The sequence below is a fragment of the Beta vulgaris genome, chromosome 2, assembly GCF_026745355.1.
Source record: "Beta vulgaris subsp. vulgaris cultivar EL10 chromosome 2, EL10.2, whole genome shotgun sequence".
In the NCBI taxonomy this organism is placed as follows: Eukaryota; Viridiplantae; Streptophyta; class Magnoliopsida; order Caryophyllales; family Amaranthaceae; genus Beta; species Beta vulgaris.
The window spans coordinates 6633657-6758067 of NC_079203.1; the positions used below are offsets into that span (position 1 = coordinate 6633657).

General features: G+C 36.1%; 5 protein-coding genes across 10 annotated transcripts; 1 reads left to right on the plus strand and 4 right to left on the minus strand.

The window, feature by feature from the left end:
• Nucleotides 1-24240: 24240 nt before the first annotated feature.
• Nucleotides 24241-29496, plus strand: LOC104887534 (phosphatidylinositol 4-phosphate 5-kinase 6). Its single transcript, XM_010672187.4, has 8 exons — nt 24241-25685; nt 26028-26195; nt 26588-26753; nt 27177-27293; nt 27389-27582; nt 27676-27779; nt 28259-28343; nt 28469-29496. Exons 1-8 carry the CDS (start codon nt 24541-24543, stop codon nt 28755-28757), a joined length of 2268 nt encoding a protein of 755 aa, XP_010670489.1. The 5' UTR covers nt 24241-24540; the 3' UTR covers nt 28758-29496.
• Nucleotides 29497-29900: 404 nt separating this feature from the next.
• Nucleotides 29901-36570, minus strand: LOC104887533 (hypothetical protein). 3 transcript variants are annotated; one of them, XR_789353.4, is made up of 9 exons: nt 36252-36570; nt 34118-34402; nt 33163-33219; nt 32854-33063; nt 31830-31927; nt 31629-31726; nt 30677-30801; nt 30250-30575; nt 29901-30006 (listed from the first exon to the last, which is right to left on the minus strand). XR_789353.4 is itself a non-coding variant. In XM_010672185.4 (8 exons), the coding sequence occupies exons 1-8, from the start codon at nt 36447-36449 to the stop codon at nt 30435-30437; spliced, it is 1212 nt and encodes a 403-aa protein (XP_010670487.1). In that variant the 5' UTR covers nt 36450-36570; the 3' UTR covers nt 29901-30434. The 3 variants fall into 3 exon arrangements, 2 of the variants coding, with proteins under 2 accessions (XP_010670487.1, XP_048495667.1); XM_010672185.4 differs by having other exon boundaries at nt 29901-30575; XM_048639710.1 differs by having other exon boundaries at nt 29901-30575; nt 34118-34429; nt 36252-36388.
• An 8436-nt stretch (nt 36571-45006) lies between these two features.
• LOC104887532 (hypothetical protein) lies at nt 45007-58922 on the minus strand. Of its 3 annotated transcripts, XM_010672184.4 has the most exons (15): nt 58762-58922; nt 58482-58630; nt 57330-57431; nt 53293-53365; nt 50720-50826; nt 50509-50632; nt 49348-49542; nt 48846-48931; nt 48622-48729; nt 48217-48312; nt 48026-48124; nt 47832-47906; nt 47456-47587; nt 47252-47367; nt 45007-45633 (listed from the first exon to the last, which is right to left on the minus strand). In XM_010672184.4, the coding sequence occupies exons 1-15, from the start codon at nt 58832-58834 to the stop codon at nt 45444-45446; spliced, it is 1725 nt and encodes a 574-aa protein (XP_010670486.1). In that variant the 5' UTR covers nt 58835-58922; the 3' UTR covers nt 45007-45443. The 3 variants fall into 3 exon arrangements, with proteins under 3 accessions (XP_010670486.1, XP_048495662.1, XP_048495663.1); XM_048639705.2 differs by lacking the exon at nt 49348-49542; XM_048639706.2 differs by lacking the exons at nt 48026-48124; nt 48217-48312.
• A 3213-nt stretch (nt 58923-62135) lies between these two features.
• LOC104887530 (uncharacterized) lies at nt 62136-87204 on the minus strand. 2 transcript variants are annotated; one of them, XM_010672183.4, is made up of 18 exons: nt 86885-87204; nt 85760-85898; nt 84919-85158; nt 83504-83650; nt 82211-82289; nt 81634-81817; nt 78128-78193; nt 76899-77132; nt 67409-67615; nt 66994-67297; nt 65943-66102; nt 65644-65752; nt 65094-65229; nt 64925-64980; nt 64549-64848; nt 64338-64460; nt 63248-63928; nt 62136-62883 (listed from the first exon to the last, which is right to left on the minus strand). In XM_010672183.4, the coding sequence occupies exons 1-18, from the start codon at nt 87077-87079 to the stop codon at nt 62713-62715; spliced, it is 3531 nt and encodes a 1176-aa protein (XP_010670485.1). In that variant the 5' UTR covers nt 87080-87204; the 3' UTR covers nt 62136-62712. The 2 variants fall into 2 exon arrangements, with proteins under 2 accessions (XP_010670485.1, XP_048495640.1); XM_048639683.2 differs by lacking the exon at nt 86885-87204 and having other exon boundaries at nt 84919-85162; nt 85760-85887.
• Nucleotides 87205-90737: 3533 nt separating this feature from the next.
• On the minus strand, nt 90738-117931 carry LOC104887529 (DNA-directed RNA polymerase V subunit 1). The gene is made up of 21 exons (XM_057392460.1): nt 117640-117931; nt 116547-116686; nt 113553-113679; nt 111749-111864; nt 110743-110796; nt 109642-109809; nt 108955-109113; nt 108725-108880; nt 106881-108611; nt 106552-106727; nt 104587-104662; nt 104377-104501; nt 103126-103280; nt 99877-100151; nt 97830-98003; nt 97363-97503; nt 96571-97232; nt 95758-96481; nt 93289-94436; nt 92209-92323; nt 90738-91367 (listed from the first exon to the last, which is right to left on the minus strand). The coding sequence occupies exons 2-21, from the start codon at nt 116625-116627 to the stop codon at nt 91050-91052; spliced, it is 6681 nt and encodes a 2226-aa protein (XP_057248443.1). The 5' UTR covers nt 116628-116686; nt 117640-117931; the 3' UTR covers nt 90738-91049.
• Nucleotides 117932-124411: the final 6480 nt, after the last annotated feature.

Consider the following 124411-nt stretch of genomic DNA (forward strand, 5'->3'; position numbering starts at 1 on the left):
AGGAACAACTGAGCAGAGTTCCTCATATCAAGGAACTCATGAGGAACAACATGTTCCTATAAGAGAGTTTCAACCAAAACCTTGGAGATTACAAAAGTCACATCCTGTGGAACTCATAATCAGCGACATATCCAAAGGTACGCAAACTAGATCTCAGTTAAGGAACTTTTGTGCATTTCATGCGTTCCTATCAATGATGGAACCAAGAAATCATGAAGAAGCCTTAACTGACTCTGATTGGATTATTGCAATGCAAGCTGAATTAAATGAGTTTGAAAGAAACAAGGTATGGCATCTAGTTCCTTCATCTAAACAAAAAGTAATTGGCTTAAAATGGGTGTTTAGAAACAAACTAGATGAATATGGAACCATTGTAAGAAACAAAGCTAGACTTGTAGTAAAAGGTTATAACCAACAAGAAGGAATTGATTATGAAGAAACCTTTGCTCCTGTAGCTAGATTAGAAGCCATTAGAATTTAATTGCATTTGCTGCTTACATGGGATTTAAATTATATCAAATGGATGTTAAGTGTGCATTTTTAAATGGCTATCTAAACGAAGATGTATATGTTGAACAACCCCCTGGTTTGAAAATAATATCTCCCAAATCATGTCTACAAGCTTGATAAAGCTCTTTATGGGTTAAAACAAGCACCTAGATCATGGTATGAGAGATTATCAAGTTCCTTTTAGAAAACAATTTAAAAGAGGAAAGGTTGATAAAACCTTGTTCCTAAAATCTAAAGGAACTGATATTTTGCTTGTTCAAATATATGTTGATGACATCATATTCGGAGCTACTAATGAAACATTGTGCAAAGAATTCTCAAGTCTCATGAGCAATGAATTTGAAATGAGTATGATGGGTGAGTTAAATTTCTTTCTTGGACTACAAATCAAACAAACTGAAAAGGATAAATTGTTCACCAACAAAAATACATAAAGGAACTATTAAAGAAATATGGCCTCGAAAATTCAAAGATAAATCACACTCCTATGGGAACTTCAACTAGATTAGATGAAGACTCCATAGGAACAAGTGTTGATCAAACAAAATATAGAGGAATGATTGGTTCACTTTTGTATCTAACTGCTAGTCGTCCAGACATAGCTTTCAGTGTTGGTTTGTGTGCTAGATTTCAAGCAAATCCAAAGGAGTCTCACCTCACTGCTGTGAAGAGAATTCTTAGATATCTTAAAGGAACAGATGATCTTGGACTCTACTATCCAAGAAGTGATACATTCGAACTAAAAGGATATGCAGATGCAGATTATGCTGGAGATCTTGTAAATAGGAAAAGCACCTCAGGTATGGCACAATTCCTTGGTCATAGTTTAGTTTCTTGGAGTACCAAGAAACAAAACACAGTTGCTTTATCCACTGCTGAAGCAGAATATGTAGCTGCTGCTGCATGTTGCTCTCAAATGCTTTGGATAAAACAACAACTTAGTGACTATGGAATAAACTTTGAATGTGTTCCTATTTATTGTGACAATACAAGTGCTATAAGTATATCTAAAGATCCAGTGCATCATTCTAGAGTAAAGCATATACATATTAGACATCACTTTTTAAGAGAAAATGTTGAAAAAGGTTTGATTAAACTTGAGTTTTGTCAAACTGATTATCAGATTGCTGATATCCTAACTAAGCCTTTGCAAAGAGATAGATATGAAAAATTAAGGCTTGAGTTAGGTTAATAAAAATTAAGTGATTGTTCCTATGTCATTCCCCCATGTTTGAATCAATTTGAGTGACTTTGTGTGCTAAAAATAATTGTGTTTAATTGCCTAAGACCATTGCAAATTGGAATGTTGCAAAACATAACATGAAGTCAAAGAAATAAACAACTCACAAATGTCACATAATACTCCCCTTACTGTTCCTAAGGTCAAGAAACATGCATATATGAAGGAATTTGATATGTAGCATTAGTTGTTCCTATAGCACAAGTTCCTTAGCATTTATTTTCTTTCAAAAATTAAAATTCATAAAAATCCGAAAAATCCGAAAATCCCAAAAATAAGGGGAACCAGTTTAATTAAATCTTGGTTCTTTTATTTTCTTTTTCTTTTATTATTTTTTTATTTTTGCTTTATTTCTTTCCCGCGTGTCATAATTACTATTACATGCAAAACTTCCTTCTTAATTCATCTAAGAAACCGTGTTCCTCTCAAACCTTCATCTTCACCAAATCCGAAACCTCATCACACCCTTTGATACTCCATAAAAACCTCCAAACCTTCACAAATCATGGCAAAAACTTCAAGAAACTCCCTTTTCCACACACAAAAACAACCGACACTTCAAAAATGGAAATTTCTTCATTCCAACAAAACCCTTGAAACCGACATAATTCAAGAAAACCCCATAGAGGAACAGCAATTAGAATCTCCTAGAAGGAGATGCTAGAAGAAATTAGATTGGGGAAGAGATGAAGAAGAAACCCCGGAACAATCTCAGGGGGAAGAAGAAGAAATCGCACCTGTTCCTTCCAAAGGAACTGTTTCTTCGTCTTCCAAGAAAGGGTCGAACGAAGTGAATCTAGGTATGTTTGGCTTTTGCGTCGATTTAGAATGGGCAAATAAAATTGAATTTCTAGAATTAACCTCCATTCTAAAGGAACAAGGCATGGAATTCTTGTTTGAATTCGCCTTTAATAATGCTCTTGTTCCTCTAGCTATGGATGATTTTGTGCAAATTTTGTTAATACTAATGGAACTTGCACAACTGAGTTAGAGGAAAGAAAATAAGGTTTAATCAAGCAACTTTAAGCAAAGTATGGGAAGTTCCTTGCAAAGGAACTGATTTGTATTTTAAAAGGAAAGGAACTGTTTCCTTTCCGAATTTTCCTCAAGACAAAATCTTAGAATATTTTGGAGGAACAGCTGGCCAAAACAAACTTAACCATAACCTACTCTCTCCCCTTCACAAAGTACTATTTAACTTGGTTTGGAGAGCACTCATTCCTCGAACTGAAAAGAGGAATGAAGTGGGTCTCTTGGATATGTGTTACATGTTTTGCTTGACCACCACATACAAATCAATTTCCCTTCCCTCTTCATTCAACATTTAACTCACTGTATTGAGAACAATTGTGTATTGGTACGGTGCCTTGATAACTTCTTACTTCATCACTTTGAAGTAAGACTTACGGTTGGACCACATAGGAGTCAAACAAGGGAACATCTTGAATGAGAAGACCCTAAATGGACTTGGCTTGTCTGTCCAAGAAGGTGTTCTCATTCAAGGAGAATGCTCCAGTTCCTCAGGAAAAAGAAAACTGCCTAAACTGACTTAGAAGAAGATAATGATGTAATCTTGGATAACCCTGTTCCTAACCGGAGGAACCAAACCTAAGAGGCGCAAACACATTGCCACTAAGCCTAAACCCTCTGTTCCTTTGAGAGTGAGAAAGAGCACTCGTAAAAATTGCTCCTTTCCTGTTCCTTCCAACAGAGGACTCTCCTTTAGTCCTTTCGGATAATGAGGAACAGGTACCCTCACTCTCAAGGAACCTACTCCACCACCATCTCCCAAACTCTCTGTTCCTTTCACAAAATACCCTCCATTTCACCTTCATCTTTCTCTGTTCCTTCCAGTTTTGAGCAGTTGAAGGATGAAATAAAAGGCCCAAATCCTTTTGCTTCCACCCACACCACCATTCCTTCCTCCCATTTATCACCCTTCACCTTCTGTTTCCATTCCTGGAACAGATGAGCCTTCCACTAAACCCCTCCAGTTCCTTCACAAATCCCCCATCTGCCTCTAGTTCCAAGGGTAAGGAACAGGAAATCCGGATGACAACTGGGTTAATGAAGTCTGCCTTCCTGCACAACATATGATAAATTTTACAATCATCTTCATTGGACTTTGGATGCCAAAACTGATACTATGTAAGTCTTATGAAGAATTGAGTGATACGTGGTTGCGCAGCAAAAGAAGATGGACTCTATGGCTCGTCCTTGGAGGAGCTGAAGGAACAGGTTGACTAACTCATGGGGTGGTGATGAAAAATTGGAGGATGTGGTTGAAGAAGAAGTTGTAGAGGAACACCATTCCCCTTCCCTTTCTTAGTTTTTTTATGTTTTGTTGTTCCTGTTTCTTTCATCAAGGAACACAACTTTTGTTTTCCTTTTTCTTTTCTTTCTTTGTTTTGTTATGGAACAAGTGCTATATAATCAATGACTTTTGCTATATTGTCTATGTTTCTAAATGTTTGCATAATTTCTTCCTTGGAATGGCTAGTATTATGTGATTGATGTTTGAGCAAGTTTACTCTTTGATTTTCTAACTTAACCACTAATGGTGCTTGCATATTGGTCTTAAGGTGTTAAATCAATTCATCAATTCATGCAGAGTCTATTCTTTTTGAGGATGACAAAGGGGGAAAAGGATTTAAGGAACAAACTGTACATAAACTTAAAAAAATGAAAATTGAAAAAATTAAAAAATGGATAAGGTAAATGAAAAATCAAAAATAGGTTAAGGTAAATGAAAAATCAAAATTCAGTTACTGACATAATTGTGTTTTATTTTTCATTTTCTTCTTTATGTTTTTATTTTCATTCACTTATATTATTTGTTATTTTCCTTAGTTTGTACCTTTGTTGTCATCATCAAAAAGGGGGAAATTGTTGAACCCTAGTTTTGATAATGACAAAGAAACAAAGGAACAAACTAAGTAGTGAACTAATGAATTATTTAAGTGTATGGTGTTAAGGTATCAATCAAGGAACTGGGAGAATACGAAGTCAATGAAGAAGTCAAGAGAGGATTTCAAAGGCTAAGTAAAGAAGTTTCTATGTTGATACTGGAGCAAGCATTGGATCAAGAAAATAGAAGCTAGGCGTTTTATTTTCTAGTTCCAATGTAAAGGAACAAAGAAAGAATGGTAAGGAATGGGCAGAATATTGAGAATGAGGTTTGTTCCTTTGTAAGGAACAAACTAAGTGGCACTTAGAATATGTTAAAGGAACTGTAATAATAAGGAACTAGACTTAGGCGTGACATTATAACGGTTATAAAATAATGGAGTAAGTCATGCCTAATTATAGGAAATTAGTTATTTCTAATTTCAAATGATAAAATCAGTTTTAAAAAGAAAACTTTTTGGAAAAGATTTTATTTTTCGGAAAATAAGAAAATAAATATCCGGTTGTTAGAAAGATTTTTTTAAAGATATTATTTTCTTAAAGATTAAAATTCAGTTTAAAGATAAAAAGAGTTTTATAAAACTGATTTTCGGATAATGCTCAAGGAACTCCTATTATTTAGGAGTAATGGCTGCATTATCCACGTTCATTTATAGTTCATGGGATCATGGGACATGATGTAAAACGTGTTCCTTAGGGGAAGGAACATCATGGGTAATGGATTAAACTGTACTCCATTAATCCCACGTTCTTCATGATTAACACTATAAATATAGAAGTCTAGATAAGTTCCAAAATTGTGTCTGACTAAGTAATTAAGTGAGTTTAACTAATTAAGTGTCAGTGCCTTCATTCTCTCATAATAGCCATTTGTTCTTTGCCTTCTTACTCTAATTCCACTAAGCTTATTTCGATCAATTGTATTTGGTTTTGGGTAAGGAACTTTGAGTGAAGTTCTGTAAGAGAGAGCTTTGAGTGAAGCTTATGTGTGAGAAAACTTCGATTGAAGTTGAGAGGAACTGCTGTTAAGGGAACAGTGGCTCAGGATCTTGAGTTTAGGAACTCAAGGTGTGTGTCGATTAGAATTAGGTTGTAACAAAGTTGTTGCCTAATTAGTGAAAGTGTTGAGTTTAAAATCCCTAGTGGTCGAGGTTGTTTCTTCTTGTTGGGCCCAAGAAGTTTTTCCTCATAAAAATCCCTTGTGTTCCTCGAGCTTGTTTATTCGTTTAAGTTTTAATTTTCGCAAAAAGTTACGTTTATTTCTACACCTACAATTCACCCCCCTCTTGTAGTGTTCCTAGGGAAATAACAACTAACTATAAGGTTAGTGTACGACTATACCATATGACTTTTATAATGTCAAAACCAAAATCTAAAAATTGATAATGTTGACAAACGCACTCTAAACTTGTAGAACTATTGCTAATCACGATTGTACTTGGCAAAGCTAACCCGTCCCAATGACTCGATGTCCCAATCCGATACGATTTGGTCTTGAAGATGATGACCCGAAACTAACTTGAAACCCAAAAATTTTGAACCAAACTGACTATTGACTCGAAATTGACTAGACTCGATCTAGAATTTGACGAACTCGAAATTAACTTGACCAAAAAACCAATTGACATGGAGCATTGATGTTACCTGCCCAGTAAGTAATACAAAATTCAACTTTTATTATTTGGTCTCCTTTTTTTGTTTTTTTTAATTAGCATATTTAAAAAAATGTTTCTAATTTATAATTAATTTTAGTACTTATCATTATTGTATTTTATATAATTTTTTTTATCAAGGATTTATATGTTATGTCATTCCAATTCTATATTTACTGATTTTGACTTGATCCAAATTCATTCGATAGCTCACCACCGAACACCATTGACCCAATATATGGTCATACTAAAATGGACCCAACCCTGAATCTAGACTAACAATACAAATCGGAATATACTATTGATTAAGCGAACCAAACTATTATCATGACACTCATTGAAGTAAATAAAATATTATCAAATTCAAAACACACATTAATTCATCTTAACTACTAAAAGAACCTTTAATTTGAATTGAGATAAATCACTTTTACTTATCATATGCTTGCCAGCCGCCACGAACACACAAAACAACAAACTTCACTCGCGAAGCATCTTAATTGGTATACTCTAACATGAATTCTTAATCAACCTGTAGACAATTCAACTTTGGTTTTTTCACCAAATACCCCCGAGTTTCAGAAAATTCACGAGTTACCCTCGCATTTTTGAAAATACACGGGGTACCCCTCCCTCGTAGCGCCCAACTCCATTTCCCCTCCCCTTCCACCGTCGAATTTCACTCCCCTCCCCCGGAAGTGCCACTTGCATTCAAAAATAACCTTGTGGAAAAACAACCTTCTTGATTTTCAATCTTATGGGCTCAAATTGGCACTTCAAGTGGGCGGCTGCGAGGAGTGAGGGGGAAGGGAGCGGAATTCGACGAGGGGTTGCGGGGGGCTGCAGGGAGTGGGGGGAAGGGGCTAATTGGGTGGTGGGAGGGTTGGCGGAAGGGGTGGTGGGAGGGTTTGGGTTTAAAGTTAGTTTAGGATTAGAAGTTAGGGTTAAGTTAGGTTAAGTTAGGTTAATTAGGGAAAATTAGGGTTTAATTAAGGTAAAAACTAACGACGGTTAACGTTGTTAGTCATTAAGATCATTTGGTTGTATTATCTTGAAACTGAAGGGTACCCCGTGTATTTTTAATAGTGCGTAAGTATCTCGTGAATTTCCTGAACTCGGGGGTATTTGGTGAAAAAATCGATTAAACTTTGTCTCCTACTGAGAGATAGGTTTTCGGAACAAAATGCTAACAACAATTTGAAACTATCTACTGATAAAAAAAGATAAGGAGGTTGAAACTAACTTATTCACTATGAGACTGAACTTCAACATCAATTAAAAACTATGAACGACCATGATGTTAATGAGTTATAGAAACAATGTTTGAAATCTACTCATTTTTTTCTGTCTTTCTTTATAAATATTTTTCGTTTGTAAATGACAATAAATATAATCTTTAAAAGCATATTTTATATAGAATTATTTCATTCATAATTTGTAATACATTTTTCATTAGCAGCGCTTGGTCGCACGCTTCCACACTTTGGATTCCCATGCCACCCATTCTCAGGGGAGATGAAGTATACCCTTTTTCCACCAATGAATCCCTTTAGTATTTCCCAAAAAAAGATAGATATCATAGCATCAAACTTGTTTGCAATAGTAGTTGGTATCTTGAAAATTGCCAGCACATGATTCAAGGACGCAATAAGGATTGAATTTATCATAATTAATTTGCTTGATTAGGATAAAGGTTTTTTTACTTCAGGAAGAAATCTTTTTTGATATTGAGTCTGGCCAAAAAGTGAAATGACTAACCTTCCTATCCTGTGTGTCAATAGGCACCCCCAAATACAACCCCATATTGTGTTTAGACTCCATTTTGAGGCTCAGTTTGTAGTTTGTTTGTTGCTAGGTCGAAATGTTGGGGCTGAACTTTACAAATTACAAAGGACTTATGTAGGTTTGGCATCTGACTTGATATTGTGCGAAATCAGGTTGCTGATAGTGTCACAGGCCGAGCTATTAGCTTTATAAAAGAATATGGCATCATCTGCAAAGAAGAGGTGGGAAATTGTTGGACTGCCCCTTCTGATGTTAATTCCTTTGAATAACTTGATGTCAATAGCCATGGTGGTCATTCTTGACAACAATGTCCATGAATAATAAGAATTAAGGTGAAAGTAGGTCGCCTTGTCTAAGACCACATTGGAGGCTAAACCTCTTTGAGGAAGAACCATAAATCAAAATGCGAAAGGAAACTATTGAGATACACTGTTGAATGAGGTGTATCCATTGTTAGGGAAAATTTTAGAATAAATAACCAACTGACCCTATTCCAAGCCTTGTTCATACCCAATTTTAGAGCGGCAAGGTGGCTATTCGAGCCACATTGTTTGTTGGTGACATGGAGCAGTTCATGTAATAGCCCGCTCTTCCGAGCTGCTAGCGAAACATACTCAACATCCCTAAACTAAGATTAACTCTTTAATAAATTACGTCACAACGGAAAAATATCCTTAAATACACAAATAACTCGACTAAATTACTAAATGTTATATACAATAAAATATTGATAAATATTCCTAAATCAACTATCTAAATACAAACTCAATCCATAATCTACAACGACATCTTTATCTTGCTCCACTTCAAATTCCGAGCTCACAATACCAAAACCTACAAACTGAGGGAAGAAATACAAAACAAACGAAATTCCAAAATGAGTGGAAAACTCGTAACCTTTACTTCAGCCCGTTATAAATATTTTATTTATCAAAACCATTTTCATCTCGTTACAACGCTAGCATAGCTCACTCTCTTAAACAAATCAGAGGCAAATATAGGCTTTGGACAAATGCTGCCTCCAAGGCTCGTTATGGAGCCCATCAATACTACCCCCAAGGTTCGTTATGGAGCCCAACAATACTACCCCAAGGTTCGTTATGGAGCTTAGTCAACCGTATATGGTCAAAAGAGTAACCATCCTCCACGCATACCTTGCCCACTTTCTATTTTCAGTTCATAAACTAAGCCAGCAAAACAGTTGCGTATTCATAATCAATCAATGACATTTCATCATCACATTCATATCTATGGCCATAGTACGAACTTAATCATCAAAAACAGAACAGAGAGATTCACACACAGAAGGGCATGAGTAAATGATTTTACTAAACATTAAGTAACCTCCACTAGTACAGAAAAGGCAATTTGCGTCGGATGTGAGGCGCCTATTTGCGTCGGACTCTGGTGCGACGCCAAAGCCCTCGACGCAAATGACTCAGAAACAATCTGCGTCGTATGCGGAAACGACGCAGATGGTTCAGCTATTTGCGTCGCACTTGTATACGGTACGACGCAAGTGGATCTTACCAGCCCCCAATTCCATCCCCAGCAACCATTTTTAAGTGATTTGCATCGCATGAATCACTATGTGCGACGCACATTGATCTTGAATGAGTGATTTGCGTCGCACATGGTGAAGGGTGCGACGCAAATTTCTTTATAACAAACAAAAAAAAAGAGTCCACTATTCCAAAAGTTGAAACAGATAAAAAAAAATCCACCATAATCGTTTTCTACAATCGCTCTGTTAATTGAAACTATGAAACCAAATTATAAACTGATAAACAATCTAAACTTATAAAAAAGAAATTAAACAAAGTAGAATTATATTACGCAAATGAGAAACTTATACAAATTATACAAAATACGCACAAATTCTGTGTTTCAAAAAGAAAAGTTCACCATCAGACAACCATAAAAAACCAGTAACCGCCGGAAAGTTCGCACAAATTCTAGATCTAACACAGAAAATAAAAATAAGCAAATCAACAAAAGGAAAAAAAGTTCAATGACATAGTTACAGAAATTACAAAAAACAAAATGCTTCATCTTCATTTTGAGTTCGCTACCGTCTTCGAGGACGCCGGCAACAAAACCTGAAACAAAAAAAATTTCGCCGGCGAGAAAACTACCCAGATCCCGCATATTTTTTCTATCTCGCTGGTAATCCATCGACAACAGTCCGCACTGAGAGCTCACAACAATGAAAAACATCAAAAATGGAGGAGAGAGAAAATGGCGTAGATAAAAGAATGATTTAACCTCTGATCTCGTCGCTTCGTCCGAAACTCGAAGAATTCATCCATGGCGGTGTTCGTTGTTCTAGAACGTTGTTCATTGTTCGCGGCGCGGCGGTTAAGAGTGGGAGAAGGAGAGAGAGGGCTTGAGGGTGAGAGAGAGAGAGGGCTTGAGGGTGAGAGACGCAGTGAAAGAGGTTTGAGGATGAGAGAGAGACGCAGTGAGAGAGGTTTGAGGGTGAGAGAGAGAAGCAGTGAGATAGGGTTTGAGCGGCACGGTAAATTTAGGGTTTGAGGGTTTGAGGATGAGAGAGAATGTAAAAGGCGCTAGGGGTTTAAAAAAGTGAGTTGGGCTGATCTGCGTCGGATGGGCCAAGGGGTCCGACGCAAATTATCCTTTTGCAACGCACGTTAGTTACGTGCGACGCAGATAGGGATTTACAATATGCGTCGCACAAGGAGCAGGTTCGACGCACAAAGGTGATCTGCGTCGCACTTACATATGGTGCGACGCATATTGCTCGTATGCTGATATGAATATTGATGTTTTCCGTCGAGTGCTCTTTGGCATGCGACGCAAATAGGTTTTTTGCGTCACTTCCGTGTCTGTGCGACGCAAATCCAGGGACGCAAATCGTCCTTTTTCTACTAGTGCTCATACGCAATCCATTCTTTAGCTTTGACATATAAAGACGTTGAGAACTTCACAACTCCATCAATTCTCTTGAATTCCATAACATTCCTCCACAGGTAACCTCAATAACAATAAGAAGACTAATTACTAACCATTCGCAGAAATTCTCAATTGAAGAAACTAATGTAATCAACTAATCTAATTAACCTTTCTCAAAACAACCTACTACACTGATCGAACTAAACCCCATAATAGAAAATAATAAAACAAATCCTATAACTACTAACTTAACTGTATATATATCTACAACTACACTAATCATAACATATTTCCCATTCTAAGATTATGACCGCCCTCGCATCATCAACAACGATAACATAACATTACCAACGTGACAGTCACACCAACAACCATAACAGCACCGAACAACACAACGACCTAACAACAATCCAATAACCTATTAGCAATAAACCACCACAACAGAACAACAACAACAATAACAAGAACGCAACAATAACAACAAACAACAACAAACAACAACAACTTCGGCTTGATTTACAAAACTTGAAATCAAAATTTCAAGAGGGAAACAGGGAATGAATTAGCCTTTACCTCTTTTTCAAGAGCAAGGAAGACACGACAAGGGAAGGGGCTGGGCTTCGGCAGCGACGGATAGCACCGACGAGGTAAGCGGCAACGTAGGTGAGTGGTGATGTTCGCCGACAAAGCAGCACGCAATAACATATCGCATGAACAGGACAAAGAAGAAGAGAGAGAAGACGCAGCTACGGCGGTCCGACGCGGCTCCGGCGACTCACAAACGACAGAGGAAGTAAGCGAAGGGAAGCGAGAGAGATCGGGAGGAGATGAGGGTTTTGGGTTCCATCGGGTTGGGGTGAAGATTTTGAGGTTATAAGGTTTTAGAAACCACGAGAAAAAGAGAGAATGGAAGTAGAATATCTAGTTTTGATTTCCCAAATATAACCGACAAGAATGATTTGGGTTTGGGGTTTCTCATTTGGGCAAATACTCCATGATAAATTACACTTAGAATCCATAATATACATTAATAATAATAATAACTACATAAAATTAATATAACAAATAAAATTCATACTCCATAACTCAAATAAAATAAGAATTTTCGGAACATAATTAATTTAATAAGTATAATCAGCATTAAATAAACGCTCTTAAAGTTACCACTATTACAGTTCATGACTGAGTAAAATGTTGTTGTCCATACGTCTGTTCGGGGCGAAAGCATTTTGATAGTCAGAGATCAGGTTAGGGAGTAGCTGCTTCATCCTTTTGACTATACATTTGGTTGCACATTTGTAAATCGTATTACAGAGACTAATCTGTCGTAGATGATTTAGTTTTTCTAGAGGGTAGATTTTCGTGATTAGGACAAACAGGGTTTGATTCCATTCTTTCACTTACTTGGTGGGAATCGTTCATGGTTGGGTTTTGGGAATTGTTGTAAATACCTTCAAAGTGTTGTAAAATGGTCGCTTCAATTTCATGATGAGTGTCCATCCATTCATCCTCCGCATTCTTGAGCATGTAAATTTTATCAAATTAAATATTTTTCTCCTTCATCCGTTGTTTCCAATAGGCATTACAAGGTCGACTTCTCGGAGTAATTCTTTTTTGCTATCAAGGTATTGGCTGAGCCTGCTGTATTGTTTAAACACTGGACCCAAGGAAAAACCAGTTTTGCCGAAATTGCTTTCCAATTAATGCCCCAAAATCATTGTTTGTCCAGGCACCATTCCTTAAGTTTGATTTGAATGTTATGAAAACACCGAGAGACAATATACATAGGTGAGCCTTGAATTCCCAAAGCCCATAATTCTTCAACTACTTGTTGTACCTGTTGATAATGGATGCACCAGTTTTTTCCCCAAGGTGGTAGGATTTGGGACAAGCAAAATGGGTGCATGGTCTGAGTGCATAATGGACATGTTGTGTATGATGGCTTCCGGATGTTGTTTTAACCAATTAGCCAAAGAATAAGCTCCATTCCAGCGTTCCATTATACTGTCATTACCTGACCGAGTGTTTGTAGATTAAGCATATATTTCCATTTTGTTATTGCTTCCCATCCTTGAATCATTGGATTACCACCAAATTTATCCTTATAATAATTATCCAGTTGATTTATATCTCCTATAATGACATAGTCTGAATAGGTATGCAAGGTTGTGTGGAGCTCGTCCAATAGAGCTTGTCGTTGGTGATGAATCAGATCCCCATACAAAAACAAAATATGGCTTGTATTCCCACTAGCTGCAACTATTTTACAAAAGATAAAGTTGTTAGTTTTTTGTACTACAGGTACATCAAAAGACCCCCAGCAAAAAACAACTACCCTCCCCCCCTCTCATGAGAGCCTTTAGCCTCCGTTCCACAAACACTAGTAGGTCTAGTTGAACTTCACACTCTATCTACATTTGATACATCACTTTTTTGTTTCTTGTAAAAACAAAAAAGTTGGACGAAATGTTGAAACCATCCAGAAGAGATATTGAATTATCGGGTTGTCACTGACACTAAGTTCCCGACAACTCCATGATAGAACATTCATGATAAAGGTAGTGACTGTTCTGGGACAGGCAAAACCCTAGTATTACCTTCATTGATAGAGAGCCGAATGGCAAAGTGAAAATCCATGTCTTCTGTTTTCGAACCCGATGTTGATGCCATCTCCATGTTCGACTCTTTGGACGAGGCCCTCGAGCGTTAAGTAGCCCATGAACCAGGTTCAGTTGCTGTAGAGTGTGCGACTTGTCTTTTTTTTCTCAGCCTTGATGTAATTTCGTCCCCGGGCTCCAATTATTCCCGCCATTTATATGTCCGTTAAAGCCTTGGACTTAAACTTTTTCGGTGGAGTGTCTTGCCATAATTTGAAGGCCCCTTTACATTTCATGCCTATCCTCGATGACGTTTTTCTTTCGGAGATGTTTTTATGCAGATTCACACCATTGAAGAAAAAAGTTCCAAGAGACTGGTTGGGTTGTATTGGTGTATCCCTTCTTTTTTTTCCCATGGAACCTCATAGTTATCTAATTTATTACTAATCTTTGATGTGAGATTTCTTCAGTTTGGGGTGGCACATTCTCATTGGTTGTTATAGATTGGAAGGTGTCAAAGGAAGATGTGGGTATGAGGTGAAATCGTAGTGGCCTTGTAGCTGAAATGTTTTCGGATCTAGTGGGAATATTTCGGGTGGGGGAATTAAGTTTAGGCAAGGGTCAAATTGGTTAGCCATTAAGCGGGGGGGGGGGGGGGAGTGCGGAACCGGTCCAATAAGGAGAATTGGGCTGGGCTTGGCAGTAGATTTAGAGTTTGGTTTAGGAGAGGTTGATTTATGTGGGCTATCATGAATTATTGGTGCGGTTCTTGGGCATTTGTGACAGGAGATTTGTATTTTGAGCGGTATACTATCTTAGGGCCTTGGGAGGCCTAATTACTTGGCCCCACTTCATTAGGACCTTGGGGGTTCAGTGGGCCCCATCCTTCGTTCACAAGATCTTCAAGGGTCTCCAACAGTCTTGAGGTGGGATCCCAAATGTTATCCCTTGAGGCTGGTACTGGGTTGTTGTGGGCCATCCCACCTTGACTTTCCCTTATGTTCTAGTCCATATGACAAATGCCCATAGCTAGTCTTAAAGATCTTTGCTTGTGATTCCTAAAGCTTGCAAAATCCCTTTGCTTTCTTAGGGTTAGGGTGGCCCAAAATCCCTCAATTCACTTTTGGCTTCATCCTCCCTTTGGCCTGGCATTTGGTTCAGGTTTTGTTGTTTAGTATTTGGAGTGATATTAGGCCGGGTTAGGGTTTTCATGTGGTATAAAGCGCATGCCTTGGCGACGGAAAAACCTCCCGGAGTTGGGAAGGGGTGAGTTTGTTGATGGAATGATTCGATAAATTCGGTGGGGTTTGTGTGTTGGTCAGAGTTCGAGATTGGAGTTCTATTAGATTGTGGATGGTAGGATTCACTAAATTCTGGTGCAGATGAAGAGGTTAATGATGGCGGGTTGGACCCATTTTTCCTCTGATATGGAAAAAGATATGGGTCATGGTGGGCTTGGTTAGGATTTGGAAGGACTTCCCTGAGGTCCACCCGAGTATTTCGATTGTAATAGCGTCCATTCAAGCATGCACTCATTACATGATAATCAATTGTATCAAAAAACCCAACATGGTTTAGTATACGGATTGTCCATTCCGCATCCAAATATTTCTAGGGTAGATCATAAACCCTTACCCAAATTCTAGTCATATTAAACATTATATTACCGGGAAACTTGATACTCGGATGTTGGTCGAAAGGTAATTACTTTGTTGTCCATAACCGTTGTGTGTTGAATTTAAAGGGCTTCCCGATCTCGATGATGCATGCACTCAAAATGTAACAGCTTCCCGTTCATGTTATGTGGATCGGGCCCCTAGTTTCCCAGTTGGCTTCAACTAAACTTTGCACCTCTCGCAGAGGGAGGTGCCATATAGCAAAAAACGCCAACAGCTATGTGGTTCCAGTTAATGTATGGGACATATTCGTGGTGTGAAGGATTTTGGATGAGTATTCCCATCCTATGAAGAGTTAGGCGAGGAGGGTGTGGTTGATTAGGGTGTTCTTGGTTTTGGTTTTCGTGGTTGTGTTCCATGTTTTTGGATCTTGTTTTAGACAAAATGTAAGATTTTGGGGGCCAAGGATCTGGGTAGATGGAGGAAGTTATGGTATAAAAAGTGGGTTATTGGAAGTAGGCTAACAAACTAAAGCAAATAAATAGCCGAAGATTCAACTACTTCCTCCGTAACATAAAGAATGCAACAATTGAATATTTTATATCTCACAAATAATACACAATTGTTGCATTCTTTCTGTTACAAAGGAAGTAGTTGAAATATACTTACAGTACAAAATCAACAAGTATGTTGTGAAAACAGTGGAATGACCAATTCCACTGTTGAACACAGTGAAGTCCACTGCCATGCATTCAATGCATGGTAAGTTTTTCTTGCCGTTATTGTTGATTTATGCAAATACACAGTAAGATTTGTGCCTATAAATACTACCATTGTGAATACACCGAACATCAATGCAATACAATACTCTCTGATATATTTGCATAACTTCTCTCTCTATTTCTACAACACGTTATCAGCACGAGTGTTCTACCGGAAATTTTTTTTAAGGTATCTTTAAAATTTTTACATCCATTTTGTTTTTAAGTTTAAATTTTTTTCTCCAAGCCCAACCCTTTTACTACCCGAACATGGACCAACAAAGTAACGGGATTAACATTGTTTTACACAATGTCTCTGTCTCGGGTATTTATTTTTGGATAGAGCGAAACAATGTGCCATTCACTACCAACCCAGCGAGGGGAACTGTAATACAGCCCCGACCCAGTAACCGTAACAACGGTACAAATACTCATACCAGAGAAAACCCACAAACCCCTGTTCCCAACACCAATAATAACCCTCCTATACAACCAGCTGAAAATCAACCTCCGCCCAGTAATAAAAGAGATAGAGATGAACAGGAAGAAACTAGTAGTAAACGTCACCATACTACTAACGCAGAAAACAAATAATTTTAACGCCACCTTCATGGAGGGCAAGGACATTTTATTTACGTTATTTTATTTTATCTGCTCTTAAACCGCCTATATGGACAGGTTAATTTTTTTATTGCCACCTATATGGACGGCCTAGTGAAGTGATAGCATTATTATGTCTTATATGTGCAATAATGTCGTATGTATGCAGGGAACAAGCATTCAGAACATTATTATATATTATTGTCTCTAATCTTCTACTTTTTTGCATTTATAGTTACATAATTATATTACCAATTTACTAGCATGCTCTAATATATATTTGTCAATATTAGAATTTTATTGCGTTGTATATTTTTTAACTGTATATGAACTGCACAGTTAGGGATAACCCTCTATAAAAGCGGATTACCATCCCCATTTTCACCACATATCCCTTATCTTCTTCCGATTTTTTTTCTCTAAACCCACAAATTTTTTTCCTTCTTCCTCAACCTTCCGGCCACCATGTTTAACGCCGACGACAACCGTCCTCCACCCTCATCTTCCTCTTTTGAAGAGGATTTTAGGAAAATAAAACTCTACTTATTTCTTATAGCCGGTTTCTTTTTCCTCCTCATGGCATTAATGATATATCTCCTAATACATAAATAGGAGACAAAAAAATTTCCCCCCGGAAGAATGGCGAAAAGTGCACATGAATATCAATTTTTTTTCTTTGAGTGCATTTTAGGAAGTTTTTTTTGTTTATTCACTTGTTGTATTTTGTTTCTATTTTTGGTATTTTCTTGTTTTTTTTGCTTAGCTTCATTATTGTTGTACGCTATTTTTAGTTTTTTTTTGTTTGTATTATTTATCTATAATAATAATGATATAAATCAGGGGGAGATAATATATATATGTGATTTATCATCATTACTAATTTCAAATATTTACCTATTTGTAGTCAAAAGAATGGGAGATCTAGTGAAAAGACAATTTAACATACTAGATCTATCTGGGCAAAAGTTTTTAGAATGGACGGTGGACGCCCAAATGAATTTAAAGGCCCAAGGACTGGAACATACAATTAAAGATGTGACAACCCAACAAGGGGATGCAACTACAACAGCCGCATCAGTTAAAATTGCGACTGTACAAGAAAAGGCAAAAGCCTTAGTCCTCCTAAGACATCATTTACATGAAAGTTTAAAAAGTGAATATCTACTTGTGGATGATCCAAAAGAACTATGGGATAGCCTAAATGAAAGATATGGGCATCACAAAAATGTGCTTCTCCCAAAGGCACATTATGACTGGACCAATCTGAGGTTCCAGGATTTTAAAACGGTCAGTGATTACAATTCAACATTGTTTAGAATTGTATCATTGTTAAGATATTGTGATCATCCCATCACAGAAGAGCAAATGATAAACAAAACGCTCTCCACTTTCCACGCCTCTAATATCATATTGGCAGAACAATACAGGTTCAGAGCTTTCAAAAAGTACTCTGAGCTAATCTCAGTACTACTTGTGGCTGAACAAAATAATGATCTTTTGCTGAAAAATCATAATCTTAGACCTACGGGGTCTTCAGCCACTCATGAGATAAATGCATAGAAAGATCTAATCCACCAGAAGCAAATGCTATAAATAGGGGTGGACGCGATAATTACAAAGTCGTGGGAGAGGACGTGGTAATTACCGTGGCCGAGGGCGTGGACGTGGAAGAGGCCGATTTTCCCCAAGAAATAATAATTTTAAACATTCTGATAAAAATTGGGGACAATCATCTGGAAATCAGAGGCAGACGTCCTATAAAGGAAATGATACTTGCCATAGATGTGGCATGACTGGGCACTGGGGCCGCACATGTCGTACTGCCAAACATTTGGTAGATCTATATCAAGCTTCAATAAAAAACAAAGGAAAAAATGCTGAAGCAAACTTTGTTAATGAAGCCACTACATCCATGCCCAGCCTTGATGTTTCAGATTTTTTTATGGATGATGCTGAAGTTGAAAATAAGTTTGTTTAGATCACAATCGATTAATGTGCTTAGTTTATTTCAACTGCTTCAATATCCACTTTCATGTATTTGTTCCTTATTATTAATAAAAATACGTATTTTTCTTATACTAATCATCGTATTTATTATTTATGAAGATATGAATTCATCAGAAGTTGGAACTAAAGAACAATGTCTCCTGGACAGTGGGACAACACACACCATATTGAAAAATAAAGAGTATTTTTCAAAACTTACAATATTCCAAGCAAATGTTAGTACAATTTCTGGGACAGCCAAGCTAATTGAAGGCTCTGGAAAAGCTTGCATTATATTTCCAAATGGGACAAAATTGATAATTAATGACGCATTATATTCGAGTAAATCTCGAAGGAACCTCATAAGTTTCAAAGATGTACGTCAGAATGGTTACCATTTGGAAACAATGACGGTGAACAAAGAGGAATTCATATGCCTAACGGCAGAGAAAAACGGCAAGAAATACATCTATGAAAAATTGCCAGCAATTTCCTCGGGACTATATCGCATAGATATACGTCCGATTGAAATTAATATGATATCTAACCAGAAGTTAGATAATAGAAAATCATTTACTCTATGGCATGACCGATTAGGCCATCCTGGCACAGGAATGATGCATAGAATCATTGAAAACTCAAATGGACACTCTATAAAGAATGTCAAAATTCCTCGGTCAAATGAATTAACATGCTCTGCATGCTCACTTGGCAAATTGATAATCAGACCATCTATAAATAAGATTGCCACTGAATCTCCAATGTTTTTAGAAAGAATTCAAGGAGATATTTGTGGGCCTATTCATCCTGCATGTGGACCATTTCGTTATTTCATGGTATTAATTGATGCCTCTACTCGATGGTCACATGTGAGCCTTCTGTCAAGCAGAAATGTTGCATTTGCAAAACTTTTGGCTCAAATAATTCGATTAAGAACTCAATTCCCAGATCATACAATAAAGAAAATAAGATTAGACAATGCTGGGGAATTTACATCCCAAACATTTAATGACTATTGCATGTCTATTGGGATTATTGTTGAGCACCCTGTACCTCATGTACATACACAAAATGGTCTTGCTGAATCATTAATCAAAAGACTACAATTAATTGCAAGACCATTAATAATGAGGTCAAAATTGCCATCTACTACTTGGGGTCATGCTATATTACATGCGGCAACATTGATAAGATTAAGGCCGACAGCCTATCACAAATTCTCACCATTACAATTAGTATCTGGTCGAGAACCGAATATCTCACATTTGAGAATTTTTGGGTGCGCTGTACATGTACCTATTGCTCCGCCCCAACGTACTAAAATGGGTCCACAAAGAAGGATGGGAATATATGTTGGATTTGAATCTCCATCAATTATCAAATATTTAGAGCCAACAACTGGTGATCTATTTACGGCTCGATTTGCCGACTGTCATTTTAATGAGTCGGTATTCCCATCCTTAGGGGGAGAGAAAGTGGACCCACAAAATATAAAATCGGAAATTACATGGAACGCATCGCAAATGTCGTTTCTGGACCCGAGAACAAATTCATGTGAACAAGAAGTCAAGAAAATTGTTCATCTGCAAAGTATTGCAAACCAATTGCCAGATGCATTCACAGATTCTAAGAAAGTGACAAAGTCACATGTACCTGCTGCGAATGCTCCGGAACGGATTGAAATTCCTAATGACAATAAGGCAATTGAAAATGAGTCAATAGCACGTCGAAAACGTGGCAGACCACCCGGTTCTAAAGATTTAAAACCGAGAAAAATGAAAAGGCAAGGGGAGACAACGAACGAAATTAATATAAATCTCCCAACAGAGCATGATGAAAACAAAAATGAAGAGAAACGTGTTCCAGAAGAAAAGGAACATGAAAGCGTAGACAACAATGAAACTTCAATTAATTATGTTTCTACAAAGAGACAATGGAATCGAAAAGATGTTGTCTTGAATGAAATTTTTGCTTACTCGATAGCGGTTGAAATGACATACGATGAAAATGATGTAGAGCCAAATACAGTTGATGAATGTCGCCGTAGAAAAGATTGGCCAAAATGGAAAGAGGCAATTCAAGCAGAATTGAGATCACTTGAAAAACGTGAAGTATTCGGTCAAATAACCCAAATACCAAAAGGTGTAAAACCAGTTGGGTACAAATGGGTATTCGTGAGAAAACGAAATGAGAAAAATGAGGTTACTAGATATAAGGCAAGATTAGTAGCCCAAGGCTTTCGCAAATGCCAGGGATTGATTATGATGAGACATATTCTCCAGTAGTCGATGCAACTACACTAAGATTTCTGGTAAGTTTATCAGTTTCGAAAGGATTGCAAATGAGATTGATGGATGTAGTGACCGCATATTTGTATGGCTCACTTGACAGAATATTTATATGAAAGTTCCTGAAGGACTAAAACTACCAGAAAATTGCATGCCCAAAGAGATGTTCTCAATAAAATTGAGAAAATCACTCTATGGGTTAAAACAATCTGGAAGAATGTGGTATAATCGTCTTAGTGAATACCTATTGAAAGAAGGATTCAAAAATAATCAAATCAGTCCCTGTGTTTTCATTAAGCGATCTAAATCAGGATTCGCGATCATTGCTGTATATGTCGATGATTTGAACATTATCGGAACTCCTAGAGAACTTGAAGCGACTGCAAAATACTTGATGAAAGAATTTGAGATGAAAGATCTCGGGAAGACAAAATTTTGCCTTGGCCTGCAAATGGAACATCTAAGAAATGGGATTTTTGTCCATCAATCAAACTATACAGAAAAAATCCTGAAACGTTTTTTCATGGACAAAGCCCACCCAATAAGTTCTCCAATGGTAGTGCGTTCCCTGAATGAGAAAGATGATCCATTCAGACCACGAGAAGAAACGAGGAGATTCTTGGTCCTGAAGTACCATATCTAAGTGCAATTGGTGCTTTAATGTACTTGGCTAACAATACTCGACCTGACATAGCTTTTTCAGTAAACTTGTTAGCTAGATACAGCAATGCACCAACCAAGAGACATTGGAATGGAGTCAGACACTTATTACGTTATCTTCGAGGAACACAAGATCTCGGATTATTCTATCAGTCAGAGACCAATGCGTCACTCATTGGATATGCAGATGCTGGCTACCTCAGACCCAAAAGGCTAAGTCTCAATCCGGATATGTATTCACTTATGGAGGTACTGCAATATCTTGGAAATCTACAAAGCAGACTTTGACGGCCACATCATCAAATCATGCGGAATTAATTGCTCTTTATGAAGCTGGAAGGGAATGTGTATGGCTAAGGTCAATGATCAAGAATATCCAAGAAGAATGCGGGATGGAAACAATAAAACAAATCCAACTATCATCTACGAAGACAATACTGCATGCATCACCCAAGTAAGCGAAGGGTACATCAAAGGAGACAGAACTAAACATTTATCACCAAAGCTCTTCTTCACTCATGACCTCCAAAAGGAAGGGACGATCAACATTCGACAAATCCAATCATGTGAGAATCTTGCAGATTTATTCACCAAATCCCTTCCGGCGAAGAAATTTGAAGAATTAGTCCGAAAAATTGGAATGCGTCATCTTCATGATATATGCTAGATTCAGGGGGAGTATTATATGCGCTGCACTCTTTTTCCTTCGATCAGGTTTTTATCCCATGGTTTTTCCTGACAAGGTTTTTAATGAGGCAGTTAATTTTAAGCATATAGGATATATTATAGTTATACTCCTTTCCCTAGTTATGGATTTTTCCCACAGGAATTTCCTAACAGCAATTCTAAATAGGACAACATCTGTTATGAGTTATCAGTGGACATTCAAGGGGGAGTGTTGTGAAAACAGTGGAATGACCAATTCACTGTTGAACAGTGAAGTCACTGCCATGCATTCAATGCATGGTAAGTTTTTTCTTGCCGTTATGTTGATTTTGCAATACACAGTAAGATTTGCCTATAAATACTACCATTTGTGAATACACCGAACATCAATGCAATACAATACTCTCTGATATATTTGCATAACTTCTCTCTCTATTTCTCACAACAAAGTATTATTTGTCAATGTACAATAATATATATCGATTCGCCGATCCTAAAAAAAAGAAATATGAAAAGTAGCATTGATGAGTGCTATTATTTTACAAGATTACTGTACTTTCTACCTAACAAATTTTTTAGAGAGTATCCATGGTAATTAGGGGTGTGCAAAAAAATTTGATCCGAGTGATCTGATCCAAATATCCGATGACCCGATCCGAAATTTCGAATATCTGATCTGGTTTATTGTTTTCGGATCGGATATCCGAAAAAAATCGAATTTTCGGATCGGATTCAGATCGGATTTTTTTCCATTTCAAATACCCGAAAATCCGGTTTTTTTTTTAAAAAAAAAAAATGAAATATGGCAGCAAGCTGAGGGTAGTATACTCCTTACTCCTTTCTAGTGCACTAAACTAAATGTAGTAGAAGAGTTACTGTATGTACGAAGCTGTCAAGTAGAGCAACACAGACATATAAATTATGTGTGTAACGTAGATTGTAGGTTGCCACTGTCAACGAACTAAATTTCAACATTACATTATTATGTATGTAATGTGGGCTGCCAGCAGGCCCAACACTAGCAGGTAATAGGTGTATCATCAATGGGCTTTGGAGTTCAGAGCAAATAAAAATAAAAAGTCGGATCAATTTTCGGATATCGGATCCAATCCGAAATTTCAAATTGCCATATCCAAAAATTCGATTATTCGAAATTTCGGACCGAATCGGATCCAATATCCGACAATGCACACGCCTAATGGTAATACTGTAAGTTACAATTTTTCAATAACCCTATTTCACAGAAAGAAGACCACCTAAGGCTACAATAAGTACTTTCTATAGATTTTCAAAGTTTTAGCGTTATTTTACAGATTACTCAAAATTCAAAGACCACCTTTTAAGAAAACCCAAAAAAAAGTCAAAAATTCAAGATCCCCATGCAAAATTTTCCAAAATTTGGTATGGTGTGCGTTGACCTCTAACAACAATATCTCCTGAGCAATGGAGGAGGTGTCATAACAATTCTTGTAAGAGAGTCATCGTTACATTAATCATAATGGGGCCATGAAGATCAATTAACCCAACAAACAAGAGGACTTAAATTTGCAATTAATAAAATTTAATAGAAAGAAGTAGTAAAATGACTAAAAATCCAATATTGTGAAGAATCATACTAAAATTAGGAGGGATTGTAGTATATATGTTGTCTTTAATGAGTTTGGATTTGAAAGACTAAAAATGGGAATTTTTTTGCCAACTCTACAACCACCACCACTAATTTAATCATAATTCATCTCTTCCAATTGTTTGGTAAGATAGCTGTTTTAGGAGCAGATTTCGGAGACAAAGAGATGGGTGTTGTTCAATCCTTTGGTCCAAACACAGAAACTATCAGAGGAAAGGAGAGAGAAGAGAATATCATTAATAAAAATATTTTAAAAAAATTAATAAAAATTTAAAAAGAAAAATTCCCACAAAAATAGACAGAAAGAGCCGGCCGTTGGCTCCAATTTTTTCACAATATTTTTTTTCTTGTTTACTCCAACAAGATCAAATTTTGCCACCACCATCTTGCATTTTTGGCACCAAAAAATATTCCAAACCCATTTTTCAACTATCAATATTCTATGATATCTCAAAGTTCAAATCTTATTTTGTAAGAAAAAATCATCATATTATTATCTGGGTATTCCAAAGTTTCAATCTTTGGGACAATGTACCTTCCTCTATTTTGATTAGGAGGCAAAAAAGAATTAAAAATATTAAGATTTTTTTTTTGTTTGTGTGTTTAGAATATTTTAATGGAGCAATTAAACAATGGAACATGGTGATTAGATTATGGAGAGGAAGAAAGGGAAAAAGGGGGGTAAAGGAAAGAGCCAAGATTAGGTAGGAAGAAGGAAAAAAGTGAGATAGAATGAACAAAGATTTTAGTGGCATTTTCAAGTTCAAGGTAAGGAAATCAAGCACATTAGCAGCCAAAAAGAGGTCAAAATCCAACAGCATTTTTGCATCCATGTCAGTTGCCCACGTGGACGACGAGGACCTCGCCGCCACAGGGCCCGGGCCTGGACCCGGGCCTGGCGAGGTGTACCATTCCGAGAAGGTATTCAGCAATGGGGATTTCTACACAGGCCAACTTGCTGATGACCTGCCTAATGGTCATGGCAAGTACCTGTGGAATGATGGTTGTATGTATGTGGGTGAATGGCTTAAGGGTAAAACAATGGGTAAGGGTAGGTTTAGTTGGCCTTCAGGAGCAACCTATGAAGGAGAATTCAAAAGAGGGTATATGGATGGCAAAGGAACATTCACTAGTTCAAATGAAGATACTTATAGAGGTTATTGGTCAATGAATATGAAACATGGGCAAGGCTCTCAAAGCTATGGAAATGGAGATTATTATGAAGGGGAATGGAAAAAGGGAATGCAAGAAGGTCAAGGAAGATATCAATGGATTAATGGTAATTTCTATGTAGGTCAATGGAGAGATGGGATTTTCCATGGGAATGGGACTTTGTCTTTTGCAAATGGGAATAAATTTGAAGGTTGTTGGGAGGAAGGATACCCTAAAGGGGAAGGTACTTACAAATGGTCAGATGGGAGTTGTTATGTTGGTGTTTGGAGTATGGAACCTAGTGAACTAAATGTTACCTATTACGCGTCTAGTAGTTCATCTGATACCGGTGATGGTGATTGGGATCCTCAAGAGTTGTACGACGTCGATTTGGCTGATTGTAAGATTTACCCAGGAGAGGAGATTACCATTTTTCCATCTCAAAAGATACTAAACTGGCCTAGTTTTAATGGGAAGAAGACACAAGAAAGAAAGTCAGTTGAAGCTAGAAGATCCAATGCAGGAACTACAGGTAAATCTTGGGATTATGATCATGATGGTTCTTCTAATGGTTATAATAAGAGAAGTGTTCAGGGTTCTGAAAATTCCATGCCACGGAACTTTCGACCTATTCTACTCCCAAAGACGGTAAAGAGACAAGGGGAGACTATCTGTAGGGGGCATAAAAATTATGAGTTGATGCTCAACTTGCAGCTTGGAATAAGGTAAAACTACACAAAATTCCTTTTTCTCAAACTTCCTGTCCATATCTCTGTGTTTTGTTGTTCATGCATGCATTGTTTTGCTTATTTTTCATCTGTTTTTGTTTAGTTGTTATACAGTTTTTATAGTGCTTGCATGATTAAGTACAAGCTAAATTTATCTGAGGATCCACTCTAACATTCAGAATAAAGCTGAATTCTAGTTTAAAGAACAAGACAAAGCTAAAACTAGTGAGTTGTTAAGACTTGCATTTTCAACCATAAAGAACATGTAGGGAGTGATGTTGGTAGATCATAACCTTAGCTTCTATGTATGTATGAACAGCCTTGGATGTTTTTGTGCAGACATTCTGTGGGAAGACCTGGACCACCCATAAAGCGTGACTTGAAGGCTTCGGCGTTCGATCCCAAGGAAAAAGTTTGGACAAAATTCCCATCGGAAGGATCAAAGCACACTCCTCCCCATCCATCCTGTGAGTTCAAATGGAAGGATTATTGTCCTTTGGTTTTCAGGTTAGCCTTGTGATATAGGTACTTTTGATTCTTCAGTTTCTTTTCTGATAGATAAAAAAGGATCTTTCAGACTTGTTTATTGTATGAGCTCAAACATGTAGAGCATGGAGTGAAAGCTATGGTACTCATACTCAAGTTCTCGTGTCAGACATGGTGAAATGTCGACATGAATGACTCGGACATTTATGAAAATTTTCCATGATTTTGGCCCAAATGATGTGTCAAAACCCCTAACTGATGTCGAACTACGAGAATTTGACACAGGCACATAGAGAATAATTCTAGTAACATAGAAAGTAAATATGGTATTGTGTTGTACCAGCACTCATTGTCCCAGCATTAAGATCATTACCAAGCTAACTTGTGCAAGTTTGAATCTTATTTCTGCTCAGGACTTTAAGGACAATGTTCAAAGTGGATGCAGCTGATTATATGTTATCTATATGTGGCAATGATGCCCTTCGAGAACTTTCATCTCCGGGCAAAAGTGGAAGCTTCTTTTACCTAACCCATGACGACAAGTATATGATTAAGACAATGAAGAAGTCCGAAGTAAAAGTGAGCTCTGCAACTCTTCCGCTTTTCATTAGTTGAATTTTCCATCACTTATATAATCTAATTTGTTACTCCCAAATAACCCAAAATGTTACTCCTACTCTTATTTATACTTGCAACACTCCCCAAATACATGCAACATTATTGTATTTGGCTTTTCTTTATCTCTTTCATCACATAGCCCACCTATTTTCTCTTCCTCCTATCACAAGAGTTTCCTGAAAACTTCTGCATCCCTGTACGTCGAGGACAGGGAGCATCCACAACAGTGTTCCCATACTCCCGGGCTCGTGTAGAACATGCCCTACCTTCAATTACCCTACATGTCTCACATGCACTGGCGGGAACACCACAATTAAGTAGTATTAGGTGCATCTTATAATTTGTGCTAATAGGCTTGTGTTTACATGTATGACCCTTTTACAGGTTCTCCTTAGGATGCTTCCAGCTTATTATAACCATGTTCGCACCTTTGAAGACACTTTAGTTACCAGATTTTATGGTCTTCACTGTGTGAAGTTGACAGGGGCAACACAGAAGAAAGTGAGACTGAATGAGCCATTAACTGAACTTTAAAGTTGGTGTTATGTATGTTATATCTGCAATTTCTACTTATCTTTTGCAACTGCTGAAAACAGGTGCGATTCGTTATAATGGGAAATCTTTTTTGTACGGAGTATGCAATTCACCGGCGGTTTGATTTGAAGGGCTCTTCGCATGGACGAACAACTGATAAACCCGAGTCAGAAATCGACCCAACTACCACCCTTAAAGATCTAGACCTTAATTATATGTTCCGACTGCAGAGGTTCTGGTTCCAAGAGTTTTGCCGGTAAGAGTTCACACACAGCTTCCTGTAAGCTTTATATATCTCCTTTTATATTTTCTCGTCCACCTTTGAACTGTGAAACATTTCTTCTTGTAGGCAAGTTGACAGGGACTGTGACTTCCTCGAACAAGAGAGAATTATGGATTATAGTCTTTTGGTTGGTTTACACTTTCGAGAATCTTGCTCACAATCTCCCGAAGGTGATAATTCAATATCAATCTTACAACACCGAGTACTTTTTTGCCTCTAGTAGTAAGTCCGTATACGGGATACTATGGGATAGGATAGGACATTGGTGGGTAAGATAAAGATAATATAGTGCTTCTCCTTCCTGGCGTCGGCCGGAATCAAATGGTGCTAGCATTAGTGGGTCCTAAGTGTCTGTTCATTTTCTGTTATGCAAATTTTACCGATGTAAAAAAAAAAAACGATACCTGCCTCCCCAAGATTATTCTGCTGGCATAAGAGGGGGCTTTATCCCTACCCTGACCCCCAACTAAGCCTATCCCATTAAACAAACAAGAGATTTTCAAATTTACAGAACAATATAACTAAATAGCAGAAAGAAAGAGACATGTCAGAGAAGACTTTTTTTCCAAGTATAATAAATGTATAAACTCAGAACTTTGGCAAAATATTTTAAGAAGGTTAAAGTATATGGTGAACTTATTTTATGCAGGAAATGAAGACAGTAATAGCGACGTGATAGCTCCGCGGCTTTCAAAAGTAAACGAAACAGATAAACTTGTTTTTGATCCTAACCAGTAAGATCTAGTCCAAACACTTTCATCTATATTATATATACTCTGATATATTTAGAAGTGATGCAAATTTTTCAGAAAGCTGGTTTGCTGATGTGTATATTTATTCTGCGCTTTCTTTAAAACAGGTGGGCATCGATTAGACTAGGAATCAACATGCCTGCACGAGCAGAACTGACAATACGAAAAACAGAAGGTGGCGAGCTTCAGGCAGTAGAACCAACAGGAGAGTGTTACGATGTCATAATCTTCTTCGGAATCATTGACATTTTACAAGATTACGATATCAGCAAAAAACTCGAGCATGCATACAAGGCTTTCCAATATGATGCTACTTCAATATCTGCTGTTGATCCTAAGCAGTATTCTAAACGTTTTCGGGATTTCATATACAAGGTATTTGCAGAAGATGTGTAATGGAATCGGAATCCGTTTCTGGAGAAACAACTTCAGGTTTTAGCTTAGATGCTCTTATTACAGCCAGGATTTTTTCAGAGCATGCTTTTATTAGGATAAGATATTGGTTGCATAAGAAACTTAAGCATGCGATTCTGGCAATCAGAGCAAATCAGCATCCGGGAACAACACCAATTTTAGGACTGATTCCAGTGACATAATTTAGTGGGAAAAAGGGTATAGAGTAACAACAAGGATAAATAGAAGCAGCTCCTCAAATTTTATTCAAACTGTATATTACAACTCCTAGTTTAACTCAAAAGGATAAACAGATTTGGTAGGTTGATTAATTTTTGATGTACCAATAAAATTTATTACAGAATTTTTCTTAACTTTTGTCCCAGAAATTTGAGAACGTGGGGGGCTCAAAGTAGTAGTGGTAATTGTACAGAACTCAATGAGGTCAACGTTTTGGTAGCATTATTTATCTAATAGAGAAATCAGATTCTCAGTTGTTAGTAGTTATATCTTGACTTTTGAGTTTATATAATGACGGGAAGATTATTATAAGTTTCATTTTCAGAAAAATTGCAATATCTTGTTATGCTTTCCCTATTCATAGAAAAAGGACTTCTAGCTGTGCCATAAAGAATCAAAGATTCTTACCTTATGTTCCTAGTCCTAATATTTTGTGGGACAACTCAGATTGCCATGAAACTTATCATCTTTCTTTATCTGGATCATTTTTCAATAAATTTCATTTATACTATTCCCTCCATTTAATTTTGATGTTCTCATTAGGCATAATTTAGTCATAAAGCGAAAAAGTTTGACGATAAATTATCACAAATACATCCATTTCAATATATATTTCAGTTGTAGAACCAAAAATCATATTCTCATTGTATAAAATTTTCATAAATTCTACTAGCATGTAACCAGATATTGATGATAAAATTGTGCACAATAAATTGTGAAAAACAAATGGAATCATCATCAAAATAGATGCTGTACTTACATGTTGACTTTATCATGGACTAAGGACAGTGAACATGGTGACTGGTGAGGAACTCCAGCACATAACCAAAAGAAAAGTTTACGTACAAATTGAGTGCTGACAGTAGATAGTTCTAGAGTACTTTAGACCATTTCGCATGAGATGCATTAGATCTGAAAAATACTTTCAATAATGGTAATATGTAAGTACATGATAACAGCAAAACCCTCCGAGTACAGATCTCGTAGAGAGGATCTCAGGAAGGTCCATGTCCTAAAGAAAATGACAGTATAGAGATTAGAGAGTGGAGTTCAGTACATATGATGTTATGTACAATGCACGTGGATAAATGGGGATTGGAAATGACAAACAGCACTTACTCATACGATTATCAGATTTATCACCCTCCCACCCCAAGCAATTGTACGCGTATATATACATAGAAACAAAAAAACTCCTAATAATGTACAAAATGCATGATATATGTCACCAAAGACACAGGTCATCAAGATTTACCTTCTGCTGATTAAGCTCCAAGGCAATTTTAATCCCATCTCTCAAAGAAGTTCAGGGTCGTAATCACTTTGACTCATCAAAAGATTATTCTCCACCAAGTATTACTTTAACCCCGTTTTTCCAAGGGCCTATATATGAGTTGCTGCCAAGAATTGATCAGAGGCATAAAATCTGTATCAGATTTACTACCAAGGCTCAGAATTGTTACGAAGGAAACTTCCAGACGGCCTCTTCCAATCTTCCTCCATCAAAATGAGGTTGAGTCGAACAATGAGTTTTTCAACAGCATCATCTTCTGCTGGGTTGTCCAATGAATCTGATGTTTGCTGCATTGTATGATGGAGGAACCAAATTTTCATTAATTCTTGCATGTAGAATACTACAATGGTCGAATCAAAAGAAACACATATTAAAAAAAAAAGTGTACCTTTGCTTCATTATAAAAAATAAGGTACTGCAGAGCCTCTTCATAATAGCCACAGTGGTACAGAAGAATAGCATAGTCTCTCAACTCCTCCGAATTGGCTTCTAAGAGGATTAGGCGTTCACACGCTGAAAACCACATTGAGGGAAGGGGGGTCAGTTGGCTTCTAATGCTTGCAACCTTATCACTTATACTGCTGAGACGACTGTGAAAACAGTGTAAAGAAAGAAAATCTCTATGGTAGATTAATACGCTCCTTTCGACCCCAAAGGATAGCATATTTGCTCCTTTTTTATTCACGGTCTCCGAGACTTACCTATGACTACTTATATAGGCTTCCTCCGATTTTTTATACTTACATCATGTAGCATTGGCACATTTAGTTAGGAAGGGAGAGATATAATAAGGGGAACACAAGAGCTATCAGAGAGATAGAGTTAACATATTGTCCATTTAGGAAATCATACAAAATAGGCAATTTCTAATTTAGGGAAATCATGCGAGTATAAAAGAAAGGCAGGAAGTATAATTATGCATTGATAAAAAAAAATATTATTAAGAAGATGGTTTAAGAGTACACATTGAGACGAATTAGCAAGATGACTACGTTTCTTCATATATTAGGGACAAGTCTGGTCAAAGATTGTTGTCAGTATATTCATTTTGTCACAAATCACAATGCCTTCATGTTTTACCAATTTCATACGTATATATTCAAATTGCAAGCAAATCTAGTTACATGCTTAAATAATTATCGAGAAAGAATTTATCACTGCTTTGCATTAATCTTGATAGCAGTGTGAGATTTCATAGGGGTTATTGTCGCTAACATTTTAAACCTTAAAACAAATACTTGCTTTAGAACAATATACTCACCAAGTCGAAATTGTTGATCAAATACTGAAAGTAAACAGCTGAATCAAACGCTAAAACTTAGATAATTTCTATCACGTACCAGATAATGCACGCCTCATGTCCCCAAAAAGCACACTGGTCCAAACACCACGATCTAGCCTGTGTTGGGAAGCCTTTGCAGAAGCATGTTCAAAGCCACTGAAATAAACACAAACAAAAACTTCATAACTCAGGAGATATCAAATAGATATGAGTCATATGACAACAAAAGAAATGTTCATGATTGACAGTAAGCCTCAACCTATTAATGCAATTAGCTGCATTTGCTGCTCTTAAGAACAAACTCTCGGTGTGACCCTGTTGAAATGGCCAATAAGTATTCTTCAAATTCTTCAAGATCTGCAATAAGCACAACGACATTGTTATATATGCACTTCCACGATTCTCCTTGAAACAAAATCCCTGAACATCTGCACTATTTGCCTCAACTTTGCCACAATTCTTCAATCATCAAACGGGATTTCGATACATACAATCAGATAGGCTTAAAAAACGACATCACAAATACGTTGAATAGGAAACTCTTTTCCCCACTCTACATTTCGATGTTGATCAATAACCAGATCCTCAAATTTATCACAGGGTAATGATCAAGAAACAAATCCAACAAATGAAGCTATATGATTAACAATGTTTAATACTGGTTAATTCAATTAGCAAATTACTAAATCCTAATCCAAAAATTGATAAAGTACTTAATAACAAATCAAGAGCATCTTCCCCTTTCATCTTGTTGCAACAAACCGTTCCAATCATCATTCCACCTTGTTAGTTGCTTATACATAGCTCATAGCTGTACCAATGATACAATGCCAACAGATATCTATGTTTGTGTGGCTAACTCTTCTTCTAACTGCCATAGTGCTACTACCTCGATTCGAAGATATTTGCCACATTTGACTTTTGTCCCAATTTCTCATACAACTCTTATCTGAAAAAGCTTTAATACTATCTGGCTATCTGCCCTTTAGGAGGAAAAAAATTAAGGATAACGCATACAGGTGATAGGGTTCCCTGATCACATTTGACTTTCTCATTCATATCTTACATAACCAAAGAAGAAATCACATCAATTCTGGCAATTAGTAATTACGAGTTGGATTCCAGGACATAGTTAGCAAGCAATTGACCCATATTACTACAGAATGTTCTGCACAGCAACACATTTGCCAAAATCATATTGAACGTGATGGCACAAGCATACACGCTATTTATCAGTAACACGAAGGCTCAGCATTCAGAAACACAATAACAACAAAACTTACCTCCACTAACAGAGACTCTGACGTCATTATGTGTTTCTGATCAGATTCTTTGCCTTTCTTCTTATTATAGGCTCGAGGGAGACTTGAGAGATCATGTGGGTAATGAATTTCTACATCAAAATCTATTACACCCCAAAGTTGCAGCATTTTGAGGACCTCCGAATAAATAAGAGACAAAATAGCAACGGAACCACAACGCTGTGCCAAAACCTGTTTGGAGGTTAACAACAGGCATATTTAGAAGCCCATCTCAGCAGAAACGTCCAGGAAAGAGAATGCAACAAATTAAGTGAAGTTATCATTTCTTACCGAGTGAAGATAATAATCTTTTGGCGAAGGGAGATAACCTGTAGTTCTCCGGAAACCCTATCAAGAAACCTCAACTTAATCATGTTGAGAAATTTCAAGTATCAAAATTCCATGTGTATGCACACCATTTTACATTTTATATTTGTTTTGGAATGGCTGGGGGAGTGGGGCGGCACAACAAGCAGCAAGCAGGCAAAGACGGGCCCTTTAGCCTGCCCCTAGTGAAAAGATTTCTTTATAGCACCCAATACATCTTTCACTTCACAAAAAAATGATGTCACAAACATGTGCAATAGTGAAACCATTTCTACACTCCAAAGAAGTAAGATTGGTCAACTAGAATCCTTACTTTAATCATCAAAACCAGGCATATGATAGCATCCAAATAGGAAACTTAATGCTGATAATTTTCCGATTAGTGTAAATGTAATGCTGTAAATCATCAAAACCAGGCATATGATAGCATCCAAATATTAATGATGTAAACTTTCCAATGTTAGCTGGTATCCTTTTAAGTAATTGATTTTATCCCATGCACTGAACTGGAAGGGGCAAACGAAACACCAATCTAGCAATCACTTCCGTTGCATAAAGTATATAGACATTTGGAACCAAATTAGTAGCGAACGTGGAGCACATTTGCGATGCGATGTGCTACTTCAGTTTCGTCTTTTGTTTAGAAAAAGAAGAAAAAATCCTTGTGCTAACAAGTGTCCATAGAAAAGAAATGTTGATGACACATCTATAAATAGCAAGAATCTCAATGGCTGAACCCACCAAATTATATGTTGTCCATTCCATACAATCAGTAACTGGGTAGAAGAACAGAAAATTCAAAAGGAAAAAAAAATTAAGATTTGCTAAATAATTCTCATACACACACACACACACACACACACACACACACACACACACACACACAAAAAAAAAAAAAAAACTCAATCAATAAATATACCTTTGTGATGTACAAATACCTCTCTAAGCTGTCCAAGAGATCTTCTGGTGATGAAGCTAATGAAGAACGAAAATGAGGACAATAGCTTGTAGAAAGTTTATTTAGTCTCTCCAAGAAAGCATCAACTGGAAGAGGTACGGAAGAGTGAGACATGAGGGAGTCATCTTCTGCAGCAATATATAAAGCTGTTTCCCCCAGGTTCACACATCTATTAATACAAATGCTAGTTTCTCTTTCAACCACAGATAAATTTTGAATCTGTGAAATAAAACAATCCCTTGCGGCCTGCATAAACACAATTTATGTGGACAACTATATATGAGATACAAAATGAGCATTAAGAAAGTCATAATAGACTACTCTATTGGAAATCACAGAAGGTCACTCACGCAATTTGTTTACAAAGTCAAGGAAAAGTTAGCAAAGACCCAAGTGCCAAGTCTGAGCTTGGAAATATAGTAGTACAAGCTTTTGGTAAAAAAAAAAAAAAATAGAAAGTACAACTTTACATCCTTGTAAAATTCTACGTCTTGCAGAATGGATGAAGTTGCTAAATTAGTCCGCTTAGAAAGGCGTAGAACTTCATATAGGGATTCATTAATCCTGTATTCATAAAGTGTTTTGGAACTCTTTGAAAATCAGTTTTCCTACATCCAACCAAATGGCCAGTAAGTACACTGTACAACTAACAAAACTGAACACAATCAAGTAACATACCAAACATCTTTGTAAAGTGCTTTACTAACCCCAAGAATAAATCTCAGAAGATTAATATAAGCATTGAAGAGAGGGAAGATTTCTAAGAGGTGTTTCATATTCAGCACGTACGTGTTACTAACACCTTTTGCACACACCTCAAAACCATATAAATTATCATGAGTTAATGCTTGCTAAGAGCTCAAGTGACTTTGTTCAATTAAATATGACATTTTTCTCTGGACACCAACATCACCATTGTGATGAAGAAAATATCGGCAACAAACCTTGCTCTTCATACCACAAACTCACAAGGTCAGACCCAAAACTTTACAGTCCTATCATCGCAACTGAGATGAAGAAAATTCCGATGAATACCTAGCCCATCAAACCCTCTCTCCAAAACCACAAGGAGAAAATAAAAACCTGACAATAATATTATTACCATCCTGGTTCAATGATAAACCTCACCCTCCACCTCCTCTCTACAAGCCCAGGTGAAGAGAACCCCCCACCCACACACATCCAACCCCGGCCCCCCAACAAACAAAAAGTAAGGGTTTTTCTACGTAGTAGTTAGTACCCTTGTGTTTTACAAAATTCTATGTTGTACAATTTCCAAGTTGTACCCCTAAGATTTCTTAACGATATACAAAATACCCTTATACACTACATCAAACAGTAGATTTTGGGAGTTTCTTACCCTATGGGCTTAGAGTAGGATTTTTTTAGCTTTGTTAGTTGATTGAGGTTTGGGATATGAAGATTAAGTGAGGACTAAAGTAGGATTTTCTATTAGTAAGGGCATTTTGTGTGATGTTCAGAAAGTTTAGGGTACAATGTGGAGAGTTCAAAAAGGTCGGGTACAACGTAGAATTTCAAAATACACAGGGTTACTACGTAGAAAAATCCAAAAAGTAAAATAAACTTCCTCTAGATAAAAAGTATACACCTTTTCATCTGTTTCCTCCAACCCATAGAGATTATTGTGACGATATACGCAACTTCACCACTACGCTCCCCAGTAACCGCCACTCGAATTGTCAATCAAACCTTCATCATCTCATTGCCATCAACAAGCTCGGTTTCGCAAACACATTGACAAGATTGGACTTTTCCTCGGACAGTCAAACATGCCTAATATACTCATTGATTATCCCATCACACTCATTAATTCTCCACAAATACAATACCCTTCATCAACTAGATCATACTATATCTTAGTTATCCTAAGTAAATCTCTAATCATCTTGTGTATATTTATTTCAGGTAAACTGATTACTTTCCAACTCGACGCACTGATAACTACTACTATCAATCCCTAATAATTTCAAACTCGAATTTGATCAAGATGTGTAATCATCACACAATACGACCAATAAATTCATCAACATTAGAAAAATTAGAAGTGTAAACAAATTAAGGAAAGGAAGAATACCTTAGCATGAGTGATGTCAGTTCCAGAGAAATGAAGAGCATCATGAAGCACAAACTTGAGGTCCTTGGCTGAGAATTGAGAGCGGCAAAATAGTCGAAAAGAAGAAGATGATAACGTGAATGATGAAGGAAGTTGTGGTGGTCGTGGAGGAGAGAGAATGAAGCTTCCTGAAATCCATGGAGAACCTATACAATCCATTGTTACTTGTTAGCCAATGTAAAGAAAGCAAGAGAAACGCAGAATGATAGATACAGTGGGTCAGTGCTTTGTGAGAGATTTCATCTCGTATCTTGTCAGTCGTCACTTGTGTATAAATTTAGCCATGTGCACCAACTCATTTACACACCCGATCAGGTTCAATCAAGGGTAAATATAAGATAAAAGTGTATGAGTAAAAGGTGTATTCTTTTCACCTAAATAACTTTAAATTGAACTGAATTTACTAAAATGAATTGAACTTTGAAAGTGATCGAACTTGATTCAACTTATTAAACCTGATTGAGAACTTATTGAACCTGATTGAAAACTTAATGAACCTGATTGAAACTTATTGGACCTGATTGAAACTTATTGGACCTGATTGGACTTGATTGAAACTTATCAGACCTTATTGAAATTTATTTGACCTAATTATATCTTATTGGACCTTATTGGAACTTATTGATGAGTAATAACATACAAACTACCCCTAACATAAAAATTATCCTCAAATTTTATTATAACATAATAATCATTAAAAGTTATCCTTCAAAAAAATTTGTAGCTATTAGTTATCTCTTATTTCAACAAAAAAAAAACTATTTATATGCTTGATTATACACAACTTTCACCATTAATATATCTAATAGTGTTGTTTTAATTTCATAAAGCTCTAGCTACTAGGAAATCAATTAATAGCATTTATATCTTTCATTGTTATTAGTATGAAAACATGTTATCTCTAGTTATTGAAAGATGAATAACAAATATTATAATTACGATGATTATTATTGTTAACCTTATTTGACCATGATTATAATATTTTTTAATAATAATATAATCAGCCAATAATAATAAGGAAGATCTTTAGGGAACGGAGGAAGTAACTTGCAATGTTATTTTGGTCTATATATGAAGTTATTATGGTGGTCTAAGCCTATATATGTTGCAAGTGTTTTTAGTTTTAACTAGAATGATAAGTAAGTTGTTTAAAATAAAGATATAACAACTTAAAATATCAAGTTTTTTCGGTCAGTAACTAATGAATAAGTTTAAATTTAATAGTTTTGAAATACTAATGATTTGAGTTATGCATCTTTAATTTTCATAATCATAAAAATCAAGTTACAATGTATTAAGTTTTTCATAAGTAAGAGTAGTCTAATCACTAATGCATATTTATGTAAATATTTTAAAATATTCTTCATATAAGAGATGGAGTTTTCGTCAAGTGCTCCAACGCCACGCGATTATGATATTAAAGTACATCATATTAGAAAGAACGATTTTTTCACCAAATGCTCCTGTTAAAAAAATTTATTCACCAAATACCCCAACTTTTTTCAAAATTCACCATATACCCCTGACTTTTAACAAAATTCACCAGATACGCTTACTATTAACGGACGTTAGTGCTCCGTTAGCTTGTATTTACAAGTTTTCCATAAGTCAACCTAATTAGCCCTAAATCAACCTAATTAGCCCTAAGTCAACCTAATTAAACCTTATTAACCAAATTAAACCTAACTAAACCCTAAACTCTCCCTAACCCAACCCCAACCCTACCCCCCAACCCCAGCCCCACCACCCCACCCCAGCCCCACCCCCTCCCCTTCCCCTCCCCGGCAACCCCCAGAGGCCCCTTTCCGGCAGCCCCCCTTCCCCTCCCCGGCAACCCCGCAGGCCCCTTTATGGCAGCCCCCCCGGCAACCCCCGCAGGCCCCTTTCCGGCAGCCCCCCTCCCTCATTCTCGTCGGCGAGCTTGTTTTCAAAATTCTTCCGACCCAAATTATTGTAACTCCAAAATTGGTATGCCGGCATGAGTGAGGCAGGGGGAGGGGAGGCGCGAGGGACGGGGAGACGCGAGGGAAGGAGGGGCTGGGGAGGCGCGAGGGAAGGAGGGGCTGGGGAAGCGCGAACGAGGCGAGCAGGGGAGGCGGGCTGCCGGAAAGGGGGCCTGCGGGGTTGCCGGGGAGGGGGAGGGGAGGGGTGGGGCTGGGGTTGGGTGATGGGTCTAGGGTTTGGGGGGTTGGGTTGGGGGTTGGGCTTGGGTGAAAGGAGAATTTAGGGTTTAGTTAGGTTTATTTAGGGTTTTTATGGTTAATTAGTTAACGGAATACTAACATCTGTTAATCAAAAAGGCATTTTGGGTAATTTTTTTAAAGATTTAGGGTATTTGGTGAATTTTGTTAAAAGTCAGGGGTATATGGTGAATTTTGAAAAAAGTTGGGGTATTTGGTGAATAATTTTTTTTGTCAGGGGTATTTGGTGAAAAAAACGTAGAAAGAATCAAGTGAAAGATAAAATTTTCAGTTGGATATGCATATGCCCAAAATCAAGTCTTATCCAATTTATAATAGATAAAATTTTATATATCCAGTCTAAATCCAAACATTTTCTATCAAGTCCAATCTTACATGATTTAAAACTGTTACTAATTTGGAGTGATAAAAAGATCAAAGTACTAAACGGTTTTTTCTTCTTTATGTTCGAAGGCCAATGAACCACGTTTTTTTTAAGGTTAACCTAAAAGCCTCCAAACTAATCCGCACAAGCCTAGACATGGGGCATAATCCTTGAAACAAATCTTAACTTTCAAAATCATATTAGAATTTACAACAAAAGCTTCAAAGATTATTCGCAACACATTACAAGTCTTAAAATGATTAAAATATCCACAAACTAGATTCGACATATATAAAAAGATGAAAGTTATGTTTATAATTTGGTATTTGCGAAAAAATAGAGAGAGAAATGAAGAGAGAGAAAAGCTCTCAACTAGTTTGGTACAGCAACCCCTTTCTGTCCCATCAACAACTCCAGCAAAATTATGATGATACCCCCCATAGTTGAAGCTCAAAACCTCCCTGCAACCTCAATTGCCATTGTTGCGACACGTCAAACCACTACAACCACCTTTTCCATATCAATTGGCATCTGCTTTTTTATTAGGAAAGTTATTACCAAAAATTTCATTCCAATTCGCAATATACTTGCACAAGATGCAGTTTAATATGGTGAACTGTTTCGGATTCAAGACAATTCAACCCAAATGGATAAAACACAACCCGAAGAAATAACGCGCGGATCTCAAATGGAATTTCTTCCCCTAACTAAGCAGCAGGCTCCGCAAGAATTAGTCTCTATTACGACTCAATTACTGGATAACCATGGGCAAACAAAATTTCAGCTTCGAACTACCCAAAATTGCAACAAATTTTCTGAATTACAAAGAAGAAATCAGGCCAAATTTCCAATTGATATATATTATGATCAAAATTCCTTGTGGGTCTTCTGTTTCCAGTTGGTATGTCAGCTTAAACGATCGAATTTCGTGGAATTCGCCTCAGTATGGTAGCCACATATGGAGGTTTTGTCAAATTTATCAATTGACCTTGTGTTCGTATGGAAATCAATCTGGCATTGTTGTAATAGTTGTCTTTCAATCCTGCAATACTAAGTATCGTTACATTCTTTATAATTGCCTTTATCTGTTCACCTCACAAGGTTTAATGGCTTATAATCCTGTTGATATTATCTTATGTCATGCACCACATAATAAAGAAGTTTTAAATTGGTCGCAATGTATATTCATGGAGTGGTTTACTATACTGAAAATATATGTTGTCAGTTTCTTCTATCTGAAAACATTGACACAAATACACCATGATACTACTATCTATATGAACATTCGATGCAACACCATCGTTTATATGTACGCCTCCCAGTCGGGGAAATTAATGAAGGCTATAATTACATGGTACATGACATTGTTATATTTTTCTATGTGCCATATCATCACTTGCCCCGACACCTCAATATGGGTGCGCTCTTGGATAAATATATTGTCATTGTTAAGCAATATAACATATTTTGAAATGGTCTATGCTATTAGATTATCGCTCTATGAGTATCTAACCAGTGATTGGATAACTGACATAATTGGCTTGCAATTACTAATATGTATGATTTATCTCATGCCAAAGCCACGACACTGTAGAAAGACTGTTCTCTCTTTGCGATTGTATAAGCCTAATTGTGATTGTGAAAATTGCCGCAACTCTGTGAGTAAATGTCAATTTACCACTATTGTGCCCGACCTTTGGGACTGGCGGATAGCCTTGCCCAGCATCATTTGATGCCTGTCTAGACACTTGTTGTCTTTGAAACGTTATATGCTCAATCATTGTGAAAACTACTGTGGGAGGCAATGCAAAGTCCTTGGAAAGCTCATACATTGTCACACTATACGACTGATATATGTATTCAAAGTGAAACATAAGTTTATTGTAGCTCTCTTACGGTTTTGGATTGGAACTCTCTATTATTCTTGCAATTACTCTACGCGATTGGTTTTTGACCTAGCCCAAAATTCTGTGATGCTAACCCAGGCATACGACGGTTGCCGACAATCGAATAGTATGTTAAATATATGTCTTCCATGAAAATTATTAGTTGGAATATTCAAGGTGCTAAAAAACAGAATGCATTTAGTGAGATTCTTTTTCTCACTCGAAAATACAAACCTGATATTGTAATTATACTTGAAACCATGAGCTCAAAAGTAAATCGGCAGAAGATTCTTTCTACCCTGGGTTTTGATGATATACTCATTATAGATCCGATTGGACATAGTGGTGGAATATGGGTACTATGGAAAAATGACGCTTATTCTATTACACCGCAAACATCATCGCCTCGTTTGGCTCACTTTATAGTTCAAGAAAAATGCTCTCTTTTACTTTTTGGCTTACTGGTATCTATGCTCCTGCCCAAAACATTGATAAAGCTCCATTTTGGACAATGTAACTGAATTTTTCTCCAGTCTTCACCTTCCATGGTGCCTTATTGGAGATTTTAATGAACTCTTGCACATCAGTGACAAAAAAGGGGGGAATTAGCACCCCTTTACGTTGTCAAATTCTTTCGGACTTCCTTTTCTCTTGTCAGGCCCAAGATGTTTGCAGCCATTCGAATGTATTCTCTTGGAGAAAAAAACATAACGACCATATATATATGAAAAACTTGACCGTTGTTTAGTCTCTCCCAATGGGCTTCAAAGTATCGAAATTCATTTTTCAATATGATGCTTATACTTGCTCTGATCATGCACCTATAATATTAACTACAACTCAAGTAAGACAATATAAGCCAGCCAGATTTCGGTTCCAAAATGCATGGACTAATGACCCTACTACAAGAAAAATTGTTACAAATATTGGCACCGACAACATTCACGTTCGCATTTTTATAATATAACCCGAAAACTTCAGTTTATTAAACAAGAATGAAATATGGGCAAGGAAAAATTTGGACATGTCCAACAAAAACTGGAACAAAATCATACTAGATTAGAAAATGTCCAACAACAATTACTCCAGTTTCCTAGCAATCCTCATATTGAGCAGCACTTAGGACGACTAGTTCGCCAACGAGAACGACTATTAACTTTCACCCAAAAGTTTTGGGGGAAATATTCTCGAAAACAATGGTTGACAAAAGGAGATCGTAACTCTGCTTTTTTCATTCCAAAATTACTGCTAAATTCAAACGTCAACGCATTTTGTGTATTAAAAATCATTTGAATCAATGGGTCGATTCCCCGAATGAAATACACTATGCTTTTTTATCAGAATTTCAAGAACGCTTTCATTCTGCCCACCAGTGTCATCGGCATGTCTCCACACCTTGCATCTCACCTATTGTCTCCGATACAGATAATTCACATTTAGTAGCTTCTGTTCGGACAAAGAAATTAGAGACGCATATCTTTAGCATTGATCCCACAAAATCCCCAGGATCAGATGGTTATGGGTCTAAATTCTTCCAACAATATTGGGATATTGTAGGTCCTGACATCTGCAAAGCCATACATGATTTTTTCAATCATGGTCATCTATGCGTAGTGTTAATCATACATTAATCACTTTGATACCGAAAACAGCTACTCCTGAAAAGCCGAATCAATTCAGACCTATCAGCTTATGCACCACATATATACAAATTATATCAAAAATTTTGGTAGAACGTCTTCGGCCAATTCTTGTTAAAATTATCAGCCCATTTCAAAATGCTTTACTCCTGGAAGACTTATACATGATAATGTACTTATTGTTCAAGAAATTCTGAATATCTTTAATAAATCAAAAAGTAAAAGTGGATGGTTTGCACTGAAATTAGATATGGAAAAAGCCTATGATCGTATCGAATGGGATTTTTTAGCCCATGCTCTTAAAAGTTATGGTTTTCACCAACAATGGATCAAATGGATCATGCAATGCATCTCAACTGTCTCCTACTCACTCATCATCAATCAAGACACAACCTCTGTCTTCCACCCTTCTCGAGGACTTCGCCAAGGTGACCCTTTATCACCTTATCTTTTCATTTTATGTATGGATGTCCTCTGTCGACAACTGGATTTTGCAGCAAAAAATTCAAAATCAGGAATTGGAATCAAACTTGCCCCACATTCGCAGATAATTCCAGGCTATTCTTTGCTGACGAGGCTTACTATTTTGTAAAGCTAACTAGAGTCTGCCATCGACTAAAAATATTCTAGACTTTTTTTGCCTTAATTCAGGACAGTTAGTGAATTTTCATAAATCAGCGATCATGTTTTCAAAACAAGTTCCGAATTCTAGACGTAGATCGATTGCTGGTATTTTTAATATGACCCTAAAGGGATTTTTGGGAAGGTATTTGGGCGTTATATTCTCCAATTAAAGCCAATGCCTAGTGATTTCCACAACTTAGTCAAAAAATTGACAGCAAAATTAATTCTTGGCAAATCATTTCTCTCGAAAGCGGAAAATCAGTTCTTATTCAGAGTCATCTAGAATCATCCCCAGCTTATCTTATGGCAACAACTCAGCTTCCCAAGAAAATATGCTCTACAATAGATAATATCAACCGAAAGTTTTTCTGGCAATCCTCAACGAACTCTTCCGGACTACCCTAATTGCATGGTCAAAAATTTGTTGTCCTAAAAAATATGGTGGGTTGAATTTTTGAAAAACGGCCCATGTAAGTGAAGCATACTTAGCTAAAATGGGATGGCGAATCCTTTCTGACCAACATCTCTCTGGCCAACTCTTATGCGCCAAAAATATCTTCGGAATACTTCTTTCTTTGAATACAAAACTAAGTCACGAGATTCTCATATTTGGAAGTCCATTCTCCGATCTCGAGAGCTATTAAGGAAAGGAATACGTTGGAAAATTGGATCTGGAACAAATATTTATTTTTGGATTGACAACTGGTGTGCTAATCAAAGCCTTATTGAAATGCTAAATCTTCAATTCTCGGCTATTGATAATCTGGAACTTACTGTCAGTAGTGTCATTCTTCCATCTAAGCAATGGAATGTTCCTCTCCTTAATGAATTAGTTCCATCCCACATCGTCCACTTAATTTTGGGGATTCCTATCCCCAGTTATCCCACCGCAGATGTTCCTTGTTGGGGGCTTACTAGCTCGGGTGAATTTACTGTAAAAACAGCCACTTGGCTCGCTCATGGAATTACTCCTCACAGTATTCCTTGGTCTTTTAACTGGATATGGAAGATTAATATAGCCCCTAAACTACAAATCTTTCTATGGCAATGTCTTCAAAATGGCTTGCCATTAAAATTCAATTTAGCCAACCGTCAAATCACTAATGACGTGCTTTGTCCTCTTTGTAAATCTGATATTGAGACTCTTGACCATTTATTTTTCATATGTCCTCTAATTAGCCAATATTGGAACTCAAACTATATACGACCAAAGATCCGTTATATAGTGCCTCAAGATCTTATTCAATGCCTAACATGTCTCCGTCCCTACCCTAAGGCTTTACAAGTGTTTTGTTACAACTTGTGGAGTATTTGGAAGGAACGAAATTCAATTATCTTCGAGGAAATTATGCTTAATTTAAATCGTATTTATTACAGAGCTTGACATTTGTATTTGGAATGGACTACTCGAACTACAACGGATTTTTCCTTTACTATCTCTTCAATTCCTTGTTGCAGGTCCCCTTCTCCCATCGAAGTTAGCTGGCAGCCTCCCCCTCCAGTTCTTCAAGCTCAACTTTGATGGTTCAGTTATTGACTCATCAGCCGCTGCCGGTGTTGCCATTCGCAACTCCGCAGGTCTTCTTGTGGCCGCTCAAGTTTATCGATTTGGCCAAACCTTAGCTCTCGTTGCTGAAGCCTGGGGCTTAAGAAATGGTCTGATACTTGCTATCCAACAGCATATTCAAGATCTATATATTGAAGGAGATAATCAAGTAGTTATAAGAGTGCTGCAAGGGCATTATAATTGCCCCTGGACTATCCAAACCCTAATTGATGACATTCGACAATTGCTTCGTCATTATAGATTCTACACCATCAAGCATATTTTTCGAGAAGCTAATCGGGTAGCAGATCTTCTATCAAAAAAAGGTCATACTAGTTCCGCTGCCTCGGTCGACGTGAATATCTCTACGGCCTTTGTTAAACAAATTAGTGCTTCTAGATTCGTTAGGAGTCTCCCTTGAGAGAAGGGTGTCCTAACTTTCATTATGTACCAAAAAAAAAAATATATATATATATATATATAAAAAGATGACAATGAATAGTTCGGTAATTATTTTTTTTATTTTGGATCCAAACACCCCTAAATCCTTATTGAATCCAATATAGAACTACGATCAAATCCTAATTGGGAGTTCAGTTCAGACTGAATTGGACTTTGGATTTCAGTTGGATCTTGCTTGAACAACTTACATGTTACATATTAGAAACATGGTTCACAACCAGAGATATCCTAATCCCACAAACAACCAACCAACCTAGATAAGCCAAGCTTCCAGTCAAAGAATTCCAAGCAGACAAAACTTGGAAGTATAGGCTAAGAACCATCCAAGGACAACCCTACACATAATCATGCATGACCAAGATCTCTAGCTTCAAAAGGTGTCCTCGCGTCAATATTCACAAAAGAAATGTGTATCCCCACTCCGACTATCTCACACTGCAGTCTTAGCAGGATAGGCTTTAACCCCACCAATATATGTAGCCTCAATGGAGGCAAATGCTTCTGCCGTCAATTTCTCCCATGAGTTTGTGGATAATACAACGAAATCTGCCAATTTGCCTGGAGATAATGACCCTATATCTTTGTCGAGAAAACATGCACGAGCAGCTGAAATCGTGTGCCTGCAAGCAGGTATGATGTTTAAGAACCAGGTCATCATATATAAGTAACGCACAAGCACAACTGCACAAGGAGTAAATTTTAGCTCCAGTGAATTTCTTGCCAATGCAAATTACTAAAGATCAGAAGTCCGTAACATTACCATGTACTGCATCTTAAAAAAGAAAAGCTCAGTCTATCCCTTTTTAATCTTACACGTATACATGGCACCTAGGACGGTTATTGAGAAATCAAGTGAACACACCATAAAAGTAGTGTCACCACCAGCAAAGCTTAGCAAAAAAAATGAGATGATTTTGAGGTGGAAAACAACGGAAAGTGTATATAGGTTGTGTGTGCATATATATATATATATATATATATATATATATATATATATAAGATCACATGAGAATGTTCCTTACCTGAGAAATGAGAATGAATCTCAACCACACGATTGGTTTAGAGTTACAACACTTATTCATTAGAGTTATATCCCTCTAAAAAAATTTGAATTCAAAATTTATTTTTTTTTTTTTGAATTTTTTTTCTAAATATTTTGTTTTTGGAGTTACATCACTTTTTCATTAGAGTTACATCACTTATTATTCATAAGAGTTATAGCGTGTAAAATTCATTCTCATTTCTCATATAAGTATGCATTCTCATATGAACTCACTTATATATATATATAATATATATATATATATATATATATATATATATATATATATATATATATATATATATATATATATATATTATATATTATATATATTAAGGTATTGAGCATCCCTCTAGCAAGGGATGATAGATCTCTCACAGCAATTGGACGCTCAAGCCCACACACAGACTCACAATGGCATTTTAGAGTGATCTCCGGCATACCTAAGGGTGTTTTCAGTGTTTCATGACTTTGGGGGGGGGGGGGGGGGTTTAAGTGATTTGACTCTTGAGACCACTTGTTGTGATGGGATAATCATTCTTTCAGTCCAGCTAGGCCTATCATCGGTTGTTCCATAAGTGAAGGACCCCGCATACAACGAAGAAGCAGGACCCCTTGTTGGAGGATTGAAGGTGGGACCGCAAGTTACGAGAATGACAAGCCAAGCTAGCTTGACATACTATATCCTACATTCCTACTACTGGAAATATGTCCTCAACAGAAGATAACTCTATGCATGACGTTTCACAAACAGACCTTCAAAATCGTTTTGGTATCAAGCTTTGTGGGATTTCAGAAATTGAACAAGGTAAGTGCTATAAAGTATAAACTGATATTATGGGGGAGGGTAATTTAGGTATCATCTTAATTAGTAGCTTGGGAAATAAGCTAGGTAGTTGTACTAAGGAAATTACACTACATGTAGGGATAATTGGAGAGAGAAAAGCATGTTGAAAATTGATAGAAAATTGGGTGAGCTTTTAAGAGTTCAATGGAAGAGAACAAGCTTCTCGAAAGCTTCTAACTATCATTTTATATTGCGGTAATTTCAGTTTATAAATCAGATACTTATCTTCTTCCCTATTTTCTACTATTAACGGTGTCCAAGCTATGTTAATTCATAACAGTAAGCTCACAAGAAACATCAAAGACAGACAAAATCTGAATAAATGTCAAGACAAACTGATGAGCCTTACGCATCAAGTGCATCGTTGAGTGTGAGGCATTCAGATGAAATCCATGATGTTTCCCACGTTGGGGGAATCCTCTTCACCGCTGCCCTAATGGTGTTCAAGGGATCAATGTCTGCAACCTAAAACATCGCCAGAAAAACACAAAGATCACCACTGAGAAAAGTAACAAAAATAAAAATAATACAGGTCAAGAATTTTAGTTCTGACAGGCCAGTCAGAGCCGAAAGCTAGCAGTGAATGACTTGCTAGAAGTGACTGGAAGAGATAAGATCCACTTTCAGCTCGCTGCTTCCCCAATTTTCTTTCTGCAGAATTAGCATCGTCAAGAAGGTGCTCTGGCTGCCAAATTTTGCAAGGAGTTATGTCAGGAACAATTCTCAGTAAATAATGTGATGGAAGAGAGACAGATATATCATGGATGGACAAAGTACTTTGTCTTTTATTTCCTCTCTTCAGATAGATGTAGAAATTTAAAAAAGAAAAAGATCATGCAAGAGGCAAGGTAATTACGTAAAATAGTAATGAGAGAAATTGCAAGGAAGTATGAATGATTTCCAAGTATGAACTGAAATTAAAATTTAACCTGTACTGAAGCAACAACTCCTTGTTTACCAAATCGAGTAACATAACCAGGTACCAAATGCTGAGCATGCTCAATCTGAAATTATCAAGAACAGGAAATCATAAAGCTGATGTTTCAGTTGTGACATGCAACAATGCAAGTTAGTCAAATAATTTTTGCAGCCAGTTCACAGTTAGCAGTGAATAATATCTTACCCTAAATCTTCTGTCCCTTTTTCCATTTTTAGAAGAAACTAACTCATACATATCCAAGATTAAAGCATTCGCCTTATCACCAATAGCATGAATGGCAACCTGATATAGTCATGAAAAGCACTTATAGTGTTATCATCAAAATTTATCAGGTTCTAAGAGTAAAAACAGATAATGCAGTGTCAAGGGACCACCTGCAGCCCAGACTCGTCACAAAGTGCAGTCATGTTGGTTAGATAGTCGAGTTCCATCAATTGAAGGCCAGAGCTCTCAGGATCGTCAGCATATGGCTGTAATGGGAAAGTCATCTGCTCAACATGGCATCTTTGAGATGAACAAAGAGCATAAGGCCATGAAAATACATTTTCAAGGATGCGTACAAGTGCCTCTGCCCTAAAGACAGAAAGCTCAACCAACTAAACAAATAAAGACGACTTCTATCTTATTCAAGAGTACCCAGCTCGTTTATCATATTCACAACTTTAATCTTGTGAATTCTAGAATTGCTAAATCTGATGCCCAACACCTAAGCACTCATGAAGACCAAAATGACCAATCTCAGTATATACATAGATATTAACTTCCTTTTGCATGCTAACCTCATAAAAGAGGGCACTGTTTGAGCCCAGTGATCCATCAAAGAAAGCCTTGACACCACCAAGGTAAATCCATTGGCTAACCATACGACCTGTCTTCTGCACAAGATCCTGATTGAGCAGTATATGTAAGACCTTGACAAGCTTAAACATATAGATAAACAGAATTTCTTCTAAACAAGATTTAGAACAAACAAATAAATATAGACTTGTCAATAAGTACTTACAGACAAACGTGACCAGGTTTCAAGGGGGAAAAATAGACAAACTCTGATGATCATATTTCCAGAGGTATTTGCCCAATCATAGACATCTGCAAACATTTGTAGGAGAATAAAAAGTTATTTGAAAATTGAGCATGAGGAGAAAGTGAAAATTACTTTCTTGCTAATATACATGGTTAATTCAATGAGTAAAACATCTATTTTTAAGAAAGGAATTCCAAGATTTGCCATTTCGCTTGTACAAATTTCAATTAGTTACTTGACCGCTTGTGGCTGGACAAAAAGTTCTTTCAAGAGGAAACATAGTTTGTTTTAAGTGTTCACGATTTCACGATATCCTATGATGTTATTTCAAATAGTTTATGCTCATAACAAATATATGTTATGTGTGAATAGCATGTAGACCGTGAAAACCACTCTAGAAAGATCATATACAAGATTACTAACTTCTAACGACTTTTTTAGAACTATAGTACAGGTATGCACAATTATTATACTTCAAAACCTGTAAAATCTTGCCATGATAGCTCTGTTGAAGAACCAGGAAGATATCTTCCCATATCAACCACTGTTGTTACCCCTTTTGTCAACGCATAATTGCTGGCCCTTAATAATGCTTCCCTCCTTTCATCAAGGGTGGGTTCTGGGACACTGGGAAGAATTAACTGCCTTGCAGCATCTATCAGCAAACCGGCAGGCTCTGAACGAAGAAAGCAACAAAGGAGTAAGTGCTCTCATCAAGCTTGAAGACAACGTCAGCACCCAGAGGCCAGAGTTATATTGAGCAATTTGTGATACCATGGAAAAAGACACCAAACACAGGACCAAGTATCTCTTACAGAGATGATAGCTTTCTTGCCTTGACAATGGAAAAACTCACAAAGTAATGTTGAACAACACATTATACCCTGAAACATCACCAAAGTTAGGTAAATACCTCTTCAAAGACAATAGCTTTTTTTCCACCTTAAACGCTTTTTCTTCTTTGTTTCTCTTTTGGATGGGGGTGGGGATGGGGGTGGAGATCATAACCCTGGAAAAAGAAATCAGAACTCCACCTCCATCATCATCATCAGAAAAAAAAAGTGTTGATAACAAGTTACTTTTCAAAGACGTCAGGGAAAGCCCCAACAGCGTGAGCCTAAAGAGAAGCTGATTACACAACCTGACCCCATTATGAAACCAGTTTAAACACCTAATCTCAAAAAATATTATTATTCCTCTCCAGCCAAATAACCCAAAGTATATCCAAAAATGCAGCTTATCAGACACTTTTCATATCCTTATGCAGTTATGCCTAAGCTCGTATAATAGACCTGCAATCAAATGATCCACAGAGTAGAGCAGCCAACTAGTCCCAAAAACGACCACAAATTCTTTCACATAATTGTCATCAACTGACAGTACAGAGAAAACGACACTTCGTCATACAGCCTTGTTGGGTCTGCAAACTGCAGATTGTCATGCGCATCGAGTTTCCCGCACTCACAACTCACGCGCCTCTGCAAGATCATTAGGTAGAAATATTTTCCAAGTTGTCCAAGTAATTGTGCTATAGTCATTCTTCAGGTAAAAGGCTCTCATGCTCAGATGTGCATCCATACAGGTACCTCCCCCCTTGTAATATACTCGAAAAAATATGAATCAACATAAACCTGAAATGTACCTCCATCTGCCGTCCTGGTTAAAGTGCCACCAGGTGGATCTTTTGTTTCTCGAGTAATTCCAGCCTTCTGAAGTGCCAGTGAATTAGCCAAGCCCATATGACCATCCATTCTTGATAACCAAACCTGCAAGATAGAATAGCATAGTTATTTAAACGGCATTTAAAAAGAAAAACTGGAAAACCATGTCAAATTTGAAGGTTTGAAATTTACAGGATTTTGAGGACTGATATCATCAATCCAATTTGCCATTGGCAGTTCTCCACCCCATAAATCATTGTTCCATCCACCACCCAAAATCCAAACACCTTCTTTCTTACCTGCAATGTTTTTTAGATAAGAAACGGAAATTTAATTGATTAGCAAGAAAGAGAACGGCCACAGGACAAGGCATCTAATGAAAGAAACCTATACTAGAAAAAAAAAAAGGAATTCAAAATCAATTTAACGACCCTTGTCCAAATCACTACCGTCCTATTTCATTGTCAAATTTTCTGATACTCTAGTCCAGTTTAGTTTCCCAATAATAAAGCAGCCACATAGGTTTTGAATTCTACTAAACAAATAGCTAAGTTTGGATCTATCTTATCATGAAGATCCAGAGGTATATCATCAGCCTCCTTACAGCAAGTGTTGCACCAACCAAGCCTTAAGACAAATAACTTTTCTCAACTTAAATGGTTACTTATTGAAAAGGGTGAACGCAAAAGATGTACTGAGATTTAACAACTCCATCCATCTTCAAACTAAATCTTACATAGAGTTGTTAGCATTTCACAAAATGAAACACTGAAATAAATAACCTTTCATCAAATGGACAACCAGAAAATCTTGTCACGTGCCTGTTACAGACAAATTATGGCCTTGTTTGCAATCAATACGTCAATAGTTGACTGGTTCAATTGGCTTGTAGGCAGCTGGCAGTATTGATTGTTTATAAGCTTTCGCGGAATTAGCTGTTAGTATTGGCTGTTTATAAAGATTTTGCAGAAGCAACTGTTAGTATTCACTGTGTATAAGATGTTTGCAGAATCGGCTGCTGGTTGCTAGCTAACTATTTGCAAATTAGACAACCTTTGAGCAAAAAAGCCAAACATCAATAATAAAAAGTTACTTAAAGCACCTTTTTCATCTAGGCTCAAAATCCAGCTTTTCACCTCAATGAAAATCAAAAAACCAGACAGTGCTTGGCTGAAAAGTCAACCAAACAGCTAGCAAAAAATCATTTACCAAATAAGGCCTAAGCTTAGAAAACTATTACCACATATATGCTTGTATACAACAACAACTAAGCCTTATTCCCAAGGTGATTGGAGTCGGCTAACATGAATCGTCAACTGGAATCGTGACCAGAGGAGATGGCATCGTCAAGAGTGATAAATTTTTTTTTTTTTTTTTTTTTTTTTTTGAAAACAAGGTTTACACCAAAAAGTGTTTAGAAAAGGTTTTCAACAAAAGGTTTTAATACCAACACAATTGAGAAAAACAAATAAATGCAGTAATCAGACCCCTTACTCCACATAGATACTACCCCTCCACCCACTTTTATCCAACGTCATGCTCTCCTCAATCCCAAGTAACCTCATATCACTTTCAATTACCCTCAGCCAAGTCATCTTAGGTCTTCCCCTACCCTTTACAATTTGATTACTCCTCCACTCTTCAATTCTTCTCACCGGTGTATCTCCTAATTTCACATGACCAAACCATCTTAACCGATTCTCCCTCATCTTTTCTTCAATGGATGCAACTCCAACTTTTTCCCGGATCACTTCATTTCTTAATTGGTCCTTCCTTGTGTGGCCACACATCCACCGCAACATACGCATCTCCGCCACGTTCATCTTATGAACGTGGCATTGTTTCACCGCCCAACATTCGGTGCCATATAACAAAGCAGGCCTAATTGCAGTGCGGTAGAACTTTCCCTTCAATCTTTGGGGAATGCCGGAATCACAAAGGAATCCGGTGGCACTTTTCCACTTTAATATTTAAGAAAATTCAAATAAGGGAACCCATGCAGGAAAAGTTTAGGCACTTCTTGTAACAAAGACATTAATGTAATATGGGAAGGTTCAATAATGAGAGCTTTTGCTTGTGCCAACAATTAAAAATGTGGTTGACTTGCCACAAATCATGCTAAGTTAGTGAATGGTTTCTAACTTTCCATAAAAGTGTCATAACCTGTACTTCTCCCTTGTATAATCAATCGAATCTTCTTGGTGTCATTTTGGAGCATCATTATTAGGCAATGCATAGAAGGAGACTAGTAGCAGCAGGTTGTAGATCTACAAAGATTGTTCTTATGCAGACTATTCTTGCCTGCATGGACTACACCTGCCCACCAACAAGTTATGTTTTCATGGTTATTTTAAGATGGGATTGTGCTGATTCCCTTTGCTCACATACAATATAATCTAGTAATGGTTTTCCATCATAAAAATATTTCTATTTTGGTTCAACCATCAATATTTGACAAAAAAAACATAGCGCATAGACTCTAAAAATGGTTGATTAGACAAAAAAAAATCCACTTCCTCTATTTAACGATGATTAGGCTCCTTTCCAGTTTGGTGTATTTCAAACTGTGACCGTCCTGGTAATCCTCTATCCCTTTCTGCATCTATTTCTATTCTACTAGAAGTTCTTTCTGCTACTTCTTTGTACCACAATTCAAAATCTCTTTAAATTAGAAGGAATACTGAGACATAATGTGGCAAGATAAATTAAAAACTGCATACTTCATTTCAACCTTTTACTTGATATATTTTCAGCAAATGACTTACTTTTGACTGCTGTTTCAATCTTCATTATAAACTCTTGTTTCGTACTGACACCTTGGAGTTCCACTTGTGTCATCTGCTTAAGGTTGATGACAGATATCAAAGAGGATGGATAACTAACATTTAGTGTACAGAAGGACTTAGCAGCCTAGCAGTGATATTTCATAGAATACATGGGGTCTGACATGTGAGATTTTCTTTCTTTCGTTTTTTCTTTCTTTGAAAAGAATTGCAAGGGCTACATTACATAAAGGACAAATGTCATCCATTAACGAAAAAACAGGTCAGAACCATGAAAAAACAAGATTTCAACACTTCATATAAATGTACAAGATTCAAAAAGAAAAGAGCTTCTTGGGGATATAAGGAATGCTTGTACTTGCTATACACAATTGTTATTATTTTTCTTACAAAACAATGCTCGTCTTAAATAAGTTAATACTTGTGTTAAACAACACAATGTGGCATCACTTTGCAAAAGGTAGTCACTAAAGCTATACTACCAAGTATCTTTTCAGGAAAGCATATTTGATGGAAAAAATTTGGGTGAATATCAATCCTGAACCGAAAAATACATAGCTTCCATGCTAAAGCTGATTTCACCATGTAAGTTTAGGTGAGAATTTCAAGAATTATGCCGTTATAAGATTTTCACTTTAAGGTCAAACTTAACTGTAATGAACTGATATTAGGGGGAGGGTAATTTAGGTATTATCTCGATTAATAGCTTGGGGCATAAGCTAGGTAGGTTATTAAGGGAAATACTCTATATATAGGGGTAATAAAAAAGGGAAAGACATGCTGAAATTTGTTGAGTGTTTTTAGTGAACTTTTAAGAGTTATTTTGGGAGAGAGCAAGCCTCTCGAAAGCTTGTATTTATCTATTACTTCCTCCGTTCTTTTTTAGTTGCAACATTTGACAAATTACACTATTCATGTTCTCTTATTTGACCACATTTATTGATTTATATGTTAAACAAAATATAGTCATGTGGGGTCTTGTTTGATTCGTTTCGATGTAAGCTTTCATAATATCAAATTTTTATAATTTTTACTTGCATACAATTAGAGATAAAACGATTTGAAATTGTATATTGGCAAGCGTGAAAGTCAAAATGTTGCAACTAAATAAAAACAGAGGTAGTATATTGCTGTAATTTCAGTTTACCAAGCAAATACTCTTCTTCTTCCTAATTTTCTACCATTAATGGTGTCCAATTTATGTTAGTTCATAACATTAACCTTACCTAGCCACTCAACCCATGTGATACATTTTCATTACTTTGATGATTAAATAGCTCTTTTCCGATGACCAGACAAGTAAATATTCAATTTCAAGATCCTTGTTAAGTTGTTATACAAGATATTACATATGACAATTAATTTGAATATAATTTATAGGCAAATGTGTCAGCCAACGCCACACTTGTGCCATGAAACTTAGCCGATCAGTAGGCTGCCTCATATTCCAGCCAACCACCATTTTTGAGGGATTAGTTTCAAACAGCTTCAGCCTATGTATAAGACTGCATAGTACTCAAATATTCGATTAATCCCAACACATTGATAATCTTTTTCATGATGCTAACTTATGTTAATCCAATTTGCACAATGAAAGTGCTATTCTTGATTTTTAGCCTTTCCTTCTTTTTTTTTAAAAAAAAGAATTGGCCTTTCCTTCTTATATAAGACTATTAAAATACTTTTTTACAATACAAGCAAATCTGATTACATGCTAAGAACCTCCCTCCACCATATTAATAGGCCACATTAAAATTCTTTAGTCAAAACTCAAATCTTGTCAACTTCGGTCATTATTATCATTCCGAACAACGTAGTAGAGAGCTATAAATTAACCATTGGACTATTCTTCAAAAAAGAATCTAAAATTCATTATCACATCACAACTCTTTAGATTTGTTCATACTTTGTGTTCATGTTAGGAAATTGTCTCCGCAAAATTATTAAAAACATATATAGTTGTATCTTGTATGCATGGACTTAAAGTTCGGCTATTAAAATACAAAATGGCCGAGCAATGATGGATTTCGGAGTTGTAACGTAGAACTTTGTTACAAAACATCGCAATAAATATCAAATCCTTCTCATCCTGTTGTCTGACATCTATTATGTAAAGATGGCTCACCACGTTAGAACAATAATTTCCTTTTATGCTTGTTCATATGTCAGAACTGGCGGAGTATTTTACTAATACATTACATAGTTAACAAAACATGTTATTATATCAATCCGACTTGCGTGGACCCGGTTCACACTAAAAATAGTGTGGACCAGGCCCAGGCACGTGACCATAACACACACTATATCACTTTAACATACACTATATCATTGTAACATACACTATATCATTTTAACACACACTAAATCACTTTAACATACACTATATCACTTTAACATACACTATATCACTTTAACATACACTATATCATTGTAACATACATTATATCATTTTAACACACACTATATCACTTTAACACACACTATATCACTTTAACATACACTATATCATTATAACATACACTATATCACTTTAACATACACTATATCACTTTAACATACACTGTAACATACACTATATCATTTTAATATACACTATCATTTTAACATACACTATATCATTTTAACATATACACTATATCATTTTAATATACACTATATCATTTTAACATACACTATATCATTTTAACATACACTATATCATAAACTCACGTGATATGGATCGGGTGCACACTAATTAGTGTGCACCGGGTTCATATTAGTTTTATTGTTATTATATTATAATTAATTGTTCACAATTATATAACCCACACTTTGTGAAATATATGGTCATAAACTCATATTATGTTGAAACATATACTTCATAAACTTAGAAATTGCGAATGAGGTTAAAGCCCAGTGATGTGAATTTCTAGAAACAATTCATGCCATGTTGCCCGCAATCTGTTCCATAAATCCAATATAAGCCACTTCTGGACAAAAAAACCACTACCGTGACCTCGCTACAAAATCTAATTTCCTTAATTGTATTGTTACCTAGACTAGTATACCCATTTTCAACATCCTTTAAAAAACTTATGTGAATGTTGATGAAATACGGAGACCGAAGTAAAATGTAGCCTAAAATTTCTAACATGAAGAGTGTGTTATGTGTATGTCAATATTAAGCTGCAAGGTGGGATTGGTCGGTTATGTTCCCATCTTCTGACTCGAGACTCAGGAGTTTGAGAAGATTTGTAATTTCAGCCTTGGGTAAGGTCCTTGATAGAACATAAGCCCAAGATTTCATGTTATCTAGACTAGTTAATCCCATCCTATTGACCTTTAAGAGTCCACGTTTGGTAGTTTTGACTGTTAATTTAATAAATAAAAATTAAAGTTACAATGTAAATTTGCTCATGTTAGAGTTATATCAATATTTAAATGATATCAATTTTACTATTATAAAAGGTTATAGTAAAGTCACATCTAATAATATCAACTTTGTAATTTTAAAAGGTTATCAGTAAACCGCATCAGTAATATCAATCTTACAACTAGTGCATTTATAAACTATGAACATAATTTAGTCTCCAAGACTAGGAGTGTCAACTATGCACAAGGCTTGGACTCAAGGTTAGAGTTATATTTCCAGAATGCTCCCCCATCCAATCAAGAAAAATCCCTTTTAGCTCCTAATATATGCTACAAACATCAAACGAGAACACTTGTACATGGATTATCAATCCACATACACTATATCCACACACACACACTGCACAATGTATCACTCCTCAGGGCTGTCAATATAGAACAGCTGGAGTACAATACATAAAATATGCATAGCCAAGCCCAAAATGATACTATTATACTACCAAATAGTTGGGCTACATGCCACCTTTTTACAAATACGCTAATCAGCAACTCTTAGGGAAAAGGGGATTACAAATTTAACAAAGAGACGACATGTTTCCAATCACAAAGCTGTACGACAAAAGCAAAATTAACAGAACTGGTAAGAAGACGTTTAGTGGTAGACGAACCTGCAGTCCACCATAAAGCAAGTGCAAGTGGGAATCTATAAATCCAGGAACTACAATCTTTCCTTCTAGATTCAACTTTTCAGTTTTGCTCCCTTCTAATCCCTTCAATACAGCATCATAATAATCAATACAACTGCTGTAAGTGTAAGTATGAAAATTTGTAATTTGTGATAAGAAAATAGAAAAATGTAATAGTTATTCTTTTCTTTTTTAAGGCTGGCTTTTTGTTAATCATATTAATAAGCCAAATTTTATACCAGGAACAAGTTTATTACACTCATTGTAATGAAGAGACCTACCCGTTAGTTATAGCAATAATCACAACTCTTTCTAACTGTAAATTTACCACCTTTGGTTGTATAATAAATCATCCACTATATAGTGAATCGACGGTCTCATCATCATCAAATTTCACAAATTAAAGAGACAAAGACATCAATGGTATTAGATTAAACTACTCCAATTATAGATTCAGCCATCCAATTACAAATTTTAACAAATGTGACATATTTGGTTACCCCGCTATAATCATCAACAACACGAACCCCATAAAAACAAAGAATAAATTAACACTACCAGTCCCAACTATTAGCCGAGTTGCTTTAAAAGGTCCCAATTTTTTAATATTTTAGATGGTCAACTTTAGAGGTTCTTTCCAAAACCGCCCTTTGTCTTAAAAAAATTAAACTTTATGAAACGTATCATAATAAACCGATTTGATAGGCTAATTGAGGTAAAGGACCGTTATGGAAAGAGACTTCCAGAGTTGGGAACGTTCTAAGATAATCAAAAGTCGGGTCCTTTTAAAGCAAATCGACCATACTTATAACAAGTAGCGTCAACTATTCCTAAAAAGAACAAAGCCTATTTGGTGCACATTGCTAGCACATAGAGCATGGGTGCACATATGTACATGGATAACAAGCCAAAATGAACACATATACATGGATAACAAACCAAATGAACAAATATATGAACATATGTACATCTATGTTGGTACATGTTCATTGGTATTGGTCTTTAGGTTCATAATCAAGTACTTCATATTCATCGTGCCTATGGTTCTCATCATAGTATCATACGGACATATATATGTACTAATTTGGGTAAAAAGAAATGCAAAGAGACCCAAGGACGAAAAAGAGAGGAAACCTGAAGTGAGGAGTAGTTCCCAAGACCCAAAATCCGGCCATTTTTAATGGCCATAGAGTTAGCGACCGGAAAAGAAGGGTCGCTGGTGTAAATGAAAGCATTTGTAACTAATAAATCTGCAATTTCTGCTTCTTTGAATTTCAACCACTCTGTGTAATTAAACATTAATTATCAGTTTGTATAGTAATTATTACTCGGAAATAAAAAGTGATTAAGTATAATAGTTAGTCTAAATGATATGAATTCAGCAAAAGAGAGATAAAGAAAATGTAAAATTTACCAGAAAATGGATGAAGGAGCAATATGGAGAGAATGAACACTACAAAAGACGATACCAGGAGAACCGTGCTCATTATGCCCGGTACTCCAGTAGAATGGGAAGAGAGAGAAAGGGAGTTGCATAGGACTAGCTAATTTTTCACTCAAAAATTGATTATTTAGCCAAATATTTGAAATTTGTTGTGAAATTAGGGGTAAAAAGATGGTAATACTGCAAATTTGGAGAAAATAACGAATAATTATAGTGATTTATGAATAGTGCATACTTAGTTATAAAATAACTTTTTATGCTGTAGAGAAAAATTAGATGAGTTAGTTTTGCGTGGATTTAGTCCACAATAATGTTATTGTGGACCAAAATCAATTACATAACATAGTAATCCTTTTTTTCATATAGTAACCTTTTAAAATCTTAAGTTACACTATGTAATTACTATCTACCATAGTGATCGTTTCTTTTTTTAATATAGTCAATCTTTCTTACATTAGTTTATCATAATAAAATTTTCATTTTGTGACTTTTTTTTCACATAGTCAAACTTTACAATCTATATTTACTCATCTTTATCTCTATTTTTCTATATAGTAAATTTTTTTTTATAAATCACAATAATTAACATTAGGTTCACACTAATTTAGTGTGGACCATGTCCATATCAGTTTTTTACAAATTATATAAATTATCAGTGTGATATATCATTATTCACATATCAACGTGATTATTTAGGATAACTTGGCAAATTTGTGTTGGAAATTGATATTTTACTCTCTTGTCGTGAGTGTGAGATAACTTAAAGCAAATGTCATATTTATGCTACAAGTATTTATTGTGTTTTTACAATTTTGCAAGTCAACATTGCTCAATTATAGCCTATTGGCTTGGAGAAATAACACCGAACATTATGTTGATACTTGAGCTATGTCTTAATAATTTGTGTTACCATCCTAGGGTTATTGACTTGATAAGTTAAAGCCTTTGGAGTATTTGGAGATACGTAATTCTTTGTTTTAGAAAATAGCATGATTACCATTGGTCGTGTAAACTATAGAGCTTGACATCTACCACAGGAATGAGAACTGCTCGTACAATGGCATAAACCTTTTTCACTATTTCTTCTTTTCCTTCTTGCAAGTCTCCCTCCCGAATTTCTGTTCATGGCATCCTCCTCCTTGATGATATCTCAATCTAAACTTTGATGGATCTATCATTGGTTCCTCCACTTCAGCTGATGTTATCATCCGTAACTTTGATGGACAAGTTTTGGTAGCCCAAGCCCATCAATTTGGTCACATTTCAGCTCTTGTTGTTGAAGCCTAGAAATTGCATAATTGCCTCATCCTTGCTCAAACTCTCTATATTCATAACTTCTATGTTGAAGGAGACAAGTAGGAGGAGGAACCAATGATATATACATCCTTGCTCTAGTCCATGCATGAATTATACAAACTCTCATCACAAATCAATTCACTATTTACTCCATTGATCACATTTTTTGGACTCAATAGTATAGCAGATTATCTTTCAAAAGGGGTCACTCTATTTATGTTGCCACGGTTGATGTTGTTGTTGGAGCTGATCCTGCATGTAATTGTTTCGTTCTTCTTGATTCGTTAAGTCACTCCCTTAATACAAGGGTGTCATAACATTTTTTCTTGTAGCATAAAAAAAAAGCAGCATTCAATGTTTATGTAACTTATTTGTCAAAATTTGTGGGCATTCATCAAGCTCATAATAAGATTGTTATTGATGATTCCAACTTTCACATATCTTTTAAAAATAATCCTAACTAAAGTTCTCAATCGCTATTTTACCGCCCGTATTTACTAAAAATCACTTGTATTTTTTCCTTGAAATGCCTCCCATACCCCTCCCCTTTCACCCCACTCTTACTCCCTCACCTCTCATCCAACTTCACCTCACTCCATCTCTCGGACCTCCACAACCGCCGGACAACCACCACCGGAGCCACACTCGCGCACCACCACCACGGACAACCACCAAAGCACCACCTCGCTATCACGAACAACCACAAACGGAATGTGGTTAGTCTTTTAAATTTTTTTTCCACCAACAAGGTATGGTAACAAACTTTTTTTTCATTTCCTCCACCGAGGAAACGAAACAAAATTCCGTTTCCTCCATGGAGGAACGAAAATCAATTTCGTACGAAATGGATTTTCGTTCCTCTATGGAGAAAATGAAGATCTATTTTGTGTTCCTTGGTGGAGGATAGGAAAAAAAAAGTTCGTTATCATGGTGGAGGAAATGGAAAAACAAATTCGATGAAGGAAACCAAGCAAATTTTTCCAGCATGTTACGTACTAACAATGGGGGTGGTGGATTTTTTCAGCAAAAATAGAACAAAAACTCATGTTTTTCTGGCATTTTGTGGTAGTGGTGGTGGTGGGGTGGGTCTCACAGTGGTGTTGATGTTGCCTCTGTCGTGGTGGTGGTTCTGGTGGTGGTGTTTGCTATGGTGGTTGGGGTGAGGTGAGAGAAAGTGAGAATGAGAGTGAGAGTAGGAGAGAGAGAATGAGTAAGAGTGAGTGAGAATACATAGGGGTAGTTTAGGAAATTTTTTAAAAATATTCTTGCGTTTTTTAAAAAATACGGACAGTAAATAGTAATGCTCCTAAAGATTATTCAAGAATAATCATTCTTCTAATAATACAAACACTTATTTTTGTATGCATATCATAACCCAAAAAGGATTAAGAAGGCGATAAAAACTATAGTTTGAATTATTTCAATAAAATTTCCCCAAGAGTTCAGTTATTTTAAAATAATACAATGTTGAGAAATTTTTTGAAAAGATAAGTGAAAGTTGGAATTATTCATTTTATTTTTTATATCCAGGGTGTTTCTAGTACCCCCAAGTATTTAGAGACAACAAGCTCCCAAACTTTTTTTGTTCTTAACCCATAAGAACTCTAGTTTTCTTTGTCTGCTTAGAAGCCACCACCAACCTTTTGGTTGATAACATGCCCCTATTTTCTTGTGTATTTCTAGTTTTTTTTTTTTGTTTCATGTTCACGCTAAATTTCTATTAAGAAAGACTCAAACCTAATTCATTCGCGGAGTCTTTTTTGGATTAGAGAGTTAAACTACCCAATTGTTGAAAATGTCAACCCATATTATATATTGGGTTTTATGTCTATTCCTATGAGAGTTTGGGGATATATTTTGGTTTCACAAGGAATATTTAATTTGTTGATAAAACTTTGTATGGTTTTGCGACATATATTAATACTACATCTACAATCAATTGCATTGTATTTAGTTTCAATTGCGTTGCATTTAGTTTAATTTCAAAAATATAATAGATTGGAAGACCCCCTCGAAGGATGTATCAACTAACAATGTGAAAGAGAATATGCAGAAATGTCAAATCTCATCTAACAATAATATACTGCAAGGCAAATAGCTAAATGTGGTAGCAACTTCACCTGAGAAATTGTTACCTCTAGTGGCATTTTTGTTCCAAGGAAGTTGCTACTTAGTGTTTTTGTTGTGAAAAAAACTAGTTAAAAATGCTGCATTGAAGGTGGCAGAGATAACAGATCTTTGGCTAAACTTACTAATGTTATAGGACATCTTATAGCCTCTAATTCTCTAAATGCATGTCAAAGTTGCATACATATACGTAGCCTAACGGAATACAATCACTTTGCACAATTGGGAGGAAAGAGAACCAGTTTTTAAGTGAGACGAACTCAGCTAGTCCAACAATAAGTATCTCCATAATATAATCCTCCAAAAATCAATGCAGGGTCGTGCTTGGCTAGTCAAACACAGGCTTGTTCATAGATCGCTGGGGCTTTCAGTTATTCATTGTTCGAACAGGGAAGCATATATGCATTTCAATCCAATGCCAGGCTACACATCCATGTTTCTTTCCAGGCCTTGTTATTTTGAAATATCGTAGAGGAGTTCAGATCCAAACTGTTGCTGTCAGCATTGTTGCTGGTTTTTGTATATAATGTCTCCTGAATTTGCAGCAGTGACGGGACATAATCTGATAGAAAATGCATAAGGCACAGGAGGGATCAAATACTTATCGTGAACACACGGCGTCCAGCTATCATCTCCTCCTAAACCCATATGCTTGTGATCAAGATGTACCTGTAATAAGAACATAAAAGAATAGCTAAAATGAAGCAATCCGAGTAAAGAAAAGCCAGATGTAACCATGCCTTCCAAATTTTATTGGCAATGCTTCCTATCAAACCAATCAGCCAAGTGTGCTTTCCCTTTAAATTTAGAAGGAAAGATTGTATCATGATCATGGTGCCTTTTTTTTTATAGTTCATTAAGTTTCTAAGCAGCATATCTAAGCACAAATATATATGGTGAAGATGTCTCCACAAATGTTCAATTTATGAATAAAAATGATAGCAGTAAGTGCTGAAGAAGAACAATCAGGGGAAAGAAAAGCAAGCATGATGTAGCTGGGTGTCTGGGCGAGGGAAAAAATTAAAGAAATCACCTCAATGTCCTCTCCTTCAACAAGGTTTTCATTATGAGTAGCCCGATCTAGCTCAGTTGTTGTGAAGTAGCTGGTACTCATTTGCATTGTTGGGGAACTATCATATATGGAAGCATAAATCCCGACACCATCCTTGTTTTGCAATGTCAACCACCTAACATCTGCCCTCCCACCACATTCACCAGGAACTATGTAAGGAACATGCATCTCACCAACAGTTTTTTCATGAATTGCTACCTGGGCAGCTGCTTTTCTATCAGAATAACACTCAAACGGCCCCTTTCCATACCATTTAACTCTATCCACTTCTTTGTCCAAATGGAACTCAATTCCAATCCGAGGCAAAGGTGGAAGATCAGACTGCAGTTTGACACTAGTCTCAATTATAATGTCCCCAGAACCATAGATTATATAAGTTAAATTAACTGTAAAAGTAATATCTGTTTCGTTTGGTTCAGCAATGTTTTTAGATCTTGGGATCCCTAGAACGACAACAGCTATTTCCACAAAACCTGTATTATTCTGAACTGAACAGCTATTGGTGATGAAAGCTATGTCGTCAAGGAAAGCAGCTTTCCACTTAGATAAGTAACTATCTGCACCACCGCCTTTGTCATTATCTGTAGGAGCTCTCCAGAAGCATGGAACTATGCCTCTGTTCATCACAGAAACTCCTTGAACCTGCAATGCAAGACCATTAATTCCACTTATCAGAAGAACTGAATAGCATACTTTAATTTTACCTTGTAGTCTTTTTTTAACAAGAAAATAAATTTTAATTGCAGGGACCAGGTTGGGGGGTGGAGTGGGAGAGGGTCGTCTTTTTTACATAGACAGAATGAACTGTAGTTACTGCTCTCATCGTGTGGAAACTGAACATACATATAGTCCTTCAAGCAGAGATGCTACCAAATACACATTTGCAGTGTTAAGAATTTTATTCATTGACCTTTCCTTTACAGAACTACCTTATCTTCAGCCATACATTGTTTTTTAAACAACATATATACCACTGAGAAATGTAATCACACGTTAGCAAGAAAATATATAGTAATACAAATTAAGGATTGAGAAATGGAACTAGCAGTACCCTCCAACTCTCAATAGATCCAGTCTGCGTATTAAACACAATCTCACTGGCATCCTGCTGGAAAATTTTGATTGTGTCTCCATGATTCTCGGTGCGAAGGACAGGATCCTTAGGTTTGATAACCTATAGATACATTAATTGCCATTAGTGAGGACAGAAAATTCACCTCCGATACAAACACGACGTTACCAATGTAAAAAAGGGTCATTACATGAGGACCAAATTTTCTGTTGGAAGGCAACTGCATTTGGGTTGATGAAATCACATGACCAGCTTCCACCCAGCGAGTGGAGTGGAGAAGCTTCATAGTTACTGTCAAGAAAATTTCCTCAGAAGTACATGAAGTCCAAGCTGTGTACCATGGACCAGATTTCCATTCCATAGTGTAGCTACTCTGGGGCTCAATTTGTGGCAGAGACAGTACCCCAGATCCTAATTCAGATCCATCCCCAAGAATGACCCAGTGGAATTCCGATCCTTGCGTAGTTTCATAAAAATGAGCGTTTGTTATCTGAAGATTAAGAATTGACTTCGTGAAACTAGGATTTTATAGCATATAGGCATTGTTAAGTAAATTATATCAGTACCTTGAGTAATCCTTTCTCGAGTGAAATCTTGACTGGCTGATAAAGGTATTTCACTTCTGGAAGAAGCGCATTTACAGATTATAAATAATGATTGCAATGAAACATACTGTCAAAATCAGAAAAAATGTAAGTGATAGAAAACATAAATTTCAGTGTTGCTTCAGGTTACCATGCAGTGCAGGGTGAGGAGTTCTATCAGGCCACACAAGTCCATTAATACAGAAGTTCAGATCATTGGGAGTATCGCCAAAATCACCACCATAGGCCCAGTGCTTCTTGCCATCTGCACCTTCCTTCAGTAGTCCCTGTATGCAAAGTGATAAATTTAACCTTTCCGAAATGCATCCCTTCCTTCCAGAGCATAGATACACATGACATAGACCCGAGGACTAATTGAGTTATAAGATAATTAGCATATATTTGTAGTGTAATGAAAAGAAGAATATTTTTTAGAGAGCCCAATATCATATTGTTCACTATATACCCCTTGTTACTTTCGTTTTGTATTGCTCTTTTAGAACATTTTCCTTATGATCCTTGAAAATTGAAGAATGTAGAGCATATTCAAAGCACGTTGCTTCTACGCTAGGATAAGATGACTTATAATTGTTGTTGCAGAGTCATGTATGATAATCACAAATTCGACAAGAACAAAATGAGGTTTCAATCAATGATATTTACCATGCCTGAAGATGTCTTCAAAGTAATGCATTACAAACCTGATCAACCCAATCCCATATGAAGCCTCCCTGAAGTCCAAACGTATTGTCAATAGCTTCCCAGTACTCATCTATATTCCCGTTGCTGTTTCCCATTGCGTGTGAATACCTGCAAGTTACATCTAAATTAGTTTAAACATGCCATGTATCATTAGAAAGAATTGCTCGAGAACCAATACTGCGGTTAAAAAAAAAAGCACATTGGAGTTTATCTTCTCTACCATTTGTTTAAACCATGTTAGCACCTCTTCTTATCTTTAACGACTAAGATAAGAGCATGAAGGGAACATTAAACATACTCGCATAATATGAGAGGCCTTGCTTCATTTGGATCATTGGCAATCTTTACAATGTCCCAAACACGCATGTACATGGGACAAACAATATCAGTAGATGAGGTTCTGGATCCACCTCCTTCATAATGTATTACCCTAGATGGATCTCTTCCTCTGATCCAACCTGAAATTTGCGCACGTATTTAGCATTGTATAAAAAAAGCTCAAGGCGCATTGAGGTGATAGGGGCCCTAGTGCACCTATGTGTGCCTCATTGCAGTGAGGTGCAACTAAGGAAAATTCAAAAAATCTGATTAAAAAAATGTGCGTCTAGGTGCACTTCTTTGAAATCGCCTCGCCTAACACAAAAAAAGCGCATAACCCCATTCACCTTGCGCCTTAGACGGGCTTTATTTTCTGGTATTTATTATCTAGCAGGCAAGAAGATATAGTAGATGCAGTTTAGCATGGTGACTGAAGTAGGATATAGAGATCCACTGTTACATGAACATCGATATTTTTCACTGCCTATTGAATTTAATTATTCTTGATACTGAATTCTAACACGATTCACAGAATTGACATGTTTCCTCAAAATAAAAATAATTGTGAAATTTATATTCAAAACAGGAGGCATAGTCCTTTCTTATTTATTCATCTAGAAGTCGTGTATTCGTTTATCTAGTAACAGTTTTGGTGTAATTTGCACAAGAATGTCTAACAGTCTGATGTACAGAGAATTCTCATCTTTTCACAAGCACTTCTTGGTAACAAGAAAGTGTGCCCATTAACATGAGTGTTTGGACTCTAGACCTTGATGTGCATTCAGAAAGGCTGGTCAGTAAAGGCCTCATAGAAGAGATGGCATAACTTCTATTTTGGTTAAAAAACGACTGAACCGCTGAAGCAAAGGGTATGAAGTTTTGATTTTAATAATCATTACCAGTTTACCACACAAAGAGGCTTGAATAAAAACTACATGTTTCTTTCCCCCATAAACACTAAAAGAAACATAAGTAAATACTAGAAAGCATAAAATACAATAAGTACATGTTGAGTATAAAATCACTCATACCAGCTAAAGCAGAATGATTTGGTCCATATCCAGCCTCATTACCCAAGGACCAAGAGATAATGCATGCGTGGTTTTTGTCCCTTTCAACCATGCCTGTAACACGATCAAGCATAGCAGCAGTCCAGGTGGGTTCCATTGTAGGATGCTTAAAAGGACCAGAATGATCAAAACCATGTGTCTCAATGTTTGCTTCATCTATCATGTACATGCCAAACAGATCACATAACTCATACCATCGAGGATGGTTGGGGTAGTGGCTGTTCCTTACAGCATTGATATTATACTGCTTCATCAGTACCAAGTCCTAGATATTAGAACAAGAATATAAGCAAACTCAAAAGATTTATCCACATAATTTGAGCTTTGGATAATAAACCAAGATTGTACTACAGAATAAAAGGACCGTGAGCATTACCTTAACCATGCAATACTCCAAATTTGTCTTTCCAAGACGTGGATGGTGCTCATGTCGGTTTACGCCTCTAATCATAACAGGGTGTCCATTGACCAGTAACTGCTTGTAAGCTGTTTCTATTTGCCTAATACCTACTTGGCACGATTCACAGTCAACCACATTTCCAGATGCATCTTTCAAGATCACAACCAGCGCGTACAGATTTGGCTGCAATTATACAAAGAAGGACAGATAGAAGAGAGATCAGAAACCTAAAACTATTATTTTAAATACACTCAAACAAGAAGATATTTGTTCTAGGTGAAAGAGACTACATAGATATCAAATATCTTGAAATTTTTCCAGTTTTACCATCAAGAAACATAGATATAAGAGATTCATTGGAGGCCATTTTTAAGTATTAATACTAGACGGCATGGTAAAGATATACAGGACTTCATGCAATGTGACTCAAATGACAGGAAAAAATGAAAGCCTCGCCACAGAAATTCAAGGTAGACATTAGTATATGCACCGTTTTAGCAAAACTTCTAAAATTCTATACTGCTATTGTAATCCCCCACATTTTTAAAAGATTTTCATAAATATATTAAGGTATTTATGTAGTTATATTTAAATCCAAATGAGTTTGGAAAATGGTTTGACTGTTAAAAAGGGTTGACTATTTTAAAAGTCAACTAAAAATATTTTTCATGGCTTAATAAAACTTGTAATATTTTAATTAAGCATGTTTTAAATAAGAGTTTAATTACTAAAAGCATATTTGAAAAGAAAACTTAATGGTCACGAAAGCCCAAAAGTAATAAAAAGGGAAAGGATAATTTGATGACTAAAGTCCTAATAAGCCCATCTTGTTAGTCATCAAAGTTTTAATTATTGAAATTTCTTTTCCTAAGCCCAAAAGGATTAGCCTATTTAAATATCCTAAAAACCCAAATATTTTGCCCTACATTCTATTTTCTCTCTCCTCCCTTGCACGTACTTCTGAATTCTCTCTCCCTCACTCGACATTTTCTCTCTCCTCTCTCTTGGTGCGTGAGTTCCTATTTTTCTCTCAAAAATCGTTTCTTCTTCGCTAAGTAACGTTTCTTGTTGAACAAGAAACGTCACAAATATTTTCTTGAAGCCGAAACCTGCTGCCGCCGGTCCTTGCTGCTGTCCTTCAGTCCGGCGCTGCTCTTCCTCCTCATTTTCGGTTGTTTTCTTTACTTCTCCTTAAGATTCCATTAAAGTCCTAATTTTTATTGTTATTTTATTACTATTTACATGTTTATGATTTAATTATATTTATTATGAAGAATATATTTTCGGTTCATATGTATAAAAGTAAAAAATTTCAGATTTATTATTTTTAGTTTTAATCATGAAAGATAGGTTTTTAGGGTTTTAAAACTAGAAACCGTATATTTAAAGTATAATATGAATTTGATTAGAATACGATTTTTATATGCATTTAAAATATTTTCAGAAGGTTTAGAAAATTTTATAAATGCTGGAAATTCAGAAAGTTAGTATTTTAAGGTTTTAATGATTTTTAATCACTAGAATAGTTGTACTATACTAGGATTAAAAATAACGAGAGTTTAAATTATAAAAACGATTTTTAAAGACGTTTAAAAAGGTTTGGGACGTTTTAAAGTTGCTGTATTTTTTTTAGTTCAAGTATTTACTTGATTATTTTATTGTTGTAGGCGGAGAATTTATAGTAGGGGACTTTTAGAGCATAAAAGTGGCCTACCGTTGCGTTTACACAAGGTACGTACATAATCTACGTGCTATATGGTTAGAAACATGCCTTAGGGATGTTTTTATTTATTAGTATCATGTATAGGACCTTGTTGTTCATATATATGAATTACTGAAATTGTTTTTACATGATATTTTGCCTATGTGCTACATGTAAACTAGAAGTAGTTATGAATATGTATGTTTGTATGGAAGTTTTGTTGGAGATATAATGCAAATAGAAGTTGTGGTATAGACTAAAAGGGCCATGTTGTATCTGAGAGTTCAGATTTATGAAACTTTTCAGTTACAAAGTCTATTCCACTCTGTTTTAAATGTGCTGTAACAGCTGCTTATTTCTCTCCCCTAAATCTGATTTCTTTCCTTAAATATAGAGAGTTTTTATGGATGATTTTTCTGGTTTAAATTTGACAGATTTAGTTTGGCAGATTTCTCTCCTAAAATCTCTCTTCAGTTACACTTTGTTTTTGGCTATAAAAAGTGTTTGCTGTCCTCATAAATTTATAGAAAAACATATATTCTTCCTCTCTTCTTTCTGATTTTCTCTCTCTAGTTCTGAGCATTTCTATGAGTTCCTAATTTCCCTTATTGAGTGCACATAAGGGGAATAGCTGTGTAAAATCTTGGGGGCAACGCCACTTCCGATTGCACCATAGTCGGGCGAATTTGCTTCTAAGACAGTGTTTTCAACACGTCACAGCTTCTATCACATTAATCTTTTTGGCCCACATTGTTATCCATTTTCAGTTTTTGCAGAGCTATATTTTTCTACAATTTAGAAGCAAAATTTTCATTCATCTGCAATTTCATATCATGGATTCATCCTTGTTCAAAACTCTTCCTGATCTCTCCAAACTAGAAGCGCTTGATGGTACTAATTACAAGCGATGGGCTCAAAAGCTCTTGATCTTCTTTGAACAACTCGAGGTTGATTACGTCCTCTCAACTGACTGCCCTCAGCAAGCCACTCCAGCCGCTGCTACTGTTGATGCTACACATTCTGATCTAGATGGTCAGATCGCAAAATACGAAAAACACAACAAATTCGTTACAGGTCATCTTCTGAGTCATATGACAAATGCCCTATTTGATCTTTTTATTAATAATAAGTCAGCAAAATCAGTTTGGGAGACCTTGGAGAAGAAATACGGGACTGACGATGCCGGAAAAAAGAAGTATGCCACTGGAAAGTGGTTACAGTTCAAGATAGTTGATGATAAGCCAATCATGGACCAAGTCCATGAGTATGAAAATCTAGTTGCTGACATCCTAGCTGAAGGTATGAAGATGTGCGAAGTGCTGCAAGCCAATGTCCTAATCGAGAAGCTTCCTGATTCATGGTCTAACTACCGCAACCATCTCAAACATAAGAAGCGAGATAGTCGCTAGAAGAATTAGTCAGTCACATGAAGATTGAAGAAGCCAACAGACTAAAGGATAAGGACTCTTCTTCCTATGAACTTTCTGTTAAAGCTAACCTTGTGGAATCTTCTGTTTCTAAGAATGACAGGTTCAAGAAAGCTACTGCAAACTTCAAGAAGAACAATCAGAATACCTCTGAGAAATTAGGAGTCCAGAATAAGAGAAATGGAAATTTCAAGAAGAACATCAATGGAAAGGTGTCAAAGGCAGTGGCTGCTATGTATGTGGAAAACATGGTCATAAGGCTTTCCAATGCTACAACCGTCAAGATGCTGCAAAAAATGGACAGAAGCAAGATAAGAGCAAATCTCAAGCTCACCTAACTGAAGATCAGAATGAAATTATTGCTGCAGTGGCTGAATTGAACCTAGTTTGCAACAAAGCAGATTGGATCATTGGCACAGGAGCTACCAAACACTTTTGTGCAAACAAGGAGCTGTTCGAGACCTTTGAAGAAGCTGCAAACAGCGAGCAAGTCTTCATGGGAAACTCTAGCAGTGCTGAAGTCTTCGGTAAAGGAAAGATCTCTCTCAAATTAAATTCTGGAAAAACTTTAGCATTGCATAATGTGCTTTATGTGCCTTCCCTACGTAGAAATCTGATTTCTGGTGGACTCCTTAATGAGGCTGGAATTAAGTTAGTGTTTGAAGCTGACAAACTTGTATTGACTCGTAATGGGGAATATGTGGGGAAAGGGTACATGTCGGGGGGATTATTTGTCTTAGAGACTATCTGCGTTGTTGAGTCCATTAATAAAACTTCTACTTCTGCTTACTTGCTTGAGTCCGTCGATCTTTGGCATGGTAGGTTAGGACATGTAAACTATAATTCTTTGAAACGTTTGCAAAACATGTCTTTAATTCCTAATTTAGTTGGGAATGACCAAAACAAATGTGAAATATGTATTGAGGCTAAACATTCCAGAAAACCTTTCAAGACTGTCACTAATAGACAAACTGAATTACTTGAACTGGTGCATACGGACTTAGCTGACTTTAAAAATACCATGAGCAGAGGCGGTAAACGCTATTACATTACATTTGTTGATGATCATTCTAGATATACGAAAGTGTATCTTTTGAGAACCAAAGACGAGGCAGAACAAAAGTTTTTAATTTTTAAGGCAGAAGTAGAAAATCAATTGGAACGTAAGATAAAGAGACTTAGGTCCGATAGAGGCGGTGAGTACGGAACAACCTTTTTAAAGGAATTTTGTGAGAAAAATGGAATTATTCATGAGTTGTCTGCTCCGTACACTCCCCAACAAAATGGCATTGCTGAAAGGAAAAATAGAACTCTCAAAGAGATGATGAATGCTATGTTAATAAGTTCAGGCTTGCCAGATAACATGTGGGGGGAGGCTTTACTCTCTGCTAACTATGTGTTAAATAAAGTACCCCATAAGAAGCTAGATAAGACCCCGTATGAACTATGGAAAGGCCATGGACCCAACCTAAAATACCTAAAGGTGTAGGGGTGTTTGGCCAAAGTGGGTTTACCTTCCTTTAAACGGGAAAATGTTGGACCTAAGACCTTTGATGCTATATTTGTTGGTTATGCTGAAAACAGTGCTGCATATAGGTTCATGCGCATAAATGATAGATCAATGTGTGAATCTAGAAATGCTGATTTCTTTGAGCATGTTTTCCCTTTAAAGAAAAATGTTACTTCTCATGAGTTGCCCGTGTCCACTCGTACTTCCTCTTCTATGCCTTTAGTTGTCTATGAAAGATGGAAAAGCCGTAGAATTGAAACTAGCTCGGGACCTGGTTCTTTGACTACCTTTCTAACTGAACTCAATGATGTGGATGAATTAGATGAACATGTTGTATGCTTTCACTTGTTTGAAGATGAGCCTAAAAATTTTGAAGAGGCTATGAGTTCTATTGATGCTAGTTTTTGGAAGGAAGCCGTTAATAGTGAAATCGAGTCGATTACATCTAATCATACATGGGAACTTGTTGAGTTACCTAAAGGTAGCAAAGCTATTGGCTGTAAATGGATCTTTAAAAGGAAAAGAAAACCTGATGGTACAGTTGATAGGTACAAGGCAAGACTAGTAATTAAAGGTTTCACTCAAAAATTTGGTGTTGATTTCTTTTACACTTACTCGCCTGTGACTAAGATCGCCACTATCCGTGCTCTTCTTGCATTAGCTTCAAGTTATAAGTTGATTGTACATCAAATGGATGTAAAAACTGCTTTTTTGAATGGGGACTTAGAGGAGGAAATTTATATGGTACAACCTCCTGGTTTCGTAGTTCCGGGACAGGAAGAAAAAGTGTGTAAGCTAAAGAAATCTTTGTATGGATTGAAACAAGCTCCAAAAATTGGTATGAGAAGTTTCATAAAACTATTTTGAGTTTTGGATTTGTCGTGAATCGTGCTGATGCGTGTGTGTACTCAAAAATGTTTGGTCCAAATTGTGTGATTGTGTGCCTATATGTGGATGATATGTTAATTTTTGGTACACACATTGATGTTATTAATGAAACTAAAATGTTTCTTTCTTCTAAATTTGAAATGAAAGATTTAGGTGAAACTGATGTAATTTTAGGTGTTAAAGTCACCAAAACTAGTAATGGGTTCTCTTTGTCTCAAGCTCATTATGTAGAGAAGGTGTTAAAGAAATTTAACAGTTTTGATGTTGTGCCAGTTAAAACTCCTTATGATCCTAGCATTCACTTAAAGAAGAATAAGGGTTATAGTGTATCACAATCTGAGTATGCTAAGATAATTGGGAGTTTAATGTTTCTAATGAACTATACTCGACCTGATATAGCCTATGCAGTTAGTAGACTTAGTCGGTATACCCATAACCCTAGTAAAGATCACTGGAATGCTCTTAGGCGTTTGTTAAAATACCTTAGAGGTACCATGGATTGGGGTTTGCATTTTGTTGGGTTTCCTGGAGTATTAGAAGGTTATTGTGATGCAAACTGGGTATCTGACAGTGATGAGGTGAGTTCCACTAGTGGATATGTATTCACTTTATGTGGAGCAGCGATCTCTTGGAAGTCTTCTAAACAAACTTGTATTGCCCGGTCCACTATGGAGTCCGAGTTTATTGCTTTGGACTTGGCCGGGCAAGAGGCGAAATGGTTGAGAAACCTACTAGTTGATATTCCATTGTGGGGGAGACCTGCTCCCTCTGTTTCTCTGCATTGTGACTCACAAGCTGCTATTTGTGTTGCCAAGAACAGTGCTTATAATGGCAAAAAGAGACATATACATGTTCGACATGAATCTGTGAGATCTTTGATAGAAAGTGGTGTAATTACTATGGAGTATGTGAGATCTGAGAGGAACATAGCAGATCCATTGACTAAGGGACTAAACAGAAGACTAGTCCTAGATACGTCGAGGGGAATGGGGTTGAAGCCCGTTAGTTGAGGAATTCATGGTGGATACCCGGCTTTGTTTAAACAAGGCTTCTTGTGGACTAACGAAGCCATGGAAAGACTCATTTCTCTGTACTCTTCCCATTCCTATGACTTGTACATTTTGTGAGGTTAAGCTGTTTAAGCTTTTAATGAATTCATATCCCAGGGTTTGGGTGGTCCTATTGAGACGGACTTGATGAATTCACCGCCTTTATGTTGAGAGGTTGAGCAAAAGCTCTTAATGATTTCATATCCCAGGGTATGGGTGGTCTATGTGATAGGCTTGATGAAATCACCTACTTGAGTGTGAAGGTCTGGCCACCTTCTATGAAAAGACTTTGGCAAGTTTTTCCTAGAGCACTCATGAGCATCCCAAGTATAATGGCCATTGTTGGTAAGTTGGTTATCGCGGAAGTCATACTGTTCAAAGGTGAGATATGTGTTGTTGGAGTTTATTTCTTGGTTAGAGAGTTCCAGATTCGTTCACTCTCTTGATAAAGAAGTTGTCCAAATTTCACTATGTGTTGGTTCAATCGCTAGATACCAACACTTAGTATCAAGCCTTTTAGATGCTCAGAACTGTTTCTTTTGGTTTAATTTTGTTTTCCTTTGCATTAGTGGGGGATTGTTGGAGATATAATGCAAATAGAAGTTGTGGTATAGACTAAAAGGGCCATGTTGTATCTGAGAGTTCAGATTTATGAAACTTTTCAGTTACAAAGTCTATTCCACTCTGTTTTAAATGTGCTGTAACAGCTGCTTTTTTCTCTCCCTAAATCTGATTTCTTTCCTTAAATATAGAGAGTTTTTATGGATGATTTTTCTGGTTTAATTTGACAGATTTAGTTTGGCAGATTTCTCTCCTAAAATCTCTCTTCAGTTACACTTTGTTTTTGGCTATAAAAAGTGTTTGCTGTCCTCATAAATTTATAGAAAAACATATATTCTTCCTCTCTTCTTTCTGATTTTCTCTCTCTAGTTCTGAGCATTTCTATGAGTTCCTAATTTCCCTTATTTGAGTGCACATTAAGGGGAATAGCTGTGTAAAATCTTGGGGGGCAACGCCACTTCCGATTGCACCATAGTCGGGGCGAATTTTGCTTCTAAGACAGTGTTTTCAACACGTCACAGCTTCTATCACATTAATCTTTTTGGCCCACATTGTTATCCATTTTCTGTTTTTGCAGAGCTATATTTTTCTACAAGTTTGATGCAAGCAGATAAGTTCAGTTCATGTATTAATTCGTGAGTGAATTAATGTAAGTAAGTTGAATCATGTGTTACATAGATTCATGAGTTTCATTTTATTTATCTTATAAGAATCGTGGATCTTATTTGGTAATTCTGAGTTATACCTATATAAAGGTACAGTTTACTGTTGGCTAGGTTCAACAGGCAAGTTAATAAAGAATAAAAGAAGTTAAGAGAGTCTTGAATGATAAGTTGTGAACACTTGTTGATTCTAAGATTAAAAAGGAGTTTTGTGATGTTTATGTGATTGTTAGTTGTGAGTGTTGTGTGCTTGGTTGGTGTCAACACAAGTATAAAATGAATGCAACGTAAAGTGAAACGAGATAGGTTATAGACTTTAGACTGGTGCACGTCTAGAGTTGGACACTAAGGGTTGGGATACATAGTCCGCCGTGATATGTATTTTCCTAGGATTGGATTGATCACCTTTCTCTTTAGCTCAAAGGTTCCTCGATATCGCAGGTCAATTGGAATATGTGGTAGCTCCCATATCTCCTACTTCAGTATAGACAACTCGTCCCATAACTATTCCATTTAAAGAAGAAATAAAAGTTTAGAGTCTAGTTCAGTAAGAGTCATCTGCAGTTTGTTATATGCTTATTATTATTTATGTTGTAGTATCATGTTTAGGATTATTTATGCCTGATATGTAGTACTCAGCTTTGCTGATTACGTGCGTGTTTGTGTGTGTGATCATGGCTTTGCCTATTGATCCTGTGATGATAGTTTACAGGTTTGCAGATGCATTGCATTGGAAATTTGGAATGGAGAGGCTTATACTTAGTATAGTTGAAGTTGTTTTCGTAGGGACATCTTTACTTAAGTTTGAGGTTTTTAGTTGGTGTGCTTTAGTTTCGAAACAGTTGTCATTTATTTCATAAGTTTAATAAAGTTGATTTTATTTTAGTAATTGTTTTCCGCTGCAAAATTCTGAGTAAGCCGAAACGTTTTCACACGGGCGATAATGCCTGGGTAATTCTCTAGATTTGTTATAAAAGTATTTTCTAGAAAGAGAGAATTATCGGGGTGTTACAGCTATAAACTACAATATAGAAACCTAAAACCTTAAAGAAGCCCGATAGCAGCAGAAATTAACAGATCTTTAAAATGTGGTGACAAGATCACAACACACAAGGTTATTCTCTTCTCTTTTTTTCCTCATTTCAGAGACGGGGGTGAGCAGGATTGGAAAAGGTTCACGAAAAAATAATGGGAATACTCAAGTATAGCCAGTCTTCTCATAATAATCTCAATCCACAATATCCTCAAGGGTGCGGTCTCAAATAAAACGATGACCAAAATAATACCTATTTAGAAGGTCAAGAAAAGATGTGTCAAGCTCTAGTTGGCTAGGTCGGGGAGGGGATGAAAGAGGAGGGGGGGCTTCGATAAAAACAAAAGAATACACAGCCTGCTAAACAAGTTAGCAGTCACTTGGATCATTTTGAGAAGGCACTCCCATAGTAGGGATTATTCTAGAATTAACCCACATTGAAAATAATTGTGGGAAGACCACCCAGGCACCCACACTTAGGATCATTCTTGTGATATTTTCCAAAAAATTAAAGTTCAAATGGAAGTGTACAAAAAGCATATGAACTTAGTTTCTGAGATTTTAAGCAATGCTTCAAAGATTGCTATCTCAAACAGAATTTGGGTAGATGTACTTTATATAAATGAATCCTCACCTGCTCAGCAGACCAAAGCTTAGGACTGTCTATCTTTCCTTTAAAATGATATCCGTTAAACCTGAAACTTGGAGGTGGTATAAGTTCCATCTGTGTCACCACGGATGCAAGGAGATCAACTGGTTCATCATTTCCAAGCCACTTTCCAATGTCATAAACCCCTGCTTCTAGAGTAAAATTAGTAAGGATGCAGTCTCTAGGCATTGCTTGTGGTGTGTCTACTTTCACCTCAACCTAAAATCAAGGAGAACAGGCTTAGTATGCAGTGTTCAAGGATCTGGATACTGGTGTTACCAAGAGCATCAATAATGAAATATAAAAGTTATTTGGATGGATATATTGCTCATTTTCAATGATATGATTATTGAATACAGACATTGTAGCATGAAATGAAAGATATGCTAATGGAAGGTAAAGTATGAAACCAGATGAACAATGTTCAGTAATTAAAGACACTTATAGACAGCCAAGTAGCATCCAAAAATTTTCAATTGGCTACGAAGTAAGATATTAGATATGGCTGGAAATCTGACGAACAAGTTTTAAGGAAGAGAATGTGTTTCAGAAAATCCTAAACCGTTGCCACCATTGAACCGCTGCTTACATCTTTGATTCTATGTACACAGATTATAAGTGGGTATTGTTTCCTTCTTATTTCAAGTAATGTTAAAATGAAGTAGACACAAGTAAAATCATATGCCAACTAACATAGACCAAGTCACCAAACAAATGAACGTTTAAGAACATCAATTGAAGGAAACTGATTAAAGGACTAAAGTCCTGCTCTCTACACCTTACAGAATAAAACTGATATTATAGATTGAATTAGTTTTGGTGAATAAAACTGATTTTTATTGGTTCACTATTGCCTTTCTCATAATTTTATTGATTGAAACTGATTCATATTGGTTGAAATTGGTTTATGCTGATGAAAACTGATTTTACTATACATTATATATTAAGTTGAAGAGAACAGGGCCTGAGCTGGATTATATATCATATGGGATTAAATGCTAAAAAGCGAGCAGTTTCTGCAGGCACATAATATAAGAGATTCTGCAATATGTTTTAAACATAACATTATATGCCACATCAGATTTAAGGAAATGGAACCACATAAACAAAGCATTAATCCTCTTACAACAATATTCACATGGATTGCTTTCAGTCTGTCAGATGTACAAAGAAAATAAAGATACTAGAGAGAATTTTGTTTAGTCAAAACTTACTTCCAAGTCTGCATGAGAGAGACTACCATCCATGTTTGATCTAAATGAATAATCTGCAATAAAAACCTGCATGCCGTCATTTGCACCAATTAGCTGCTAGAAAAAATCTAACAAATCTTAATTGTATCGAAGAATGCAACCTCCGCTCCAGAAGAGTAGGAAGAAGAATACAGGAAAGCAGCACTGCTATCACAAGACTTAGATTTAGAATATATCCTTTCTAAACACCATGACCAAAACAACTTGATTAAAATTCAATGGGCTTAAGCAACCACGTACAAGGAAAGCAATAGGAAACAGCATACCAGAAGGATGAGAACATGCATCAAAGCACATCAGAAGGGGAAACACGAATGAAGAGAATTGTGAAAGATACAACATATCACTGTTAGGTTCATCCCATGGTTTTCTGGCCATGTGCATGCAATATATATATATATATATATATATATATATATATATATATATATATAGGTTTAAGTTCATATGAGAACCACCCTTATGGTGAGAACCGTGAGAACCACTCATTTTTCCTTATTTTACGAAGATTTTGATCATTTCATAACATTTTTGCTCATTTTTTGTTTCACTTATTTTATGGTTTTGCTCATTTAACAATTTTGTGCTCATTTATCAACATTTTTGCTCAATTTACGTTTTTCTCATTTTACTTTTTTTCTCATTTTACTTTTTTATGCTCATTTTACGTTTTTCATCTTTTACACTTTTGTTCATTTTACGTTTTTGATAACTTAATATTTTCTACTCATTTTATGTTTCTTCTCATTTGTTACTTTTTTTTTGTGCTCATTTTAGGAAGTTTTTGCTCATTTCAAGTGGTTCTCACGGTTCTCACCATAAGAGGGTTCTCACTAGAACCCAACCCTATATATATATATATATATATATATATATATATATATATATATATATATATATATATATATATGCACCTGTTTCAGTGGTAGCAACACAACTGCTGTATGGCTGTACATCAAAAGCACTTGCTGAAAGAGGGGAAAAAAGATATGTTCCACCAACTGAAGATGAAGTTTTGATGAAATCAAAGCCAATCAGGACTTATGTTTGACCCACTCCATCTAACCTTTCTTTCCGTGTTAAGTAGCCAAACTATCTCTGTTATCTAATCCAAATTTCAAGGAATGGCAAACAGTAGTTTAAGGCTATTAGAAAAAATTGGGAATTTAGAGCAAAGGACTCGTTGATCTACCATTAGTATAATTGTCCATGGAAAAGAATCTCTCTCTATCTATATATATCAGTTCCATCTATCTCAGAACGAAGACCTAGTACTAGTATAACCTAAGGAAAAGAAAGAAGAAATGAAAAAATTAGCATTCACATCCGTGAACAATAGAAATAATTCCGGCTTCACGCCTTAGAAGATTCTGGACCACTAGGAAACAGAACCAGTGCAGTAACTGAAGTATCATGTGGTATTTTAGACTTTCAATACCAGATGAAAAATCCAGATAAAGGAGGTACTTGGATCAGAATATCCTGAAGGAAGAGGACAACCAAAAGCATCAAAGAATCATAATCAGATACAAAAGAACTAAAGGATCAGAATGCAGAACAATACTAAACAACCCTACAAGGAAGACTCATAGGCAGAACATAAAGAATGCAAGAAAATACCAATCCGTTCGATTTTTTTTTATAAAAAAAAGAGGTCTCCAACATGGTACATGTATTGATAAACTCTGCATGAACTGAAGCAACAAGCAGCGGTAGCTCCAAACAAAGAATTTTTCTCGCAGGCAAGCATTTTCCAAATGAAATATGGCCACAATCGCCTAAATCCTAACATCACCACAGTTGATGGGGAACATCGCCAGTAATCTAACGAGCGTTATAAAAGTTGTAAAGATTTGCCTGTAATCTAATGAGCGCGAGAATTTGTGCAGCTTTCAAAGACTAAATAAGACAGTTCATATGTCCATGCAGAGAAAGAAAATCTCAAAGAAATGTGGTAATAGACTTGCTTAGCAAGTTCTAACAAGATCTTTTAGGGAATAAGATAATTGTAAATTTGTTTCGCAATCACCCCATCTACACTAGAGTTCACTTACAGAGGGATGATTCATACAAATACCGACATTAAAGGATACTGAAACAGATAAGCTTGATCATCAAGGCCAGAATATCCATTGATGGTTTGCAGCACCTTAGGGGAAAAAGCCCCGGTGAAATCCAACATCCCAATAGATATAGTAATTTTTGTTAACAGAAAGCCATTTCAGATCTGCATCTAGAGGTGGTCAGCAGATAATAATGAAATAGAAAGATTACAGAGCCAGTGAAATAATATACACCACTAGAAACTTTCCATTTAGTTTGACATAGATATGCTTAAAAGTTCTAAGATGATAATCATTGGCATTGGAACAGTAGAATGCAGAAGAAAGTTGATGAGTTATATGGAGTATCCACAATTGACCTAACTCAAGGAAAGAAACTGGCTATAGTGGTGCACTAATTTTGCGCCTTTTACTGCAATTATTCAATAGCTATAACTAGTACTAGAGGTGGCAGCAACTGAATTGGTAGTTGGTACATAGAAAAATAGGTTTAAACTCGGAGGCCCATGATCCAACCCTTAAGGACCTGGTACTTAGCGTGTCAAATTGGATGTTCTGCTCCAGTCAGTCGAGTTAGGTACTTCATAGGGTACACTAAATGTATGTAAAAGCAAATGATATGATTTGCATTTGACTCAAAAGACAAAAGTAGAGATAGAAAGAGTTATAAATCAAGTCATACCATAATTCTGCAATAAGTGTTCACTTTATAATTACTCAAGATGGGAAATCTTTGTGGGAAAATGAAGCATAAATGGGTTCTATGGCGTGTTAGATTGACCAAAATGAAAGTGACTTTAAAAATAATAGGTAATGGTCAAGCATTTTCTGACTGAACCGAGAATACCTGAACCTGAAAATGACATGATATTAACAATACCAACCTGTTTGGCAGGCCCAAATTCAAAAGACAGCTGTGATCATTGGATACAAGACTAATTAAACTTGATTATACCCAACACAGGGTCGTATCGCATATGATTGTAACTTGTAAAATAGAGATGTAAATTAGCATCATAGAGGTTAATAGTGAAGTTGCACCATTCAGGTCTAGACGTCTGTTCTCTCATGGTTTTAATAAATATTTTACGTTGTCTTCTGCTGACCCATCCATATCAGTAATTCTTTCTAGTTACTGGCACATAGACAAGAAACTGCAATAATCTATCATCTATTACATTGAAAAATGCTATCAAACTGTAGTCACTTCTAGTACAAACAAAAAACAACACCACGTCATTCACAAAGATGCCTTGCATACAAAAGCAGCTTCCTCCAGGGCTTTGCTAGTGTATCTTGAATGGGCATATTAACTAAGCATAAGCACGCCTTTTCTCAAAGAAACTGATAAGAGAGAGAATTTTATGAGCGCAGCAAGATATCAAGACAGGGTGATGAAATAACCTGAGGTTTTGCTAGAAGCAGCACATCACGATGAATACCAGATAACCACCAGTGATCTTGATCTTCAAGGTAAGAACCATCACTCCATCTGAAGACTTGAACCGCTAAGACATTTTTCTCTTCTGAATCACATGGATTAATATATTCCGTGATTTCAAACTCCGCAGGAAGTCGACTATCCTGACTGATTTGAGCAAGCAAGAGTTATTTCTTAAGCACTTGCCAGAGGAAATACATCCCCTCCAACCAAAGAAATAGAAAATCCAGATTCTTAAGGGAGGCTTCAATATAATGAGTTTATATGCTAGTTCATACTTATTTCCAAAATTTCCTTATTGATACATGAGTTCCCTTTAAATATCAGAGAATATATTAAGGGTAAAAAGGTCATAATGACTTAGTGAGTGGTATAGCAAAAACGTGGGGAGCAAGGTCATAGTGGCCTTAGTCTAGATTCTAGCACGTCCTAGTGTTCTGTAAATATTCAAATGATGCGCTATTGATGCATGTCGGAATCTCCTCAACTTGACAAAATAACTGAAAACAATGTTAAGAAAGCTAGTGCGATCAAAAGTACCTGTACCCAACAGGAGACCCATTTACCCATACATGGTAAGCAGAATCAGCTGCTTCAAAGTGCAACAATATTCTTCGACCTATGAAAAATCCATAATACACGTTATGAATTAACCAGCATATCAAGGGAACTCATATCAGACAGGGGGGAGGGGGGAGCTAATCAGCTAACAGTAAGAAGATGCGCTGCTGACTAGACTTCTGAACTCTGAAGTGACTTTTGAAGTTCAACCAGAAGGTGTATTGGGGTCAGACACATTTCACAGGGATAGGCAGCTCCATCGAGGTAAACAAAGGGATTAACTTGCCGGGCAAAAGAAGCCCACTTGGGAAGAATATTCTGCTCTCCACCACAGAATGCCCGCATTTCAGCTTGAGGACAAGGTGAAAGTTTGGGTGGGGGGTAATGCTATGAATCAGACTAAAGCTCTGCTGACTTACAAGAGGAAAAAAGCGAAGACTTAGGTTATAGTATACAGCCTGCTGAAGGATAAGGGGGGAATATTTCAGGGGTCATCTTGTCTTTTAGTGGAAAGTTTGTTGAAGTCTGTTAGTGGGTCTGTAGCACATTCTGATGTAATAAACGAGGACAGATTTTAGTATGGGAGGGTATTGAGGAGAGTTGAGAAAGAAAACACACACTGGGAGAACTCTGACCTCTCAAAAGTGAGATAGTAGGAGATCTGACTATACTGATCAATTCGAATATAGTTACCTTTCCTTGCCCTATCTTTGTTTTGAGTTGATTCTTAGCAAATGGCTTTTACTTTCTCAGTCCTAGCAATCAATAGGCATAATCATTTGCGAGTGAGGACAAATTTTGGAGCAATTCTTAGACTAGTAAGTTGTAACATGAAAAGAATAGAGGGATATTGTAGGAGATAATTCAAATTTCGAGCCCATTATTCACTTAAGAAAACTAGTAAAAAAACTGCACATGTAACAAGAAGCATATTGATTTATTTTTCTGCAAGGATACACCAAAAATCTCACCATGCATACGTTGAAGTAATGTTCCCAGTTTCCCACATAGAAGTAAAGAATAAGATGTACCAATGGTCATTTTAGTATCTCTACTTGCTTAAGGTACTCTTTCTCCCATACAAATTAGTGTTACTGAGCACATACGAGGGAAAGTTCATAAAGAAAAAGAAAAAGAGGGTTTCACCCCAACATATGTCTTCCACTAAAAGAAGATCCAGATGAGCTTAAAAGGGAGAACACTTCAAGATGGACAACCAGCTAGACATGCCACATTGTCAAATCAGTCAAACTTCCAAGAAAAAGATTGTACCTTTCCATTTATTAGGAATATCAAAGTATGTCCTGTAGCAGCCTGTTGCATTTTCTCCAGGAACATTGGGGGGATCGACTAGGAATGGATACTCAGTGTTTGTATAGATAGGCTGGCCATATCCGTGCATCTCCCAATTTGAAGGAACTGGTCAATCAAAATAAGAACATTTTGCATTGTTATAAACATGTCAAACTTTTTGCAACTGATATATGCACTCGAAGATATCAATTTGGGGTCAAATCTTCATCTTCTAGCAAAAAGTGGAACATGTATATGCATAGACCAGCAATTAACAAAATTAAAGGAAAAACTCAGCCTTATCGGACAATAGATAACTGAGAGACACCTGATATGTAAAGTTGCCTAATTAAAGCAACTACAAGTAAATAAGTAATGCCCTCCAGATATCAAACACGATCAATAATTTACGCCAGATGTATGAGTTCAATTATGAATCTGTCCTGATGACACGCAGTTTGGTTATTATGGTCTACTTTATCAAGTTCCGACTTCGGCCCTTCAACAAAACAAATTTTCCAAAATTTTAGTAGCTAGAATATTTGCTTTGCAAAAGAGAAGTTTATCTCAGAAAGGAATATTATATGTAGCATAACAAGTATCCAGTCACATGAAATCATGCTACAGGTAATAGTGGTTACTTGGCAAGCACCAGCACCTAGTTGTAGTGGAAAATTGTATTTGCATGCAATTATCCATCTATGTCAAAATTTAATATGTCAGTAAAGTGTGAGTAAGGGCTCTAATCGTACAGGTTGCAACTCGAACTCAACTTAGTCAGAGCTCGACTCGGTCCTGACTCAATACTTTAAAGAATTGAGCTAGGCAAGCCTCAACCCAGCTCAACAAGCTCTCCATTAATTTCTATCATTATTCTTCATTTATTTTTATATTACAAATTTACATAAATAGATATTTCTAGAAGATACAAAATCAAGTTGTTAACTTATAATAATTCTTCTATTTTCCTAAATGCTACTCACTTTCCATTTATATCCATTCTTTCCAGTGTTTTCACTTTTGCTTTATTCCTTACTCCCTCCAGTTCCTTTAATTGCTACATTGTGTATTACACAAGAATTTAGGAAATGTCACTTTCAAAGCTCTTACAGGGTACTTTTTGATCCATCCAATGTAAAGTAATGGGAAAATTGAACAAAGAGTACTTTTTGGTGGAGAAGGAGTACTTTTTGGTGGAAAAAGAGAAAAACAAGTATAGTAGTATTACTTTTTGGTGGGCCATGTACCCTAAATATGGAAATTTTAAACAATGTAGCAATTAAAAAGAAACAACCATTTAAGAAAAATGTAGCAATTAAAAAAAACGGAGGGAGTATTCGTTTTATTCCATATGCAAATTCCAGGGTAGGGGGATAAGAAGAAGATCTGAGCACCTGGTACAGTTCCCCAATCATTGTCATGGAAATCGTTGTGGTAAAAATTTAGTGGGACGGCACTTGGACCAGAAGCCAACTGAAACTTCCAAAGCCCGGATAAAGACTTCACAAAAGGCAAGTCTTTGACCCAAGAAGAAGCGCAGTTCAGCGCAGCATCTACAGCATTGTCATCCCAACTGGCCAAGTTTGATGCAGATAAATCCACCTTGCTCCTTTCAAGCCAATATCTGAGAGATCCTGTCTTAGAAACAAACATATATCACTTGATAAATACAAGATCAGAAGGTCAATATGCAGCAATGAATATTAAATGAAGATTGTAGGCAGGCTTTACAAAGTTCCTCAAGTCGACTAAATTGATATTCCTCAAATCGTACTCCAGTCAGAATGTCGAGCTATCTACATTGACATTCTCCAAGCAAAAGCCCCATCTCACTACATAAATCCCTATTACCTTTTTAGTTCCATAATGGTAAACTTTCAAAACCATACCAGCTAAATCCAACAGATCCTAAGATCCAATTCCAGTCTATCACTATATCTAACGATTCATCCTCATCACTTATGTTTTCATTATGTATAAGAAGTTTGCTAAAGCATCAATGACTTCTTTACAGGCTACTTTGAATGATATCAAATGTTAATATAAACTTTTAAAGCAAGCAACAACAGAAAAAGAAAATTGTTCGGCTCCAGGATAATTGACAGCAAATACTACTATCAACATTAAAGGGGCACGTAATGTAAATAAGATACTAAATACAAAACTAATTACAGTAATAACCAATAGATATACTTGCAACAAAAACATAGCACATTAAACAGATAGACCTTACACCTTCTATTGTATCATGACAGCGTAGAGGTACATGTGCATCTCGCTTTCTCCACTTAAAAAGAGATTGATCTTTCCACACTTCGTACTTCAGTAAAGAAGCTTCTTGATTATCCACAGATGCCATAGGAGGTTGTTCCGCCTAGAAAACAGATGGAAAATGATAGTTACTAACAAAAGGCAGAAGGGAGCATAAAATTATCAGCAATAAGCAGAGTCATCATTTAAATTAAACTTGATGTCTAATAAGTTTACACTGTGACTAAGAAAATTATTTTTCTCAACACAAGCACATATATAACCAATTTAAGCTGATTCATATTTCTGTTTCCTAAAGAAAACTCATGCAGCAGCCACATCAATCTAACTTATAACAACGATTCGAACTTCTCCCCACCTGTTATATGCGCAAATCTTGATCAAACCAAAAAAAATGCATTTGGACCGCAACTTTATACAAAAGCTCACGCCTCACAGTACTTTAACCCAACGACCTCTACATAATACATTCGTAATTTAATATAGCCACATCATTCTGTTTAATCTCACACGAATTTGATCAAGACCCACTACACTTGATCATGAATTTAAACTCTAATTGACACTCACCATAAGGTCCACAACCCTTCCCCCACTCTTCCAATCAATTTCGTGAAAAACACAACCTACAAGCATTCTAGCAATATATGCCCAAGTTTTCCTCCTACAATAATTCATGATCACGAGTTTTCAGGGTGTATGAGCCAAATAAGCAAAATCATTTGATCACCTGAGTAACATTGACCATATTTAATTACGATCCCACTCACTCTGATCAACTTAAACTCATTAAACATAATTGATCACTTCAATAAGCATCAAAATTTATACTTCTATCCTCATCACTACTATAACTTGTTAATAGTTGACCTATATAAAGCAACAAAAAAAATCTTCTAAAAGCAACAAAACTCTCAATTAGAACATCAATTTTTCTGGGTCAATATGAAAAAAGGCTTACTTTTGTGTATTTCAATCCAAAATCCCTTTAACATTAAAAGCAAAAGAAAAAAAAACACCCCCCACATTGGATTTCAATGCAGTATAAGCAAAGAACGAAACTTTAGGATAAAATGATGAAGATCAAACCTCAGAAGCAGAAATATGAGATGGTGAATTCTGACAATGGCAACAAAAGTTTGGAATAGTCAAGTTATTATTCCTGCAATGGAAGAAGTTATTGGGAGTTTTAGTTAGATTGATCGGTTTTGAGTTGAGTAAGCAACGAGGGATTAGGGGATATTCCTGGCATTTGGGCTTAGTTAGGAATGGAGTTCCGTGCATGTGTGCAGTTTATTAAACAACAAATTTAAAACACCTTCTTCAAAGTTCAAACTGCTAGAGAGTAAAGAGTGATGCTGGGATAAGTATGTAGAAAAATCAGTAGAAACATCATAGTTTGTTATTGGAATTGTGACCCAACTCACTTTGTGGTGTTATGGATTTTTAGTGTGTGGTCCACACTTAATTATTTCAATTTTCACATGGATCACTCCATCAACATAATTTTACTTTTACATTTGTCAAGAAATGTATTAAAAAGGATCCATCAATATTTTACACTATGAGTCTATGACTATAGATATATGGGTTTTGATGTATTTAACCCTTAGCATTGATTTTTTTTTTTTTTTTGTCATAGTACTCCCTCCATCTCATTATATTGTTTTCGTGTAAAAGGTTAAACTTGTAAAAGGTTTTGAAGTCTCTATATACAAAGTGTTCTAAGCTTTTTAGTGACATATATTTTGTGGTGTCTTAGAATATCTTGTTCATTTGAATTTCAAATGAAAATTTGAAATCAATTTAAGTTTAAATTTCAAAAATTATTTCTGAGTTACAATGCAACATTAATTGAAGTCATCGTTCTCCCAACAAAATGATAAAGATAATGGTTTGAGTTTAATTTTTCTGAAAAGTTATTGAGTGGCTAAAATTAAATTATAAATGTCATAATTGCTTAAGTCTTATCCCTTTATTATTCTTATGTAGCATTTTGGCTCAGACGATGACTCTATTAATTACAATAAACAAATATGTTAATATTCATAAATTTCATAATTTATTTGTAACATTTGTATTCTTTTGTTCAATGAAAATTTGATGTCATGATGTGATAATTAAAAAGAACCTTAAAGGTCTGAGTTCGAAAATAATAGTTTCAAAAGAATTAGGGTAAGAGAACATGTTATCAACAATCTCTTAGTATTATTTGTAACTAGTCTTTTGTGCACGCGATGCGTGCGATGATATTTTTAGGCCTAATACTAAGTAGTAAACAAACTGAAAATGCAAGTCAGTATGTAAGTTCACCTCTATTTTGTGAATAAGATTCTTCCATGTTTTTTTATGTTGTCATTCATTTTTGTGATTTTGAATAGTTTTTTGTTTCTCAAGTCTTATATGCGCATGTTCTTTTATAATCAGTATGATGTTCTTTACCAAATATCGTCATGTTCTTTTTTTTGGTTTTATTCATTTTTGTAATTTATAATAGTTTTTATATGGATTTCAGTAATTTCTCTATGATCCCAAAATTGTAACCGAAAAGTATAATACAATTTTAGTTTTTTTCCTTGTCTAACTTCTAAATTCTGATTTCACAGATATTTAAGAATTTTCATCATTTTAATTTTTCTCCTTTTCTAAATTTGAACACTTTGATTTTCAATTATAGGTGAAATGAAATTTCAAATTTTTCATACAAAATCTGATTTCGCATGAAATGGTTTTTGCAAAGCATTTTATAGAAATAAAATACCGTTATTTGTTCATTATTTATACTTATTTATTAAAGTGTTTTTAAATACTATTTGATTGGAGTTCAAAGAATCTTATTTCTACAACATGGAGGTGAACTTAAATACTAACTTGCATTTTCTTTTTGTTTACTACTTAGTAATAATAATTAGGCCTAAAAATGTCATCGCACGCATCGCGTGCATAAAAAGCTATGTATGTGTAGTCGTCAATGATAATAACATGAAACATATTTGTTGATCAGTGAAAGTAGAAGCTAATCAAGTAGGTATTTTATTTCTATAAAGTTATAATAAGAGGAAACTTTAATTTTCCTCATATAAGCTAATCAAGTAGAAGCTAATCAAGCAAGTATTTTGTAATTTAGAAAGGAAAGGGGGGTAAAATAGTCGGTTCAAAAAAGGACACCGTTGCTCCCCCCTTCCCTTGTGTAATAGAGATAAGAGTGTTAGAGATCAATATTATTGTTGAAGTTTTTTTAATGTTATTATTATAAGACTTAATCATATCTTATTTGAAATATTAAAAAATAATGATATAGTGTGTTGATGGCTAAACAGTCACTTTTCATTTCAAATGTCACATTTACGATACCTCATTTACACAATATTTTTTAAAATTGAGTTACAAGGACATTTAAAGCATTTGAATTAGAAGCTTGAGTAGAGTGTCACGTGGCGTACACGCTATCTCAAGAACACCTTTAAAAATATAATTGTATAGATTAATTTATCTTCTCCAGTAGTAAACAAAAAAGTACAAAAGGGTCCCACATATAGTAAAACAAAGCAACAAGCTTTGTGGAGCAACAATCTTTGTCCCAACTACAATATCAATTCTTCCCCATTGATCAAGTTATTTGCCCCAAGAAATAAGAAATTGAAAGCAGGTCCTTCATCACTACCGCCTGCAGTTGCTCTAACAATTACAAAAAATATCCAAAAAAGAAAAACATAACAATTATTAAAAAAGGGACTGAGTAAGAACTTTTTTTGGTTGTTGGTCTAACTTTACTTATTTCTATTGTAATTTTTTTATTAGGAAAGATAATTTGTCCAAATACCAAAAGTTGTTAGGATACTAGCATGCTGGGCACACCATATTGAAGGATGAGCACAATGCTAAACAACCCACAAGACAACAGGCCTAAAGGCTCATTGCCACGATAAGTAAATGTATCCAACATATTGTTGGGGTATGAGAATTCGAACCTGGACAATACCTTAAAATTCAGGGTGATACTCCACTAAACTATCACCTATCCCTTTTATTTCTAGTGTAGTTTAACTCATTACTACTTATTTATCCTACAACTTGTATAAATAAGTTAGAGGAAAACACCAAAATAGGACATCTTTTCTACGTCAACATAAAATACTTTTTTTCATTGGTTAAGAAGGTTTTAATCTGACTTGCGTGGATCCGATTCACTTTAACATTAGTGTGCACCAGGCCAACAACACGTATCATTTCTGAATAATATGCTAATCATTCAGAAATCCACTATAACATGTAGAAACTAAATCATTTCTAGGCAATCCACTATATCATTCAAAAACTCATTTCATCACTCACTATATCATTCAGAAACCTATTATATCATCACCCACTATTTCATGCAGAAAATCATTGTCATTCAGACACTCGTTATATCATACAAAAACTACATCTTTCTATATGTTAAGCATATGTTACAATATATCATATATACAACCTACATCTTCCTGCATGTTAAAACATTAAAATTAAAATTTCCACTATATTGCATATAATTTCACTATATGTTTTCCATTAATAAAATCCACTATATTATATATAAGTTCACCATATCACTGTAAAATTCAGCATATGAAGTTAATATCAATTATCAACCTGATACAATGCACCAGGTCCATTTAAGTTATCTTAATAAAGTTTTGAAAGGCTTATATGCTGCTTATGTTCGTTGGCAGCAGCTCATTCGCAAGCTACATCAATTTACAGACCTTTTGCACTAATCACAACAACAGAATAATAAAAGGGAAAGAAATATAAACCCCGAAAAACTAACCATCAAATAAAGAATCAGGGAATTGGTGAACACGATAAAAATAACTATTTGATCAAACATGTAGTGTAGTTGCTACATCGACGGAAGGAGCAAATCTCATCTACCCAAAACAACTTCAAAAGTGGCCAAAAATATAAAAAGGAACATTCTCATTTTGAAGGCTACTTTTTTTATTGTGAAAAAGTGAAAACCTGCTTCTAGATGCCAAGAAATTACAGTCCTGTACACTGCTCCCTGCAGAAGAAACTTCTAATCCTGTACAAAATAAGTTATCATCAATGTGACCCCATAAGTATCCCTTACAGTGAAATTTTTAAGGTGGGGAAAAATCAGGGATAGGGGAGCGCTTAAACTTAAATCTTGGCCTTAAAAACAGCAACTACTGTCTATTTATGTACACAAGTCAAATCTACTAGTTAAAATCTTGGCTTTCTGATGCAGGATTCAACAGCTTGGAGGTGCAGGACTCGCGGGTGCCGGACTTGGAGGTGCAGGACTCGTGGGTGCCGGACTTGGAGGTGCAGGACTCGTGGGTGCCGGACTTGGAGGTGCAGGACTCGCGGGTGCCGGGCTTGGAGATGAAGGATTTCCTGCAGGACGTGGCCTTCTGAAATACTTGGAAGTAAAGGTTTCAGCAAGTGAAGGATATTTCCCCTTAACAAAACTCTCTAAACATTTTATGTAGGAGAAGTCCGTATTCTGGCCATCAGTTGACACGACATAAAAGCAACGACTTTCCTGGAAGTTGCTATGCTTTTTCACCTGTATATAGCAATGGAAATCAAACTCTGACATCAGAAAAGAAAAGCATGTCTACTATTTTATCACTGTTCTCCGGTATTCCTCGATGATATCATCATATGGTAAAACAATTAAGTGAGTATATTCATGATTTTGTACGATTGAGTTTTTTTTTTCTTTTTAAAGGGTGGAGGGGTAATAAAGTATGTGAGTCTATGTATGATGTCACTATCAGAATCCCAACATGACGAGAAAATTTAAGTGAAAAACAAAATGTCCAAGGGCACCTCACCCCGGGCCTTTCCATTCCCTATATATCTTAAGAATATGTTCCCCTCTTAGTATCCCATTTATGGAACTCTGACCTTTTAAACTTGATCACAACAAAATGATCAGCCTAGTTACACAGGCTACAACACATTTCTTCCCAGACAACTTTTGGACACTGCCCACAGATTTCACTTGCACTAATCGAAGCGTGTATTGAAAAATATTTTATCGATTCCAGTGAAATTTATGATCTTAATGGAAATAGCACAACAGCATTGGATTCAGGTTTCCTACCCTCCAATCATGTAAAGCCAGACATCATTAGCTGGAATCTATGGTAGTTCTGTTGTACCACAACCTCAACACACACAAACAAACCGGAGTCCATAAAACAGGTCACAAGGTCACTACAATTTTCGTCTTTGTTTGACGACAGATGCAGTGCCACCTAGGATGCCAAATAAGCATACAATTTTATTCAAGATGCTACACAAGCTACACTAAAATATAATATTAAAATTTGAACAGTAACAAACTAAAAGAAATCAAACATGACTTTTGCAATGAATGTCTTCTAGATGTATACACATACCGTGATAAAATCGACTCCAGCCCCAATTTTGGCCTCTTTATCAGGATGGTAATTCAAGATGTTGTCAATGACATAAGTTTGATCATCAGAAGGAAGCGGTTCACCATCATTACACCTATAGATGAGCATCGTAACACAAGACAAGGTCAGCAGAAAAGACAAGCTGACTTACGACTACATATGAATGCTTAAACTTCCTTTGTATCTATATCTCATCCCAGTATTAGATACACATTGCACATATGTCCAAATTCAGATAGCATTTCACTTTGGTAAATACTTTTGAAGTTTTTACTAATGATGATAGCTACAATTTGAACAGCATCAAAATAATTTGTTCAGATTTTTCATTTCAATACGAAATGTTTAAATTCTTGACTGAATACGACTCAGTGCTCTCCTTGTCTCTGTCAATCCACTATTAATTTTTTCCAAACTACAAAGACATGAACAAATAAGAGCAGTTTGTTCAGACTCAAATTTCAAAAGGGATAAGAGCAATTTGTTTCTGTCATTTCTTTCACTGAATTACACTTAGAGCTCTCTTTCCTGCTTATTCTTCCAGAGTAGAGCGACAAGAGTAAATCCAATGCTAGATACTAGGCTATCAATCCCCTACAAATTTTCCCTGATTTCCCAAATCGAACAGACAGGTTGCAAACAAGAAATCATCATAATGTTGGAATGATGAAAAAAAGGGTTAAAACTAAAATGCCCTTATTCTAAGTTTTCTGAGAAATCAAAACGGTACAGATGCATTTATTATTATGATTATTATTGTTGTTATTATTATTATCATCATCATTATTATTATCATGGATTGGATACTATATGTTAGTGTCCAGAAATTGTTTGGCATTCTTTAGAAGTGTGTTAATGGCGTTTGTTTGTTTGTGTGTGTGTGTGTGTGTGTGTGTGTTGGGGGGGGGGGGGGGGGGGGTTCTTTGTCTTCTTTCACCAAACAAGCCATAGAATGATTGACTTTGTTCTTTTATTTATCAATCATAGGCACAATCTTAATCTAATATATGCATGAATGCATCAAGAAATTAAAAAAGTAAAAACTGATTGCAAATTTACCCTGATTGATGCATAATTCTTCGAATAGACTGCATGATTGATTCAACCTCAGATAGAACACCTTGCTCTTCAGATGAGAAAAGATCCATCCGTTTTCTGGTAGCAGTAAATGCCACACCAGTAGAATCATCATTTGGTCCTCCATGTTGCTTCGGGGGCCGATTCATCCTACTTCTCCACTCACCAGAGTTCGAAGAGCCCCAGCCACGACCTCCTTCAGGCTGTTTTTTCTTCCAGCCTCCAGCACCTTCACTACTATTGTCTGACTGTCCCCAGGAAGACTGACACTTGTCACCCCCACTACTGGAAACACCGTCTCCAAAGGCCTTACCTGTGCTCCAGCCACCAGCATCCTTGCTGCCATTGTTTGATTGGCCCCAAGAAGGTTGAGATTTTCCCTCTGGTTTTTTGGAAACCCAACCACTGACGTCACCTTCAGAGGCCTTACCTGTGCTCCAGCCACCAGCATCCTTGCTGCCATTGTTTGATTGGCCCCAAGAAGGTTGAGATTTTCCCTCTGGTTTTTTGGAAACCCAACCACTGACGTCACCTTCAGAGGCCTTACCTGTGCTCCAGCCACCAGCATCCTTGCTGCCATTGTTTGATTGGCCCCAAGAAGGTTGAGATTTTCCCTCTGGTTTTTTGGAAACCCAACCACTGACGTCACCTTCAGAGGCCTTACCTGTGCTCCAGCCACCAGCATCCTTGCTGCCATCGTTTGATTGGCCCCAAGAAGGTTGAGATTTTCCCTCTGGTTTTTTGGAAACCCAACCACTGACGTCACCTTCTTCAGAGGCCTTGTTCATATTCCAGTGACCAGCGCTGTCTTTGTTATTTTTTGGTTTTCCCCAACAAGACTTGGTCTTGTTCTCCTCCTTTTGTGAATCCCAGCTTCCAGAACCACCCTCTCCACCTGGCTTGCTCCAACCTTCAGCACCTTCACTGCTATTTTTTAACTGTTCCCATGTACTGGAAACACCATCTCCAGAGGCCTTACCCGTGCTCCAGCCATCAGCATTCTTGCTGCCATTGCTTGATTGGCCCCAAGAGGACTTTGTCCTGTTATCGTGTTTCTTAGTGTCCCAGCTTTGCGTACTATCCTCTCCACAGACCTTGAACTCACTAGAACTTCCACCAACGATCATTGCCTGTTGACTGACTTCATTAAATTTCTTTCACCATTTTGATTATTCAAATAAGGGAACATCAAACACAACTAAAGAATATGATTGCATTAAAACCTGTGTAGGGACAGGTACATATGCTGATTACCATTTACATAAAAACACTATTCAAAAGAAAAACAAAAAATCAACCCAACACAACTAAAATTCAAGAAAAAAAAAACTTTGGCTTCATGAATTTTACACGTACACAATCCTTAAAACACTTATAGCAATGAGAAGCCACACTAGCATATCACTTTGTTTTACTCACTATGACCCATTACAAATGCATCATTGTCCTATTTCAAGATACATATAAAATGTATCATTACCTAATTTGGTAACGAGTTCTCTTCTCTCCAATCACATGGATCCCTCTTTTTGTATCCCTCTCACTCTCTCTCTTATGATCACATATGTGCTCCTTAATTTGTGTGCTACACCCACAAAATGCACTTGTAATGGATATGAAATTGTATAATATTAGAAAGTAAAAAACTTCACCCACCTATCTTTAAATTGCAAGAATTTGAGACGAAGCAAACATTATAAGTTTAGTAAATCTTCTAGTTTTTAGTTTAGTGTATACGAGTTGATGAAAGTTTTCGAGGAAAAAAGTGTTGGTTAATTTATAAAATTGTAAGACAAGGGAGATTCAATGTTGACTAGTTGTTAGTGTATGTGTGTGTATTCAGGTTTAGAGCTTCCCCCCCCCCCCCCAACACACACACACACACACACAGAAAGATGGAAGCAAATGCCAAAAGCAAAGGATGTGCAAAGCCAAACAATAAGAAAACCAATGTTTCTCCGAACGCAACTACTACTAAACACCCATTTCCCTAACACCACTTTTGCCTCAGCTCACCCCTTCTATTGTCTTCTTGGTTAAAGATGCTAGTGTCTAATATATAACTTACTCTGATCTGCAATTTCTTTTGGCAGTACTCTGATCTATAATTACTAATGCATTGAGTCATTATATACATTGTTTCCTCATTATACAGTATGGCGCATCTTTATAAAGTCTATCTACTTACACAAAAGTTGTTAATTATATGTAATACTTTCAAAAGAATTAATGTAATGGCTACATATATAAGGACAATAGGAACGAACAATAAGAATTTGAGATAAATTATACTACACTTGTTGGAAGAACCATAAATCTAATCATTCTAAGGTGAATTTAGATGATACTACAAGATATAAAACTCGGCCATTCCATTACAGTACGTAAGTTGCAACAGATTATCTCAAGACCTGAGCCTCATAACTAGTTAACGTGTAACTGAACTCTTACCTCATTGCTTTTCCAGGTTGAGTTGGTATCTTTCTTTGTAGAGTTCCAGCTTCTAAAACCTCCCTCTTGATTGAGCACAGAAGAACTCCGGCCACCCTCATTTTCATTGTTGTTCTTTTTCCAGGATGAATCTCTAGGCTTTCCCCAAGAAGATGGTGCTTTGCTCTCTTCTTTTTCAGATACTGACCTTTGGTAATCTGCGTGCTGATTAACCCCAGTAGAATTCCAGTTACCAGCATTCTTAAGACTAGTACCCCAGGTCGATTCATTAGATTTTCCCCAAGAAACCTGCTTGTCACCATTTGGTTTTTCATCATTTTTCTTCGATGCATCCCAACCATTAGCCATAGATTCAGGTTGTGTTAGATCCTTTTTGACTCCCCAGCTTGACCAGCCACCCCCATCTACTAAGCCAGAAGTAAGATCTTGTTTAGAACCCTTTTTAATCCACCCAATATCATTGTTTGTCTCTTTGTCCGGTTCATGAGCAGATGAAGGCTCTTTTAGTTTGGCTGCACCCCAAGATTTTGATGAATCTTCGGGTTGCGGCAGATCTTTCTTTGATCCCCAGCTTGACCAGCCACCACCACTATCATTGTCTGTCTCTTTGTCCGATTCACGGGCAGATGAAGGCTCTTTCAGTTTGGCTCCACCCCAAGATTTTGATGAATCTTCAGGTTGCGGCAGATCTTTCTTTGATCCCCAGCTTGACCAGCCACCACCACTATCATTGTCCGTCTCTTTGTCCGATTGGCAGATGAAGGCTCTTTCAGTTTGGCTCCACCCCAAGATTTTGATGAATCTTCAGGTTGCGGCAGATCTTTCTTTGATCCCCAGCTTGACCAGCCACCACCACTATCATTGTCTGTCTCTTTGTCCGATTCACGAGCAGATGAAGGCTCTTTCAGTTTGGCTCCACCCCAAGATTTTGATGAATCTTCAGTCTGCGGCAGATCTTTCTTTGATCCCCAGCTTGACCAGCCACCACCACCACCATTGTCCGTCTCTTTGTCCGATTCACGAGCAGATGAAGGCTCTTTCAGTTTGGCTCCACCCCAAGACTTTGATGAATCTTCAGGCTGAGGCAGATCTTTCTTTGATCCCCAGCTTGACCAGCCACCACCTTCTGCTGAGCCAGAGGAAGGCAGTTCTTTCTTCGATTCCCAGCTTGACCAGCCACCACCTTCTGCTGAGCCAGACGAAGGCAGATCTTTCTTCGATTCCCAGCTTGACCAACCACCACCTTCTGCTGAGCCAGAGGTAGGCAATCCATCCCAGCTTGATTCATCAGTTTCAAGATGCTCCTCAAAGACAGCCTTATCTTCCTGTTCAGGGGACAGAGGTGGCTCTGTGTATACTTCATCAAAATTCTCAATGTCTTCACCCAAGCACCCAGTATCAATTCCTTCCTCATTTGAACCACCCAAAAGATGAAGGAAGTTGTAAACATCTGTTCCTTTATCAGACTCTCCCACCTGCAAGGGAAAAATAGTGAACGGCAAAGAAGAAATCTTCAAGAAATGGCCCATTTAATAACCTTAGATAATAAAAGCAGATCATCAAAGAACTATCGCAAAGGTTAACCATAGAGATAGAGCACAATACCGCTTTCGTCTCCCATAGAATATCGAACTTAGTGCCAGTACCAATAGCAACACGCTTACCCCACGAACATGATCCTACAATGCTTCCTAGGGTGTCCACATGGCACTTCTCAGAAGCCCTCTGAAAACATTTTCGTGGTGTCTGGCCAAACAGAATAAATCCAAAGAAACAGAAAACAAATCAAACTTCATCTAGAGATGCCTAAAAAAAGATCTGATTACTCCCTTATTCAAAATAGAATACCTACAAATTTCCTTTGTTATAATCTAACTTATTCAGTGAAGGGAAAATGCAGAGCTTAATGCAACTTTCCCAATTGTCCTCTTCTTCTCCTACCAGTGTTTCATACAATCTTTAAAAGGTTTAAGTCAATAAACCTTCTTTTTCTAGATTTAAAGGATCCTTGATCTGTGCCTTTAACCATAAAATACTTATATACAGATGGGGTAACAAGGACAAAGCCTTACATATAGAGTTGCCTCAGTGAATGGCACTTGAACATTCAGTGCACGACATAGTGCCTTGATTCCACTTATATTGAAGCCAATTAAATTCCCAGCACAAGTCATGCTACTAGCCAAGAGAAGCAAATGCTCTTTAAGCACACCTTTTGTGACCATAGTCACAGATGTTGAGAGGCGCTGTAATTAGCAGAAAGTAACAAACACTTTAGAGGTTAATGAAACATAAAACTTTGTTCAAGAAAACTATGTTTGTTATCAATAGATCTAGTTCTGTTTAAAGAGAAGCAAATCATTTCCTTACGTCATTGAATGATTGCACTGGCATACAGATAAAAGGAAACTCATAAAAGGCTAAACACCATTCCATTTTGTTACTCATGTTACATATTATGCATGATTACATGCTCTTCGGCCATGCCATCAGAAAGAGTCAACTATCATGCAAACCGTATACAGCTTGTTACTTACCATTTTATTTATTTTTTCGAAAAAAATTCCCTAGTATTTTTTGAAAAAAATGCTCAGCTCATACAATAAGGAATTGGAATCACAAAACTGGCCCACTGGAATATGTAGCCAAGCAACACAATGCAGGTAGAGGACGCCAACACATGGATAGGTAGAACCACCAACACTAGTATCTAAATATGCCGCGGTAGCAAGAGATCAAGACTTAGTGCCCACTGATACATGTGAATGACTTTGGCGGAAAAATTAACGGATTTTAAGCTAAAAGGTTGTCGATGGTGCCTAATGATTCAAAGAACTCTCTGTTTACGAGGTGCAACTAACATAGAAATACAGAGACAAACAAAGCATTTACTGCCAGATCATTTGTGAATCTATAACTGTGACAAATAGCTGGCAGTGTAGTGGACATAGATCACCAGATATTTGTAGATATTATGCACGTAAAAAGAGCATCTCTAAAACTCCAGAATTCAATCTTATACAACATGGAAATATGTCATGCCACCAAACATCAACAGAAACACGTTTCATAATTCAAATTTGTGATAAACCAGAAGCTTTCGGATCCAAAGAAGAGCAGCCAAAAGCCTAAACTCTATAATCAAATTGTCAGTTAAGATGAGGGCATGAAGGAGGAACAAAAGGTGTGCCTGGAGCCCTGGATTGTAGATGTTTACTCCAGAATTAAAGGTGTTCCAGTGCCTGGATAAAAAAAATTCACTCCAAAAGTACTAGCTAGGATATGATGGACTGAGTTGAGGAGCTAAATGACTTTAGTCATGCTGAGCTTATAACCAATTCAACAGATTACAGAGGAGACCACTTATTTGTTACTCAGGTATGTGATATGCCCCAAAGAAATGGATTGTGGAGCCTCTTCCATTGCACGTTAAAAGAGTCAGTGCACATTAATTTTTGAACAACCATACAGAATAGACTTGTACCCCAAAAAAATCATAATAATCTGCAAGTGTATCTTAAGTTCCCAACGAAAATTTATAATTACAAAAACTATATTGTCAACATAAGAACACATAGAACTGACATTTGACAGCTAATAATACTCCAATTTTTATTATACGAAGGTTGAGTCTACTTGTAATTCCAGATTTCAAGATGCAAAGCATAGTGATCAACATACAATGTCTGACTACAAATTAACAGACCAGGCTGAAAATTTTGTTTACAATGGGAAAAAAGACCATGTAAAGAAACTTATACAAAGGAAAATACAGCAAAATGGAAACAACTACAGCCCCCACAACCAAGAGCCCAAACAAAACGTATTTAATGAAACGTCTTGAGCAACATTATTCTCATTTGATCTTTGAATCAAAAGATACAGTAATCAAAAACAGCAAGATAGGTAGTGTTGCAATTTCTCTGTTTTTTCGAAGATTCTTAAACGCAAGGCATCAAAAACAAACGCTTATAAACTGCAGATCTATTTCACCAAAATATGAACGACGAAAGTCACTCTAAAAAGGTAATCTAAATTGTAACATACAGTGACATTCAAAGGATGCAAAGAAAAAACAGCATGCTACGGGTGATTAAGATACAGGCATTCATACAAAACCTGAACAGCTTGATCGAAGGCACATGAAATTCCAAACAGGTCCTGGATTTGTTTTATGGCATATGGAATTGAACGCTGAGAATCAATCAAATGGAAAACAGGCAGACAGCAATCCAAAACAATCCTCCACGCATCCCCACTTTGCCTGACTGCTTCCTTCTCTAATGTAACTTCCACCGCTAATTCACCTTTCCTATTGCTGCAGGGACTCTGCACCCAAGTTGTTGTGCCTGGGTTTATCCAGATAATGTTTACAGTAGAAATTCGAGGATCACCTACAAAAGAAACACAAAGACAATTCCTTACCAAATTTATCCCATCCAATGGAGATAAAGTCGACGCAAAGAATGAGCATAAGCCTCACTCAGTCTGGAAGAACTATTCAGATTCAAAATTAACAATCATTTTGGATTCTTTTAGGAGGAAATATCTTATAAGTAAGACTGACAAGAAGGCCCTTCAACCATCCAAATTATTTGCCACCAAATTCTTTTTGGGTTGTCCCATTTTATTTGCCACATACCTTATTCTGTAATCTTTTTCTCTATGACAGAGTCACACACCTAACCACCCACTTCTTTCTACTTTTTCGTTTTCCTGTACAACTAGGCACGAAGCGTTTGTGGCAAATAATTTCAGACGGAAAGAGCACATCTAAATGGGAGAATATATTGTCCAGTAGATGACAAAAAAGAGCTGCAAGCTAGCCAAATGCAACAGTATCTCCTATGACTAGTGCCAGATGACCAACAACTATGACCCAGTATTCTTAATACACTATAGATAAATTCATATACATTAACAAGTGGAAAGGGATCTTGTTATATTTGTTTCAATGTTTATCTATGAAAAACCAACTTTGAGTATATTTTAGTTAATCCTCCCTCCATTCCCCCCAAAAAAATGGTCTATCATGTCTTAAATTGGTCTCCAAGATATATCTTTCACCAATATATTTTAATTACAATTAATAAAATTATGAAAAGTATATATTTCAATAAAACACGTTGAGAAAATCCTTACAAGAACTCATATAATATATATGCATATATATATTAGTAAGAAAAATGGTCAAAGTTGACAAATTTTGCCTTTGAAAAGTATTTTGAGACGAAGGTAGTGCACGATTAAAGATTTAAAGATCATTACCAGAAACCATGAAAGAACAAGTGGAAACTTATATATAGCATAGCTGAGCAAAATTAGTATTAATTGATTTATAATAATAGCAAATTGATAATAGACCTAAACCAAGGAGAATGAATAATCTCTGGCATAAGAACTACACTGAACCTGCTCAAACCCAACCTGACTATGTATGACCCATAAGCCACGTCTATAAAGTAATTTAAGCAATTCGAGCAACTGGGACAAAGCCTACTTTCTGCAATATCACTTTACATTTTTGCAATTGCATAAGATACAAAAACATCGTTGTTACACAAGCAGACCTGCATCAACCCTGCACTAACGTTTATAGCTCATAAAAAGTCACATTCAATGTTTGTTATAAACAATGTCATTCTAGGGATACTTTTAAGTCTCGATAATTCATGTTTTTGTCAGATACTGTCCAAGATGGAGCAGATGGATAAACTCACCAGCATTTTAAGTTTTACAGAAAAAAATTGCATGTTCAGTTTCTTGTAAGATCATCAGTGCCACATCTTAAATTTTCTCTTGCAGTATAAGGCTGTTCGGAAACCAAATAGAATCTTAGTTACCAAGTTCACCATTACTATCTGTGCATAAATGCTTCTGCATTTTTGAATTTATGACAAAGATTTTCAGGACGGAGCAGGTAGCACTCCAACCAATAAGTCACTTCGAATCCAAGACAGCCACAGCAAGGACCAACATATACATGACCCAGACAACCAAACACAGAAACCACAGTTCGATAATAAGTACGATTACACATCCAAATCATACTTAACTATTGTATATGTGAGAGCTAGGTAGCACAAAAACGGATACGGGGACGGATATGGGTACGGGGACGGGGACGGAAAACGGCAAAATAGAATTTGCAAAAAAACGGGTACGGCATGGATTCGGCAAAAATTAAAATAAAAATAAATCTCGAAAAATATTACTGTTTTTTTAATTAGTCAAAGTAAATCTAGAAAAAAGAAGGGTGTTTTAAAAAAGAGCAAGGATGTAGAATTCATAAAGTTATCAGTTTTAAAAAAGAAGTATGTTTGCAAAACTGCAAAAGGATGTAAAATAAAAACATTTAACAGTACAAAATAGTGCTTTATTTCTTTACAGTGTAAAATACTATTTCTCTTTGTTTATCGTGCAAAAGGTACTTTTATTTGCAGTGCAAATACTATTTCAGTGAGAAATGGAGCAAATTTTGTCTACAGTGCAGTACCTTTTTTAAAGGGCATCACGTGATTTTATTTATCTCTCTCCTCTCTCTTCTCTGTCCTCTCTCTCTCCTCTCTCTCTCCTCTCTTAAACTCCATCACGATTCAGGACTGTTATTTCTATCTCTTGTTCATCTCCAATGGCATTGCAAACTAGCTTGTGAAATTTCATTGAAGAGCAAGGGGACGCCTCTGATCTTTGATTAACCGTCCCCGAGACGTCCTGGTCAATAAAACCTAGCCATCCCCGGATGACTCGCCGTCCCCACTACTTAGAGACGCGCCGGGGACGTATTTCCGGCGTACCCGTGCTGTACCCGCACCGTTCACGTCCCCGGTACGGGAAACGGCACCCTGGAGAAATACCCATGCTTCATAGTGTGAGAGCAGTTAACATAGACATAATTTTGTCCATTCATCGTTTTTCCATTTTTACGTTAACAGAAATGAAAATTGGAAGTGTTTCCTATGAAACTGTAACTGTAATAAAACTCAGAAAAAGCATGGCAGGATTGAAGCATATCATTATCGCCTTATTTCCAGAATATCATCCTCTCGAAGTTCCTAAACAGTCCATTCTAGATCAATAAACTACATTAAAACACATTAGCATTGCAGCGCAACTTGTTATTTTATGAAGATATCATAAATAATTAATGACGTAAATTAAAATCATAACTAGAGAGCACAGAAGGCATTCTAATCTATATTTGACTGCATACTGTACTCTAGGTATCTGGCATCGAAACAAAATTGAACTGCATTTCAAAGTAGAAAGTTATGGAGAGGAATCATTTTCTTCAAAACACATTATTCCTACCACAAGAAAGCACGTCTAACCAAAAAATATCAAAAAGAAACTTTAGTAACAAAGTACCTTTAATGATTGTGTCTAATAGAATTGGGCAGATCACATCAGCCATAATATGTTTTGTTCTCTCCAAATCAGAGTCAGCCAAGTCTTGCCAAAAGAACTTCAGGCATGGCATCTCAGTCCACTTACAATTAGAATACTTGAAATAGCAACACTCACTGCCAACAGAGAAGAGAGATACTTAATATCATTCACAGTCAAAACAATAGACTGAAAACAATACAAGCAAAGACCAGAAAGCCCCACAATGTAGGACAAAATGTCTGCAAGAGTTTAAAAAAACATATATAGGATCAATTCTTTTCACCTTATTTTCAATCCTTGAAAGAAAATATAAGGTCTAGTAAGTTCAAATGAGCAAATATAAGGCTTAACACACTCATAAATAATTTCCAGTGCAGTGACAATAAGTTTAGACGAGGTCTAATAAGTTCAGATAATTGAGATAAGTTCAAGTAATTTCATATAAGAAAAAATAAGTTAAAAAGAACGGGTCGACAGGCAAATAAAATCTAGGCAACCACCTTTCTCCTGACGAAACTATTATTATTGCTTTAAATACCTCTCCTTGAAAACAGCTATTTTCATTGCAAGTTCAGAAATCATTAATCTCCTAATGAAGCTAGGGTCATAACTATCAACTAGAGCTACCACACTTTGACCCAACACGAACCACAGACGAAATAAGTGGGTACTATTAACTTTTTTGACCTGTTTATACAAGTAACAATATTAACCTTTTAGCGCAATATACAGGTACGAGTTAGCATAATAGCAATTGTTTTTTGGAATTTTTTAATGTATTAGCTGGTAAAGGTAAGACTTACATGAATTTATTAAAATGGTATGGCATAAGAAATTCGGTTATTGTTAGGAAAAAATATAATGTAAAAGGTTACATGTGTCAACAAGGTTTAATTAAACAGGTTCACTTAGTTCAAGGGTTTCGACACATTTTAGTAAATTGGTTGGGTTAGTGTCAAGGGGTTCGACACATTAACTTAATGATACGAACAAAAATTTGACACAAGACTTATGTCACAGTCCCCCCCCCCCCCCTCCCTTCTTTCCTAGTAGATTTGTTGGGGGCAGGGATGCGACAGAGAGGTGGGTCTTGCACAGAACCACTGTATTGCTTTACCTTAGTTGGAGACCAACTTCACATTTGATAAGAATCAAGAGCAAGGCAGACAAACAAACAGATACTACAATGCAAAAAAAACCAATACAAAAAAAACCATGAACTGAACCTACCTCACAGACAGAAGTATCCTCTTGAAATGATAACCATACTTCTTCCGCTTACGTAACAAATTAACTTGTTCTTCACATTTTTGTAGGATGTCAAGCATACAAATGCCTGATTCCTTCAGCAAAACCTATTGAAATGTAAAACTTTTCACTTATAGTAGAGCTTTTACAAAGTGAACCATTGTTTACAAACTCAGTAAGAGATATACAAACCGCATTCAGATGAATATGACCAACAAGTCCTGTATCTATATCAACACTTTCAGGTTCAAGCTTTGGCCGTTTATACCTGTACAGGAAAGCCGTTAGTCGTTCAAGCAAACATAAAACAGAGGAAGGAACCACACAGGAACTCTACATTATCTGCTGCAACGACAAAGAATAAAAATTGAACTGTATAGCATTACTGCCGTTATTTTGATTGAAACACCTGACTTACAAAAAAAAATCTATATATGTCAGACCATCTCAGGGGTAATAATGACTTATTCTAGAGTACTAAAGAGGAATAATATGCATATGTAAAATCACAAAAATGTACAAAAAAGATGATAGATTGTCCTAGCAGCCAGTGAGGAACCTGGTTACGTAGTATTACTGTCACAATTATAATTGAAAGGCTTGAACTAAAAAATAAAAGTCAGACCATGTCAGCAATAAAGATAACTCAATTATTATACCAAACACAGAATAATGAATCTGGAATCGTAATAATATACAAAAATAACCACTAAGTACTATTCTGCTGCTACTGAGGAACTGGGTACATAGTACCATTATCCCTGCCCTCAGTTATCAGATACATGTACATAAGCGAGTGGCAGACCTGGCGAAGCTGAAAATTCAGATTTCAAGGACCCTGTCCAAACTTCAGACATGAGTCCAGGTACACGGTACAAAGAGAAGAAATAAAGATAAGAGATAAAGTTATTTCCAAAAAAACAAGTAAAACTTGCATTAGATAAGTTAAAGAAAAGCTAAAATAAACACTTTCCACGACAGTGAAGACTTCAGAAAACTAGACACACATAATCAGTTTAGGAAAGGGGGAAAAAAAGATGAGGAAAAGTTGAGCACAACTGTAAAAAGTCATGTGGGTTTCAACATCCTCAAATATACTCTATTCTACCCTTCCACTTTCCGCCCTCCCCACATCTCAAAAATAAGAGTAAGGAAAGCGAACAAAGCTTTACTGGACATGATCGCAGTGCAGCAAGTAAGTCAGTTACTCAGTCAACCAAACCTCACAGTCACCAATGAAGACGCCAGTGCAATAATTGGGGAAAATCACATCAGTCTATCCACAACTTCCTCTTTCTCCAGGGGTTGTGTTCTCAACCTGCCATTTCAACTGGCTAGCAATTGATCCGTTACAAATTTAATACCCTAAAGGAGACAAATTGTGTCATGTTAACCCAGATATGAGGCCAAAACAGCCATGAGTTGGGGTAAAATAGCCCCTAGCTAGCCTAGTTGGTCTCTAGGCACAAGGCCATATAACACAAAAACTGAATTGATACAGAATCTTATGTTAATATTTAACAAAATTCACCACCTTAATATGCCATTTTCTTCGCAACAAAGCATTCATGCAAAATTGACCAGCACCTAAGTGTGCTTATCTAGAGAGAAAAGAACACTCAGTCACAAACAGATACAAAGGAACTACAAAGCATTTTATAAGATTCAAACTTGGTCACTGAAGAGCGACAAATATACTGAGACAGCTAGTGTGCTAACTGCTAACAATATAGTTATTACTACTAATATGCCTTCCTGATTCCACATACAATTAAACTTCACAATGACATAGATGAAGATAAACTAAAGAGAAATAGGCTTCTATACAGTCATTAGTTGGGAAGCATTGTAGTGCAACTGTACAAGACATAAAGCAGCAAGTGACTGGAGCAAAACTAAACAGCACAGAAACTGAACTTCCAAGAAAAATGGCGTTATAGCAGCTCCCAGCCAGCACATAGACTAAATTAAGACAAAGAATGACTCTCAAGTCTCAACCAACCATACAATTTTCATCTTAGTACATACACATTTTCATGTAATGCATATGAAGTTTAGAAACACAAATCAAGTTCAAATGTTCAATAGACCCATCAGCAGGGCATATCCAATACCACCAAAGAGAGCATAATCCCAAAGATGGTGAAAGAGACTTACTCAATAGAAAGCTCAATTGCAGCATCTCTGAGGCAAATTTTCTTCAGGTGATTCTTAACAAGGCAGGATGCATTTTCTTGACAATACTTCCTACCGCAACAGCAATCATTCAGATATAATATAACTCGGCGATCATTCATGTCATTCTTGAAATTTGCGCGGCAGAACAATATTTCCTGGTACAAATAAAAGATAAACAAGCAGATTGGAAACAAAAATTGACATAATAACTTACCAATTTTGATTTACAAATTCGAACAACTTCAGAAAATATACACAAGTCAATAATTAATCTCAATAATGAACTGACAATGCCAATGAAACAATACCTTCATCATATCCCAAGAAGAATTACTATTGGGAGATGAATCCAGAACAGCTTTATAAGCAGGATTGGACATGGCTGTTGCTGCCAAAACTCCAACAGGCTCCCCAGCAGGAAACAAACTCTGGGAAGGCATCCCTCCAACCCCATACTCAAACTGAATGATTGAATTACTGCTGATATTTCTGACTGTGCCATCATAGCATATGACAACATCTCTCAGAACTGCCATCAAATTCTTAAACAGTGTTCCAGGCTCAGCAAGTCCTTTTGATGAACGAACAATTACCTCCCTGGTAGCAATGGAATGAACAATCTCTTCATAAGGATCCAAGCCATGGAAAAAACAACTCTTTACCAGTCCAAACTCCTCTGCAGGAAACTTATGTGCAAATGGATATTTTTGGTGGAAAAGAGACGCCACTTCCTCCACCAAGCTCTTGGAATAGAACTTTCTCTTATCAGAAAGTTGCAGTCCCAAGAATCCAATTTGCTGCACAACCTTATCGATAGCTGAATCACTCCGAGAATCAATCAAATTTCCAAGTGCTGAAGACTTCAAAATGAAATTTGCTACTGGTACTTTAAGTTGCCTAATATGACTTTCGAACTGCAAATGTACTAATTCATTGAAGGATGATCTCAACTGCAATAGTAAGGATGAAAGATCTTGGATATCATGTTGAGTATTTTCCAACTCAGACATGTCGAAAAAAAAATCATCTAGCCCAACACTGAAACCCTCAGCAAAAAGATTTTCCATCAGAAGAGGCTGCAGAGAGTCAAAAAAGTCCATAGCATCTTTGGGGCTTTTGTTGAAGAACAAGGCTGCAAGAATGTCATTGATGACTGATGCCATTACATCCCGATTGAAATCTAATTTCAATACTTCGCTATCACGAATCAACAGTCTATCCCCATGGCATTCAAATCGAGGGGGCAAAGCAGTCTGCAAAACTTGTTGCGCAGTCCAGCGAGGACCAGAAGAGCATGCTTTCCATAGTGCAGGAGATGGCAAAAGATTAGATGCATACATTGCCAACTGTTGTGCTGATGCTCTGTCTAGAAAATACACTTTAAACATAGTCTTTAAAGACAAAAGTGAATCAGTTGCCAGCTGCAGATTAAGATTTCCACTATGTGAGCTCAGCAACTGTTTCTCTACAGAAAATAGCTCTAAGACTTCTGCTCTGGCAGACAGCGACTGGGGATAAAACAAGTGGACACAGTCCCCATCAAAATCCGCAGCCAAGGGTCCACACATAAGAGGGTTTATCTTGACCACATGATCGTCATGAATATAGACACGCAAGGCTTGCAGGGAATGTTTGTGAGTAGTAGGAGGTCGGTTAATGAAAACTATATCCCCATCCATAATCCTCCTATGAACAACTTGTCCTAGTCTAAGGAAGGTATGTCCCTTTGAACCCTCTCTCAATGAGTATGTTGACAAACCATCCCTAAATGTGAGGCATAAGTTCTTGTCTACCAGACTCTGCAAGTATTGTATATTATGCATATTCACTCTATCTTCAAATGTCATTTTGTGGGCAATCTCAGAGGGCACACCAACTTCATTCACAGGTCTATATGCATCACCTGTAATGACAGAACGTGAGGAGAATCCGGATCCCTTACTTATGAAGAGAGTTCTCATCTTCTCAACCCAAGCTTTTGAGGATGAGTTATTGCCATCTCTGCTTACCCCATAGCGGTTGTCACCATCACGTGCAGCCTATCATACAAAAATAATGCACAACAATGATATGTGTAGCCTCTGGATATAGATCAATCCACGCATTCACAGCTATGTGCATGTATCAGATAATAGACACTATGTAACTTTACCTTGCCAGTGCCTCTGACTTGAAGATACTGTGAAACAGCTACTTGCAAGTCATTTGCTTCAACTTCATGCGACTCAAAATTGGGTTCACCAGATCGGGAGCTTCTGATAACCTCAATTTGCCTCAGAACCTTCTTTAGCATTGCTGAGCATAGATCCTTAAATTCAACACAAAACATATATCAGAGTTGTAGAGTATTTATTGGACAATTACAAATAATAAGCAACTCACTGAGGACATAACGCTGACTCCATCTGATATGTCTGGAACCGATAAGCAATTAGGTGGAACCGGTACATAGCGCAATATGTACCCATCTTGGGGGACGTATCCTTTTTTGGCAAGCTTCCTTCTTGTATCTTCTGGTAGTTTTTTCAACATCACTAAAACCTAATAAATGGTGAAAAGAAGGATTGCATGAAGATGGTAAGCTCCAAGAGTCAAGGACAGAATAAAATGGAGAGGAGTGGAGACCAAGAAAAGAGCAATTAGATGGTCAGTACGCAGATGATATTTTTAAAACTCACTTTTAATTTGTACTTAATGGAACAAATCAAAGCATAATACATGTGTGAGAGGAGGGAGCACACTTACAAAAAGATGCACTCACGCCAACGTAAGAGGACGAAAAAATAACACAAACATAGAAAAAAAGAATTGTGCTACTACCAACATATAGCTGAAAATACAATCAATCATTATAGTCAAATCATTGTATTATAAAAACCAGCATACATGTGAACTGGCAAATAAGCTTCATTAATATTACCACTCAACAGAACAATCTTTTGATATCATTCAAAGTAAGAATACAATGCAATCCGTAAACTGGTTTAAAAGAGAAGATTGACTTTTTTCTGCTTTCATCCATCTGAAATCTGAATTAGCAGGTTTACATCAAAAACAAGTGAAACATACCTCAGATGGAAGCAGCGTCCTAGCAGAGCCGTCCCCATATCGGTAACCGTATCTTTCCAGAAAGTTCCAGCAACCTTCTTGCGCTCTTGATCTGCCAGGTATCCTCAACTCCAGAAAGAAAGCCCCGTCATTGTTCTTGCTTTCTTTGATAGATACTTGGCAGGCTTCCTGCCCAAACACAAACCATTATGAAGTTAAACAAAAAACAGAACGATAAAATGCAGAGAGAAATAGTTTTCTCTCCATACCATTCATTAGGAGTCTGAATATATTTTTCGAGTCGATAGGTCAAATCGTTCATTTTAAAAGGGGAAAAGACAAAGATGGACAATAAGTACTTAAAGTTCAAAAGTCTATATGAAAAGAAAAAGTGCTGGTAAACTCAAACATATTCCTTCAGACATCATGAATTCCTTTACTAACCATCTTAACTCAGTAAAGCATTGATAAAAAGGATGTGTCTTAAAACAGAAACCAAACAGCAATAAGTGGGCCTTTTAGCCTTAACCTACAATTGCAGAGAGGCTGTTCTCTTAGACCCTTGACACAAAGAGCAAAAGCCTGTAGAAAGTTATCGAGTCTACTCTTTGCAAACTGTTCAAACAATATTTAATTTATCATCAGCAAATCATAATTATAACATATAGATTTATTGTAGAGCCATTTGTAAGATTTTACAACACACTATACCTATATTCCCTCCACACTAAAACCTCCCTAAAATCGGGACAGCCTGTTCACCCAACCATATATGACTGTCCAAAATCATCTGAACTTCATAGAGCAGAAGCTTATTCTTCAAGGTGAGTATAACTAGGGCATTAAGATTACATGGACAAAGAAAGATTTATTAGAAAACTAAAAGAGAAGAAACAAGCAAAGAAAGGAAAAAAGACGGACAAGACATAGTAATCAGAAGAAGAATCCCAAACAGAAAGTATATAAAAATCAGAACAGCACCATCTTCAGATCTAAGAGTCATCAGCATATTGGGTACAATTTATTCCATATAAAAAAAATATAAAACACAAAGCAACAACTACAATGTAAGATGGCAAACAAAATACAAAAGAGGAAAAAAAACAAGGCATGTGGACTTACATCACAACATGCTGACAACAATTTCTCCATGACACCATTGCTCTTCAGTGGAAACTGAGAAAAATAAAAATATGAACAAGGACAAAGGAAAAGTAATACGCAAACAGAACCAAGTAAACTAGAATATACCAAATACTTAGTCATTTGACATACGAGCGAGAGAGACAGAGAGATAGGTTCACATCTTTTGGCTTAATCCAATACATAATATGACAACACTCAACATATGCACCAAAATTTCAAGCATTCAAGCAACCAATCATTGAGATTAGCATACAGAATATGCACAGTGTGGAAATTTTAGCTTGCTGGGAAGTGGTGATATGTAAGCATGCAAAAGCATCTAAAACTATTATAGACTGAAAGGAGAGAACTATGAATGAGAGAAATCAATCCTTCCGTTACAGATAATCTATACACTTTACTTTCCTCGGTCCACATTGTCCATCACATAAAACATCAATGCATCATTATTTGTCAATTTATAACACCAATGCAATAGTACTTGTGAGTTTTGAATTCAAATGCGACAATTAGAATACCTTAACATGTGTGCATATCGTTCACTTACTTAGTATGGAGGGAGCATAAATCAATGTGAAATATTAAAGCATCAATAGATATCATCCATCAAATGAAACCAGCAAGAAGAGAAGCAGCACGGTAAGATATGAAGAACAATCTACCACATAAATAAGAAACTTGAAAAGGGTGGACAAGCAAGAAACCACAGAAAATGCAGATGGAAGTGATGATGAGAAACCCATAACTTCATCTCTAGATTGTTTACCTTATTTAAATTACTGATATCAAAGAGAATACAAGCCCTAAGAATACAAAGAAAAATCCTAAAACAGACAATGGTATGTTAGTAAGACAATGATGTACATTACATTTAAAAATATATCATGACCACGACACAAGCAGTGTCCAACATGTTCATCAGAAGCATACTAGTAAATGTGCAACTATACTGAACTTCTTCCCTTCTTATTCATCTGCATACCTTATTTGACTTCATCTTCAAACATTTGAGGCATATTAAGCTCAACATACGTTTTAATTCACTGATATGAGACGGATGAAATATAGGTATCGGCAACTCAATATAGCCGAAATGACCTGAAAAGGCAGCATCAACAAGTGAATTCCTATTTCTCTGACAGTAAAAAAAAAAAAATGATCCGGTAAGTATTAAAGAATAGTACAAAAGACAAACCACAGGGGTGTCAACCATATACAAAGGAGGGCTATGAAAAAAAACCATGTGTCCTCAAACGCTTGCAAAAGCAATTTAATTTATTTAGTATACAATACAAGTAGGGATCCCTGTGTGCTAAAATAGAACATAGCAAGCAACACATAACCAACTAAGATGCACTGTAATTTATGACAAGTTCCAATTCATACTGCAAAGCAATGAGAAATATCAGAAGTGAACCAGTAATCAGCTTAGCAACAAATTATATCCATTAAAAGCTAAGGAGGGAAAGACATTGCATCATGGTCAAAGCTTAGACAAAGGAAGTTGAGGACCAATAGTATAAAAGAAAGAGCAATTGACACTTATTATGCCATTTCCAAATAAGGGAAGTCAGTTACTTAATAATTTAAAGAAGGAAGTACGTTAGTCATATGATCGTTATATCATACTAAATATCCAATAATAATTATAAATGATAAGTATTGTTTTATACTTCCTCCGATCCCATTTGATTGCAACACTTCCAGTTTTGGCACTATTCACAATCACTCATATAACTAGCATTCCTGTTTCATATGTATGGAAAAATAGTCGCGTGGGATCTTGTTGGATTCGTCTCAATGTGTACTTTATTAATATTAAATTTTTATATTTTTTACCAAAACATAACTAAAGATATTAGTAGTGTAAATTGTTCATTGATAAGCGTGAAACTGGGAACTATTGCAATTAAATGGAAGCGGAGGAAGTGACAATAAAAAAGTTGATAAAAAGGCGCCATTGAGCCATAGTTTGACCCTAATCCAACCTGTTACCCGACGTGTTTTTATCCGGCCTATATTTGACCCCACCCATACTTACCGAACCTAAAACTGTCCTGCTTCACCTGTTGCACAAGTCTACTTGAAACCAAATCACCTCATATTAGAGAAGGATGCAAGTGGACAAAGAAAATTCCAGTCCAAACTTGTCGGATTAGATTAAACTCAAAAATAATGAACTAGATTTGGACACAAATTTCCAAGTCCAAACGAACACTACCTTGGCCTTTGGACCAAAAAAAGGTTGAGTCTGTGTCCCAATCGAGTCCAGACCGACATTTTCTAGTTTAATAAGTTTAGAATAAAAAGAAGAATGAAAAAGCACTAGGGAAAACAACCAATTTTTTGTCTCCAATGTATTTATTTAATGTTCTTATCATTTTTTTCTTTCTCCGATGTTGCTTTAAAAGAAATTATAACGAAAATGGGTTTAGGTTTAAACTTTATATGTATACATATGTAAAAGGATTTCATTTGGACTAGGGGGGTTCTCAAATTAAAAATTTGGATTCTAAGAAAATAAGTTTTGACTTTGAACTGGATTAAGAAAAGTTTGAGCTGGATTTCTACTCAAATTCAAGTTCAAAATATTTTATACTAATATGCAAACTCGTATCTCGCCCATCCCATTTACACCCCTTCTTTCAAGGCAAAAGAGCCAAAACATAAACTATAACAAAATGAGGCAGTATTATTTGATTCTTCCAACAAATCTTATCCTATTCTGAATTCTCTATAGAACATGCTACGAGTAGAAGAGTAGATGTAATTAACTACCCACATACCTTCACACTTTCCTGGTTCTGCTGTACCACAAGACTCGCATTTACCCATTTCCAAAGGCAGGCCAAGAAAGGGATTTGCCAACTGACTAGCATGGCTAATAGGACAATCACTAATCGATGACGTTCTCTGCAAGGAAAGTGGAAGGAAGAAACCTCATTATTCGCACGATATCAGAAGTCAACATTACAAACATTCAGGCTCCAAATCCCATACATCCTACAAAAAAAAAAACCATCTTCCAGAGATAGTTTGCAATGAGTATTTTCAAACAATTCCATTCATTTAATAACCTCCGTCTGTGCCAGTCTGATTACAGTTATCTGCAATTTCTTATTTACACGAGCATTTCACATATAACATCTTGGAGGGCCCATATCACAAAGAGTCATCAACTCATCACCATTCACATATAAGCTGTCATCAACAAAGTAAAAACTCTCAAGAACTGGATATGAATATGCATGCGTTTTTTGCAAGCTGAAGAAATCAACATTCAGTTACAAGGTTGACTTCTGCAACAAAAGCTTTAGACAAGCAAAAGAGACGCATTATTGGCTTACAAGAAGAGCAAGTTAAATTAAGGTAAGCCATCCATAACAGCTGGATTTTCTTTCTTTTATTTTCAAATAGAGTTTATACCTGGGAATTCCAAAAAAATAACATGCAGGTGCATACTAAGTAACTAGCATAATTCATTTACAGAAGCCAAGTTAGATCAAAGAAGTAGGGGGAACAACAAAGGGAGAGAATAACAATAGAAAAGGGGCGGAGAACTTGGAGCACTACTCAAGTCAAAACTTGTAAACTACCTCTGTCCATAATCAAAAGTTTTTAAGACTGTATCATTTTACTCTTTCCTAATGAAAACAAGTGAAAGACTATATAGAAGATGCTCATTAGCAAAACGTGAAAGTTCAACATAATTTAATTTGCTAGCTTGCACCTTTGACCACTATACAAATCCACATGCACAATTAGCCTAACCAGACAATAATTTTCAAAAAGTGATTCAATAACATGATTGTACCAAATATCCAATAAATGATCCATGAAAATTATTGTGGATAAGGATGAATAATTAATTGGTGCAGCTAGATCAAGGAGATTGGTAGTTTGTTTGTATTAAGGCAAACGCAAGTTAAATCAACAACACTTTCATTAAAGTTCACCAAAACCTAGTCACCAATTTGGCAGCCAAAAAAGGAGCCAACTAGGTTAGCAAGTAAACAAAATTAATAGTACTCTTACCATATCATAACCTATCTTGACCAAATCCAAACTTGCTATGAGTCTTACAGCTTACCTCACTGACTTATTGAGAAAATTCCATCAAATTTGTCACGAACCATCTAGAGACCACTCACATCCTAAAAGGTACAAACAGAAATCTTTCTTTCCAATTGGACAAGCCCCTAGTTAGCCTCTTCTATTTTGTAAACTCTAGCAAACTTAAGGTACAATATCTGCTTCATATATCACACCTTTGTCCTTTCAAATAGATATTCACAAAACAATTAGTCCAAGTTACCACCAGACTCCCTGAATTTATTACTTTATTAGTTACATATGATATTGATCATATCTTGTTAAGATATTGGAACTTCTTATTGTGTGGGCAAGCACAAAATCCTACTTGGGTTATAATACTTGATGGGTCACAAAGCAAGATTCATCCATACAAAAGGCCAACTATAAAATGAGGTAACATCCTCATCATGGGTCAAGTTTTAAGCTATTGACCCATGATATGGAAATTACAAACCTGTTTCGTATGCCTTGTATCGTTAAACAAGAGTCCTGAATTAATCAACAAGTGTTCTCAGTCTGAGACAATCTAAATCCACTCACCTGTCACAGGCTCACAGCCCTGAGTCCTCTTAGAGAACTCCACACACCAATTAAATTGTGCACTATTTTACACTATCTCATATTTGGCATGTTCACTGCACTGTGACGATCACTGAGATATGAAAGTCAATGTGGTGCCTCAAGGCCCTCAACCACTTCCAACCTAGAGCAGAAGCTCTTATCTCAAGTTCTGTAATACAACTCATTCTATGCACGACTGAACGTGCATTTTTATGCACACAAGCCCCTGTACCAGTAGACATACACAGGAAAACAGCACATACGAAGATAAAAAGTGGACAAGGAGATGCAAGCTATAAGCATATGATTGTTGTCTTGAAGAGACATGCCACTTCTCTCAAACATCGAAATGTGCAATTAAGTCAACTCTGACTACTGACTAGTACAAAGCAGAGCTTCAGCCACTATGGTCATGTAGATATTTGCATCTGATGCAATAGATTAAAAGGATTACTTCTATATAAACAAGGGTAAAAAGAAATACCCGATTTGCAGAAATTGTTATATCTAGTTATGAATCTTGTCCCCCGGACAGTATTTGCATGTAATACATCTCATCACCGCCTAAATAAGCTTATTTTAATTTCATCAGCCTATAACAGTATCCTTTTTCAAGAGAGGATAATTGTATGTCACATATAGAGCAAGACTTTTTCAGGAAAACTTATATATCATGTGTGCCAGATTCAAATGGTAAAAATAAGAAACAGTGTTTGTGCATCTAACATCTTCAAACATATAATTTTCAGCCACGTTATACAACTATTCAAGCGAAAATATGTTCACTTCAGGCTACTTGGTCAAACTTGTACACACACTCTGTTCCCAAAGAAAAACTCCCTGGGATAATTTTTTATACACTTTGCTATTATTAAATTTTCCAGCATTCTGGCAAATGAATAAGAACAATCTCCATTTAACATATCCCGACATAAATGAAGCTAAACAATAAGATGACAAAAATAAGAAGCAATACTACACTATAAATCCACCAGGAAGCAAAGAAGAGAAATCTAAGATCAATTGATTGGAAACATCTACAACTTCGCTCATCTAACTAGCAGCACTGTAAATAACATGACACAAATAAAGCATGTGCCTGAAGAAGAGAGCTGCCTACTCACAATTTCATGATGGCTTGCCAAGCCAAACTTAATTCCAATTAACTCTCCGTCAGGAACACTTGAAGCCACACTTTCCTCCATCTTCTGAAGAGCACAAAACTTGATTCAATCTTACACTGGCATACAAGAGAATGACACACCTGTGGAAGAAAATACACGGGGAAAACTTGGAAGTGTAAATATCTCTATGTGATTACATTATAGCAACATACTAAAGATGGTACTACACAAAAATATCTACACTTGTCATAGAGAACAAAAAGAAATAAAATGGTACCTTAATCGAGCAACTATGTTCAATAAACAAAACGACAAATTTCTAATAGAACTAACAGTTGCTATATAAACAACCTCCTCAAGACAGAAAAAGAAATATATTTGCAACAAAAAGGAAAGCTACATTGATATCCCCCTCTTTCAAAGTACTCCAGTAAGAAATGCTCTAATCACACCTTCAATTTGTGACCAAATCATCTCGAAAATACAATGCCGCCCATATTAAGATGATAAATGAGTAACTAGTCTATCAAATCAGACATATAAAACCACCACAACTCAAAACGGCTCGTTCCTCCATCTACGGACCTAAGACTAAGCAATAGAAAGGTAAAAAACACTGAAATCAACCCTAAGAGTACAAGAAACAAGGGCAACCCATATTCATTTTTTATCCAGCAAAAATAAAAAATCCCCTCATTGGCAAAATTTTAACAACAAGGGCATAAGGGCACCAGCCATCCATCCAAAAATTCCTTATTTCACCACATTTAGACCATAATTTTCAGCCACATTCTGTCATTTTTTTCATCATAAAACCACAAAATAAATAACACTTCCACACAAACAAAGAAAGACGAAATTTAACAGGCAACAAAAAAGAACCCAACATTGCAGAAATTTGACTAGAAATTCCAGTAAAAACAAAAAAAGAACATGCAAAATCACAAACAAAGAAAATCTTTTCTTTTCTCAATAAAAGAATACAACACATAAACAATAGATGATCTACGCATAACTGAGACAAAAATGCGAAAATGTAACACCAAAATTAGTTCACAAATCAACCAAAAACAATAACAAAAAAAAGTCTCACCAAAATCAACAGACTGATTAGCTTTTCAGTCAATACAACACAAATTGTTCGACGCTAAACCCTAAATTTCCCCTCTAAAAAAACCCAGAATTTGACGAATTTCGGCAGCGAAATCGTAATTTCGTAGGAGAAGAGGAGAGAGAGAGAAATGAAGGGGTTTAAGGTGCTGTACATGCAGTGAAGAGAGAGAAAATGAGTCGTTGTTGAGGTGAAAAAGGAGGGGTTTTAACCTTTCATTGATTTTGTTTCTCTCTCCTAATTTCAGTACTATAGTCTGAGTAGTGTGTACACTGCCCAGTGCCCACTAATTTTCCTTCTGTTGTTGAATAGAATAGTACTACTGTAACAAATTACAATGTTTTAGACATGTGAAATGACGGAAATGGGTTTCGAAGGAGTAAATTTTTTTTAAGGGAGTAGTGTCTGTGTTGGGGATGGTTAAGGGTAGGATTGGAAATTGAGGAAGAATGAAATAGCATATGCCACTTGGATAAAAAGTTAAAGAAGGTCGAAAAGGAAGATTTTGAAAAGCATTGCTAAAATCGAATTGTTCGTCAAGTGTTCTTTTTTTCATATATCCCGCCTCGGCCGTTTTTACCATATTTAACTATGGTCTCTACTCTCTGGTTATTACTTATTAGTTGCCAATTGCCATTGGTTGGGGTTACGTATTTTTCATCCTTATGAATGAATGAATGGATTAGGATTATGGATCTAACACAAACTTTTATATGTGGCCGGGCATATCATTCCGTATAGTCGGACTATATAATAACTATGGACACGTGAAACTGGTGAAATTAGAGTAGCCCAATCCAATTTGGTTTTGTATTGTAGTTCGTGTGTGTCCGTCAAAACAGGCCACGTGACTTTGCAGACTTGCTTTTGTATTGTAATTTGGCTGTGAGACACAAAGTCTCATCACGTTCAAAAATTTTGTACAAAAAAAAAAAAGCAAATGTTCAATATTTTAAAATAGCTAGTATCTCTGCTTTTAGAAAAAAACTAGTATTTTGGCTCGTGCGATGCCCCGAGTCTGTTATAATTATCAAATATATCATTATTCACAAATTTCATAATTGATTATATTAGATCTTCGTAATATTCTATCTATTGTGAAACTGGAAAATGTTATGGCATGATAAGTTGTTCAAAGATAATTTCTAAGAAATTGGAGATAAAAATAACAATTTCAATGGAATTTGGGTAACAGGATGTTATTACTTAATAAAAAGGTTAAAGATGAAAAAGCTTGTCTACATTATTTTTATGAGAAAGTATTAGGTCAGATCGTCTGACCCAATACTTTTCGTCGGACGGGCTGAGCAAGCGCAAGGAAGAAGACGAAGAAGATGCAAGGACTTCACCATCAACAGCAGCAACTCGCACTTCTTCTCTTCTCTCAATCACCACCTCTTCTTCTCCACTCACTGTCGCCACGTCATCATCTTCCTCAACGAGTCAAGAATCGGACGAGTCGAATCGTCTTTCTGCCATTAATTGATATGATTTTCCAATTTCATTCGAATCGTCTTCAATTGGTGAGTTTTTTTTGCAATTTTTGGAAGGAGGAGAGAAAGAGAATGAGTAATCAGAAGAAGAAGATAATGCTTTCCTTCCTGTGATATGATTTTTCTTTTGTTTTCTTTCAGTTGGTGTGTAAATTCTTTCAGTGTAATCCCCCACATTTTTAAAGGATTTTCATAAATATATTAAAATATTTATGTAGTTATATTTAAATCCAAATGAGTTTGGAAAATGATTTGACTTTTAAAAAGGGTTGACTATTTTTAAAAGTCAACTAAAAATATTTTCATAGCTTAATAAAATTGAAAATGTTTTAATTAAGCATGTCTTAATAAAAGCTTTAAGTATTAAAAGTATTTATTTAAAAAGAAGTTTAATGGAATCGAAACTCCTAAAAGGATAAAAAGGAAAAGAGTCCTATTGATGATTAAAGTCCTAAGTTGATCATCTTATTAGTCATCAAATCTTTTTAAATCTTATCTCTTTTCCTAAACCTAAAAGGATTAGCCTTTTTGTAAATATCCTAAAACCCAATTATTTTATCCCACACAATTATTTTATATACATCACGCCATTCATATTTTCCTCCTCCTCTCACTCGACATTCTCTCTCTCCTCTCTCTTTGTGCGTGAGTTCATATTTTCCTCTCAAAGATCGTTTCTTCTTCGCTAAGTAACGTTTCTTGTTGAACAAGAAACGTCATAAATATTTTCTTGAGCCAAGTCATTGCTGCCGCCGCCTCCTTGCTGCTGTCATTCAGTTCCGGCGCTGCCTTTGCCCTCTTTGTTGTGGTTGTTTTCTTTTCTTCTTCTCTAAGATTCCATTAAAGTATTAATTTTTACATTATTTTATTGTTTTTAGCATGTTTATGTTTTAAATTATTATTTTATATGAAGAATATATTTTCGATTTTCATATGTATAAAAATAATAATTTCAGATTTATTATTTTCGGTTTTTATTATGAAAGATATGGTTTTTAGGGTTTTAAATCACTAGAAACTATATATTTAAAGTATGAATATGAGTTTTGATTAGAATATGGTTTTTATATGCATTAAATATATTTTCAGAAGATTTATAAATTTTTATAAATGCTGGAATTTCATAAAGTTGTATTTTAAAGGTTTTTAATGATTTTTAATCACTAGAATAGTTGTACTATACTAGGGATTAAAAATAATGAAAGTTTAATACATAAAAACGATTTTAAAGACGTTTAAAAGGGATTGGGACGTTTTTAAAGTTGTTGTAAATTTTTAGTTCAAAGTATTTACTTTGTTATTTTATTTTCTAGGCGGAGAATTCATAGTAGGGGACTTTTAGATCGAAAAAGTGGCCTACCGTTTCGTTTACACAAGGTACGTACATAGTCTACGTGCTATATGGTTTAGAAACATGCCTTAGGGATGTTTTTATTTATTAGTATCATGTATAGGACCTTGTTGTTCATATATATGATTTACTGAAATTGCTTTACATGTTACTTGCCTGTGTGCTACATGTAAACTAAGAATATTTATGAGTATGACTGTTTGTATGGAAGTTTGATGCAAGCAGTTAAGTTCAGTTTTTGGTATTAATTCGTGAGTGAATTAATGTAAGTAAGTTGGAATCATGTGTTACATAGATTCTTTGAGATTATTTATTTATCTTATAAGAACCGTGGATCTTATTTGGTAAGTATGAGTTATATCTATATAAAGATACAATTTATTGTTGGCTAGGTTCAACAGGCAAGTTAGTAAAGAATAAAAGAAGTTAAAGGAGTCTTGAATGATAAGTTGTGAACAATTGTTGATTCTAAGATTAAAAAGGAATTTTGTGATGTTTATGTGATTATTAGTTGTGAGTGTTATGTGCTTGGTTGGTGTCAACACAAGTATAAAAATGAATGCAACGTAAAGTGAAACGAGAGTAGGTTATAGACTTTAGACTGGTGCACGTCTAGAGTTGGACACTAAGGGTTAGGATACATAGTCCGCCGTGATATGTATTTTCCTAGGATTGGATTGATCACCTTTCCTCTTTAGCTCAAAGGTTCCTCGATATCGCAGGTCAATTGGAATATGTGGTAGCTCCCGTATCTCCTACTTCAGTATAGACAACTCGTCCCATAACTATTCCATTTAAAGAAGAAATAAAAGTTTAGAGTCTAGTTCAGTAAGAGTCATCTGCAGTTTGTTATATGCTTATTATTATTTATTTCTACAAGTTATGTTGTAGTATCATGCTTAGGATTACTTATGTCTGATATGTAGTACTCAGCTTTGCTGATTACGTGCTTGTTTGTGTGTGTGATCATGGCTTTGCCTATTGATCCTGTGATGATCCTTCTGGTGAGCAGAGTCAATATTGCATTGACATTACAGGTTCGCAGATGCATCACATTGGGAATCTGGAATGGAAGAGCTTATACTTAGCATAGTTTAAGTTGTTTTCGTAGGGACATCTTTACTTAAGTTTGAGGTTTATTTAGTTGGTGTGTTTTAGTTTTCAAACACTTGTCATTTATTTTAATGAGTTTCAATAAAGTTGGTTTTAGTAAATTGTTTTCCGCTGCAAAATTCTGAGTAAGCCGAAATGTTATCACACGGGCGATAATGCCTGGGTAATTCTCTAGATTTGTTATAAAAGTATTTTCTAGAAAGAGAGAATTATCGGGGTGTTACATTCAGCTTGTGTTGTTTTTCTTTCATTTGGTCTTCTGTGTTCTTTCAGTTGGTGTGTAAATTCTTTCAGCTTGTGTTGTTTTTCTTTCATTTGGTCTTCTGTGTTCTTTCAGTTGGTGTGTAAATTCTTTCAGCTTGTGTTGTTTTTCTTTCATTTGGTCTTCTGTGTATGTAAATTCTTTCAGCTTGTGTTGTTTTTCTTTCATTTGGTCTTCTGAACAAAAATTGAAACCAACTGAAAAAATTTGAAACCAACTGAAAAAAAATTGAAACCAATTGAAAGTCGTCCGACCAAATATTATGGTCGGATGCGTCTGACGCAATACCCACTCTATTCTTAATTATATATAATTATAACTTTATTATGTTTTACTTTGAAATATTATGCATTGAAATTGTAATGGGTTAGTGGTTGAACTCCTCGCATTTAATTTTAAAGGTCGTGCATGTGTTCGAATCCTAATAACTACGCATAGTTATTATTCTGATTGAGATTATAAACATGTGTATTAGAAGTTTCATAAGAGTGCCACGTGGCACCGTTCCTTTGATAGGAACGTCTTTTAATATATTTGTATAAATAGTAGTATCATCCTTCCCTCAAAAAAATAATTCCAATCTATATATTAAAAAAGTTCCAAACTCCATCCAATTTGCATATCATTTCCCCAACCTTCACATCTCTCTCTGCACTCTTAAGAATATTATATGAATAACCTCATTCTTTTTTGGAGTAATCTCATTTATTCATATGAGTAACTTTGTTTAATCATATGAAATATCTTGTTTAATAATAAAATAAACCTTATTTTTTCACAAGAGAAACCTCGTTTAATCACCCAAGTAACCCCAATTGTTCATAAAATAACTGCAATTATTTGCGAGTAACTCCATTAATTCGTAAGATTACATTGATTAGTTTCTAGTTTTCTGTCTTAGTCATACAAGTAATGTTATTTAATCTATGAACAACCTCGTTTAATCTTATGAATAACCCCATTTATTCATACTAGTAACTTCATTTAAGCATCACTAGAGGAAAAAAGTAGAAGGGTGCAGTTAAAGGGTTGTCGTTATCTGAAAAACGTAGTTCTTTATTACAAAGGGTTGTAGTTAGCCCAAGAACTGCAACCCTTTATTACAAAGGGTTGCGGTTAATTGAAAAACCACAACTCTTCTTTGTTTTTTTAATTTCTTTCGCACGTTAGCCTAAGCCCAACATTCCCGCAAAATGTAACATTTCCCTAAACAAATACCCAAAACCCTAACGTTTCTCCTCTCTCCCGGATTTTCCGTCTCAAGTCTCTCTCTCTCGTCGCAGCTTTCTTCACCTTCCACCAGTGTTTATTCTACTCGACGGAGCTTCTCTCTCGCCCATCAATGCTGCTACTAGTACTTCGACAGAGTCGTGCTTCTTTAAATGCATGTCCAGGTAATTTCGTTCAATCTTATGAATAACCTTGTTTAATCTTATGAGTAATCTCGTTTAATCTTATGATTAACCCCATTTATTCTTACTAGTAACTTCATTTAAGCATACGAGTAACTCCAATTATTAACAAAATAAATAAGTTTCTCATTTTTTTTTTGTTTAGTCATACAAGTAATATTATTTAATCTATGAGTAATCTCGTCTAATTTTATTAGTAACCTAATTTATCCATAATAAACGCGTCTATACGAGTAACCTCATTTGATCATACGGGTAATTACAATTGTTCAAATAAGTAACTGTATTTATTCAAACGAGCAACCCAATTATTCATAAGATGAAATTGATTAATTTCTCCTTAAGTCATACAAGTAATGTCTTTTAATTTATGATTAACCTCGTTTATTATTATGAGTGACCTCGTTTAATCTTATGAGTGACCTCGTTTAATCTTATGAGTAACCCCATTTATGCATAACAGTAACCCCAGCTATTTATATGAGTAACCTAATTAAATCATACGAGTAATCCCAAAGGTTCACAAAAGTAATTGCACTTAATCAAACGAGTAACCCCATTCATCCATAAGAGTAAATTGATCAGTAACCCCATTTATTCAAAAGACTGACCCCAATAAATTATAGGAGTAAACCCGTTAATTCATTCGAGTAACCTAATTTGTTCATAAGAGTATCATCCTTTAATCATACGAAGACCCCATTTCATCATACAAGTAACTCCAATTATTAATAAAATAACCACTATGTATTCATAAAAATAACCCTTATTTATTCATACGAGTAATGTCATTGCTCATAAAAGTAACCTTATTTTCGGGAAGCTAATCAAGTAGCAGATCTTCTATCAAAAAAAGGTCAAAACATTTCTGCTGCTTCGATTGACATTGATATTTCTACGGAACCGTTGTTAAAGAAATTAGTTCTTCTTGATTCGTTAGGAGCCTCCCTTGAGAGAAGGGTGTCCTAACTTTCATTATGTACCAAAAAAAAAAAAATGATGGTGCTATTTAATCATGTGAGTAACCTCAATTGTTCGCAAAAGTAACCTCATGTATTCAAACAAGTAATATTATTCGTTCATAAGAGTAACCTCGCCTATTTAATCATACAAGTAATCCCAA

Bases quoted from the DNA above. Each gene is read 5' to 3' on its own strand.
- LOC104887532 (XM_010672184.4), bottom strand. From the start codon at position 58,834: ATGAGCACGGTTCTCCTGGTATCGTCTTTTGTAGTGTTCATTCTCTCC. The intron at 48,730-48,845 runs GTAAGTACTTAT...CTGCTCAATCAG, and splicing joins AAACCTGGTCACGTTTGTCT to GATCTTGTGCAGAAGACAGG. The intron at 45,634-47,251 runs GTAAGGCTCATC...ACCTGCTTGCAG, and splicing joins CTCAACGATGCACTTGATGC to GCACACGATTTCAGCTGCTC.
- LOC104887534 (XM_010672187.4), top strand. From the start codon at position 24,541: ATGAACAAAGATTTTAGTGGCATTTTCAAGTTCAAGGTAAGGAAATCA. The intron at 26,196-26,587 runs GTTAGCCTTGTG...ATTTCTGCTCAG, and splicing joins TATTGTCCTTTGGTTTTCAG to GACTTTAAGGACAATGTTCA. The intron at 26,754-27,176 runs GTGAGCTCTGCA...ACCCTTTTACAG, and splicing joins TGAAGAAGTCCGAAGTAAAA to GTTCTCCTTAGGATGCTTCC.
- LOC104887533 (XM_010672185.4), bottom strand. From the start codon at position 36,449: ATGGATTGTATAGGTTCTCCATGGATTTCAGGAAGCTTCATTCTCTCT. The intron at 34,403-36,251 runs GTATTCTTCCTT...GTGTTTATGCAG, and splicing joins CTGACATCACTCATGCTAAG to GCCGCAAGGGATTGTTTTAT. The intron at 31,928-32,853 runs GTAAGTTTTGTT...TGCTTATTGCAG, and splicing joins CAGAGTCTCTGTTAGTGGAG to ATCTTGAAGAATTTGAAGAA.
- LOC104887529 (XM_057392460.1), bottom strand. From the start codon at position 116,627: ATGGAGGAAAGTGTGGCTTCAAGTGTTCCTGACGGAGAGTTAATTGGA. The intron at 111,865-113,552 runs GTATGTGGGTAG...CTGCCTTTTCAG, and splicing joins AGAACCAGGAAAGTGTGAAG to GTCATTTCGGCTATATTGAG. The intron at 97,504-97,829 runs GTAAGGCTTTGT...CTGTTTGGCCAG, and splicing joins TCACTGAGGCAACTCTATAT to ACACCACGAAAATGTTTTCA.
- LOC104887530 (XM_010672183.4), bottom strand. From the start codon at position 87,079: ATGCACGGAACTCCATTCCTAACTAAGCCCAAATGCCAGGAATATCCC. The intron at 83,651-84,918 runs GTGCTCAGATCT...TTGATTGACCAG, and splicing joins TGATTGGGGAACTGTACCAG to TTCCTTCAAATTGGGAGATG. The intron at 77,133-78,127 runs GTAAGTTTTGAC...CCTTGATTTTAG, and splicing joins TCTCTCATGCAGACTTGGAA to GTTGAGGTGAAAGTAGACAC.